This window comes from Alnus glutinosa, chromosome 8 (genome assembly GCF_958979055.1).
Source record: "Alnus glutinosa chromosome 8, dhAlnGlut1.1, whole genome shotgun sequence".
NCBI lineage: Eukaryota > Viridiplantae > Streptophyta > Magnoliopsida > Fagales > Betulaceae > Alnus > Alnus glutinosa.
The window spans coordinates 21,424,331-21,568,509 of NC_084893.1; the positions used below are offsets into that span (position 1 = coordinate 21,424,331).

The 144,179-nt window shown below is 35.7% G+C and overlaps 8 protein-coding genes across 19 annotated transcripts in view; 6 read left to right on the top strand and 2 right to left on the bottom strand.

Moving 5' to 3' along the window:
* The first annotated feature begins 8,203 nt into the window (after positions 1–8,203).
* On the top strand, positions 8,204–13,890 carry LOC133874623 (UBP1-associated protein 2C). 5 transcript variants are annotated; one of them, XM_062312493.1, is made up of 3 exons: positions 8,204–9,617; positions 11,574–11,610; positions 11,727–11,992. In XM_062312493.1, the coding sequence occupies exon 1, from the start codon at positions 8,303–8,305 to the stop codon at positions 9,614–9,616; it is 1,314 nt and encodes a 437-aa protein (XP_062168477.1). In that variant the 5' UTR covers positions 8,204–8,302; the 3' UTR covers position 9,617; positions 11,574–11,610; positions 11,727–11,992. The 5 variants fall into 5 exon arrangements, with proteins under 5 accessions (XP_062168477.1, XP_062168479.1, XP_062168480.1 ...); XM_062312492.1 differs by having other exon boundaries at positions 8,205–9,617; positions 11,569–11,610; XM_062312495.1 differs by lacking the exons at positions 11,574–11,610; positions 11,727–11,992 and adding an exon at positions 13,578–13,890.
* Positions 13,891–21,708: 7,818 nt separating this feature from the next.
* On the top strand, positions 21,709–29,225 carry LOC133874910 (uncharacterized). Of its 4 annotated transcripts, XM_062312825.1 has the most exons (7): positions 21,709–21,862; positions 23,851–24,049; positions 24,404–24,890; positions 25,071–25,340; positions 25,420–25,506; positions 27,975–28,153; positions 28,720–29,225. In XM_062312825.1, exons 2-7 carry the CDS (start codon positions 23,948–23,950, stop codon positions 28,918–28,920), a joined length of 1,326 nt encoding a protein of 441 aa, XP_062168809.1. In that variant the 5' UTR covers positions 21,709–21,862; positions 23,851–23,947; the 3' UTR covers positions 28,921–29,225. The 4 variants fall into 4 exon arrangements, with proteins under 4 accessions (XP_062168809.1, XP_062168806.1, XP_062168808.1 ...); XM_062312822.1 differs by having other exon boundaries at positions 24,404–25,340; XM_062312823.1 differs by having other exon boundaries at positions 21,715–21,862; positions 23,858–24,049; positions 24,404–25,340.
* On the bottom strand, positions 29,111–35,190 carry LOC133874913 (protein trichome birefringence-like 31). Its single transcript, XM_062312830.1, has 5 exons — positions 34,753–35,190; positions 32,625–32,796; positions 31,828–32,027; positions 30,904–31,050; positions 29,111–29,667 (listed from the first exon to the last, which is right to left on the bottom strand). Exons 1-5 carry the CDS (start codon positions 35,169–35,171, stop codon positions 29,313–29,315), a joined length of 1,293 nt encoding a protein of 430 aa, XP_062168814.1. The 5' UTR covers positions 35,172–35,190; the 3' UTR covers positions 29,111–29,312.
* A 1,235-nt stretch (positions 35,191–36,425) lies between these two features.
* On the top strand, positions 36,426–61,055 carry LOC133874911 (tRNA dimethylallyltransferase 9). Of its 4 annotated transcripts, none has more exons than XM_062312829.1 (13): positions 36,426–36,796; positions 40,108–40,161; positions 43,869–43,911; positions 44,115–44,223; positions 46,377–46,575; positions 46,911–47,133; positions 51,042–51,136; positions 51,751–51,845; positions 57,699–57,774; positions 60,270–60,409; positions 60,486–60,612; positions 60,697–60,724; positions 60,818–61,055. In XM_062312829.1, exons 1-11 carry the CDS (start codon positions 36,542–36,544, stop codon positions 60,547–60,549), a joined length of 1,353 nt encoding a protein of 450 aa, XP_062168813.1. In that variant the 5' UTR covers positions 36,426–36,541; the 3' UTR covers positions 60,550–60,612; positions 60,697–60,724; positions 60,818–61,055. The 4 variants fall into 4 exon arrangements, with proteins under 4 accessions (XP_062168813.1, XP_062168812.1, XP_062168811.1 ...); XM_062312828.1 differs by having other exon boundaries at positions 60,486–60,607; XM_062312827.1 differs by having other exon boundaries at positions 36,427–36,796; positions 60,697–61,055.
* A 3,538-nt stretch (positions 61,056–64,593) lies between these two features.
* Positions 64,594–68,117, top strand: LOC133875216 (malate dehydrogenase, mitochondrial). Its single transcript, XM_062313259.1, has 7 exons — positions 64,594–64,952; positions 65,476–65,649; positions 65,988–66,156; positions 66,464–66,525; positions 66,677–66,798; positions 67,293–67,410; positions 67,660–68,117. The coding sequence occupies exons 1-7, from the start codon at positions 64,698–64,700 to the stop codon at positions 67,798–67,800; spliced, it is 1,041 nt and encodes a 346-aa protein (XP_062169243.1). The 5' UTR covers positions 64,594–64,697; the 3' UTR covers positions 67,801–68,117.
* A 1,620-nt stretch (positions 68,118–69,737) lies between these two features.
* LOC133875075 (transcription factor GTE3, chloroplastic) lies at positions 69,738–75,057 on the bottom strand. Of its 2 annotated transcripts, none has more exons than XM_062313075.1 (5): positions 73,119–75,057; positions 72,983–73,028; positions 72,756–72,866; positions 72,561–72,637; positions 69,738–70,304 (listed from the first exon to the last, which is right to left on the bottom strand). In XM_062313075.1, the coding sequence occupies exons 1-4, from the start codon at positions 74,652–74,654 to the stop codon at positions 72,582–72,584; spliced, it is 1,749 nt and encodes a 582-aa protein (XP_062169059.1). In that variant the 5' UTR covers positions 74,655–75,057; the 3' UTR covers positions 69,738–70,304; positions 72,561–72,581. The 2 variants fall into 2 exon arrangements, with proteins under 2 accessions (XP_062169059.1, XP_062169058.1); XM_062313074.1 differs by having other exon boundaries at positions 69,738–70,182; positions 73,119–75,056.
* A 10,120-nt stretch (positions 75,058–85,177) lies between these two features.
* Positions 85,178–86,779, top strand: LOC133875968 (uncharacterized). Its single transcript, XM_062314259.1, has one exon. The coding sequence runs from the start codon at positions 85,183–85,185 to the stop codon at positions 86,638–86,640; it is 1,458 nt and encodes a 485-aa protein (XP_062170243.1). The 5' UTR covers positions 85,178–85,182; the 3' UTR covers positions 86,641–86,779.
* A 57,182-nt stretch (positions 86,780–143,961) lies between these two features.
* The window catches only part of LOC133876210 (uncharacterized), a 1,104-nt gene continuing 886 nt past the window's right edge, over positions 143,962–144,179 (top strand). The window contains exon 1 of the mRNA XM_062314496.1: positions 143,962–144,179. This exon is cut by the window's right edge and continues 886 nt beyond it. Coding sequence (XP_062170480.1) covers positions 143,962–144,179 — 218 coding nt within the window.

Genomic DNA, 144,179 nt, shown 5'->3' on the forward strand with positions numbered 1-144,179 from the left:
ATAATATGACTTTTAAAATTACTATTAGGCATGTGATTGATCAAATGATGAATTTGATCAAATATTAATTTTAAAAGTCATCTCATTATTTGATGGACACTTTATAAACATTTATATGACATGTACATGTAGAATTACTCCATGTTCTATATTAGTGTTTGAGGAGTAAGGCCTCACCTGACAATAAATTATTTAAGGGAAACTTAGTTTACACCCTTTAAAGTATTAATTATTTTATAATCATAATTTATAAGTTTAGGAATTTACAATGTCAGTACAAATTTGGCAACATCTGGTCACTATCAAATGTTCAGTATCGAGGTCGAGTGTTCAACTAATTAGAGTATAACGTTTGGTCAAATATAATGAACGTTTGAAGGGTGTTAGAATACATGAAAAACTCGAGATTCCTATCCAAACTGTTAGAGATACTTGATAACTCTCTCAAAGTTATCTTCAATTATTTGGATTGTTCTACTTTACCATAATCATGGTTAAGGGTTTGAATATATGTAAGAATTAGTTACATAAGATAACTAGAGATTACAAGCTAATAAATTCAAAATACAAATGAGCTTAATATCTGTAAAACTGTTAGGATTAACTAATCCTATCTTCATCCTGGTTTGCTGAAGTCTTGAGTTTATCTTCATTTGAATATTTGACAGCAGTGGTAGCATTTGAATTCAAGATAACTTTGAGAGAACATAAACCATGTTTTAGCTTAACCTAAGCTTATAGTAACTCTATAAAAATATGCTAAATCATATTAACTTGAGAGTTCGTAAAAAATGAGAGCAAGTCCTAAACTTTTTAGAAAATTATTTTATTTTAAAAGAGATAAATTATGAAATCATCATGGTACGCTTAAAGCTCATAAAAAGCATGGTAAATCACATAGACAAAATACCAACCACATGAAAAACGAGTATAAAATCTACTGCCTACCTTAATTAAGATGAAACAACACAAAAATCACTTTATTCTCTCTATAATTTTTATCTTTCAAGGATTGAAATGGCGGGAATGCATGTGTGAGGAATGGGGTCTAAAGGTTGTGAGAGGTTCTTTTATAAGCATGGGTTGGGTGAATAAGGTTGGATGATGTGAAAAGTAAGTTAAAATTGCATTTCAAGCAGGTCAAACGTTGGTGTCGTACTTCAAACATTTAGTTTACTATTGGATCAACAGTACTAGAATTTTCCTTGAACGTTTCGAAGATGCTCCAAATGTTCCAATCAGGGTCATCTACTTCATACATTGAGCCAAAGTTAAAAATATTTAATTGTTGATTTTTTTTTTAAAAAAAATAATAATAAATTAAGACACTTGTCGTGATTTAAATAGATTGCTACCCTTTATTTTATTATTTCGGAGTACTATAAACGATTGATTGAGTGTTGTGGACGGGTGTTTTGGTGGTGATGTCATCTTTATCTCTATCTTCATCTTAAATTTAATTTTTTTTTTTTTAAAAAAAAAAAACCTCAAAATAATATATATTATTTTGATGGTGTTACGTATCGCTGACGTACAAATCTATTAATTTTAGACAAAAATACGATCTCCGTCATTTCCCATACCATAGATACCGCTTAAAAAGAAGAAGGGATAATTACACTTAACCCCCATGATTTATCTACGGTGTGACGATTTACTCCCCAATGTACCAAAATTGGTACATGATCCCCAGAACTTGCCAACGTGTGGCAAAATCAACCTTCCGTCCAATCGACCGTTCGTTAGGACGGAAAGTCAGTCACGTGCAAGTCACGTGACTTGGGGAGGGTCTCTGTCTTAAACGGTCACGTGACTTGCACGTGACCGATTTTCCGTCCAAACGAACGGTCGATTGGACGGAAGGTTGATTTTGCCACACGTTGGCAAGTTCGGGGGGGTCATGTACCAATTTTGATACATTGGAGGGTAAATCGCCACACCGTCGATAAATCAGGGAGGTTAAGTGTAATTATCCCAAAAAAAAAATTATAACTTAGTATTATCGTGTGTGGGCTTCTTTCATGAGCAAAACACTTTGTTTATAAGGTAGTGGAGGGATAGAGTTTTGCTCATCCTCTGAAGCAGTCAATCTAATGGATCAAGCTGTTCAAACCGGCGAGCTGATCAAGGAAGATAAGATCAAGAAGAAAAGAGGAAGGTTTTCCTCCAAGAAGTCATTCTGGATTTGTTGCTCAAGCGTGAGCTTGGCCGGTGGGGCTCCGGAGGAGAAGGAGAAGAAGACAACCGAAAAGGAAAAGGAAAAGGAAAAAGTTGATTTGAAGCTTAAGAAGAAAGCATTCTTTTGCTGCTCAAACGTGGAGTTTGATCAGACAGAGGAAGAGAAAGTCCTTCAGTATTTGGAAAATAATACAAAGAAATCTTGTGTGATGATGTGCTGCAGCCATTTCTAGGTGGGCACAAAGAGTGGTCTGGGGCAAAGGGTGTTTTGAAAGTACTTGGATTTTTTCCCAAGGCAAAATTTGGAGTAAGTTTTATATTTTTTAGAAGGAAAAAAAGAGTGCTTTCAAATGCCTAATTTTATTATATTTTGGGTTATGTGAATATAGCTTGTATTGGGTTTTATAATAAAGTTATGTATTGTTAGAATATACGGAAAATATATATTATATTTTCCGTATTTTCTAACATGTATAATTGGGAGTATGTATGTTTGGTATTGGGTCATTTAAAAGCATAATTCTAAGTTGGGTGATATGAGATTTTTGTTATAATGAATTTGATGTATATATGTGAACTTGTTATGAAGTTTTGATTTGTGTACATCATGCAGATGATCATTCAAATGCAAGAGTCAGCTATGTCTGTGTATTGGAATCATTGTTCTTTTGATCTGGCAAGCGATAAAGATAGAGTGGATCCACTCATTTAAAAAGAACAAATGAAGAACAACAAAGAAAAAAAAAAGGGTGATATTTAGATATTATTCTATTTTGATTTTTATTAATTAAGGAAGATAAATATGAAAGTATAAAGTCACGTGGAGTATATGAAACTCATTAATTTATTTTTTGCTTAGTTTCTTTTTATTTGGTCTATAGACATGATTGTTGTATAACTTTTGACACAATTTTAACAATTTTTTTTTTTTTTTCAAATTAACCATTGAATCTATTTTCCTATATATGGGTCTTAAATATCCAATCTCTAAGGAATTATATGTGTCATTAAGGGCGAAGTGGAAGAATGTAAGAAATTTCATATATATATATATATATATATGTCCATATGCCACATCTGTAATTATAGTATTCAATATGCCTTATTCCTTCTAAATGATTCATGGGAATCGATCCATTTAGATATTATTCTGATATTATTTTGATTATATTCTTTGGAAGGAGAAAAATCAGCAATCAATTTAACCGATATTGATTGAGGGTCTCTAACCTACCTATATATAAGAGCTATGTGTAACCATTTATTGGCACTGGTAAACATAGATCAAAAGAACCTCTCTAAATTTTATTTTTAGACTCTTTGATTGTTCCAAAAAAAAAAAAATTTCTTCATTTCGCTTGGTCAAAATAATGACAGAAAGTATTTATATAATTAATTATTATGCAGCTTATTTACATTTTTAATTAGCATTTAATTAAATATATTGCTAACAGAACATGGTTTTGACTTTTGAGTTACTATATATTTCTATCTCAACCAGTAGCACAGCCATATGGGAACCGGTGGGGGCAAAGGCCCTACAAAAGCGTTTTTGAAAAATTAGATTTGTAAAGAGAACTCATAAACAATGGGTTGATATGGTCCTTGTAAGCGTTTTTTCTTGAAGGCTTTTTTTTAATTATTATTATTATTATTTTATCAATTTCTTTCTCTACAAACTCATTTTTTTTTTTCTCTTTAAAAAATAAAGGCCGTTTGACTCTCTGCACACGCTTCCATTCAATTCATTTTTTCCTTGTTTTTGTGTTTTGGAGTTCGAAGGAACATGCAACAGTATTTTTACTGCTATTTAATTTTTTTTTAATTGTGTTTATCATATATTTTGTATATAGTGTAATATAATATATAAAGAGAAAAAAAAATTAATTAATTATTACATTTTTAGTTCGACCCCTCAAAAATAAATTCATTGCTATGTCATTGCCTACCCTGATCTTATTGGGTTGATGTGATACTGTCCATCAGCTATTAGATCAACTACTGTTAAAAAAATAAAATAAAATTAAGGGTGGATGGGCATAATTGTCAAAGTAAAATGAGAGTGTAGTATATAACATTACTTTATGATTTAAGGTTTGAAGTTAGCCAAGTTAGAAGGAAATATTTGGCAGATCAGATGTAGTGTTAAAACTTGACTAGAAATAAACTAAGAGCGGCCGTCGACAACCCAATTTACGTGTTAGTTGTTTCAATATAAAATATTTTCCTCAAGATCTCGAATAAACCACTTCAAATCAATTAATTAATTTTTTTTTTTTTTTTTAATGTGATTATACATCAATGGAAAGTAAAAGACACCATAGGTGAAGAACTTAATAAGAAAAAACATGTAGCAAAATAAAATCTATATATATATATATATATATTTTCACAATAATTGTTTAAATAGTTGATTAGCATTGTTATTTCAATAGGGGTGAAATAAAAGTATGGTTTATAACATTATTCATGTGTGTCATAATGGTGCCCAATGCACTTCTTAAAATTTTACTTAAAGAATACTCAGCATGCAATGGATAGTAATCCTCCCATAGCTTACGCATTCCGGCCGCCTAGCTTGATAGCTGCATAACCTGAAGTGGAAAAAAACAAATGAGTGAAAGGTTCAGCAAGTAATACCCCCAATCGAGATTAAGAACGATTGAGGTTAAAATCACTTGAAAAAAAAAAAAAAGTTGAGACTTTAGCATATAACATAAAATAAATTATTCATTCAAATTAAGATAACTACCCATTGTTGAGTGACAAAACTTAAATTATAAACATTTCAACACTTGTAATATTTAAAACAAGTCTACTCATGGCATTAAAAACATAACAATAAAAATAGCATATATCATGTGAGAATGCATAATTTAATAGAAGAAATTAAATTTTTAATCTTCAATCTTTTAAAAAACGATTTTACTGTTTAGTTGTGTAGATACAAATGATATTACAGCTATTGTAGAGTGGGTTGCATAAATAATGGGATGCCTAAGCGGGCCTACGAGTAATGATATACATTATCGTCTATCCCTCCAAAGCTTACGCGGTGTAGTCTTCCAACCAAAAAGTAAGTCTTCGTACACCAAATATTATGGGGGACCACGCCATTTACACTTTGGAGGATGAAGGTGATGTATAACATTACTCGTGTTAACAAAAAGTCTATATACAATATTCTCCTCGTTAACCAAAAACAAAAAAAATAACTTCTATAGGGTTTTGGCACAACAGAATACCCACGCCACCAACGGTTCCTCCACCGTTGCTACGTACGCCACTGGTAAGTTTTGACAATAAAGGCCGAAGAACAAGATAAAATAAATCAAAATTGAAAACATCCTCCAAAGAATGAATACTCAGAACTCAATTCTATCCCCAACCCACAAAATTCACACTAAATAGTGACGCTCCTTTACTTAGGAATGGAATTGAAAAGTCCAAAATCAACGCATGGCTCTTTTTTTTGTTATCTACTTTATAAACGAAAGGAATTGTTATAGGCCAATGGAGGCTGAGTTTATAATCGAAAATCTGCTGAGAACTCGGTTCTATCCCCAACCCACAAAGAAAATCTGTCGAGAGACTACATTCGAGATATCAACGTGGTTGCATGGGCCCATGAGATTCTCCAAGACGGTCAGTTTTGTAATGAGCCTAGATATTTGGTTGCATGGGCAGAAGCTTTTAGATAATCAATCCATTAAATCTACATTAATGAGAATATTCGTTATCACTTTGTTCCATGATAAAGAATTTAGATTCATTCTTAAAGAATGTGTTTCCATAATGTTACATGCGATCAGCCAATGCACTATGAGCGACCTATAGGCTGGATTAAAAATATTGATAGGTGAGTGGAGCCGTCAAAATATAAATGGCTACCATTAGGTCAGAGTCAATAGAATGAGTCGCCATAGACGCCGGCTGCAGAAGCATAGTGGTATGTTACAATTATTGTGTCCTACATGGATTTAAGTTTAATCTTAACTATATGTATATAAGCTGCACCCTCCAATCCCCTTGTAAGCCACTTTTCAAGAGTGAGTTATATCCAAAAGTTTGTATCATTTTATGCTACGAAGATGAATATCTATTTCTTAAGAAATAAACAACGTTTTTCGAAAGAAGAAAAAAAAACATATGCACACACATTTTTATTTTATTTTAACCCTTCAATCCTTAAAAAAAAAAAAAAAAAAAAAAAAAAAAAAAAAAAAAAAAAAAAAAAAAAATTGATTTAAATGTTGAATTGATGTGGCTACCACCCACAGTAGAACCTGAGGGCGATCGCACCGCCCCCGGTAAATTTGGAAGTACAAGCCACCTCCAATTCATGTCGCGGCCACTCCTAATGCTTATTAGGGATGGACAAGGGCCACCTTGATGGCGCCGGGGGTGGTCGCATCACCCCTGGATACTTCAGTGGGTGGCCCCAACCACAACAATTAAACCTTTCTTTTTCTTTTTCTTTTTTAATTTGAGTTTAAGAAAAACTAAAAATTAAATCGGTTTTTCTTAGTAATTTTAATTTAATTTCGATTAAGACATATCTTTTGTCATCAAACTAAAGAATATGAATAACTATTCTTTTCTATTCCCTTTCATTCCTAATGATAACGATTTTTTTTTTTCCTAATAGAATACTCATTCCGCATTATGCCTATATAAGCGGATACGGTTAACGGTTATTAAAATCAATTACTAGCTGTTGATAACCACTTTATGTATGAGCTTTTAGGGAATTTTGAGCCTATTTATGGTGTTTTAAGCCTTCATTGAGCCTCCTTTTTGGGATTATTTTAAATAATTTTAGCTTTTTTTTATTTTTATTTTTTATTTTATAAGAATTTAAAACCCTAGCATCACAGGGAAAATAAAGTCAAGAATTTAAGCTCTTCCCCAGTTCCCTGCAGGACATATATCGCTAGATCTTGCAAGAGAAATCAAAGAAACTAGCAGATGTTATGGAAACATGTACCACCACAGCTAAGGCAAGAAATCTTTTTTGAGAGGAAATATGCAATTAACTAGACCCACCTAAGAGGCTTAATACAGTACTGGCGCATCTTTCCAGTGCTTGAGAAAATGATCAGCCCAATTTTGGGAGACGAGAGACTGAGAGAGGGGAAGAGGAGAGATGTGCCAGTAAGTTTGAGAGAGAGAGAGAGATCAAATAATCATTAAGTCCGGTAAAATTTAAACCTCCATAGACGTTTTTATATTAAATATATAATATAAAGTTTTATATTATTCTAAATAATACGTAGTTAACGATTATTAACTGCCTATTTCTAGCCTTAAAACTGCTAACTGCTCCGCTTTAGACAGTTACGAAAGCAGTTTTACGATTAACGGTTATAACCGCATTATTTGTACATGGCTATTCCGCGTACTAAATAGGGCACTTTTTTTTTTTTTTTCTTTTTTTATATAAAAAAAAAAAAGTTGTAAACATGAAAATCGATTAGAGTGGACTGGACCAAGCCCAGTTTCGAATTGTTTGATTTCTTCGAAATTATTCCTTGTCACTTGACTTCACCGACAAGCACGGTCGAGGATCGGAAACACCATTTCCAACCCCGACTTACTTGACGTTCACCCTTGAAAATTGCGTGTTATGTTTTTATATTAAATATATAATATAAATTTTTATATTATTTATATAAAGGAAATGATAAGTGGTTAGTGGTTATTAACTGCCTATTTTTACTCCTAAAATTATTAACTGCTCCGCTTTAGGTAGTTACGAAAGCAATTATACTATTAACAATTATAAACGGTTAGCGGTTATAACCACATCGTTTGTGCATGTCTATCTGGCGTATCAAACATGGGCTTTTTTTTTTTTTTTTTTTTAATTTAAAAAAAAAAAAAGAAAAAAGAAAAAGAAAAAGAAAAAAGAAGAAGAAGTTGTAAACATGAAAATCGATTAGAGTGGACTGGACCAAGCCCAGTTTAGAGCACCGCCTTTCTCAACGGTCCAACCCAATCCCAAACCCTATAAGAAAACCCGCTCATCCCACACGCACCCACTGCTCATCTGTGTCCCTCGCTCTCAGCCGACGGTTATTCTCACAGTTAGGGTTTATCCTCAGAGCCAGGTGCTTCTTCTCCAATGGACCCGACCAAGAAGCGAAAGCTGGAAGAGAACGGCGCCGTCCCCCCCTCCACCGATGTGGACGCCGCCGTCGCGAAACTCACCCCGGAAGACGTCCGCAAAATCGTCGACCGCATCGAGAAGGACAAGCTCCTCGACATCGTGGCAGCCGCGGCTGCTCGCCACGTTGACGTGCTTGATGGCGTGCGAGCCCTGGCGGACTCGGACTCGTCGCAGCGCAAGCTCTTCATTCGCGGCCTTGGTTGGGACACCACCACTGACGGCCTCCGCGCCCTCTTCTCATCCTACGGCGAGCTGGAGGAGGCCGTGGTCATCCTCGACAAGCAGACCGGTAAGTCCAAGGGCTACGGCTTCGTCACCTTCAAGCACGTCGACGGCGCTCTCCTCGCCCTCAAGGAGCCTAGCAAGCGGATCGACGGTCGCGTTACCGTCACGCAGCTCGCTGCGGCTGGGAATACGGGTGGCAACGCCAACACCAACACCGTCGATGTGGCGATGCGCAAGATCTACGTCTGGGAGGTGCCGCACGACATGTCGCCGGATAAACTCTTGTCCCACTTCTCGTCGTACGGGGAGATCGAAGAGGGGCCACTTGGGTTCGATAGGTTCACCGGGAAGTCGAAGGGGTTCGCGCTGTTCGTGTACAAGACCGTGGAGGGGGCACAGGCGGCGTTGGGGAATCCGGTGAAGATGATCGACGGGAGGCAGTTGAATTGTAAGTTGGCGAACGTGGATGCGAAGAAAGGGAAGCAAGGGGGGCCGCTGGGTCAGCCCGGGACCGATGGGGTTCAGGGCCCGGTTGGGTCTACTGGGAACGACGGGATGGGGATGGGAATGGGAATGGGCATGGCGCAGGGTGGTTCGATTCCGGTGTCTCAGTACGGCGGGCCAGGCTCGATGGGCACGTATGGTGGGTTTCCGGGTGGGCCACCGATGGGGCATCATCCATTGAACTCGACTTCGTTGGGAGGGCCGGGGTTGTCGTCAGTAAATAGCCAGGTGCCATCGTCGTTAGGAGGGACTGCTGGGTTTGGTACTGGGCTGGGTGGGCCTTATGGTGGGTATGGTGGCATTGGTGGGACTGGTGGGGGATTGGGTGCTGGTGGTGGTGGGTCGGCTTCGTTGTATAGATTGCCGCCAAGTTCTGTGGGAATGCCCTCTGGTGGGTATCCGGAGAGTGGGCATTATAGTTTGTCGTCGGCTTCGTCTGGGTACCAGAGTCAGCACCACCAGCCAGCGGGAACCTCCCCGGTGCCAAGGGTTCCACCTGGCGCTGCGGGCATGTACCCAAATGTGCCTCATTACTTCTGAGGTAATTAAATATGATTTTTTTTTCCTTCTTTGCTTCCTTTTGCGTTCTATCTCCTGTGCTTGTATTCATATTTTCTTTTGTTGTTGCTTGATTAGACTGACTAGGTGCCTCATATGTTTATGGTTGGTGCTGCTTTCTTTTTATCTTGGTGCCTCTTGTTACAGATGTTTGCTTTTTATACAATTTGTTCTTGGTTTTTTGTTTGCTCTGGTTTGTTCTTTGGGATTGCATTTGGCGCGTGCTTCTCTGTGTGTTGTTTTTTTTTTTTGGTATTTTGTGAAAGTTTGCCGGCAGTCTAAGTAGTCCTTTTGGTACGTAGTGTCTTGTAAGAGATAGGCAATGGAGTGATTCAGTTGTTTTTATGTATTATTGATGACTGTGATTCTGTTGGCTGTGATTGTTTCCGACTGTATGTACTTTTGTAATTGAGTTGGTTGTTTATTATTGGTTGATGTGTAGTTGTCTTTGTTCATGTGGATATGCGCAAAATGATGAAGGTGTGTATGCAATTTATGGGGCTTGTGGATAACCATCTTATGGAAAAAAAAAATAACATGTCTTTGGTTGTTGGCTTGACAATCAACCAGTGTAATGACTTTTTTGCAGTTGCAAGAAGAAAAAGTACTGTTACGTTTTTATGACCTCAACCTGGATGTTGATTTCTGACTTTCAAGTAGTACCAGAAACTATAATGCTTTAGCTTTTCAAACATGTACCCTCTTTATCTGAATTATATTCAAATGTTTCATAACTTTTTATTAAATTTGGTGATTATCATACCTTTGTCCTTGTTCAAATATAGATGATCTGGTTTTGTTTGTACAAATTGATAATTTTTTGTTATAGACTTTGGTTACCTAGAGAAATGAATTGATTTTTAGTTGATAGACTTTCTCTGCTTGATTGTTGGCTTTATATATAGATCATGATGCACGGCGCTTTTATATTCCCTAATTGGAATTCTGGGTGGGAACTCGTAGTAATGAAATTTACTAATTTAGATCAAGATGCAAGTCCTAGTTGCTCTTTGGTACTGGATGTACATGATTCTGGTGTTTTGCTTCCTTAGAGGTGGTATTTGTGGCATGGTAGCTCTTTGTTGGGTTGTGGAAATTAATATATATATATATTTTGGCTTTCATCACTGCCGAAATTCAGTATATTGTTTTCTGAAATTTAGCTAGATGACTGTCTTTTGTGGACATCAGCTGATTTTGGTTAGTGGTTTGGGCTGGAAACTTATTAATTTTAGTTGTCATGCATTTGCATGTAATTTGGCATAAGGTTACCATCTGTGGACTGAAAATTGCATGGAGGGGTTTAGAGTCTTTGCATTCTTTAGTGTATGCTAAGCCGGAATCCATCTTCCCAAAAAGAGTATGTTTTTGATGCTTGTACGTTGTTATCGGTTGAAATAATTGTGCTTGTCATGCTGAAATTCTGTTAATTTCATCAAAAGCCGATTAACAGCTTTGAAGATTAAAGTTACTTATCAAAAAAAAAAAATTTACTTATCAAAAAAGCTTTGAAGATTAAAGTTGATGTGTTTCCAGCATCTTCCCATTAGTTCTTGGCATATTCATAATTTTTTTTTTGCATTTGAATACTGGTTCTAATTGTGCATTAATTCAGTGGAATTTAGTTATAGATTTTTTTTATTTTTTTTTTATATGACTTGGTGCTACCTTCTTATGTTTATTGTTTTTCCAATTGATCCAATTGAATCTTTTACGAGGAGATTATGAAATTCACCTTCTGATGTACTTATTAAAAATAAAAATAAAAATCACCTTCTGATGTACTTCCATTAGTTTTTCTTTTTAACGTCATGACCTATTGTGTTTCATAGTATGCCTTTTTATCTTTAATGTTATGTGTGGATTCTTTGTTGGTTACTTTCTTTGAGATGTTCTGAATTCTGTATCACACTTTTGTTTTTGTTTGTGGTTAGGTAAGACATATGAGCTGTTTCTTTTAGTGGTGCCCCAAGAAGGTATAATATTTGTTTTGTTTGTTTTGATTATCGCTTTGAATTAGAATGAAATGAACTCTGTTTTGTGTGATGGATGTGGAATGATGTATTGAGTTGTGAATGGATGTTTGATTCAGGTGTATGACAGCTTATTCGGCGCTGATGCTTTATGTGGTTCTGGTGATTGCGTGATTGCAGAGTTTGATGAATGTATTAGCTGTTCCTTTACAGGCTCTTCATCTGCACCTTTAGTATTTTGGTTATTTTCTGAATGCTTGTAGTCAAAGCAGCTGAGTTAGATTAGTTATGTACTTCTATCTGGAGCCAATGTGCCACCTGGGCTTTTTATTAATAATATAGTCTAAATAATATAAATACTGAAATTATGCTTTTCCCTTCTTTACTGAAGTGTGTGCTTGGTTTCATATTTTCTAAGTAAGTTTTCCTTCTTTTTGTTTTTATCACTTGTTTTTACCATATTTAGTTCCTCAACTTGGCTCTACAGTGCTTATAAATGCAACTAAATATGTTTAATTTGTCTATTACATATCTATAGTTTGGTTGTGAAGAAGTCTGCTGCTGAAGGTATTACCACCTGCTTGATAAATAGGATCTGTTGTATGATGATGATCAACCTCCTAGTGGGGATTTCGCTGCTCCTTATATGAGCTGTTCCGGCTGTAGTATATAGTTAAGTTGGTGTCTGATGAGCTGTTCCGGCTGTAGTATATAGTTAAGTTGGTGTCTGCTGTATTTCTATGGGATTTTCTTTTATTGGCGCAGTTATGTGTTTGGAAATGATTTTGCTTATGTAAATTGCCTTTGGTACTCCTCCGTTCATTTTTCTTTGTCTCAGTTTAGTTTGTTTATGCAAAATGGATTTATTTTGGTCTTGTGCTTGAATTGTTGTGGATCAATGAGCTCATTATTTATGCCGGTGGTTAATTCAATTTCTTTGCACTTGTGTTGGTGATTGTGCAAAATGAAGGTGCCTGCTTTTGTGATCTTTCTATTGGATGTTTCATTCATTGGTTGTCTAATGCTGAAGGGTCTATGGTTGAGACTTGTTAACTGAATGTTGTGACCTAATAAATGCGTTCTAGTATTGTTGATTAAGTTCTGTGATGACAGTTTGGAGTCCTTGAGTTTCTGTTGGTGATGGTTCATGGCTAGCATTGTGCTTCTTTTTTGTTTCTGCTCAATTTCCATTGATATTTCTACATGTTGGGTTAAAATGGGCCTTGTACTGGGTCAGGTCATCACTCTTCCTCCAAATTAATCTGCTTTAGGATACGTACTTATTGAGTTGTGGTCACTATGGTGGATTGCTTCTAGCTCTGTAACTGGTCCTGTCTGCTCAGTATATTTTTTCCTTTGTCTTGATTTTGCCTGAATCCTTTCTCTCTCTCAGTGGTGTAATTATTTTGATTTTTGCCCCTTGCCCTCACCTCTTTTTTTTTTTTTTTTCATCTTGTTTTGACTATTGTGTGTGGGCCTGGATCCTTGGGGTCTTGCATTTAAGAAATTGTTACCGTTCGGGGGAAGGTCTAAATATATGAACATGTGGATTGAATCATTGTGATTTATGGGGTAAATGAGTGGGTGGGTAAATAGGGAAGTTCCGGACCAAATTTAGTAGCATTTGTAGTGGTCGTTTATTTCTCACCAGATAGTCCTATAATACGGGATCCACGATTTTGGTGGTTACTCTTTTCTTTTTAATTATTATTATTTATTTATTTATATTTTCAGAAAAATCAAAAAAGAAAATATTTCATTGTTTATGCGCATGTGGTTTGGATGTGAATTCAAATTTTCGTTATCTACCGTGGCAATTGTATGATATGTGGACCGGATTGAAACCAAATTGAAAAAACTAAGCTGACTACGTCTTCGTTTCTTGGTTTTTTTTTTTTCAATTTTTTTTTTCCCCTTTTGTTTCTTGTGTGGTGTTGTCAATATGCTCCTCCTTTTGGCGGGGTTGTGAGGCAAACAAGCCAAGATGGATGCATCAGAGCTTGGGCAGGTGATCGGCCGGGTGCCGGGTTCAGGTAGATTGCCAACCCTTCGGCACGGCAAGGAAAGGAGGAAGTAGAGCCTGGTGCTTGAACTTGAAATTCTGATTTTTGGAAGTTTTAATTGAAGGCGGTGAAACCTGCCGCAAGAACCTGTCTATGCTTGCCTTCAATGTATCTAACAAACAGCTGTTGCGAGAGTCCAGTTTACATTTATGAGTGTAATAAATTTTGAAAGTAGGCATGGCAATGCAAGAGTGGTATTGCATGTATCACTTCCCATCAATGCTTCTCCTTTCTCCATCCCAAAAGCCCACCACTAAAATGTTATATGCCTAAAGCTGCTTCCAATTTACAAGTTTATCTCTATGCGTGAAATGTGTGTATGCTTTTTTTTTTTTTTAAAAGGAAAATGTTAATTGGGGGATCTTTTATCACTCCTAATCTAAAAGGAGGAAGAAGTGGTTGATTCTATAAAAAAAAATAATTGGACTTCTCAACAATAGATCCATAACAATTGAAAATGGTGTCAAAATATTTATAATAAGTAAAAAATGAGACAAATAAATGATCCGGTCATTTTAAGAGGTCGCATAGTGGGTTTATAAGTTAAAGGGATACAGAATAAGATAAGTTTATCTATATTCTTATTTGGGATCAACAACAATCACCCGAAGAAGGTTGAAGTGGTAAAAGCAATAAAAAAGTTTGAAATTGAAACTATAAAAAAGAAAAGCACAACACAAGTTCAAATACAAGAGTCTCTCTTAAAAGGAGACAATAACACAAGCAACAAAAAAATACAGCAACTAATAAACAACAAAAAAGTTCCAAAAAATGCAAAATTAGCAAACTAGCAGTGCAAAGGACGTCGGACCCTGCGTCATTGAGACACGCCCCGGTGTGTGATATCCACAACCTGACGCACGGACGCTCGAAGACGAATTGGCTAGTGGCAACAGGAAGAGGGGATGCCAGTGAGTGCGGTAAAGGGGCTCGTGTGAGGCAGAAATCATTGTAGAAACGTAAATCTAACTTTTAAAAAACTAAATCTAAGAACTATGACAAAAAGAGCCACCAACGTAGGGAGGACGACGGCGAACGTGAACGGTGCAGTAGTGAAGCCAAAATACTAAAGTTGCAAATTCGAGCGGCGCAATGTTTGTTTTTCGGTACATTATTGGGCATCGTGACTTGGGGCTCGTTTGGGTGTACGATTTTTTAAAAATTGCGAATACCAAAAAAAATTATTTTTTGACATTATGTTTGGATGATTTAGAAAATCTGAAACAAAATTAAAAAAAAAAAAAAAAAAAAAGTGGATAAAATTTGAGTAGAATTTAATATTTGAAAAATAGCATTTAAAAAATATTTGAAAATTTTTTCTCACCCAAACATGCCCTTAAAATCGAAGGACAACATCAAGCTCAAAATCTATTTCCCCTTCTTGGTTGATCTGCTCGGAGTGGTTGTCTACCCTCGAAAGGCTTTTAGGACCCTAAAGCTTTTTTAGGGCAGTCCAACCATTGTAAAACTTGTTGTGGGGTGGTTGGACAACTCCAAGCACTTCATTGAGGGTGACCGACCACCCTTTTAAAATGAAGAGGTGGTTGGACCGCCTTCAAAGCTAGGAATGGTGGACCTTTTTTAGGTTAGTGCCTATTAACTTTTTTTTCCTTTTTGATTTTTGATTTTTTTATCGGTTTCTTTCTTTTTAATGTTTATGTGGCATAATATGGATTGTTTATTGTGAACTGCCTACATTGAAGGAATTGTAAGTCGTGAAATTCTTTGAAATTGTAGCATATTTCAATTCATTGTTATTTGCTAAGGGTTCGCTTTAAGGGTGAAAAGGCGGGCGGTTAATAATAACCTACTAATCGCTAACCAACCTAAACTGTTAATCGCTTAACCTCTTTTGTAGGCGGTTGAAAAAACTATTAACTGCCTAGGGCGAATATATATATTTAATCTACCTTGGCTTTTCAACTAGATTTTTATTTTTCCTCACCCACACAGTATCTTGCTCATAATCTAAACATCTTTCACCGTTTTCATTAACTTCATTGGGTTTGCAAAATTTTTTTTAACTAAATTAAACACTAAAAGACCAAACAACACTAGGAAGCAGAAACACAACACCAACCCTCTGCATAAATTCCAAACCAGCGAACTAATTCACTAGCAGGGATTGAATCTTGCAGACCCCATCTGCAACAAAACCCATGGTTCAGATCAGTAATATCAAACTTCCCTCTGCCCATAATACGTGTTCGCACCTTCCAATGGTAGACCAAGAGATTGACGATTGCAAAAAAATTATACAATTTTTAACAAGTAAAAGAAACAACATTCTACAATTGCTAGAGAGAGAGAGAGAGAGAGAGAGATGTTGTGAAGCGAAATGAGAATGTGAAGAAGAATGTCTCACATGACCGTTGGCTTGTCCGTCCCACGTCGAAAAGAAAACAACAAATCTCACCTTGAGTTATAGAAGGGCATGCCCCTCACAAGGAAAATCCATTAAAATTTAAGGTTAAATACGGAATTGGTACACGTGATTTAACTTTTTTATTTTTTGCCCATAATGGTTCATTTTGTATCGTAAATGGTACCTGGGTTATGAGAAAAGACGGAGATGGTACCTCTGTCCAAATTTTCGTCTAAAACCTAATGGTTGTTCACGTCAGTGCCACTTAATACCTTTAAAAACTCAACACCTGTCCCAAATGCCACGTAATACATCCTACGTGTTAAATCAATTCCATATAATTTGTTGAAAATCCACATAAGTTTCTTTTCTTAACCAGTGCCATCTTCCTCACCCCCATTTCTCCCAAAATCCTAAAAATCGTCGAACCCTAACCAACTCTGGTACGACCGTTTCTCCCCAAACCAAACGCAGAAGCTGAAGTAGATCATACGGATTTAGCTTCCCATGTATGATATCAATTGTACTTCTGTTTACATTCCCCCAAAATGTCGAAAATTGTCGAACCCTAACCAGCTTCGGTAAGACCATTTCTCCCAAAACCAAACGTAGAAGCTGAAGCAGATTAGGCCGATTTAGCTTCCTGTGGATGATACTAGCTGTACTTCCATCCAAACTCCCATGGACGAACCAAACGCAAAAGCTAAGTCACAATCGGACAATATGGCATCAAGTCGCCTACGAGATTCGAAAGGGAAGGGAAGGAAGTTTCCGTGGTTTAGACAAGGTGGGTTATTAACCCATATTTAAATTTGTTTTGTTTGGAGTTAAGATCAATTAATATTTTTTTTTTAATCAAACGAAGTCATCATCTGGATTTTCGTTGGTGGGCCATGTTGAGATGTCCTATGTGTGTTTTTGCGATTTACCCACACTATTGAAGACCCCCTAGACAAGACGATTTTGGGGTTACGCCACCTACGATTCAAGAGTGAGTAGTTTTATGATTGAAGTACTTCCACTAAATAATTTGAATGGTTCTTACTGACTGGCTTGCTATACTCCATCATACAGACAACAACTACATGCCGATTTTTCAAATGGCTAGACAAACTAACTTGTGCAAGGGGTGTGGAGGTCTTAGCTGAGATGACAAAGAAGGTTAAGGACTTGGATGATGAAAATGACAGATGCATGGCAAGGATTAAAGATTTGGAGAATGAAAATGACAGCTGCATAGAAAGGGTTAAGCACTTGCAGAAAGGGGATGATAAACACATGGAAATCATAAAGTGTCTAGAGAAAGAAAATGTCATCTATATGGCAAGAGAGAAATTTTTTATGTATGCTTTGTTGTTATGGTTTGCAATGTTGTTGGTTGCTTGTGTTGCACTTATTGAATGACTTTGTTTGATGAACTAGTTTGACATATGTATGTGAATTATGTAAGTTTGAACCCCTTGTAATATTTTCGTATTATAAATGATACATTTGTTATGGTACAAAATCAAACTTTGGTATGCCTATTGTGTATCAAAATAATCGGTTTAACAATTGACAACCCAAAATAATTTGTTTAACAATTGATAACCCAAAATAAGTTAATAATTTCTATACATCAAAAGTTTCATACAATTGTATCAAAAATTGTACAGCGTACATAAACAACAAATTTTATCTCTTACAACAACAAAAAATGACCAAATTAATGTTAATGTCTCAAAAATAAATAATAAAATTTCCTTCCTTACATACCCCCCGTGGTTTAATTCCTTCTATGTTTTGCCTCTTGTGGTTTCATGCGGTATCACAAATGTTATCTTGGTTTTCATGTAGTATCATAAATGGTACCTTGATTTAATATTACGTATCACACATGGTATCTTGGTACACAATAAATATTTGGTATGTTTGGTATGCTTACTATGTATCAAAATAACCTGTTTAGCAATTGTCAACAATTCAACCCTATTTATACATAAAAAATTAAATACAATTGGTTGCACCACTTCATAAACAAAAAATACCAAAACCCAAATGTCTCAAACACAGCACAATTGTATCCCTTGCATTGATAACCTATTTAACAAAATACAAAATAACCTTACATTGATACCTTGTTTAACAAAATAACTAAATATCCTGTTTAACAAAATAATATGTTGAACAAGTTATAACATGTTTTGAGATTGACAACAATTCAACCCTATCTATACATCAAAAGTTACATACAATTGGCTGCCCTACTCCATAAACAAAAAATCACCAAATGTTAATGTTTCAAACACATTACAAAAGTTAAGGGTGTGTATATGTATCAAACATATTACAACTAAAATCCCTATTGAGTTGTCCTAGACTGAACTGGTTGTGATTTTGTGTCGATTTCCACATATTGCTGTGATCTTCTTTGAATTTGCTCCACTGATTGTGATCCCCCATGCTGCAACACCATCAACAAATTAACAAGAAGGGACTCAAGGGAAAGCTCGAAATTGAATGCGAATGGGCTGAGATGCTCGAAATTAAATTTATTGATGGACGCTGCGTGGTTAGATGAGGGTATCGGGGTGTAGCGGGTTTGCGGATTGGGAAATCCAAATTTCCACAATCCGCCCCGTGACTTACGGGTAGGGGTGTGCAAAACCCGCAATCCCTACCCCGCAGAGGACCGGGTTTTCGAGTTTTTTTGCGGGTTAGGGTCTTAATTTGAGAAATTTATGTGGGGCGGGGCGGGTTGCGGGTTTAGCCTTTCAAAAAATGCGGGTCCCCGCCCCGCACAGAGGAGAAAAAAAAGAAAAAGAAATCACGTTTCTTAGAATTTCATCTTATAATTAATAGGACTTTTAGTTTAGTTTACAAGGTTAATTCCATGGAAAATGTTCTTGTATGGAAATATGAACGATTGAAAGATATGTGTCAACATGTTAAAGGACTAAATTTAAGAAGCTTTGAAATTATAATTTTTTTCTTTAATGAAACAGAGTGAATTCCCTAAAAATCTGACTTTGCATTCATAAGATTATGTGAAAAAATAGTATGAATTAAATTTTTTTATTAAAAAAATCAGTATTTTTTTGAATTTTTATTTTTTGCAAAATAAAATCAAAATTACGTAAATGCCACTCAAAATACCCGCCCCACCCCATGCACACCCCTACTTACGGGTATGAATAATCTATACCTGCAAGTTGCAAAAATAACTTGATATCCATACAATTCGGGGCGGGGCAGATTTTCGAGTGCGAGCGGGTTTTGCCAACTCTTACATACAAGCTCACTCTATATCTCTCTCGATATGCAAAGGAGCAATGGAATGTGAGAAATGAACGAAAGAACGTTTTGAAATGAAATGAAAAGAAAAGTTGGAAGAATAAAATAAGTTTTCGTTGATTATTTCTCAATTGTTTATTCGTTATAAAATGGACAGGGAGTAAGCTCTACAACCTATTCATTGTTCATTCTATAACAGAACTTTACAAATTGCCTAGTTTGCTGGATTGGAAAAAAACTTTGATAATAGTCAAATTTAGCTATTTTAGGGCATTTGATTAGCTTGTTGGAAATGCTCTCAATCTCGCTCTCTCACGTGCCAGTCCATCATGCTCCTCGGCTTCCTAGCTTCCCAACACCACTCGCCTTGCTTCGTTCAGACCACCACGCACCGGCGCATGAGATCCACTCGTCGAAGTGTGTGTCCCACATGCCGACCAGCACGCTTCACCTCCTATGCCACGGCCACTACTGCTGTTTGTTGGTTGTTTTGTTATGTTTCTGTATTTTCTTTTGTGTTTCGGTTGCTTTTTTATTTTGGGTTTATGTCTCCTTGTATTTTCTTGGCCAGATCCAAATGTGGAGACTTTTGATCCGATCTTTGTGTTGACCCCTCTTTTTCAGTTCCTGATTTGGACTTAGACGGTGTGTTTATCGCTTCAGCTTTCTTCTAGTAGCTGTTGTTGTTTCTATGTGGTGGTTTAGATAGGTTTGTCTTAATCTATGACTATTTTGCTTGAGTAATCATTTTGTACAACCCTTTGAGAGGACCAGATCACTTGTTTGACTTATTTCAAATTCTTTGTATGTATTTTTACACAATCTTTTGTTGTATAAGTGTACTTGCTCTAAGAGCACAACCCATTTTAGGAGCACTAACATTAGACTAATCAATTTTTCAACATCATGAAAAATTGGAAAGATCTTCTCCTGTAATCTTTTTTTTCCCTACTCAATTCGAAGAAAAAAAAAAAAAATACAACATGAGGAGTGATAGAGCAACGATAACGAGGGGTAAAGTGCAGCTTCCGCCTTTGAACAAGAGGAGCTAACGGGGGTCGCTAGATGGTGAGGAGCTTAATAGTGAGTGTCGCCAGGACCCAAAAGTAATCACTACAGAGTTTCACATAGAGGAAGATGAAGAAGGGATAGAAAGAAAGAGATGAGTTAAAATAAAAATATGAATATACAATTAGTAAAGATATTATTTTAATAGAGTAGAGAAAAGACTTGAAGAGTGAGTTGTATGGTATTTTTGAAAAATAGGTAGTCATAAAAAAAAAAAAAAAATTGAAAATTTTAACTAAAATTTGGCTAATTCAAATTAAAAAAGAAAAAGAAAAAACATTTATGGTGTATGATATTTTAGGAGTAATTTTAAAAGTCTCTCATGTGTCATTCTTGTATCATTCTAAAAATAATGTGGCTTCTAAAATTACAATTTGATCAAAATTTAATAGTGATCAATCACAAGCTCAATGATGATTTTAAAAGTCACATTATTTTTAGAGGGACACAAGAGAAACTTTTAGCATTACTTGTATTTTAGTACTCGAAAACAATGAAAAGTCTTGTTTTGCTTCGGTCACCCTTAGGACTGTATTCGAGCCGAGTTGAGTCGAGTATTGAATGTTCAAGCTCGACTCATTTAATTTTATTTCGAACACGAGTCGAGCTCGAACTTATCATCGAACGAAATATTCTGTTCAAACTTGGCTCGTTTAATTTTATTTCGAACACGAGTCGAGCTTGATCTTATCACGAGTTGCTTAATTAACTTATTCATTTCTTATATAAAGTAAATATCATGATTGTTTATATTTTCATAAATCCATACTACTCATTAATTAATTAAGTCTTGTTAAAATTTTATCATCTAAGTTCATTAAATAAATTAACTTAAATCTTAAATAATATAATCTCGAGTTTATATGTATGTATATAAATTTATTATGCACATACACAAATTACATGTGTACACACAAAAGCATATAACTACACATACTCACAAACACACTTATATACACACAAATCTATAAATTAAACTCACAACAATAATTCAAGCTATATCTATCATATTAGGATGATGATTCATTTTTACTTAAGATGTTCTTATTACAAAATTAAAATAATACTAAGAAAAAATTGAAAAATAAAGTTATACGAGTTTATACAAGTATGTCTTGTTTAATATTCAAACATATTATTGTGTTCATGAACGGCTCATTTATTATTCAAACCAAGACTGAATCGAGCTTAACCGAATCGAACCGAGCCGAGTTCACGAGCGGCCGAGCTCATCTTACACCCCTAACCACCCTTCATCTTAAAAAGAAAAAGAAGAAGAAAAGAAAAAAAAACCACAAACGACGCCGTTCTAATGCCGTAATCCTATTTCAATTAAACTAGTAGTAGCCGTAATTCCTCACGGAGCTTTAAACCCTCCCGTCTACAAAACCTCTCTGCGACGAGCCTGACCGGTCACCACTGTAAAAGCTGAGTTGAACTCACCGGTGACACTCACCGTCGATCACTGGATATTACGGATTTTACGGTAGTACGCTACTCTCTTCTTCATCATGATCTTCTTCTTTACGTTTTTTGCGTTTAATTTGTTAGGGTTTTTCACTCCCCTCTCAGTTCGTAGTGTCTACGCGTCAATATTTTCGTAAATTATTATATCAGTTTGTGGAAGGTTGCACCAACGTATTTGCTTTATTGCTTGATCAGACTATAGGGTTTCTTTGTACACACAAAGCTCGAGCTCTGAATACGCATATATGCATGTTTGTACGTATTTATGTATACATAGTGCTCACGTACCTTGTGTTTGTGTGTATGTGTTTTGCATGGTATTGTAATTACCATTTTTTGTTGAGTTTTCATGATTATGGGATTGTAGTATGGATTGGGTGTTGAGATTAATTTTGACTTGATTATGAGGGAAAGCATGGTTGAATTAAGCTAATTGCCGTATTTGTGAAAACCTGTGTAATTGTGAATTTTGGTACCAATTGACAATAAATCACGAGTGAAATTCCAGATATTTGAGGCTTGACATAGCTCCTGCCAAAAGTCAGGTAAAAAAAAAATTGATTGTGGCCTTGAAACTCTATTTCATCCTGTTAAAGATTCGGAGTGTTTCTGAAGAATTTCTCTCTTAGAAAATTCCGATGGTTGTGCACCATCCCTTGATGATGGGAATAAGAGTATATGATAAACAATGTGGTCTGGCATATTGGTTTTTTTTTGTAAAGATACCCACCACTTATTTGTCTATTCTTCTTAGCTTGTTTCGATTGCCTTCTGTACTTCTTATTGGTTTTTTGTTTTCTCTGTCATAGGCATGCTGTGATGCTATTCCTCCTGTAAAAAGCTTTCTGTATGATATCAAATTCCCTTTCTTAGGAGGACTTTTAGATATGTGTGGCTATTGATGACCAAAATTTTCTTTTGAACTTCTCATGAAATATCAGATTTGATAGTAATAGCAATTTATTCCGTTCATGTAGCAAATGCTTGCTAACATCAAGCTAACTACATGAATGCTTGGCACCGTGTCCCTCAACATCTGACCTGGGTGCAAATCATGCTAACGCCTTTAGAAGTGTCAGTGTTCTGTTTCTGTTTCCCATTTTGGGTAGTATACACCTTTTTAAAGGAACCTATCTTCATGAATTGAATATTGTTTTTGTCATATTTTTTTTTTCCTTTTTTGGTTATTTCCTTTTTTATATTTCCTCCAACTTGATTGGTCTTGTTGTTTTTCTTAAGTTGCCAGTACTGTCGTCTCTATCTGAAAGCACTCTAGTTTACACCAGCTTGTTCCTTGATCTTGTTGGATTTACCACTTAGTGCCATTTATTTATTTTTCCTGTAGCCATTATATCCTTGTTATTATTGCAATCCTAGAACATTCCCGTTTTTACATTTTGCTGATAATTTGACAAAGTTATGTACACTTAGATATTTTACTACTTGACCAATTCGTGAGCCATGGTTTGTTGTGAGATCTATGGTATAGATATTTGTAAACTCAAAATGTAGTTTCTACTGTAATAATATTCTAGGCTGCTTGTTGTCTTGTACTTCAGATTGTAAAATTGGCTTGCTCCTACTAAGAGAATGTATGATATGCACTCTCTTTTCCTTTGTTAATACTGCTTCCATATTACAAAGTAGAAGTGATTAGGCTATTCTCTTGCTAGGATGATGAGTTATTCACACACTAACATTGTCTGGCCTTTCTATGACTCTTTTCCACTTAATCATGTTTTGAGTATATTGTACTAGATTAATCCTAAATGCACTTAGGTTGCCTATTTCGATAGCTTGAGGGACAGGGAAAATTTCTTGTTCTGCATACCTCTTTTCAGCTTCTCAAAATGCTTTCCTTAACTAGTGGATTTATGGGGAATTTGTTTCTGCATAGTTTCTTTGAGCTGGGATTTATATATATATATTATTTTTTTTCCTGAGCATTTGAGCTGGGATATTGGCATTTCGGAGTCATTTGAATGTTGACAAAATTTTATTTGAAAGTCTGCAGGTAAAGTTTATCATCCCGGAATAAGAATATTTCCCTGTACCTGTTACGAGCATCTAGGTATCTAAAACATTGGTTCCAGCAACATAATACATGTCCATAATGGATCTGAAACATAAAGGTATAACCTGGGTTGGAAATTTATTCCAGAAGCTTGAAGCTGTGTGCCAAGAGGTGGATGGTTTTGTGAGCAAGGTATCATTAATTTTTGTTTTTATTTTTCCATAAAATCTTCTTATTCATTTTGATGCCCATTAACTGATCCCCTATCATAAGACAGGCATTTTATTTTTCTTTCCCATTTTCATTGGATATTCTTTGGTACTCATGTTCTTATATTAAAAAAGAAAAATTATTCGGTACTCATGTTTATGTGAAATATAACTCTGTCATACGCACTGATATAATCTGGTTTAACCCAGCTGAACGAGAAAAAAGAAGAAAGAATGAAAGTATTGAATTGAGCTCTACCTTCTAGTTCAGTTGCAATTAAGTTTTTCACTTCAGCAGATATTTCCTCTCGTAATTTTGAATTGCTTTAATACACAGGATACAGTGAAGTATGTTGAGAACCAATTGCAAAATATGGGTGGAGGTGTGAAGAAATTCTATTCTGATGTTCTGCAAGATGTGCTTCCTCCTTTAGTTGATCCTGTGAAGCAAGAAGCACAAGCTGTGGCTCTGAAAAGCAACGCTGCCATTAGCACCTATTTGAAGTCAATGATAAGTTATGAGGAAACTCATGTAGAAACTGTCATTAAGCAATCACATATGGAGCCCAATGCAGTTGATCATGTGAAGAACCAGCTGCCAGATGCATCAAGTAGGCTCCACCCCATAAATCATATTACTCCAACTTCTGTCGAATCCCTTGAGGACGCGGAGACTGACTTATCACTGCAAAAGGTTGACGATGTTTTGACTAATGAAGACCCAAATGTGGGCATTGAAGAGAATGCTATAGAGGATTCGGCACCTGAAGTGTTGGAGTTAATTTCTCCAGGTGATAAAGAATCCTTTGAAGCATCATTGTCCGGTGAGTTCAAAGATGATAATCATGAAAATGCATTTGGAGTTCTGGCTGAGGTTTCACCGGCATCATCATTTCATAGTGTGGAGTTCCTATCCACCCAAAAAAGGGGAGCAGTTTGTGATAGCCTTGCAGATGTCACTCAGAATGTTTCTGATGTTTCAAGTATTCTTACTTCTGAATCAGGTTTTTTAGTTGTATCTGGTGAGAAAACTATAGCAGAGACGGGACCTATATTGTCCAGCAGTTCCCTATTAGCAGAATCTTGTAGTCTGTCTGGAAAATCAGTGGACAACTCCCTGAATGCAGTATCTTGTAATAATCCCAGAGATCATATTTGTGATAGTTCCAGCAAGCTCTCCTCTTCTCTACCTACTCCAATTGTCTCCTGTGAGAGCAAGGCACTTGAGTTAGGATTTGCTTCCTCCAGCAGTATCCTATCATTGAAATCCCTTGGTTGGTACTTTTTCTTCTTACATTATTAGAAATTTTGATTTATTTCCTAAACAATTGGTGTCATCTTGTATTTTGGCAGAGGAAAACACTTCCAGAATTAAGGAAATTCCGTCTCTGATGGAATCGTCTGGAAATAGACATATTCACTTCTCTGAGTCTGCTCAAGGTGAAACTTTTATGTGTTCTTTTCTTAACCCTACCCTTTCCTCTCAGTTGGTTTTTCTCCTTTTTTTTTTTCTTTTTTTTTTAAAGTTATGTAGATACCTGTAGATCCTGCTTCCTACCCTCCATCCCATTTTTATGGGAGGAGGAGCCGAGGAGGTGCCATTTGAGCAAGAGATCATTAGCCCTTTTCCTGATTTTTTTGGTAGTTATGAATTAGGAGAATTATATTTACCTCTTCAAACTGACTTTCCGTTTACAAACATACCCTAAACTATCATTGGTGACACTTGATCCTTTCAAACTATCATTTTGATGCAATTTGGCCTTCTCCATTAGGTGTTAGCGTTAAAATGGATGGAAAATTGCAAACATCACATATATGTGCAAAATTTTGAATTGAAATAACCAAATTTCCCGAAAACATTATTAAAAAAAAAAGGTACTATAAACGGAGAAAAAAAATGCATCAATTTTATTTATTTATTTATTTTTTAAAAAAGATAAAGAATAATAGGGGGTTGAGGGAGTAGTCTGACCACCCCATCAAGGCTGAGAAAGGCGGTCAGACCAGCACCAACATTGATTTTGGGGTGGCAAAACTACCCCTTCAGCCTTCCACCCCAAAACCTGTGTTCAGTCTCGGACCACTGCTCAACTATTCCTTCGTTTTTTTTTTTTTTTTTTTTTAAAATTATTAAAAAAAAAAAAAAAAAAATCTTTTCTTTCATTTTTTTTTTTTGGTTTTAATAATTTTAGGGAATTTAGGCATTTCAAGTCAAAATTTTGCATGTGTGAGTCATGTATGTAATTCTCTGTCCATTTTAATGCTAACATTTAACGTAGGGGCAAAATTATATCGAAATGGTAGCGTCGCAAATAGTAGTTTGGAGGTGTCTTTGCAAAAGGGATGTCAGTTCCGTGGGGCTAAGTGTAATATCTCCTATTAACTATAAAGGTAATGATGGTGATGATGATAGTAATAATGATGATGATTACTGCATATAGTTTCAGTCTTGAAGATTTTAATTGTAATTTTGTACCCTGGCAATTTGACAGTTCCATTCCTTAGGAGCTGTCGTATCAATTTTCTCATTGGATTTAGGTGAATGCCAAGCCTTTGTCCCATAATGCACTACTACCTTGGTACAATACATTCTGGATCACTTCATCCCAAACGTGGGAACAATTTCATTCCAATACACTAATTTTGGTGATCTGATGATTTCAGTAATTTTCTTCTCTTATTTATACGATTAAAAGATGATACTTAAATCTTATATAGATTACGAACTCCTTAGGCAAACTAGGTTAAAATGTGAAACATTTTAACTTGAAGGCTACTTTATCATGTTTTAACTTCTAATGAATAAGTTGTATATAAGTCTATTCTCATCATTCTGTGCGCCTGCATAGTGGTAGACCATGTTCCTGTGTCTTTTCTGTATACCACAACGATCCTTGTCTTCAGGTAACTTAGGGCAAGATTGTTTTTTGACCAGCATTAGTTCTGACGAAGCAGAGCTTCCTTGATTTTCAGGAGCTCAAATTATGTTCTCTTTTTTATTTTTTTATTTTTTTTTATTTTTTTTTGCATATATTAGACAATTATTCTAGCAGAACCTTGTATCCTAGGCTGACAATGCATTTTATTTGTGGTAAATATATGTTCTTTTTTAAGCAGGTTCTCTGTACATAATTTTTAAACCCTTGTTTATCTCTCATGTCACGTGGTAATAATAATGTTTTTGTACTTCCAGCTTTTTGATTCATCTATATGTCAGTTAGCATATAAAATTGGAATGTGATTCTTCAAATCCCAGTCGTATTAGAATGAGTAGCTTAGTTTGAGTACTATTGATCTGCTTTCCCGACCCAACTTATATTTATTGTGAAATTGATAGCAGCACAAAATATTTTGGAAGCATTTGTTCCATGCTTTTAGCATTTTTCCCCCCCATGTGGACCAGGGTATAGGGACAAGGCTATATGTTTTTAGGTAGAGGTCTTGGTATGGGTTTCTATTTTTTGTCTATGGAGTTCGATTTGGCCAACTGCCATATGTTCAGTTTGGGATTTAGCTATTGTGACCAGCCTTTTAATTTTGGATATCATATAGAATGTTTACCTCATCTAGTAAGAATTCCATTTACTTCAATATGGTCTAGTACATTCTAACATTACTTTGTTTCATGGTTATGTCATGTTAATGTCGGAAACAGTTACTGTTAACGAGGTAAAGACTATAGCGATTCATGTATTGTACACTCTTGGTACAAGATTATTAGTATTCCATTCAATTCCTTTCATGTGAGGGTATTATTGTCATTCTATAAGAGGTTAGTATAGTTGTAGTTGCCCCTTTGGGCTACTTCTGCAAGTCGGGTGATTTGCAACTAAAAGAACTGTTAATTGGGGAATTATTGCCGATCATCCCTAAATCTATGATATGCTTTGTTGTTACGTCATCAGTTATCAATCATGGAGCTTTCGGAGGACATTCATGTGACTTGGACAATGATATTACTGATCCTAGCATGGAAACCATTGAATTGTCTGACAAGGTGAAACTTGACGAAAGCTGCATCATTATAGAACCTAGTGAGCTCTATGCTGTTGCTCGCAGAACCCGAAAACTCAGATCGTACAGGGTACTCTCTCCCTCTCTGATATTCTGTTTCGCCAATAGAGAAGTATATTTTGGAAGGTCTTTATACTGTTGTTAATAAAAATGGATAGCAACAGACTATTTGCCGTGCCCTCTTGAATATATTTAATTTACAGAAACGAACCAGATCTGATGAGTTTTAACCATTCAAATTGAACATTATATTCCTGATGTATTGAAAAGAACTAGATCTGTTGTATTTTAAAAGGTTTATTGTAGGAAAAAGCTGTATGCGTACAATTAGGTTGCCTTTTTTTGATCTGCCAAAATGGACTCACCAATGTTGAAAGGGCACGTCTTGGGAATTTCAAACTAATACATGAAATGTACATAAGTCATGCCCATTAGGAACATGTTTCTTGGAATGACTGATCTAGCTTTTGAAACAAAATATAAAAAAATTTCTTTAGATATTTCAGCGCTTCTTATGCTTCTTGGAAACTATATCAGAATCTTATGTGCCTTATCTTTTATTTATTTACTTATTTTCAAAAGTATCATCAGGAGAGTTGAGGAATTGAATCCTTTTTTTTTCTTCCCCCAAATTAGAAAAAGATTCAAGATGCATTTACTTCAAAAAAGAGATTGGCAGCGGAATATGAACAGCTAGCAATTTGGTATGGCGATGCTGATATGGGTTCTGACAAACACAAATGGCAACCTTCTTTGCCATCTACCACTGCAACACCCTTAGATGTGAAGAATTCGCAAATACAGCTGCCATGTGACTCCGAATGGGAGCTTCTGTAGTTAAACAATAAACTTCTGTATATAGCTGCAATTCGACTGGTGAGAGTGTCTCTTGCCTGTGCAAATGAGTGTGTTGCAGACATCCCACTGTGTGTGAATAATCACTGGCGAGGTTCCCACTTCCAAGGTACATGTACATATGCGAAATAAGGTAGTTATGATGACTCTTTCAGTTCTAAATTTAATGGTATTCTTTTCTGGTTAAGTTGCGAAATACTGTAACATCTTTGTGGTACAATTTCGATAGAGGTAATTATATATACCCTTATGCTAATAATACAGTATTTCACTGTTTTTCCTCCCTATTTGAGCTTTGTGGCTTCTTCTCTTTTTTTTTTTCTAAGAAAAATTCCCCCAAATTTTATGGAGGGTCACCACATTTCTTGTTGAAGTTACAAAAAGTTTTGATAATTTTTCAACAAATAGGCATACAAAATTTCATTCCATGTATCAGGGACTCCTGGTAAACACCAGTGAATGCAATCTGCAAAATTGTTTGGATCAGATCTCTGTTCCTTGGTCAAGAGCTTGCCCTTGCGTTCTCCATAAATTGATGTGTGAGCATCCTTCCGAAACTCTGAGAGTTGTGTAATATTTAGAAGTGTTACATTGATTTTTAGTTGTTGTAATGTATCATGTAATATCTCCATGATCTCAAGGCTTGAACCACTGCCCCAGTATGGACCTTGGATTGGGTATGACTCGTTGAAGCAGTTTCCATCACTTCCATGCTTCCACTCCCAACTCCTACAACCGAAAAAAGGGAAGGGTGTTTTCAGAAGGGGTGAAGTGCAAACTTTAGTGTTGGAGGAGTGCAAGAGACTTACCCAAAAGAGAAATGCTATATTGCTACATACTACGCCCCTATTATACCCGAGTAATTTTAAATGTCATTTTTATGTCCTTTTAGTGTCCCTCTAAAAATGATATAGTTTTTAAAATCACAATTAGAATAAAATTCGATAGTGATTTATCACAAATTTAATAGTGATTTTAAAAGTTACATCATTATTGGAGAGACTCAAGAATAACATGTAGCACATTACTCATTATATCCTCATCCTATTGTATTGATAGTACGGTGTTCATCTATTCTTATTTTTATTTTTAAGGGAAAAGTTTACATACTCTATTCAAACTGCCACTTAATTGACAATATCCTTCCAAACTTTAAATGGGTCAATGTCCTTCTCAAAGTACTAAAAATTGTCATTGTTATTCTAATAACAAAAATAAAAATATTATTATTATTATTATTATTATTATTTTAAAAAAAAGGGGTGGCCGAGCCAATCTTTGGCCATGAGGGTGGTTCGGCTACCCTTAGATATGTCCAAAGGGGATGGCTGAACCAATTCTATGGCCATGGGGGTGGTTTGGCCAAAGGAGTGGGTTTTTTTTTTTTTTTTTTTGTAAAAAAAAAAATTTTTATGGGTTGGGGAACATTGACAATTGTTGGTAATTTTTAGGAGACATCGTTGCAATCTAAAGTTTGGAGGGAATATAAATATTGTCAAGTAAGTGGTACTTTGAGGAGGGTATGCAGACTTTTTACTATTTGTTTTTTAACAAGAGCTAATGAATACTGTCACATCAACCCAATGTGATGGGGTTGGATGATAGTATAGTATATAATATTACTCTAACCAAAAAGAGGAAAAAAGAAGAAGAGTAATGCTACATACTACACTTATATCTCATTGGGCTGATGTGATAGTGTCCATCAGCCTTTGATTTTTTTTTTTTTGATTTTTTTTTAACTTTGATTGAATGACTGATAGACACCACCACATCAGCTCAATGTGATGATAGTGATTGAGATGAGATTATAACATGTAGCATTACTAAAATAAAAATAATAATAAATAAATAAATAAGTAAAAAAGAAGAAGAAGAAGAGGAGAAAAGAAAGAAAGAGGAGAGTTTTAAAGGAATTGATGTTTATTCTTTATGGTCTTCAAATTCATAGCAAGTAAAACTCACCACAGGTGTGTTGGTGACATACTCATGAAGAACACCATTTGAGTATGGGGATTGATCTTGGCGTCCATCCAATTTGCCCAAGTTTCTAAAGCCAATCTGTACGCAGTGGTCACGTTATATTCTTTAACATCACCTGGAGATCCATATCTGAAACCACAAAACAACAAGCGTTGCATTTTTACTGGACCAACCCATTTTCCATAAAAATACAGATTCTAAAGATAAGTTCATATATGTACATAGTTGAGAAATGCTACGCACTTTCAAATACATATTTTATGACGGGACAGTGAAAATCAGCGTTAAATTCAAAATTCAATAGCGATTTATCAAGAATCTAATGCTAGTTTTCACTGCCACGTCAGGGAATATGCACTTGAGAATGTAAGAGTGTGAGTGTATATAACATTTCTCATACATAGTTAAAACACAATCTTGAACCTGTAAACAATTGTATGTTTAACCTGAAAAAAAAAATAAAAAATTATATACTACACTTTTATTCTATTTTGCTGATATGACATTGTCAATCAGCCATTAGATCAGCCTTTTTTTTTTTTTTTTTTTTTTTAAAAAAAAAAGATCTAAAGGCTAATTGACAGTTCCACTCCCCAACTAACCATTGAATGTTTTTTTTGACCAAGGATTCGATTGATTTAAGGGTTAGTTGGAACTGACACGTCAGCTTTATGAGATAATATATTATAAAACAAAAATGTAATTTATAGCAATGACATACAAAAAAGAACTACATGAGTTTTGATTGGAACCGGATCCTCTCCGGCTCATTCGAACTAGAGATCAAAATTGTCATTTAACATTTTTTTTTTTCCCAATTTTGACTATTTTTTAAAGAACCGACTCTTCTTTGGTTGATTTTCGATTTGGTTTTGATAATTAGTGGGTGTAGAATCAAGTACTCACGTTGCATTTATAAGAGGCTTGTACATCCACCACACATAGCTCTCAAATACCAAGATATCAACTCCTTCCCACTCTTTCCCATGCTTAGCTATGGAGTCAAGCTTCACAGACCGCTTCAGTACACTATGGTTTGTTGCATGATCCGAGTTCGACTCCACGATAAAGGGTGCCCAGTAATACTCAATCGACGCATCAAATTCCTGCAACACAAATCCAGTTTTTTTTTGTCAAAAGTGACCTTCTTATTTTTAACTAATATGCCCTAATAATATTTTGTTACAATTTTAAGTGTTCTGTATGGTTCAAGTACAGTTTAATCATGCATATATAACTTTTTGGACAATTTTTTTACAAGCCGGTTATATATTAATTACGTCGAGTATGAGATCGGATGCAGTTCGTCGAGTATGAGATCGAATAAGTTACGACTTTGTGTTCGAGTCACGGAGGCCGGAGGAAGCGACTTATAGGTGGATAGAATGTCTTGGTGCTATGTATGAGCATAGTATTACGTCATTGAATATTAATAAATGTGTGAAGCCTCTAAAAGAGAAAGTGTTAGCATTGGGTCAGTGTCGATATGGTGGGCGGCTGTGGACGTTGGTTGCAGAGCGTGGTAGTATGTTACGATCCTAAGTATTTCTCACATGGCTTAAGTACAATTTCAACCATGCATGTGTATATATCAATTTTAAATGGTGAGTTCGGCCCAAAGCTTAATTATATCAGTTTTTTTTTTTTTTCTTCTTTTTTTTTTTTTTGAGAGTAATTATCAAATAATAGGCGAATTGGGGTACCTCAATTTTGAAGATCTTCCTGGGTGGAACTCTTCGAAGGGACTTCTTTCCTTGAGGAATTACAGATTGTACCAAACAGACCATTGATTCAAATTGCGCTCTCTGGACTGAGTCCCCAACAAACATCAGTCTTTTTCCCCTCAACATCTGCAACAGCTTTAATGGATCGAACCTGAGAGGTCAAAAAAACAATTTAAAAAAATCCATATCATCAATAATAGAAAGCAAAATAATTGAAAGGGATAACTTCACTTAAGAGTACCTGAACTTTAAAACGTCTTAATTTAGGGTATTTATTTTTTCGAAAACTCTTAATTAGAGGTTATCCGTTAGAATTTTTCATTAAATTTTATAAAAATTTTCAAAATACGCATGTGTGTTTTTTTTTTTTTTTTTTTTTTTAAATTAATAAATATTTCAAAGATTCAGGCATGAGTATTTTTCCAAAAAAAAAAAAAAGAGGGGTATTTTAAAATTTTTGATACGATTTAATGGAAAATCCTAACGGAAGACTCCTAATTGAGATTTTCCAAAAAATGGATATCCTAAATAGAGATGTTTTGAAGTTTAGGTACGTTCTATCAAAAAAGATGAAATTTCGGTACTCTTAAGTGAACTTATCCCTAGTTGAAAAGAATGTTGGACAGATAAAAACAAGACAAAATTTTATTTCATTAGTGTTTGAGAATTCATTTCCACACCAGAACAAAGTGAAGTATAAGCACTTGGGAAATTAAGCCTATCTATGTTAGGTTGTTTATTTCAATTGATATCTAATTATGAGCTAATGGCTTGTGTTATTTAGTATTTTATTGTTGGTTTATGTAATTAATTAGTGTTGACATAAATCGATATCAATTATATGTTGGTTTTAGATCTGAGTTATATTTATGTTATACTATTTAAGGTTTTATATGCATGGGAGTGTGATCAGAATATGGTCTTATCTCCATTACACCAGAAAGAAAAAAATGTCAGACTTTTGTCTTATTAAATAAATAAATAAATAATTTAGCTTTGTGTATAACTCTCTTCCATATTGATTGTTGTCTTTTTAATTATTAAAAGTTTGCGTTTGCTGTGTGTGTATATATATATATATATATATATATGTTAAAAACTACTAAACATTTTGGTTGATACATGCCAGAAGTACTTCTTCATTTGGTTTAAGGAGTAATAATTAATCTCTCAAAAAACCAAAAAACTAGGAAAAAGAGCACCAAGTAACCACCCTTATTTTCACTTTCAAATGTATGAAAAGTGCTTTAGGGCTCGTTTGGGTACGATTTTTTTTTTTTTTTTTTTTTTTTTTTTTTTTTGTATTATATTGTATTATTATATTTAAAATTGTGAATACTGAAAAATTTGTTTTTTGAAATTATGTTTGGATGGTTTAGAGAATCTGAGATAAAATTAGAAAAAGTTGGATGAAACTTTGAGTATAATTTTAATTCAAAAAAAATAACCTAAACATGTTTTTGAAAAATAATTAAATATAATAAAAAAAAAAGTGTTACCCAAACACGCCCTTAAAAATGCTAGCCAAATTCCTCTAAATTGATGACAGTTTGACATCCAAATGCCTCCTTTTTCTTCCTAAGCAATTAGGATTCAGGAAGGAAGGAACAAAAAGGGAAAGGGGGAGAAATACCTCATCCATAGTGACACACAAAAAAAAAAAATTAGTAATAATAGGGCAAACCCGACGCTAATGGCTTTTTTTTTTTTTTTTGTAATGTACGCACCCTAAAACAATCGATTAGGATTCTCTCCCGTTGAAAGCAACTGGAGAGGAGCCGATTCTTCATACATGAAGGTAAAAGTATAGAAAAATGCTAAAAATATAACAAGTGCACTAGTTGTGTACTTGTAGTGCATGTATTACGGTCCAAAAGTATAATTTCACAAAACAACTAAAGATGATCCTGCTCCCAAAACAATCAGCGCAACGCAACCAAAACTTAAAGACTATTAAAAATGAGCAGAAAGATTGGCTGGCCCATTTTGAAACGTGGCCCATGGGCCTAAAACTAGGCCCCCATGAACGGCGGTTTAAATCAACACATCAAAAGCGAATCTGTCTGTAAAAACACAAATTACAGTAGGTGTAGAAGACTGTTTTTACCTTGGGAGATTGCATCCATTAGGCTGCCACCTCCAATTCTTATAGAATGAATCAAGTCTCCCATTCCTCCGGCAAGTCACCTGTTTAACCAAGTACGGACAGCTCTCTTCTGTATAGAGGGGATATGACACATTATCCCACACCCATTTCCCTTCAAAAACGTTGCATCCTTCTTCCATACGGTCCTCTGGAGAAACAACAACCGGCAACCTGTGCTTTTCATGATGACTTCTTGGCCTGCTATGTAGCCGGAAAGCCCGGCTGTGGTTGCTCTTCAGGCTCTCTAGGACTAGCCGTGCAGTCCCCAGGGCTAGAAGAGAAGCCAATGCAAAAGGGAAGAGGGTTTGGATCCGGCGATCAAGAGAGACCTGCTTCATCTTTTGGAGTACTACTGTACTAGCTAGGTTGATGATGAACATGAAATGGTTTTTTTTTATGTCTTTCCAACTGTTAAGAGACAAGATGAAATGCCTTGAACTCTAAGCGACTGAGCTTTTCTTCATCCAACCACCAGTTGGTTGGTTCAAGTTTAGGTGGTTCGTTGGGTATCAGCATGGGCCATCATTGGAAGTCTGTCACTATCAAATTACTTCCATTATTCTCCCTTTTTTAGTTGTGATTTAATTTCCCCACCTTGTTTCTTTCTTATTTTCATGCCACAGGGAAGGTGGTTTGTCAAGCTCCAAGTTGACGATCTGTGTAGTTCAGGTCTTTGAACTGTGTTTCAACTAATATAATTGATACCACTTCTAAATTTGATACGAACTCAATACAAAATTAGTGAGTTAAAATGTAATAAAATATAATTTGAGTCAAACCAGATCAATTAGATTAGACCCGATTAATAAACATATTAATTTTGAGAAATGTTAGAGTTCCTTCTAGTGTCTTTCTCAGGTCCTTCTATGCTGACATGACATATTAATTTTTTTTTAAAAAAAAACTGCAACTTGATTTCTCTTTCTTGTTTTTGTTAAAAAAAAATGGTGTTATGTCAGCATAGAAGGACCTCAGAAGTACACTAAAATGAGCTTTCTCATTAATTTTAGCCCGGTCAACCCGCTTAACTTACTGGTGACCCATATAACCTGAATAAATTATTATTTTTAATTTTTACCGTTAAAAAATTAAAATCCTAAAGCTAAAGACATAACAATAACCTTAGTCTCATCCCTAATTGTAAAGATATAACTTACATAGTGTAATTCATTTTCATACTCAATAATCGAGAATTATTGTGCCAATTGATTATTTAGAGATTAACGATGTTTGGGTGCATTGTTTTTCAAAAATAAATTCTATTGATATTCGCAATTTTTTTTCAAAAATCAATAAGATTTTATTCAACATTTTCTAATTTTGTCTAAAGAAGTCAAACCATCAAAATATTTTTTTTAACTTTATTTTACCTTGAAATTCGTACAATAAACTATAGTTAAATTTAGATTTCAAAAAATCGAACATTCTAACACGCCATAAATGATTCAAATTTGTTATATCAATATTTATTTTAGGACCATGAGAATTTTTTAAATAAAGGAAAATCATAGGAAAGCAAGAGTCATTAATCTATTCATTTTTCCACAAAAATGAAAAAAATAAGAAGAAAGAAAATTATAGTCCATGGCCTTCACCCCTTATCCACGCATCCAAACACTGGATAAGGAATATCCATACACAAACATCTAAAACCTCGTCAAAACCTCTGAAAGAAGTGGCAACACAAAATACCAGCAAACCCAAACACTGAGAGAGTAGTCCACTGTGAAATCTGTCTCCACAAACCAAAATGCTGAGTGGAGCGTGTAGCCTCCGCGCGTGTTGCCTACGCCTTCCGTACTCGCCGGAGAGGCCCCTCCTCCGGGCTGCTTCATTGCGGCTCAGGCGCTGCCGGCGCGTGTTATCCACCGCCTGCTCCGCTTCTGGCGCGAAGAAGGAGAAGGTGATTGTGATATCTGGGCCAACCGGAGCTGGGAAGAGCCGGCTCGCTATAGAGCTCGCCAAGCGGCTCAATGGAGAAATCATCAGTGCCGATTCTGTCCAGGTTTGGAAAGATTTTTTATTATTATTATTTTTAATTGTTCCCTGTTTGGTTGCCGAGAAAATTGGAAGGAAAGAAAGAAAGTACAGGAAATTGAGAATTTAATATTTTGTTTGGTTGCTGAGAGAATTGCTGAGTAGGAGTAATTGTTTTGGGTTTTCCAAGAATGAAATTCATTTAGTGCCTGTTTGATTGTTGAGAATTTTAAATCTCGAGAGTTATTGATCATTCAGAGTTTAAAATCACAATGAGTTAGAATTTCAAAACTTGACAGAATTGTTATGCGGATATGTTTATAATTTGAATCTATATCGTATTTCAGGCAACATCGCTTTTAAAAATTCCATCATTTTTGCCTGTGTACTCCTAAAGTTTAAAAACTATCAATTTAGTGTATTGAACTTTTAAGTTTTGCAATGTCACCCCTCCCGGCTCCCGTTAAGGTTTGTAATAAAATCAGATGGCAAATGAGTGAAATAACCTTTATATCTCTAAAAGTTTTATAAAATTTCAAATTTACCCTTAATTATCAATTAAAATTAATTTTTTTTAGAAAAAAATAATTTAAACTTGACCTGTGGGCGGCCAAGCTTGGCCGTGAGACAGGGCTATAGGTGTCAATAATTTTTTATTTTTATAAAAAATAAGGGCATTTTGGTCATTTTCATGGCGTTCGTAAAGATTTAACTGAAAATCTTAATCGAGGGTTGACATTATAAAAAAATTGAAAGTTTTATACATTAAATTAAAAGTTTTTGAACTTTGGAAGGACATTGCAAAAATGATGGAAGTTCAGGAGAGTCAAGTGGAGTTTTCCTAATAGACTTTGATGGTATCAAATAGTCTGAAATAGATATTTCACAAACGCATTAGTAGCTATGAGATTAATAATTTGATTGTTATGGACCCCTTGAACGCTGATAAAAAAATATTTAAAGATTAAACACAAAACAATTTTTTTTTTTTTTTTTTTTTTTTTTTTTCTTCTTCTTCTTCTTCTTCTTCCTAAAATTAAGGAAAAATTGCACCATTAGTCCCTGTGGTTGATCTAAATTACAAATCGCTCATTCAAATTAATTCAGAGATTCCTGTGGTTGGCTTAATTTACAAATCACTTTTTGAAGTCAAATTTCATTAAAAATTTTGACAGATTCCGTTAGGCTTCATGTCAGCGCCAACAAGATGGTGACACGTGTCGATTAAAAATAAATAAATAAATAAATAAAACTTAAAAAATTATTATTATTTTTTTTAAAAAAATAAAAATAGAAAATGGGTGTCGCCATCTTATTGGCGTTGACGTGGCGCCTAACGAAATTTGTGAATTTTTTTTAACTTAATTTGACTCTAGGGAGCGATTTGTAAATTAAGCTAACTACAAGGATCTCTAATTTAATTTTGACACCAGAGGAAGTGATTTGTAATTTAGGTCAACCATAGGAACCAATGATGCAATTTTCTCTAAATTAACTCTTACTTGGTTTTTTTCTTGGAGAAACTTGAATTGAAGTGTCATATTAGTATTTGGAGAAACTTCACTTAAATGCACTGGACTTTCATTGCTATTGCAATCTCTTCCAAAGTTCAAAAACTCTTAATTTTATGTATTCAACTTTCAAGTTTTTTATAATCTCAGCCCAACGGAGGACATGAAAATTACCAAAAATACCCAATATTTTATTATTTTTTAAAATTTAATTGCAATTTAAAGGCAATTTTGTAATTTCATAAAGTTTACAGGGGTATAAGGGTCATTACACCTTTTGACCATCTAATTAACCCCAAAAATCCTAACGGGAGGGTGAGATTGCAAAAAATCGAAAGTTGGATACATTAAATTGAGAGTTTTTAAAATCTTGAGAGATTGTAAAATCGATGAAAGTTTAGAAAAGTTAAGTGAAGTTTTCCATTTGTATTTTTTATGAAAACAAGATATGCGATAATTAGACAGTTCCTACCTAAAAGGTGGGAGGCACAATTCTCTCATTTCATGGGAATTTTAATTATCAGGAATTTTGTCAAATGAACAACTAAACTTTCACAAGCTCCCCAAAATTAATTCTGATCTTGAGTTCCTGTATAACAAACACACCCTAATGTAAGTTAACAAAATGTGAATGATGAATTCTTTGTTTGCTTGAGAAAAATGTAGGAAAGGAATGGAAAAGAATTTAATAGGTGAAACTTCACTTAACCTCTCTGAACTTTTGCGACATTTGCAACCATTCCTCCCCCCCACCCCACACACACACCCCCAAAGTTAAAAAAACTTTTAATTTGGTGTATCCAACTTTCAATTGGATACACTTGAAAGGGGTGAGATGACCTTTTAAAAATAGTGACCCACAGCCACCAGACCCCGTCGCGGTTATGACTAGACCCACCAATTTTTTGTTTTTGTTTTAAATTTATATATTTTTTGTTTTGATAAGTAAGAAGATATTATTAAAAAGTGTAAGACGCCCCTAGTACACCAGAAGTATACACAGGAACTACCAAAGCTGGCCTACAAAAGGAAAAGACCCAAACAAACCCACAAGGATTAACTCTAAAACCCGAATCCCACAAGGACCACGCATAACACCCATAGCCCAAAACACAGAAGAAGCTCCCATCAAACACCCAAACCTGCTCCGAAAGCACCCAACCCAACAAATCCCCAAAACCTGCAAGAAAACCCGAACCCTCCCCAAAAAAACCCACAACCCAAAATACATATGAAAATCAAACCCAAAATACAAAGTAAACCCGATATACAAGAAAGCAAACCCAAAATACAAAGCAAACTCGAAATACAAAGAAAAGCCAGAGCTACAGGGAAGGATGAGTGAAGTTCGATACACTAAATTGAGAGTTTTTGAACTTTTGTTTGGGGGGGGGGGGGGTAATTGCAAATGTCGTGGAAATTCAAGGAAGTTAAGTGGAGATTCCCCAATTTAATATTTTCCTTGTTTACATAGGCATGATAAAACTGCTTTGGCTGCCAGGAAATTGTGAAGTGGAAAGAATTTGAGATTGTATTATTTAGGAATTGATATGATATTACTTCCTAAATTATAATTTGCCTTCCCATTATGCCTAAAATCAGTAGTGAGGAGGTTCCCCAATATAATATTTTTCTTGTTTACATAGGCATGCTAAAGCTACTTTGGCTGCCAGGAAATTGTGAAGTGGAAAGAATTTGAGATTGTGTTATTTAGGAATCTATATGATAGTACTTCCTAAATTATAATTTGCCTTCCCATTGTGCCTAAAATCAGTAGTGAAATATCTTTTGTACTGAATTATTCACTTGAATATGGCTTGTACTACAGGTGTATCGAGGTCTTGATGTTGGATCTGCGAAGCCTTCTCCGAGTGATAGAAAGGTGCCTGATTAAGATAAGAAACATTTTTAGTATTTGCTTCTACTATCAAATTTACGTTTTGATGAATAATGTGTATGATCTGTTGTATTACTGATAATTCAGTGTCACCAAGAGGTGAAATATATTAATTATAATCTTTTGAGTGGTGTTGACACCATCACACGCACACACTCATTTGGAGATGCATTTATTTATAGTGGAAGAATTTGGAGAAAAGTACACATACTCCTCTCAAACTACTATTTTATTGTCAATGTTTCCCCCAAACTATCAATTGTGTCAATGTCCCTCCTAAAGTACAAAAAAATATCAATGTCCCCCAATGATAAAAATACTTTTCATAAAATTATATAAAAAAAGAAAAATTAAAAATTAAAAATTAATTTTTTTTAAAAAAAAATTGTTTTTGTCTTGTTTTTAATAATTTTCATTTTTTTTTTCGTTTTTTTTTTTTTTTTTTTTTTTTTTTTTAATTTTAATTTTCATTTGTTTTGTTTTTATTTTTTAGTTTTAGTTTTAGTTTTTTTCTTTTATTATTTATTTTTTCTCTCAAATTTATAAGGACATTTGTGTCTTATTGAAAAAAATTTAGGGTCATTTTTTGTCTTTTTGTTGTTCTTGGGGGAACATTGACATTTGTTTGGTAGTTTAAGAGGGACATTGACACAATTGACAGTTTAGGGGGGACATTGACAATTTGGAGGTAGTTTGAAGAGATATGTGTACTTTTCTCAAGAATTTGCTCATCTGTTAACTATTTCAATATAATTATATATGATTGTATGGTTCCTTGATGTGCCATGATGTTTTTGGAAGTCCTTGAACGCCTATATCCGAAATTGTTAGCCATAGCATATTCCATTACGTTGAATAGCTTATGTAAGAATGTGTTGACTTTTATCTCATTTGCATCTCTTCATCTAATGCTGGTTTCATTAATTGAATTATGTGTGTCATCCTGAAACCGATTGTCTAGATTTGTAAATACTAGATGAGATTATCAGCTGTGAATGTCATGCTATGATGTCAGTGGCTTCTGTATTTCCATATCTGTCATTCTGCATTTTGCCCGTGACCTATGTTTCAATTTTAGTTCTTGATGAAGTTTAACCCCTCAAAAAGAAAAGTGAGAGACTTTTTGAGAAATTTCTCACCTAAAATGGGCTGAAGGAACATGAAAGATTAAAAAGGGTGAACATTTGAAGTGAAACTACGTTGCTGGAGATTTAGTGCACACGTACTATAGTTATTGTAATGATAACTATGTGCAATCGATGATGAAACCTGATATCTTTGATGTGCACTTAGCTCACATGCATGAAGAAATGGATTGTTGTTCCAACTCTTTCAAGTATCAATATTTTGCATTGGAATGCATGGCGAGTCATATACTAAATTTCAATCATATTTTATACAACCTCCATGGAAATTCGAATTTCGAAGCATGCCCATTAATGTTTTTTACAGGTACAAACCAATTTGTGGTGCTTGTTTGCCATGAACAACACGATGCACTAGACATTGCCTATTTTTGCTTTTATTTCTTGCTTCCACTATGCTTCTGTTAGCCTTATTGATAAGTGCCAAATATTGTATATTTAGATCCCTTAATTCGCATTTGTTAAACCTTTAGCTTTGTTATTTTTTAATGTTTTTGGTTAGTTTTTGTATTTTGGTATTTTTCAGATCATTGAGAGAAAACAACAATTTTAAAGTGAAAAATGCAACGTTTGGAAGGAAGTACAAAATCAAAATCGGATTGGATTAAATTTCATATTCTGCACAAGTCATAGTATTTTAATCATTATTTTCAGCTCAAGTATTGGATTAAGGTGAAATCAGTGGTGTTGGAAAGAAAATTCAAAATACTACAAATCATTGTGAAATAAGATTTTCCAAATTCGAATTTCTGATATGCTATAAGGGCCCCACAATATAAGAACGCGAATTTCCTTGCTCTTGGCGGCTGCATACACTCTAAACCCTAGCATTCTTTTCTCTTATTAGAGTTTTAAGGGGTAGAGGTGGCATTTTAAAAATATGGGGTTTAACCTAATGTTTTGCTATAAAAACCCCATGATAGGCACCATTTAGGACAGATCCCAACATTGTACATAGCGGCAGTTAGGTTCTTTGGCTTTTATTCTTTGTAAGTTTGCTTGTTTTTTTTTTTATTATTTTTTTTATTATTTTTTATTTTTATGTTTTTAATAAAATTTAGTATTTTCTTCTTAGTGATGAGTAGCTAATTTTTCAACTAAGGTTGAGGATGAAACCTCACCTTTGAAGAGCAACAATATTTTCATGAGAGTTTATACTATTCGATTTTAGTGGGTTTAATATTTTCAATGTTTTACTTCTTTTCAATTATTGAGATGATTTTTTGGATATTTATTGTGATTTCCAGATACATGTGATGATTTGAGATAATCTCATTTAATTGATTGCTTGGATTTTTCATTTATCAAAACATTAGATATTCATTGTGTTTCGTTCTACGGATATATTTGATGATTTGGTTTAAACCGGATATCTTTTGTGATTTGTGCAAAGAACGGATTCATTGAATTATTTAATTAATTTTTGAAGTATAGTAGAACATACATAAGATTTGTACGGTGAGAACTTCGGATATGTATTGACGAACATGAAAATATGTTGTTATTTGGTGGGTGTGGATTCTAAAACCTTAGTACATTTTGTTTTGTTTTGTTTTATTTTATTCACAAAACCCCAAAATTCGGAACTAGGTTAAAATAGAATTAGTTTAAATAGAAATTAATTTTTGCAACATAATTCCCTGTGGATACGATCTCGCACTTGCACATACACTATATTGCAAACGATTTGTGCGCTTGCGAGTATTAAAATTTGCATATCACTTATGTTCTGATATGGCTGGAGTTATTCATTTCTCTTGATAAAGTGTACAAAAGAAAACTATATATATATACTAGTAAAGAATTATTGGTAGATAAGTTCATTTGTGTGGATTTTACAGCTTGTTGATTAAATTGAGCTACTTTGGTGCCTATATTGTAACACTCTAAAAAGTTAGTCTTACATTGGGAAGATGAATTGGCCAACATTGAGTGAGTGGATCATAAAAGTGTTCATGGGTGCTAAGTCCCATATTGATTCCTTATTATGTGAAACTGAACTTTATAAGTGATTATAGGGAGTTCTAATTGTAACTTGACTTGTCATTTTGGAGTGATAGTGCAGATGTGGCTAGTGCTTTCCTTGAATTGTTATAAATGATATCAGAGTAACCTAGTAACACCATGTGGTACTAAGGCACTGCATGACGTGGGCCCTTAAAGTTAGTCTTACATTGAGAAGATAAATCGTCCATATTGAGTGAGTAGAGATTATAAAGGTGTTCATAGGTACTAAATCCCACGTTAGTTTTTTATTAAGTGAGACTGAGCTTTATAAGTGATAATAGAGACCTCCAATTGTAACTTGACTTGTAATTTTGGAGTGATAACACAAATAAGGCCAGCGCTTTCCTGGGTTGTTACATATATTATCTTGCCGAGCCTGTCATACAGCAACTGGATTTGTGACTAGCACATTTCATTTTTGTTGCCATATTTTACAATCTCTTGGTACTTGAGTTTTCTCATCTTTCTTTATAAGCACATTACTTATCAAGAAAATAATAGTTTTCAAATTTCCAATTTTTTTTTTATCTTTTTTTGTAGGAGATACCACATCATCTTGTTGACATATTGGATCCATATGAAGGTATGTTGGGATCAGCTCTTTTCAACTAGGCATATATCATAATGTTCATATAATGTAAGATTTGGAAGTTATGATACAAAAGTGGCTCCTACTAATAATTTTGATTTTTTAATTGCTAGGTATTTGAACATTTTTTTTTTCTCTTTCTGGGCCTTTTAACATTTCTTTTCTCCCAATTTTATATTACTATTATATTTTTTTAGAGTATTCTGTTGGGAAATTCTTTGAGGATGCAAGGCAGGCTACAAGATGTATTCTTGACAGTGGCCGCGTTCCCATAGTTGCTGGTGGTACTGGATTGTACTTGCGGTGGTATGTTCCCATGAATCCTTTTGTAGGATGATCTTTAAAAAAACTGTTTCTTCTGTTTCAACTGAAAGGTTGAATGGATACCCAAAGTGTCTGTTGATCATTACATCATAAATTGATATCATTTGCAAGGGCCTCTGTACTTTGCAGTTCATTGTTGATATGATCTTGGCACCATGGAATAACTTGTTTAAAATTATTTACAATTTGTCAAATCTCTCTGTGAGTGTTAGATGGTTCTGTGGCCTATTAATATCTTATATGCTTAATTGGAAGCATCAGAGAATTTCGCTCTTGTAAATTTCTGTGACTTAAAAGTGATGGATACTTTTACTATGGTAAAAATTTTCTAGTCCCTATTTTGTTGGTATCTCTTGCAATAAGTGTGGATAAAACGCCTTATGAAGCAGATGTTACTAGTGCGAATCTCCCCTTCTCCCTCCCTCCCCTTAAGGACAAAAAGTTACTTATCAAAAAAAAAAAAAGTATGGAGAAAAATGAAATCATATGTCCTTTTTTTCTGCCATTCAAACCATATGGTATGGCTTAGAAGCTGGCCAAACAAAACATCAGTTATAAACACAAGTTATGTGGGAGCATAAGAAAATTATCAAGAACTTAAATGGCACCACATGGCTGATGGTCTAAAGGCGAACAAAAATCAAATTGCTTAACATGAATTATTAGTACTCGAAGTACAAAACATTAACTTTATCTCTAAACAAATAAATTTTGAGAAAGTTGTGGGTAAGCTGGGGAGGTTAGGAGGGGCGTCGTAACATTTTGGAAGTTTGGAGGTGGGCTCCTTTATGTTTAATGTGGTGTATTTGGAGAGAGTGTAATGCACAGAGCTTTGAAGATGGAGAGACTTCGGTAGTAGAGCTGAAAAAGATTATACTTCCTGTGTACTAGGGTTGCGCCCCTCTACTCTTTTCAAATGAGATTATATTGTTTATAAAAAAAAGAACATTACATTTATCTCTAACCGCATAGCACTTAGCTACCTAAGTAGACTGTCAGCAGGTAGGGAGAAAAGAATTTTTATTTATTTATTTTTTCTCCCTCAAAATCCCAGTTACTAAAGTAACTTACAATTGAAAAATTAGCAATGAGCTGTAGCTCATGGCACCTCCTCCTCCATAAGAGGTGGATGGTGAGTGAGGGGTGTGTGTAACTTACCAATAAAAAATTTATAATTAAAATATCTTGTTCATTGAAAAAATAATGTAGTTACCAGAGCCTCAAAGTAGAAGGATGATTAGCAATCGTATTATATGTACTGCACATTATTAACAGATTCTAAATTAAATTTGAAATATGCTCATTAAAAAAAAAATTGTAATATATTATATTTCTAAATGCTAAATATGATGTCTAAATGCTAATCAGTAAAGGTCATTTAACTTTGTTATTCCTTCAGTTGTTTCTAGCATGACCATGTATGATGCATTAGCAACAAATACCCAGTGAAACAGTTTCTACTCTTCACAAGCAAGTGGGAGAGAGTGGAGAAGAAAGAAAGAATGATTGAAGGTTGGATGTTACCGTGGTTTATCAATGAGCCGTATGTCTTATGCCCTGGAAAGCATTGCAGATATGATCTGAAATGTCTCATACTTAGTGCTAAAAACATATCATGCATATTTATCTCAGGAACAATTGGAAAAATTACTATCTACAACTGCCTGCAGCCAAACACAGGGCAAAAGAGGCACTGTATCTATGTGAAGGAATTTCTTAAGGTTGCATTAATGTTAACACGAACACCCCTGGATGAGCAGCTAAAGTTCATGATAGTTTTGAGCTTTATTTGTTATATTAATAATACTTTGTCGCTTCATTTTGGTGATTTTCTTGTTTGTTTTTTGTTTCTAGTTCGGTGCTTTCTCTTATATACTTCTGGTGTACTTAGGGGCGCCTTACGCTTTTAATAAGACCAGTTTATTACTTATAAAAAAAAAAAAAAATTGTTATATTAATAATACAACATATGGTTCAGATGAAATAATGCTGATGCTAGCTGTTGGGGGCAAATAGTTTTTATGTGAATTCCTGTCATGGATATTCATGATGTTGTAATTTTATAGCCTTACATTATTGTGTGCCAGCTTTTATGGTACTTAAATGCCTTTTTTATTTTATATTTCAAATCTAAGGTTCATGTATGGAAAGCCAGACGTTCCAAAAGCTTCTCGTGACATTGCCTCTGAAGTATATTCAGAATTAGCGGATTTACAGAGAAATGAAGACTGGGATGCAGCTGTGCAGTTGGTGATCAAAGCAGGTGACCCAAAGGCCCAATTTATAGCTGTCAATGATTGGTATCGGTTAAGACGTAGCCTTGAGATTATAAAGGTTAGTTTGGATGTTTTTTGGGTTTATTTCTGAACATTGGACTACCTCTCTCTCTCAAGCACAACACAACCAGAAAGCTGCACAATGGTCATGAAATTTTTCCCCTAAAGCTACAGAAGTAAGGTTCCGTTCAGAAGGCTTATTTCCTTTTATTGTAAGCTTTAGCACCTAAATTTTTGTTGGTTATTTTTCATAATCTAATCCTACAAAGATAATCTTTTATATATTTAGATAGTCTACTTAGGATTTTCTTTCATTAAATTAATAAAATACTTTGGGACAAGTTCATTACCACATATGTTCATAATTTATCAATATTTCCTTTGGAATGGCAGTCTAGTGGATCACCTCCATCTGCTTTTGGGGTACCATATGATTCTTTCAGGGAACAATGCAGTAGTGTAATAGACAGCTCTCATGATGTCAACTCTTCTGCTGATGCACTTGAAGAAAATGAATCAAAGGATTTAGATTATGACTTTACTTGTTTTTTTCTCTCTACCCAAAGAGTTGATCTCTACAAATCAATTGACTATCGGTGTGAAGATATGCTTTCAGGTAGATCATGCTACGGAAACACCAATATCTTTTTAGTTTTCTGCCACTTAAAAATATCAAATTCTTTGAAGTACACACCCAGTCATATATATTTAAACTGTCATGATTATTTCTGCAAAGATGACTATATTATATTTTTATTGCCCCCCCCCCCCCCCCCCCCCCCCCCCCCCCCCCCCCCCTTCTCACCCACCCACACCCCACACATAGGCATAGGACTTTCTAATATTAGTGTTTATGCAATTCAGATATGGAGATGTGCTACCTTTTACCTATAAAGATCCTTACTGCTCATAGTGGCATCTACCAGAAATGCATTAGTTTTTGCACCTTACTTGTATTCCACGAAGACCTTTAAGAATGAATCTTTCAGATCATCCCCATTTCTTCCTTAAAACTTACATGAAATTTTCAGTTTCATGGCAACCAAATTTGTGACTAAACTCATGTTGGCACTTGCTTGATAATCAAGGACAATCCCCTTTCTCCTTTTTCTTCTTTTGGGCTTTTGTTGGCATCCCATATCATGCCTGTCAAATTAGAATACATGAAATGGCCAGTTGTGTTGAGATTTGAGTGTTTCTTGAGATTGGCTTTATGCCTAAGCATCGATCCAATTTACTCTCAATTTCTTCCAAATTGTTTCATATGCAATGAGACAGCACCATGCATGAGCTAGTTTTAAGAGATTCATCATCAACTCCTTTATGGGCTTTAACATATCTCTACAGTCCGACCAAATAAGAAAAAAAACATTTATCTTTGTACAAGTCTAGAATGCTTTTTAGTGTCACACTGGTATCTGGACAAAACATATTGTGTTGTAAATTTGTTTCTCATCTTAAAACCCAGTCTCTTTTTCTGCATCTTATGTTTTTTTAATTTACTACCATTATGTAACTCTTAAGAACAAATTACTTGTGCTAACCCAGTCCCATTCAATAGATCTGTACCAATTTCTCATATCATTACTTTTGGGAAGCAGTGTGGAGCATGGCATCAAGGACGTGAGATTATGTGATTGTCACCTCCTGGAATTGCTCTGCTACCTTTGTCGAATAAGTTGGGGGAAGGGAGAATAGAGGGTCAGATTTTAAAGGAGGTGCAGGCATATGAGTCGATTGGAGTTGAGTCGAATAACAATTTGTTTGCCTTATGTGGGGATATGAAGAATTGTCCTTTGAGTGGTGAATGTCCCTGTGAAGGAGGTTAAGGAAAGTGAACCAATAACATTTCATCTACTTGCTGACTTGCTATGGTTGAAGAGCAAGGTGTCCCACATTCGGTGTCCTTAGATTGGGTGGTTGAAAGGATGAAGAATTTTTGTCATGTGATGATTTTGAGGATCAAATGTTGGTGTTGTTTTCTGCATCGAAGCAAGCGGACATAAGAACTTTGCGGTTAATGATTCAGAGAAGAGTTTTAATGCAACCTCTGTATCCCTTGTACCAAAGAAGGCAGATGCTGTGGATATTAAGGACTTCCGTCCTATTAGCTTAGTGGGTGTTGTATATAAAATCATTTCCAAGGTCTTGGCAAACAAGCTAAAATCGGTTTTGGGAAAGATTATTTCTAGTTACCAAAATGCGTTCATTGGAGGTAGACAAATTTTGGATTCAATTCTGATTGCTAATGAATGTTTGGATAGTCGGATTAGACTTGGGGAACATGGAGCGTTGTGTAAATTGGATTTGGAGAAGGCGTATGGTCATGTAAATGGGGAGTTCTTGCTATATTTGTTGAAGAGATGTGGATTTAGGGAGAAATGGAGGGATTGGATAGCGCTTTGTATTTCTACGGTGTGGTTTTCCATTCTTATTAATGGTTCACCGTCTAGATTTTTTAGTAGCTCTTGTGGATTGAGACGGGGATCTTCCATCGCTGCTATTGTTTATGGTAGTTATGGAGGCATTGAGTAGGTGGATATGAGACTTTTATTTGGATTTTCAGTGGGGTTGAGGAATAATGAAAAGTTGTTAGTCTCATTTATTATTTGCTAATGACACTTTGATTTTCTGTGAAGCGAATTTCAAACAACTATGACATTTGTGATGCATTTTCTTATGTTTCGAAGTTGTTTTGGGATTGAAGATTAATTTGGCAAAATCAGAAATAGTTCCTATTGGCGATGTGGGAGATGTAGGAGGGTTGGCCCATATTCTTGGTTTTAGATTATCTTCTTTGCCTATGAAGTACTTGGGTTTGCCATTGGGTGCTTCTTACAAGGCTACATCTATTTGGAATGGCATAATTGAAAAAATGGAATGTCAGTTGGCTGGATGGAGAATGCTTTTATTTATCTAAGGGTGGTAGATTGACTCTGATTAAAATTACTATTTCCAATTTGCCTACTTATTATCTCTTTCCCTATTCTAGTGGGTGTGGCTAATAGGCTTGAGAAACTTTAGAGGGGATTTTTGTGGGGTGGAATTGGGGATGAGTTTAAGTTCTATTTAGTGAACTGATCGAGAATTTGTACTCCGATGAAATCAGGTGGTTTGGGGGTTAGGAACCTGATTCAGTTTAATCGAGCTCTTTTGGGAAAATGGTTGTGGTGTTATGCTATGAAGAGTGAAGATTTATGGAGATTGGTGATAGATATTAAATATGATAGTTTAAAGGGAGGTTGGTGTTCTAAGGAGGTAACCTGTCAATTTGGAGTGGGAGTGTGGAAATTTATAAGAAGGGGGTGGGAAACTTTCTCAAAATTTGTTAGATATGAGGTGGGTGATGGGTCAAAGGTCATTTATTGGCATGCCGTGGATGTGGTCCATTCTTTCTTTGAGATGTTGTATTCTCTTAGAGTAAGGCGAGGAGATGTGGATAGAATATGTTGGAGTCGTTCTAAAATGCGCAAGTTTGAAGTGAAGTCTTATTATCAAGTGTTAACCATTCCTACTGGATCTCCTTTCCTTTGGAAGTGTATTGTGAGAGTTGAGGCTCCTTCGAGGGTGATGTTTTTTGTGTGTAAGGCAGCATTAGGGAAAATATTGACTTTGGATAACTTGAGAAAGAGGAATGTTGTGGTGGAGTGGTGTTCTATGTGCAAGAAGAGTGGGGAGTCCATTTATCACCTTCTGATTCATTGTGAAGTAGTAAGAGATCTATGAAGCTCACTTATCAATTTGTTTGTTGTTGATTGGGTTATACCTAGAAGGGCGAGAGAGTTGTTGGTGAGTTGGAGGGGTCAAGTAGGGCGTGGAAACATTTTGAAGTTTGGAGGTTGGCTCTGTTATGTTTAATATGGTGTATTTGGAGGGAGCAGAATGTTTGGAGCTTTGAAGATATAGAGACTTTGGTGGTAGAACTGAAAAGGATTATGTTCAACGCTTGCCTTATTCTAGTTTTTCAGATTTTTTAAACTTTTGTTCATCTTTTTCTCTTGATTAGAAGGTTTTTTTGTATACTTCCTATGTATTAGGGTTGCACCCCTTTGCGCTTTTTAATGAGATTGAATTACTTATAAAAAAAGATTAATATATTGAGTAAGAATTTCTCAAGAAGACTAGAGGTTCTATTTTTTCCCCCCTAATAAAAGGAGAAAAAAATAATAATGATTTTATCGAAAGGAAGAGAGGAGGCAAAAGTTTATGATCCATTTTATGTTGATTTTACTTGCAATTAGTTGGTTTATTTTTCATAGTTCACACATTCTTGTAGCTGTTTATTTTGATATTGTTATGGATTTATATATATATATATATCCTTCACTCCTAGAGGAATGCAAATCAGAGTTATACCGATCAACAATAATCTGATATTAACGGATATTTCCTTGTGAGTATATGCAAGGAAATACTTTGATACCCAGCACAGTATATAAAATTTCTTTCTTGACATATTAGCTTTTTACTGTATTGTTCAACTCTAGAGCTGTGTTCATTTTGAATGGTTGGTTTTGCCTGTAGCAAGCGACGGGATTCTGTCTGAGGCCAGATGGCTTCTTGATACAGGTCTTCTACCTAATTCAAATTCTGCAACCCGAGCAATCGGTTACAGACAAGTATGCCTTTCATATTTTTCTTCTTCTATTCTTCCAGTTTATCATAGTGTCTAATTTTCTAGCAGCAGTGCTAGTGCTAATAATTTGTTGTAATTCTGGAATTGGGTTATCAACTAACCTTTTCCTTCAAAAGCCTAATTTTGATATGATTCATAAAGGAAGGCCTATTGCTTTACCCTTAGGCTTGTTGCTGCTTCTGTGTGTTATAATCAATTATCTCCAAACACCTTGGCAGTCTTTTTGGGTATCTCTTGGAATTCATGACTTTCTCGTTGCTGTATATATCAAAAGAAAATAAAAACAACTTTCTCATAGCTGAATATTTGATTCACTGAATTTTTGTTATTTCCAAGCCCTAGACATTTGTTTCCTCTTCACCTATTCTGTATTGAATGTTGCTTCATTTTTGAACCTTACAACCATGACTTCTTAATGCCATTCTGGATAAAGTAGTATTTGAACCTCTAAATGATGCTATCTTTCCTACTTCGTCCTTGACTTCGCTCTAATTTATTTTTCCAACTGATTTTGGCTTGTTCCGGTTTTAAGTGGTTTATTCTATTTTAAGCAGTTATTTTAATATTCATTTGGTTTGTATGATTCGCTAATTTCAGGCAATGGAGTACTTATCACAGTGTAGGGAGCAAGGAGGTAGCAGTTCTCCTGGAGAATTTTTCGCTTTTTTATCTGAATTTCAGAAAGCATCTAGGTAACATGTTAACATCTTTATCGCTATAATTATACGACTCATATATTAAGGTCCTGTGCATCCAAGTAATGAGGCATTTTGTTATGTATTTGAGCATTGCCAATATTAATTTTTGGTAGTTGAAAAAGAAAGAAGAAAAAGCTTTTGAATCAATGGATGATCAGAAAGATCATCACTTGGGATATTTTCTTTTCGGTAATCTATATGTTTAATCAGGGCCATTGTATGGTGCAATGGTAAAAGTCTCAGGATGCAAAGCATACTTCGGGGGTTTGAGTCTTGAGAGGCCACTTAATGTTAAAATGCTGAAAGAGAGGACAGTATTTAAGCCACCCTTCTCAGGACCCTACTTAAGTGGGACCAGCACTAGGTAATGACCTTTAATCTGCATCTTTTTTAAAACAGTCAAGTGATAAAATAAGGCAAAGCAACACCCTAAAGTCTCCAGTAGTGGTTGTCCGACAGAAATTGCCTATAGTCGGAAGTTAGTTCATTTAGACTCTGACTTCAATTTGCCATACATCAGCTTCTCGATAGACATATCTGATTTCAACAACCCCAGTTTTTCTAGATAAACTTCTGACTCCCTGTACTAAGGCACTGTCTCCAAGGTTGTTAACTCCTTAGAAGTGAGTTGGAGAGGAGTATCTTTCTTGAAGAAGTGAGTTGGAGACAGAAGTCAAGGACCCTTTGGTTGACAAAGGGAGACAATAATACTAAATTTTTCCATCATTTGGCAAATTCGCATAGAAGAAATAATTCAATGGAGTCCCTAGTGGTTAATGGGAATATGACTGCTAATTCAGTAGTAATAAAGGAACATTTTGTGAACTTTTATAAACAGTTGTATTCTAAACAATATATGTGGAGACCAAAGGTGGATGGCCTCTCATTCCTTTTCATTGTTGGGGTGGTAGAAATTAAGGATTCGTCCTATCAACTTAGTGGGTGGTGTGTACAAAATTATTTATAGAGTATTGGCAAATAGGTTGAAGTCGGTATTAGGAAAGATTGTCTCAAGTTCTCACAATGCGTTTATCAGAGGTAGACAAATCCTGGATACTGTATTGGTGGTGAATGAATGTTTGGATAGTTGGATTCAATTTGGAGAGCCGGGAACATTATGTAAATTGGATTTGAAGAAGGCTTATGACCATGTCAACTGGGAGTTTCTATTATATTGGTTGAAAAGGCGTGGCTTTTGGGAGAGATGGAGAGGTTGGATAGATCACTGGATATCTACGGTGCAGTTTTCCATTCTTATTAATGGGTTTCCTTCTCGATTCTTTAGTATTTCGCATGGATTACAACAGGGGTATCCATTGTCTCCATTATTGTTTGTGGATATTATGGAGGCATTAAGCAAGATGATGTTTGCTACGGTGGATAGTGGGCTTCTATCTAGACGTCGGCGGGATCGAGGAATCATGAGGAGATGATTGTGTCGCATTTATTGTTTGTAGATTATATGTTGATCTTTTGTGAGCCAAGTTATGAACAACTTCGTAACTTGAGATGCCTTATGTTTTGAAGTGGTGTCGGGGTTGAAGATAAACTTGTCTAAGTCAGAGATGCCTTATGCTTGTGGTAAGATGCATGGGTGGAAGATCATATGCAGTTCCGGAATGGAAACATTCATTGGAATATTTTCTTTACAAGACTTGTGCATGATCGAGAGGTGGAAGTGGTCTTTGCTTTCTTTGAGTTTATGTAGTCTCAAAGAGTAAGGCAAGGAGGTGAGAATAAAATTTGTTGGATTCCTTCTAAATGAAAATCGTTTGAAGTTAAGTCTTACTATCAGGTGTTATCTACTCAAGTAAGTTCCCCTTTTTCTTGGAAGAGTATTTGGAAAGTTAAGGCTCCCTCAAGACTGGCATTCTTTGTATGGACGATGGCTTTAGGGAAAATTTTGACTTTGGATAATTTACGAAGATGAATGTTATTGTGGTTGAGTGGTGATGTATGTGTAAGAAATGTAGGGAGTCGATTGATCACATTCTTCTTCATTGTGAGGTTGCAACAGAATTATGAAATGTACTTTTCTAGTTGTTTGATGTTGCATAGGTTATGCCTCGAAGGGTGAGTGAGTTCTTGGTGAGTTAGAGGGGACAATTAGGAAGCCGTACTGCTTTGAAAATGTGGAGGTTGGTGTGATGTTCCGTATCGTCTGGGAATGAGAATGTGCTTATATGTATAAACATACCCTTATTGACACAACGCTTTTTAAAGCCGTGATGGTCATGAACCTATCAGAACTCCACAGTTAAGCGTGCTTCTGCGAAAGTAGTACTGGGATGGGTGATCTCCTGGGAAGTCAGGTTCGGGGGAGCTGAAAGCGGACAATATTGTGTTATTGAGGGTGGGTTGTTACAAATAGTATCAGAGTCATTGCCTACCCTGAGATGGGGGGAGCGTGCACAAGCCTATGAGGGTCTCTAGCGGGGACACTGGGTCCCAAGAGTGGGTGATTCTGACGTCCTACATCGCCTGTGAATGGGGATATGCTTATATGTATAAACACACCCTTCTTGATATAACGCCTTTTAAAGCCGTGATGGCCATGAACCTATCAAAACTTCGCAGTTAAGCATGCTTCTGCGAAAGTAGTACTGGGATGGGTGACCTCCTGGGAAGTCTGGTTCGAGGGAGTCAAAAGCAGACAATATTGTGTCATTGAGGGTGGGTCGTTACAAACTCCTTTGTGCTTAATGTGGTGTCTTTGGAGAGAGCGGAATGGAAGGAGCTTTGAAGATCGTGAGATTGTGATGTTAGAGTTGAAGAAGACGATGTTACAATCCCTTTATGCATGGTGAGTAGCATAGAATAGTTTGCCTGTTTCAAATTTTATTTTATTTTATTTTTGTGTTTTTGGAATTTTGTTCTTTTTTCTATACTTTAGGGATTCTTTTATATACTTTATGTGTACTAGGGTTGCGCCCTATGTGCTTTTAATGAATTTGCATTACTTATCAAAAAGAAATTCTTATAGTGTGGGTTAATGATTCCAAGGTGCTGCAATTGTGAAAGATGTATGCATTAAAGACCTGATCTTTTTCTTCCCCCACTTTCATCTCTACACTTGGAGCAACAGCATATGGCAGTAGACCCCAATGCGAGAGGCGTCTCGCTTTTAGTCTTTTCTATATATGGTTAATTATGCATCAATTTCTACCTAAAACATGTTAATAAATTCTTTTTTTTCAAGGCACACAGTGGGGCAACAAATGTATACATCGCTCAAGGTGTAAATATTCAAGGCTCCTAACAGGTCTATGCCTTTTGGTGTCAGGCATATTTTCATTGCCTCCTTCATGGAGGCATAAGGCTTATGCTAGTTCGGATAATTTATTATTGTTCTTTCAAATTTAACCACAAGTTGATCAGAGTTAAAATTAAAAGTATTTGTGGTTTAGAGACAAAAATGCTCACTCTTTCTGCTTGTTCCGTGATTGGTAAGGGCGAAACCTTGACTTGATCAAGGAGATGGAATCACAGCTACAGCTTGGCTTTTCTAGTTCTAAAATCTCATTTCATCTGTGAGACCTTCTGGCAAGTTCTTGAATTTTAGTCTGGCAGCCAAAATGTTTTGCTTGTTTCTGATTTTTGCAAACTAAAAATTAATCTGGCCATTCTTCATATGCCATCCTCTAATTCTATATTAGTTTTAAACCTAATTTGGTTTGGCTGAAGTTATAAGCACTCAGCTTGAAGATAATAGTATTATTATTGGGGCCCAAAAATTAAGGGTCTGCTTGGTAAAGTTTTGAGAAGTGTTTTGGGTTTTGAAAAAGGTGAAAATTGTAAAGTGTTAGTGGGGTCCACAAAAGAAAATTCGTTAGGTAAAGTTTTTTAAAAGTGTTTTGGAAAAACAAAAAACTGAGATGTGTTTTTTTTTTTTAATTAAAAAAAGAAAAAAGAAAAAAGAAAAAAGAAAAAAGAAAAAAGAAAAAAAAAGTCATATGAACCTACTAGAGCTAGACAAATTGGCAGCCACCACGATGGCTTCTACTGTATCTGGCAGTGGCCACCTTGGGACCTCCAGGCAGATCTAATGGCCCACCAGATGTTCTAGAGGCCACCGTGGGGCCGCCACACCAGCCTCCACTTCTTCTTTTTTTTTTTTTAATTTGATTTTCTTTGTATACAAAAAGCAAATTTCACACTTGAAAAAATGAGCTTGTATTTTCAAAAGATGGTGTGAAAAGTTATATAAAAGTGTTTTGTGTTTTTTTTTTTTTTTTTTGAGAAGCATTTTGTTTTTTGAAAAGAGTTTTGTGGTTTGTTTTAAAAAGTCTGTTAGTGGTGGGGGGCCACATTTGAAACCCCGTTTGGATAACTGATGTTTGAGAAGTGTTTTCAGCGTTTGAAAGTTGAGAGGGGCTTTTGAAAATTTTGCCGATCAAACCCTCGACTTTTAGATTTATTATTTGGCCTACTTTCTTTTTAACGTTTCTTGCTATTGAATACAAGCACTCCCTTTTAAGATTGATAGCATTTTCAATTTTTTTATGTATGTTATTTACGAATTTGTCAACCTTTCTTATTACTCTTAGTTATAAAATATATTAAAAGATAAAAGTTCAAATTTCAAATTTCAAAATACTTATGCTTAATGACACCTTAACGCCATGAGGCTTAAAGGTTCCTTTTGTGAGGGTAAAACACATTGCATCACGCTTTCACATTTAAAACTGTGTTCTTAACATGTATTGCTTTTGTTGGATTCCTCATTTTTCAGTCCCCTCTTCCCCCCTCTCTTTTCAATCTACAAAGTGAAGGGAAGATCTAATTTTGGTATTTCATGTGGTTGGATCCTGGAAAATAGCATCAAATGCAAGGAATTTATGAAGCTAGTAATTGCTCTGAAATAGGTCTTCAACTTTGTTGTCTATGGAAATTCCTTGAATCAATTTATTGCAGGAGGGTGATTTTTCCTCTCTCAGAGCGAAAACATAAAAACTGGTTTTCTCATCTACATTTGTTCATGTGATTGTACTTCTACTCTATGAAAACATTATGATCTCAAGTTAGTATAATCTATTTTTTTTGGTATCATCCAAACTGAGGAATCCTTATTCTTGCTTGATGCAAACTGTAGCAGAATTGGAATTTGGATTGCCAGTCCATACTCCAATTTCAATCCCTTCCATCAAACCCTTGTAGTCTTTTTACGCTACACAACTTTTTTTTTTTTTTTTTTTTTTTGTTTTGTTTTTTGGCCGAGGAACCCTCGCAATGCATGGCCACTTCTTATACTCACTCCTGTCGGGTAAATCTCTGATGTGCAAAGCGCCCTATCCACATGGATCGGGTAATATTCCGGTGGGCTCGCCCCAATGAATTGTTTGCACTCAAAGAGATTTGATCTTAGATTTGATGGGAATGCCACCAAGACCAAGACCTTTACCACTTGCATTGAAGTTACTAGAGTTCCTGAACACACACAGAGTTATGAAGAATGAGAAAATAGCGATAATGCTTTTTGTATATAAGAAAATATATAGGACAAATTTGACATTTTGATAGTTTTCCTATCTGTAAAAGTAAAAATTGCATAATATCCCTCGCATGTAAACATAAATATTTTATTGTATCATCTAATTCTGTTCTTCATAATATTAAACCGCTCTTGCATTTTGATTTATTCATTTTTTTATTATCTAAGTTCATTTGTTTATTTATTTTTTGAAAAAATAAAGAAGTTCCTATCTTGGCCTCTTAAAAGTAATAGCTTGATGGTTGTAGCTTAGACTTTATTACCCTGTCTAATGGATCACATATCCAGCTAGTTGTAATCCTACAATTTTTGAGTTTGTGATACTCTTATCCAGCAGATGTAAATTTGTTGTGCAGAAATTTTGCAAAAAGGCAATTGACATGGTTTCGTAATGAGCATATATATCACTGGCTTGATGCTTCTAAGCCTCTGGTATGTCACTTGCATTCTTTCCTTGTTCCTAATCTGCCTTAACTTCTTTGTTTTTTCTTCTTTGGGTGTGTTAATTCATTCAGACGTCTACGTTATCTCACTAAATGCATATTTATGTGGCAAAATTCAACATGTGATCACGTGGGTATTGGTGTAGTCTGGGATGAATGTATTCATTTCTGCATTTGTGTCTAGAACTGGTTATGAAGGGGCATATTTCTCATCAACATGGAAATCATATAGTATGTCATCAAGATCCAAAATTTTAGTACAATTCTTAATGATGGAGTTTAGCTTGATAGAGAAATAAGATATAGAAGGGCCACATCTCTTCTTCCCACTTACTCTGGTATACTTGCTGATGCACATAGCATGGGCTGGGGTGTTTCATTTGACAGATTTCTTTATATTGTAATTTTTTATGCATTATTACCATTTAAAAAATCTTAACTAACAGAAGTTAGCATAATTTAGGAGTTAAGGGAACTGTGAATCCATGGTGCATAATAATTTGCTCTTAGCTACATACATGAATAATAAAATTAGGATAACATTAAGGAATACCATATTTCCATTTCCTTTTCTCATATCCTAGAATGCCAAAGGCAATATTTCAGATTATTGAATTTTAGATTGCTTTTCAACGAAAATGCTGAGAACAATGAGTATACTGTACAACCATTTCTCCATTTCATTCAAATTATTCTATTCATATGCAGTACAAAATTTTATATTAATTACAAACCTGTAGTAACCAATGGCAAAAACTAAAAAAATCCATGGTTTCCCGGAAGAACCCCATTTCATCCAGTTGTTGCGAAGCAGGAAAAAAGCAGTTTTTTGCACAACTTGCTCATAATGTAGGTCCCAATTTTATATCATATTTGGCCAAAGAAGCATCGGACAGGTTGGAGTTCTTACCTTCTAGGGACTCCATGGACTAAGATGCTTTCATTATATTGGCTATGCCGAAAGGCTTCCACAACAAATCGAATGAAACCTGCTAAAAAATTGAAACTTTACTTTTTGTAATTGCTTTTTCATATATTGTTTTCATGTCATTTGTAAATGATGATTACTTTTTGTTATATTATTCTTGTATTGCCTATTTTCTTATCTTCTCCGCACATGAATCTTTTTGAGAAATATTGATAAAATCCCCTTGTGCCTTTTGCGTTTTTTCACATTAAGACTCTGTATACTCCTTGTGGACTTAGGGGCGCCTTACGCTTTTTAATAACACTTTTCTTACTTATCAAAAAAAAAAAAAAGATTACAATTTCTAGCTGTTAGACATGACCCGGCCACCCATGGTTACATATCATTGGACATGACTTTACTTCTTCTTTTTTTTCCTTTTCCTTTTCTTTTTCTCTTTTCTTTTATTTTTTAGTCCTCTTTTATTTTATTTTATTTTTTTTGTTTGTTTTTTTTCAATTTTTTGATAGGAAGGCATGATTGTATTTTCATATTATTATTGTTGTTTATTTGATGAACAAATAGAGGGAGGTCTTGGAAGGGTCTCAGATTTGTAAAAAATGAGGTCTTAATGTCAAAAACATGAAAAGCACAAGGAGGTCCTATCAATATTTTCCAATCTTTTTTAGCTGTGAGTTTGAAGTTTGAAGCAAGATTCTTCTTGATGCAAATCCTATGAAGGAAGTCTTCTGACGATGTTCGAAGGCTCTTATTATTCATTACTACTATTAATTACAGTGTTTTTATATTACTAGTAATGTTGTTTTCACGTAACAGGCTATGCTGTATAATGTTGTTATACTGCATAAGCATATATAGTTTAAACTGAACTCTAGATTTGAAATTTTGGATGCAAGAAACATGTAATCATCAAATTTATTGATCTTCAGTGGATTTGCAGCAAACAAATTTGCTAGTTTGGCAGCCTTTTTTGCTCTTAGTTGGTGTACAGCTTTTGTCTTCTTCTTTTTTATCAGCGACTGTGACTCTTCAGAAGCATGCCATGGGTTTTCCTGATCAATCTTTTTAATTTTTCTTCTTCTTCTTCTTCTTTTTTTTTTTTTTTTTTTTTTTTTCTTATGAGATTTTCTGCAATGAAAACCAATCCTCGTTTTGTATCCTGGGGTTAATGACACAATCGTGGAGGATTTGATTCAAATTGGTTTGGTTAAAAGGTTATGTGTGGTGCACTGAACTAATATGACCCTCTAATATTTTTGTCTGGAGCTCTGTTCTTGGGACAAGAATGCAAAATCATCCTTGATATTTGATTTGTGAAAGGATATCAAGATGCCGTAGGTTAACTTTTTTTTTTTTTTTTTTTTATTCTAGTTAAGTAGACTTTGTTGCTTCAATTACGGTTGTGAAATACACAAGTTTTTTAGAGACTGATACATGTGAGCTTTGTGATTTGGCACCAAAGTGCAAATGATTATGCATATAATTAAGGTCCTTAAATTTGTTGCTCAAATTCTCTTCTTACCTTATTCTGATCTGCAAGAGGGACAATTTTGCAGGAACTGGTGCTGAACTTCATTTATGACGCATACCATGACGAAAGCAGAGTTTTGGTGGTGCCCGAAGCACTAAGAATGAAGAAAGATATTTCGAACCGCCGAGAAACTTCCGAACTTAAGGCCTACCGCACAAGAAATAGGTATGAACTTGTTATACTCAATATTATGTTGTGCTGTTTATTGTAAAGAGCTAAAAGCTTTTCTTCAACTGTGAAGGCATTTTGTCAGTCGTCAAGATTGTTCTGATATTTTAGACTGGATAAAGAGAACCCAAGGGTGAAGCAATGAGAACTAAGCTCATTTTGACTGTAATCGGAATGAGGCAAATTTTAACCTTGGTAAGGTTAGTTTTAAAAAAAACTACGGCACATTTTTGTAGTTTTTTCAACGGTTCAAATATAATTTCGTTCTTTTATCTTCTCGGCAGTGACTCGTGGACTCCAGCTAATCGCCACGTGAGCATCATCTTCTTTATTGAAGCAAAATTGAGTGTATTTTTTTTTGTGGGGGGGGAATGGAGGATTCAGTGCATGTCTTGGTAACTGCAGGTGTTTGGACTTCTGGGTGACACTTTCCCCGGAAGACTGATGGTTAAAGTACTTTATTCCAAGTAATATCTATCATATTCAATTGCACTATCTCTGCGGATTTATACAGAATATTCTTTTTTATTATTAGGATCTATACAGAATATTCGTTATATGATTCATCAATCTCTAAGAGATGTCATGCATATTATTAATCACCAGAATACATATTTATACGAGCATAGACCTGCATAACAAATTATTATTATTATTATTAGTTTGAGGTAAATGTTTTTTATTTTTATTGAATCAAATTTGGAGTTGGTTTTGGCTAACTTTGTCTAAGGAATATTATTTAAATTAGGAGAAATTTTTTTTATCGCTTTTACAATCACCCTCATTTAAGTTTAAAAACTCTTAATTTGATGTATCAAATTTGAAAAAGTTTGCAATGTCATTGGATGGAGTATAGGTGAAATGTCTTTGATATCCCTGTGTTTATTAAATAATTAAAAATCCTATTAAAAAAAAAAAAAAAGACATGGAACCCACCCGACAACAATTTTTTAATAAATGCAGGGATAAAACACGTAAAAAATTAAATTCTACACCTTACCTTTTAAACGATTTGAAATAACTAAAATGAGCCATATGAACGTGAATGGTTTTAAAATAATAAATAGTTTAACCTTTGTTTTTTTATGTTTAAATGTATAGTTTGGTCCCTTGAAATATATGGTGAGTTTTAATTTAGTGCTTAGATTATGGAAGCTTCAACTTTGTCAATGAAAAATTTTCAATCGTGAGCTATGTTATGTGATCTTTGCCACAATAAAACTATTGACAATCAAAGCAAATATTCATATGAACCGTGTCATCAATTTTTTCTTTTTCTTTTTTGTAATGATATGGTCATCAAGTTGCAATCAAAGAACTAACTTATAATTAAGACTATTAAGAACAAAAAAACATTATCCATAAGATCGCTCTTTTCTCTCTCCTAAAGATTCCTAAACCTCTATCCATAGCTGTCGAGGAGGGGGTAGAGAAATCCACTTCCTCCTCCTCCCCCTTCAACTTTACTCTCATCCTCCTCCTTCCCCCTCTCTTTCTCGCCTCTTCTGAGACTCAAACTACCTCTTCAGAGGTTTTATCAATCGCCCATAGCGATATATCTTGGTTCAACATCTCCATTGGCTTCTCCCCCATCATGGATGGTCTGATTTCAACCTCCACATGTCGCTCTCAGCCTTAGATCCACCTCTTTCTTGAAGTTCTTGGATTTGAATTTTTTAAAATCAAATATGTTCACTTCAAGAAGCTTCACCACCACACGTGCCACTACACCATGATTGATCTGGGCTCCCTCCGCTCCGCTCTGTCATAAACTGCTTCTCCATCTAGCCACCACGCACTGGAGCGTATCCCACACGCGTTGACGCATGGACAACCTTGCACTGCGTGTGATGGCTTCCATCGTCTTCACAACTGCCACCGGTCACCCGTGGTGTTATGCTTCCTCCTCGCAATAATCGCTGGCGCGTGGTCTTCAGACATCGACTAATGGCCTCCACCATGCTAGCAGCCAATGTTTTGTTCCTTGATATATATATATATATATATATATATATATATATTTGGCTTTCCCTAGTTTTCTTCGGGCTGTTAAAACTATCTTCACCATAGACTTCATTTTGATCCTCATCAGTGTTTTCTTTGCTACAGTGGTTTACCTTTGGGTATGCTACTGCAGTTGTTTCATTGCTAGGCTATAAATTGTGTTATTGGACCTTTTGAGGCTTGTGGACCTTATTGTGACTCTAGGATCCACCATTCGTCGTGCACCTTACCAAACCACCAACCACTTTTATTAGTTTTCGTGCCAAGAATATATAAGGCCGCATTATTTATTTGATGCATTCTCTTTTAATATTTGTTTACTACCATTGATGAGGTTAATTCAAGACTCTTTATTGAGTTGCCTTAGCCCTATATTTTTATTTGTTGTAATTTCTTGTTGATGTACTTAAAAAAAAAAACAAAAAAAAAAAAAAAACAAAAAAAAACAGAAGAAAGTAGACTTTTAAGAACAAAATTTGACAGCCGAAAGCATAGCAAAGTTGGTAGAAAAAATGATTTGTTGCTAAAAATATCAATGAAAGTATATGTATTGGTGAGATCATACTGGTTGACGCAACGTATTTTAAGTGGTTGATATGATAAGTCATTTAGAACACGCTAGCCGGTATGAAGAGTAACATTACTTTAAATATATCAATGAAAATATATGATTGCTTTTAAATTTTAGAAACTAAACTAAAATTTGGTATGTTTGAGAGGCCAAAACAAAATTAGAGTTTAGGATAACATATTTGGCTCAGGTGATGAAAAAAAAAAAAAAAAAACGTAACATATTTAGTTTCAAAATTTTAATAAAAAAAAAGATAAAGTAAAATTAAATCTAACCATAATTTTTTTTTTTAATTTTTTATTATTGTTTTTCAACACCTAAGCGGTAATACTAAGAGTGCGTTTGACATTATAATTTCATGGATAAAAAGTACGATTTTAAATTAAATCGTTGAAAAATGAATAATTTAGAATTGTGTTTTATAAAATGTTTTGCATTTTAAAAATCTAATTTTTCAAATCATAGGTAAATAGGGTGTTTTCTAAAAAACGTATAATTTTAAAGGTTAAACTGCGATTTTAAAGGTCAAATTGCAATTTTACCTAATACTCAACTACGTTTTTAAAAATCAAGTTTTCAAATCACACATTTTAAAATCTATATTTTTTAATTTTACCTTTTTTTAAAAAAATAAAATAAAAATCGCAAACCTAATAAATGAATCCCAAGTGACGTGTTATTTTTATGTCATTTTAGTTTACATCAAGTTTACATTAAGACACATTGAATGTGTGATCCATGCATGTAGGACTTGCCCATGCATAGACCCATACCCAAGTTCGAGACTCAAAGCATACTCGTCCTACGTTTGAAGAATACTACCAAAAAAAAAAAAAAAAAAATCCAAAATCCAGTGGCAGTAATTACAAGTTAGTAAAAATTACCGTGCAATATTTTTTGGGATAATTGCACCGTTGGTCCATGTGGTATGCCATAATTATTTTGCACTCCCTATGGTTTAAAAAGTTCATGGGAAGTCCCTGTGTTATGCAATAATTATGTTTTACTCCCTGGGTCGATTTTCCGGTCCACCATTTTGATGGAATCAATTAGCTCTACACGTCAGCGCCACGTGTTGCTAACTTATTGGCGACACGTGTCCATCTTAATAAAAAAAATATAAATTTATTAAAAAATAAACAAAAATACTTTTTTTTTTATTAAAAAAAAAAAGAAAAAAAGAAAAAGAAAAACCGGAAGCAAGGAGTGGCGCGCCGCCCCCCCCCCCCCCCCCCCCCCCGGTGGCCGGGGGTGGTTGGGCCACTCCTTGCTGCTTTTTTTTTTTTTTTTTTTCTTTTTTTTTTTAATTTTTAATTTTTTTTTTAAAAAAATAAGTATATTTATTTATTTTTTAATAAATTTATATTTTTTATTAAGATAGATACGTGTCGTTGACGTGACATTTGACGGAATCTGTTAAAAAATTTAACAGAATTTGACGTTAGGGATCGATTTGTAATTATTGCTTACCACATGAACTTCTCATAAACTTTTTAAACCATTGAAAATAAAAAATAATTATGATATACCACAAGGACCAACGGTGTAATTATCCCATACTTTTTTACCATCCAATACTCTCTCCTGCAATAAAAAAAGCTTCCAGACGGACTGCTCGAGACGCTGAACTCACACAACACTTGTTATCTTCAAAGCTCCCTCATTTCATTTCTCTGACTTTTTTCGCTGTCTCTACTTTCTTCCCAAAAAATGAGGCCTTCGATGTTCAGATCCCTACAATCGGCCGTGGCGAGAAGCTCCTCGGCCCACATCGCTCGACGTGGCTACTCCGCCGACTCCGTCCCCGAGCGCAAGGTCGCCGTCCTTGGCGCCGCCGGGGGTATCGGGCAGTCGCTGTCTTTGCTGATGAAGCTAAACCCTCTAGTTTCCAAGCTCGCCCTTTACGATATCGCTGGGACCCCCGGTGTCGCCGCCGATGTCAGCCACATCAACACCAGATCTGAGGTGCTCGCCGCACGCACCCCTCTCACTCTCTCTCTTAGGGTTTTTATCGATGCTTGGCTTTGATTTTTCTTTCCATTTCTAGGGTTTTTTGCGGCTATCTCAGGTTTGGTCAGACTTGCATCTGGGGTTTCCCTGTAGTCTAGGCCAAAACTAGACATTAATTTAGGCTGATCTCGACTGTTGAAGCGATAATCAACGGTGGTGATACTGTATTTGTTCGTGGATACATGAATGTGTCTATGTGTGATTTTCTTTCTTTCTTTTCGTATTCAACTCAACTACTTGATTGTTCACTATTCGGTGTTTTCTTTTTACTTTTATTTAGTTCAACTTTTTTTCCTTTTAAATTCTTCATGTTAAAGGGAAAAAATTGAATTACTGGTTCTTTCTGTCTCCATCTCTTTTAATTTTCCATTTTTTTTTTTTAAAATAAAATTAGATTTCTTAAATTGATAATTTTTTTCATGATCTATGTTAGTGGATTTAACTGAACAAGTTGTTTGTGTATGTGGTGTTGATATAGGTGGCCGGGTACATGGGTGACGACCAGCTGGCAAAAGCTTTGGAGGGATCAGATGTTGTTATCATCCCTGCCGGTGTGCCCAGAAAGCCCGGTATGACCCGTGACGATCTCTTCAACATTAATGCCGGTATCGTCAAATCTCTCTGCTCTGCCATCGCCAAGTACTGCCCTAATGTGAGTCACAGTCTATGTTCCTCTAAGCATCGTTCTATTTTTTTTGAAATTTGTAGTTGACTTGGAAATATATTATATTGAATTGGGCATTTCAAAGGAAATGTTTGGCATTTAAATTTCATCGCTTTTTATGTTTGGCATGTAAGTTTTGTAAATGTTAATGTTGTTGTAATACAACCTTTAGTGAAAAGTTATGTAGAATGTGATGGGGCCTTTCGTATTCTACAAGGCAGTGGAACACCTTTAATGATTTTAACCATTTTGTTGCCTCCTCTTGTGGTTTATTTGGGTACAATTTCTTTTATATGATTGTTTGGTGAATTGATTTGTGGGAGCAGGCCCTTGTTACCATGATAAGCAACCCTGTGAACTCAACAGTTCCCATTGCTGCTGAGGTTTTCAAGAAAGCAGGAGTGTATGATGAGAAGAGGTTGTTTGGTGTGACTACCCTTGATGTGGTTAGGGCTAAGACATTCTATGCTGGAAAGGCCAATGTGAATGTTGCAGGTATGCCTGATGCCTTACTACTGGAAACTAGTTCTTGTAGTTTGTTGCAACTCTCTGTTTGCTTGCTAAAAGAATAAATTTAACGTGAGGATGAAAAAGGGGTTGTTCATATTTCTGTTTGGTTTTCTAAAGAATTTGAACTCATTTGAACAGGGCAAGATGCTTACATAAGGCTTAGTTGAGTTGAAGTTCTATTGTGTCTTAAAAATGATTTTTACCTACCCACAAATGTACCACAATGTATAAGGAAAAATATATGTTATAGACAGTTTCGAAGTTGACATGAGTCTTGTGCATTTGTTTGCAGAGGTTAACGTACCAGTTGTTGGTGGCCACGCTGGCATAACCATTCTCCCACTATTTTCTCAAGTACTTTCTTTGCTCCTCAACCTCCCTCATGGTCCATCATATTGAATTGTATAACCATTGAAAATACATTAATAATATTTTCATGTAAAATCTGGTTTGTTGCCTTGTTGTTGATGGAGGCTTTGCTAATTCTGATTTCTTTGTTTGATAGGCCACACCAAAAGCCAATTTGTCAGATGAAGATATCAGGGCTCTTACAAAGCGAACTCAAGATGGAGGGACAGAAGTTGTGGAAGCAAAGGCTGGGAAGGGATCTGCAACATTGTCAATGGCGTAAGTCTCTGTTGATAACAATCAAATTTGTATCTTATGTAGATATTTTGATACTGTGGTTTGTTTGACACCATCAGGTTCCTTCTTGGGGCAAACATTTGCCCAATTTGGATAGTAATATGAAAGGAATGTGTTGATGCATCAATATACATGGCGTATTCTGTAGTTTGAGATAATTTTCTTTGCTTGTAGCAAAGGGCGGAATTCCCATCTATAGATTGATTTGACAGTAAGGAATACATGTATGATAAATGGGAAAAAATGATGGACAAAATTTCTAGTTTCAACTTTTAGATCAGCTTGGGTGCACCATATTCATTGATATATTTTTAGCTGGAAAAAATATAAACATAAATTACCTGTGTTTACCAATCCTTCCATTATTTCCTCATTTCGTATATCCAATCTCCTATGCGTGTTATTTTCACAGCTGGAAAAAGAAAGAAAGAAACTGCTATATTTTTAGCTGGACTAATTACCTGTGTTTCTTGTAGCTATGCTGGAGCCATATTTGCTGATGCTTGCCTGAAGGGACTTAATGGTGTTCCAGATGTAGTGGAATGCTCATATGTTCAATCAAATATCACTGAGCTTCCTTTCTTTGCTTCTAAGGTAATTGACTTGAACTTATCTTGATAACTTTTACAAAAGGTCTCTACATTGCTTACCGATGCACACCATTTTTGAATGGTCATTACTTTTGTGTGAATGCGAGAATTCCTTTGATAAATACATTCACATGTAAAATGTTATGGTCAGTGTTGTTTTGATGCATATCGTGTCCAATTGATAGTAGACACAGTGCAGATATATTTTGGGTGTACTGCTTATTTGTACTAAAACCTTTTTCCAATTTTGCAGGTGAGGATTGGAAAGAATGGTGTAGAGGAGGTTTTTGGACTGGGCCCTCTCTCTGAGTACGAAAAAGAAGGTTTGGAAGCCCTGAAACCTGAACTCAGGTCATCTATAGAGAAGGGAATCCAGTTTGCCAACCAGAGTTAGATGACTATATTATATATGGCTGGCGTGGTTGATGCCAACTCCTTGAGAAAATCGCACCAAATTTTGCTTCTTGTTTTCTTTATCAGCGTTGTGCTTGTTGTTGATGCAAGTGGCACCGGCTTTTTGCTATCATATCAGGCTTTTCATAAAGCAAAAGATTCCATCAATAATACCCAGTGGCAATTCCTAGGGAGGGACATCTGTGAACTTTGTCCAATTAGTTGGTCATAATTTATTCATCCTGACTCATTATTACTTGTTGATCACTTATTTTTTACTTGCTTCGATTATTGTGATGATCTGTAGATTGTTTTTCAGCGACTGTCATGCCTAAAGATTTATCTTTTGCTGGAAGAGAAAATAATAAAATCAGATTGTTACTAGAAAAAAGAAAAGAAAAAGGAAGTTCAAAGGGTTGTAAGAAAGCGATTAAAAGTTGGTATTATTAGGGCAATATATTATATTATTGGAAAGGGGGCTTGCAGCCTCTGCTTCATGACAGTCTGCAGGAACGCTTTGCATGCTCACTCAAACGATACTTTCCTGTTCCTTTTTATTGGTACATGTATTGTATGATTTCAAAACTTTCATGATTTTCGTTTCATGCTTTGTATGTAAATATATTCACAGCATCTGCTGTGAAGCAATTTGATTGATGTGGCCAATTTGCAGAAGTAGAAGATGCTGAGCAGCAATTTGATTGATGTGTTCTGTTTGCAGAAATAGGAAAGAAAATGAGAGGCTGGAATCAACGTACAAAGTGATCAAAGGGGCATCAGTCCTATTGTTCGAACCTAATAAAACATGTGTCACCTACTCGGACTTCGTTCTAACTTCTTATATGAGTTGTTTGTGGACATAAATTTACACGTGATTATTAACCGAAATATACCTGTATAAACTTGGCTCGTGAACATAGCTTGTCTTGACTAGTTGGTTAATATGTACCATGTATATGATCATAAAGTAATGCTATATGCCAAGTATATAAACTATTAACAGAGGGACGCGATTATTTGAAATATATGCAACCGCATTTGCAAGATATAGGTATTACTTTTAAATATCTGCATTCGTATCAAATTTTTACTAACCGCGTCTGCGTGATCATTACAGTTATTAAAGACGGTTATTATCCACTATTTGCATATTAGATAATGAACTTTTTGGATCTTCTTTTGGTTTTTATTAGGGCCTATTTTAAATGATTTTGAAAATAATTTGGTCAGTTATTAGTGTTTTGAGTTTGTTTTAATTTTTTTAAAGTCTTAATCTTTTGAAAATATAGTAATTTCACATTACTTTTGTCGTTTTGCCTAATTGTTACACGAGAAAACAACACAACCAATCAAATTAATGAAAACATAACCTATATCTAATCCAAAACGACGTCGTTTTAGTATTCAACACCATAGCGACGTCGTTTTGGTGAATTTATTAAACATAATATATATTAAAAATGTATAAAATATATATTATATATAAAGGGTATACAGATGTGATTAATAGCCACGTCCGCATAACTTAAAAACGCTATCCGCATATGCGGATAGTGATTTTCACTAACTACATTTACATGCGTGGATAACGAATGTGAATGCAGTTAGCGAACATAGGCAGTTAATATCCGCCCGCATGTACACATCTATATTCCATCATTATCTTACTATGCCAACATGATACTACTAATCTACCGTTAGATCAAAATCATTGTTAAAAATAATAAAATAAATAAATAGTGGATTGGAAATGCGTCAGCATAGATAATGAAATAGCTATAAGGTATTGATATAGTATATAGCATTACTCATAAATATAAGTATGTGTATTGCTTATTAAGTAATCAAATGCCTGGCTCGGTTCGCTCAATTACAGCTCTACGAGACCAAACACATTCCCCCTCCCAATTTAGTCCCCGACAAAAAACAAAGGAAGGCTGATCTAAAACAACTTTGACTGTCTCGCCCATTATCAAAGTTAAATGAACAACAATGTTGACGCAAATGCTGACAGGACAAACAGGAAACCCCAGCATCAGCATTCTCAAATCAGGGATGACTAGCGGTTGGTAGCAATGAACATTTGTTACAAAAAAAAAAAAATAAGGGTTCCTGTCATTACGGTATCTACCTTATCATACAAAATGCTTAAAAAACAGGAGACAATCAAAAAAGAAAAAAAGAAATGGATTACAAGAAAACACCTATAAATAAAAGTATTAAAAGTTGTAAATATTCCGACCACAAGGCATTTAACAGAGCAGCCGTAAAGCAAAGCACCTTGAATGGTTCTACACCAAACCAGAACCCACGCAAAATCAGCTTCTCAAAAATCTTCAGTTGTCACAGTTGCAGATCAACGTACATCTCCCATCTTTAACAACTGCAGCAAAATCAGTGAGCCTATCAACTTTGGCTTCATTATCTGGTAACTGGTGCCATACACACTCCCACATGCGACTGTGTGTTCATGGGCAAAGAATACACACACATGCGCACAGAGACCTATACACAGACACACATAAACACTATCTCATAGGGATAGGTTGAATTGGAATATAATTTCAATTCATTAGGATTTGAAGATTATATTATTTTAAAGAGATGTGTTTAGTGTCATTCTCTTGCACATCTCTTTTGCAAATTTACCATTGAATATGTAGAACTCACATGAGGTCTAATAGATTCAATGGTGGATTTGCACATTTCTTGTATGGAGATAGACAAGAGATGCGCAAGAAAATGAAACTAAACATTTCTCTATTTTAAATTAGGATTAGAGTTTATTTGAAATCTTATCTTAGATCTTATCCCTATCACAGTCATAGTTCCATAACAAGAATCAATCTGAAAACTGTGTAAAGCATAAGTTGGAAATAGATATCTGGAAAGGGAATTCTCAAAATATCTGCATCTCTTTTAAAACTACAAAGACTTTAAATTTCCAAGGGAGAAGAAAATTAACTAATGATATGTTATGCAGTTAGCCTTTACAAATCATAAGGTACACTATAACATACAATTTGTAAAATATGTGCATTAGTCTTAGAAAACTAACAGTAGCATTATCTTGAAAAATGAAGTAAAACATGTCACTATTTTTTTCTTCAATATAAATTTTTCCCTACACTCATCAAAGTTTCTACTTTTCAGCAATTTTCAGCATAATGACCTACAACTAGAATAAACAGAAATTGGGGAAATGTGGTAGCAGTGGAGGTAGAGGCAGCATGGAAACGTGAGGGTAGCAGTAGTACTAGCGGTATTGAGGTGATAGTTATGGAGACAGCATGGTAATAATATTTTGCAGTCAGAGATGCGGGTAAGCATGGCAATGGAGTGTAAAGCCACTACACTTTCCACCCAAGATGGAGAGCAAACTATGGTAATGTTTGTCAATCAAAGGACAAAACCATATAGCAAACATTCTTCAAAAACTTTTCAGAATATTTTCACACATCACAGCAGAAAACTACCTTGCAAAAATACCGATTAGATAACTTATATTGATAAATTCATATAAATCCCATATAATGACAAATTAAAAATAAAAATAATAATAATAATAAAAAAAAAAAACCGCTTCAGTTCTTAAGTCAATTCAAGTAAGCTTGAATTTCAATTAACTATACTTGTCAAAAAATTTCAATTAACTATGGATCCTACTCAAGGAATCGGTGTTAGCCATATGTATTTTTTTTTTCCCCATTCCATCTATTTAAAGTCATACTCTCTGTTGCCTCCCTAATTACCATATCATTTTTCTTTATTTCTACCCATTTCATTCTAAGCCTTCCTCTTTTCACTCCCTCAACTTGAATTAAATCACTTTCTCTTACCAGTTCATTAATCAGTTTCGTTGCACATGACTAAACCATCTTAAACAACTCTCCTTCATCTTTTTCTCAACAGCGGCAACCCGTGACTTTGAATGGATGACTTCATACCTTATCTTATCTTTCCTAGTATTCCCACTCATCCATATTAATATTCTCATTTCAACTATGCTCAATTTATGAATATGTTTCAGACTTAAAGGAGCTTTCTCTTAATCCAGCTGCAACTGAACAAATGGCATATAACATGGTCTTCACATAATGAAATAGCATGTTTGGGGCACACTTTAAAAGATATTCATTCAATAATGAAGCGGGTGAGATGGACTGAACCGTTAAGTCTTAGGGGTGAAAGATATTGGGAAATTATGTCACAAACCTTTTGTGCTTTTTTGACATTAAGACCCCAGTTTTCAATCTGTTGAAATCAAGACCCGTACTTTGAATATTTGTAAATCGAGACATTTGTTAGTATTTTCTGTCAAACAGATAATAAAAATGATATGAAAATACAATTATGCTCCTTAGATAAATTTTATTTAGGCTGGCCATCAAACCATGCAACCGTGGCATGGCTGGGTGACAGCACCCTGCCCAGCTTCTTTTTTTCTTCTACTTTTTGATTTAAGGGCATAATTGTTATTCATGTTATTCATTTGATGGAAGTTATTCATTTGATGGAAGTCTCGATTTACAAATATCCCGAGCACAGATCTTGATTTCATCAAATTAGAAACTGGAGTCTCAACGTCAAAAAGCGCGAAAGAACGAGGGGACAGTGCCATAATTTCCCAAATATATAATACAAAGCTTGAATGACAATATTATTAGAAGTCACGTAAATAACAGGAGACCAGTGAATTTCAAAAACTAAGATAATGTTATATGTAGATAAAAGAAAAAGAAAAAGATAATGCTTTCCAACCTCAACTGGATCCTCTTAAGTTCAAGGTAAATGCTCCGCATCTGATCCAGAAGCAGAGGGACTATCACTGTCAGAATCTGCAAGCAAAATAACGGAGTAGATTAATTAATCTACATATGGACTTAGATGGCCCTATAATCAAACAGATGCAAGCATACTATTTAGCAGCCATCAGTTGAACTATTTAGTATTTACCACTTGAAGAGGATCCAGAGCCGCTGCCACCGGAACTACTCGATCCACTCATGTTATCACCTTGCTTTTTTTCTCCTTGAACTGGGGTGAATTTGGTAGTATGGTTTTCAGCTAGTCAAAATCCAACAGGTTTTCAAATAGTGTCAGCACATAATTAGATTTCCTCAGAAACCAAGGATGAACTCAAAGCAAAGAACCACCAATCCTTTTGAATTCAAGAATTTTACCTGGTTCAGTTTCTTTTGGTGCCTCGGCAATGGCTGGAGCCAGATTCTGAAAGATGATAACATGAATTTAGCCAAGAAAATTTTCATTTAGAAAAGAAAGTGAGAGACTGAAATAATAAGTAATTCATGGTCTTACTGTCTCCTGGGTAGCACGGTCGGTTTCTGCCTCTGAATTAGGAGCAAGTTCAGCTTTTCTCTTATTCTTGCTCAAACTCTTCTTGTAAGTGGTCACAAATCTATCTAGTTCCCAAAGTGTTTCTGGATCAACACTTGCCATGTCCACTTCAATCTCATCATCTTGTTGAAACATCCCAGGATTCCTCTTCCTAATTATCTGGACAATATTATCTAGTTTCTCCGAAGGCAAACTCTGAAGGTTTAAGCTGAGCCTCTGCTTCTCCTCGTAAGTCATGTCCCTTTTTTCAAAATCCCTAGCTTTAGGTTTCTTCGGAACGGTGATCCTACCCAGCTGACCAGAGCTAGCAGCTTTCAATTTGGGCTCCACAGGCATTGTCATAGATTCTGATCTATCCAAAGTCCTCATTTCCACTGGTGGTGGAGGAGCAGGCGCTAGAACTGAAGCCGGAGCAGGAGCTCGAGCTCGAGCTAGCATTGGAGCCTTTCTTGAAGTGGGTGTTGACAAACCTGCATCATGAGCCTTTTCAATTCTCCTAGTACGATTAAACTCGACCTCTATGGGCTTCCATTGGTCATCAAATATCTTGGACAGCTGCTCAGCCATGAAGTGAACATCCTGCCCTTTTGGATTATACAACATGGCATTACTAAACGTACGTCTTACATCCTCTGCAAACTCCCTTGCCGACTTATACCAATTCTTGCTCAGCCTGTTCTTCACCGTTCCCAAATCCATAGGGTGCTTTATAATGGTATGGTAATCATGAAGTCCGAGACCCTTCACATCCACTGGCTTATTAAACACCCAACCAAACTTATGCTTCATCAACTTGGTGAGCAAATCACTACAGCTCTTAAACACCGGACTCGAATGCCAATCCCTGTCAACCATGAATCCCATTTCACGCCCACCATCCCTCTTCCCTCCATTGGATTTCAACTTCTTGTTACTTTCCTTCCTTGAAACCAAATTCGAATTCTTATGATACTGTTTTTCCTTGGGCGTCCTCTTCTCTTTCTCCACTAATTCACCAACCCATTGATCATTAGTCTCCGCCACAGCCCGAAACGGCTTCGAATTGGAACCCACCTCTGAATTGACCCTCATTGCACTCCCAACCCTATCAACCGCATCTTCAAGCTTCTTCATTAGGCCCCTCACTTGGTCAAGCTCACTCACTAGCTTCCTCCTAAGCTCTCTAACCTCACTCTTCGACCTCGAACTCACGCTAATCCTAACCCGGTTCTCGAAACTCGTATAACCCGGCAAGCCATTCCCATTGGCGAGCTCACGATCGCTCTGTGCTACCGGCTGCGGGAGATTGAGGCTAGACGAATCATCAGAAGCCGCCGCATCGGAACTCCGCGCCTGTTGAGAGTTGTTGTCTTCGGTGGTGGTGGCTAGGGTTTGGGAGGACACATTGTTGGAATTCTTGGGTTTCTTGTTTTGCTTTCGGGTATAGACTTTGTTGCTCTCCTCCCACCTGCGCTTCTTCTCTCTCGCTTCGTCACCGCCTAAGAGCCCTGAAGCCATACATGTAAACGAGCTCTCAAAAACCCTAATTTGAACAAAAACCCTGGAAACCGAAACGAATTAAAGGTAATATCTTTAGTTTTTTTACGTAGGAGAAGTCCACAAACAAAAACCCTAACTTGATGGAGGATTTTAAAACCCCGGGATTTAGGGGTTAAGGGGAATTGAGAATGTAGGGCGCTAGGGTTTTTGGGGGGAAGGTGGGAGAAAATTTAGGGTTTTGGGCTGCGGAGAAAGGAAGTAATCGAATCAGGGTTTGAATTTGTTGGGGAGAGAAACCCTAGACGGCTGGGCTGGTGCGAAATCGATCCTTGCTCTGCTCGCTCTCTGTGGGAGTTGCTCTTGGAGAGTGAGGTTGGGAGGGAAGCAACCTAGTCAGCGCCACGTCAGATAGCACCCCGCAGTTGGGATTAAGGCGTACGTGCGACCGTGTTAAAATTATGTTGCTAGCTGTCGGATATCGGAGGATGGACATCTCCGATCCGGTCGGTTTACCGTCCACATTTACATTCATGGGTTTAGATTATTACATTTAAACATGTACTTAAATTTCTTAAAAATTGAATGGTAACTATGGTTGTACACGCTTGGTTAAGCTCGAGTTCGGCATTGTACAAACCCGCTCATTAAAAACACGATTAGTTAAGCTCGATTTGAACTCGAGCTCAGCATTGTTCTATCGAGCGATACATACCTGGCTCGCTCGATGGAACTCGACAGGAGCTCGCGAGCTTGACTTATTTAGCGCTCTACACGACCGGCTCGCCAAACTCGTTTAGACCACGCGAGCTCGGTCCATATAACCCTCGTTTAGTCCCGTTCGCTTGAGGCTTGCGAACTCGGTTCGTAGCTCGACCCAACCCGATCGACCGGATCATTTAGGGCTTGTGGTCCTCGGCTTGTATAACGCTCGACTCGACCTGCTTGCCAGATTTTAGGGGTGGTCAAATTATCCTATTACCGCCTACCAACTGCTAACTAAACCAAACCGAACAACCATTGATCGCCTACTGACTAATTTCGGTTCTGTAGTCAGTATAAAATTTTGTTCCGAAAGTCGGTTCGGTTAAAATTTTAATCGACTTATCAAACCACCTTTTAACCGACTGATTAACCGAATTAACATAAAACGAAACGACGTCGTTTTAGTAAGAACGAAGTGTTTGATCAATTTTTTTTTTTTTTTTTTTTTTTTTTTTCCTTTTAAAAAATCAAAACGACGTTGTTTCATTACCCATGTTAATTAACTTAACCGACCACTTTAACTGATATTTTCGAAAATATAGTTTGTTGGAATGAAGTCAGTTAATTAACCGACTTAATCAACAAAGTCGGTTAACCGAACCGAAAGTCAAATTAAATTAACCGAATCGACCGAACTGATACCCACCCCTACCTGACTTGTCGTTAGCTTGATGATATATGTCACATATATAATCGGTTATACAAAGATATAACTTATAAGTGTGTATATTTATATAGGTTACTTAATATTTATATCAATATTATCATACTTCATTACTTCTTATAAATTTATAGATAATATCACACAAGTATACAACATCATATGAAGACAATACACATAGTCCATTGATGTATGCATGAATGTGTACAACTATACAAGTGCAACAATGACAGTGTAAAGATGGCATCAATTTCAGCAATAAACGTACGTAGAGGATCATTTTTTTTTCTTTTTTGAAATCTTGGTGTTTACACATACGGCATACATGGTCTTCAAGTTTGAGAGGCTGACATCCCACTGTTCATTCACCAAAACCAATGTTTGATCTAGGCTGTTCAAAATCAATTGATTAAATTCATTGTATTCAATAAGCAAAATCGAATGGTGATAAATCTCTCCCTTCTCATTTCTCAGATTTTCAAAATGCTTTATCTGAGTGAGAAATCAATGCAGAGCAAGCAAGCATTGAATGCTTAGTTGCTAAGTGACTTGAGTCTTTGAATCGTTGTTGAAGAAGTAAATGTTCCCATTCAATGCATCACCCGACCTTTCAACTGCTTGTTCCCTCAAGTTTCTTCATCAGTCGTTGATGAACAATCAAGGAGAAAATTGGATGGCAAATATGTAGTTCTAGGCATTCTGGGGAAGAAATTCAAGAAACCCTTGAGAATTTTTTCTTCAATCTCGTCAAGTTTAAACCAGAAGAAGGTACAGGGCAATCAGCCATCCCATCCCATCCCTCCAAAGGCTCCCATCTCGCAGCCAAAATTCATAATTTTGTGATCTCCTACCGTCCTAACTCTTACGCGTAGCGGTAGGTTGTAGCCCATACCAATGGCAGAGGCATACACGACTATCGATCTGATGGATGTGCTACTCGAGTATTGGGCTTTGAGTGTTTTGATTTGGTTGTTCTTTCTTTCTCGAATCCTCCCATATGATAGTTCATACATGCTCTTGCTCATGTTGCACTCAAGAGAGAAAATATTCTAAAGAATGAATGGTCTTGCAACCTGAGCCTGTCATTTGAGTTTTGATTGCTGAACTTTTCAATACTTGAAAGCTTGAAGCCGACTACAACTACAAGTATAATGTATGCAACTTAGGTATGTAACTCCGGTCTCAAGGGATGTGATGATTTAATTTTTTTTTCTTTTCAGTTTTATTTAGATCTAATTTACAATATTAATGTATGGATTTTTTTTCACATTTCAAGTGACAGAGTCACAGGCTATCATCAAGTTTTTACTCTTTGCCTCTTTACCTCCTTGACTTGGTTTTTTCAAATTTGCAAGCTACAAACCCCATTAGAACAACATCAAGTCTGAGGATTTTTTACAATTTGTAATCTATTATGTTTTGTTTGAGTAACTGAGCTCTTTAAATAGAAGGTTACATGATCTTTGTTAGTTAACATTCCATAATCTGCCATTTTGTTTTTTAGTTAACAAAACATAATCTGCTATGTTGTTTGAGGTTAGTTAACAGCCCTGAAATCTACCATGCTCTTTGCTAGTTAACATTCCATAATCTGCCATTTTGTTTTTTAGTTAATAAAATATAATTTGACATGTTGTTTAAGGTTAGTTAACAACCTTAGAATCTATTAGGCTCTTTGTAAGCTAACATTCCATAATCTACCATTTTGTTTTTTAGTTAATTAAACATAATTTGTCATGTTATTTCAGGTTAGTTAACACCCTAGAATCTGCCATGCTCTTTGCTAGCTAACATTCCATAATTTGTCATTTTGATTTTTAGTTAACAAAACATAAGCTGCCATGTTGTTTGAGGTTAGTTAACAGCCTAGAATCTGTCATGCTCTTTGTTAGCTAACATTCCATAATCTACCATTTTGTTTTTTAGTAAACAAAATATAATTTGCCATGTTGTTTGAGGTTAATTAACACCCTAGAATCTGCCATGCTTTTTGTTAGCTAACATTCCATAACCTGCGATTTTGTTTTTTAGTTAACAAAACATAATCTGCATGTTGTTTGAAGTTAGTTAACAGCCCTATAATCTAATATATTATTTGAAGTTAGTTAATAGCCCTATAATCTAATCTATTGTTTGAAGTTAATTAATAGCCCTATAATCTAATCTATTGTTTGAAGTTAATTAATAGCCCTATAATCTAATATATTGTTTGAGGTTAGTTAATAGCCCTATAATCTAATCTAATCTTTGTTAGTTAACAACCCCGTTTTGCTATAAAGTTTTATATTTTAGAACTTATAATAGTTATGGAGAACATAAGTCAACCTATAGAAGTCAATAAAGTTGACTTAGGCAATGATACAATTACTGCTTCCCCTCCACTAGAGTTGGTGGCAATGGAAATATAGCAAATCAACCCCTAACTATGGGTACTCCTCCTGCTGATCCCCTAACTTTGGATAGTCCTCCTGCTGATCCTCTAACTTTGGGTACTCCTCCTACTGATGGTGATAATGGTAATAATGCATATGAAAAGAAGCAAAGACAAAAGACTTCTAAAGTTTGGGATGACTTTTCTGCTACTGAAGTTGGTGGTGTAAAAAAATCACAGTGTAACTGGTGTAAAAAAAAAGTTGTTTGCTGTTTCCAAATCAAGTTTTACCTCAACACTTGGTATGCATTTGAGTGCTTGTGTCAAATCTGTGGAGTTCAACAACACCAAGAAGCAAAAGACTTTGATCTTTGATCCTAGTGAGATGGGTGGGGTGGGAAGCTTGTCAAGTTTTTCTTTTAATGAGAAGAAGGTTAGAGAACTTACTACCCACATGGTGCTCTTCCATGAATATCCTTTTAATATGATGTAGCATGAACTTTTTAACAAGTTTATGAGGGTGTCCACTGGAAAAATATTAATTGTGCAACTTTGAAAAATGATTGCATGACTACATACCATAATGAAAAAGAAGAAGATGAAAACATTGCTAAGTGGGATTGACAAGGTAAACATCACCACTGATATGTAGACATCTTCGCAAAGGGTGTCATATATGGTGGCCATTTGCTACTTTGTGGACTCAGATTGGTTCTTTCAGAAGCGAATTTTGAACTTTTGAAACATATCTCCTCAACATAGCGGTGTTGTTATTGCTAATGCCCTACGAAAGTGTTTCATAGACTGGAGCATTGATGATAAAGTATTTACGATAACAGTGGATAATGTGAAGGCAAATGATTCTACTATTAAAATCATTAAATATGATTTTGAGTTAAGGAATGTGTTGCCTGTTGGGGGTCGGTTGTTCCATGTGTGATGTTGTGCGCATGTTACAAACTTGTTGGTGCAAGCAAGGCTTGTTGAAATTAGGGGCATCATTGATTCTATGCGGTAGTGTATCAAGTATTTGGTTGCTTCTGAGGGTTGGTTGAGGGAATTTAGTGATACAGCAAAACGATTGTATTTGCCATCAAAGAAATTGATTTTAGATTTCCCTACGCATCGAAACAACACCTACTTGATGTTAGCTACTGCAATAGGGTTCAAAAAAGTGTTCCCGAGGTATCATCAAGTTGATTAGGCATTTCAGTGGGTTGTGAGTCCTGAACAATGGGACAAGGTTGAGAACATAGTATCTGGAGTGATTACCCTACCTTAAATTTGTTTCTATTTGAGGTATGGAGAATGAAAGAAATTTTGAGTATAAATGTATGGATAAGAATGAATACATAAGATCAAAGGCGAGTGGAATGGCTCAAAAATTTGATAAGTATTGGGGTGATAAGTATTGGGGTGAATGCAATTTATTAATCTAAATATCCTTTCAAGAACAACTAATTCCCCATCAGAAGAGTCCACATTAGTGGAATCACTTTCCTCTTCCTTCACCGTCTTCAACGCCAATCTATTTTTCTTGGGTTGGGGAAATGACAACTCATAGGTTTGTAAATAATCCTATGAGTTATTCAACTTTCATCATACCTAGGTCTTTACTCTCCTCTATGGCCGTAACTTAGGTCAAAACCGTTTAGGTAAAACCTCGTGAGTTTACAAACGACCTTAGATTCTTCTATCTTCTCACCTAGGTTAAAGGAGAAGTTCACAATATCATTCAACTAGGCATAGAAAACATCAAAGGTCTTTCCCTCCTTCATCCTAATATCCTCAAACTTAAAAATCAACATTTGAAGTTTGGAATTCTTGATTGTTTTGGTTCCTTCATTGGTCACTTCTAAGATAACCCATGCATCCTTAGCACCTTCACACAAAGAAATTCATTTGAATTTCTTCTGTGAGACTACCATGAACAAGGCATTTAAGCCTTAATTATTCAGTTACACTCTGCCAATTTTTCTTTGCACCATGCATTTACAGTAGCTGCTAGTCTTTTTCATCAATTCTTAATTGAGACCTGGAAAAATTCATCCAAAGCTTTCAAGAATGCCCTCATCCGAACCAACCAATAAGCATAGTTATTCCCGTCAAAGTATAGGGGTACAGACAGAAACTTTGATTTAAACTAAGCCACTAACAACAAGGGTAATGGATCACACTTAAGAGGTTAATTCTAACGGAGTGAACATTGCTCTAATACCAATTGAAAGACACAGTTTAGACCCTAACAACACTTAGAGGGGAGGGGGAAGGGGTGAATAGGTGAGTATAAAAAATATTGCTGATATAAAAATTAAGCACACAATAAATTATCTCGCAAACAGTAATCAGAATTAAATAAACTAATCACCAATAAACATACGAATTTGTTGTTGAAGTGAAAGGATTAGGATCCCTTATTTGTAGATTCTTAATTTACAGAATTTATGCTATTTTTAAGCATCAAAACACTTGAAAAATGCTACCTATTAAAAATGTAGCATGTTATAGTTGAGAATTTAGTATATTTTCATTTGGTTCTTGTTCTCCATGTTGTAAAACAGCTTTGAGTAAAAAATTGTCTTTTAGTTTTCTGAATAAGAAGTATCTTTGCAAAAGTGAAAAAGAAGCCTTTTGGGAGAAAAAAATCTTTTTGGTTGTCTCGATAATATGGCACCTTTTTAATAGGTGGCATTTTCCAAGCATTTAGATGCTTAAAAAGGTCATAAATTCCGTAATTTGAAAATCTACAATTTCAAAGAAACTTTAGGGGATCCTTATCCTTTTGACACCATTTGAAAAACTTCTCAAAGATAAAGCCAGTTTAGGGCAGTCAAACCCAGGAAACCTATCCACTATAGAAGAATTTAATTTTCAAAGACACATGTACAAAACCTTTGTAATAGACACCTTCCTTGTACAGATAAGAGACTCACTTGCCTCCTACTGTAGTAGTTCCAGAACTTTTGGGCAATTCTTCTATCAAGCTTCCTCTTGCAATCCTAAAACTTTGGTAGCTAAAGGTTTTTGTAAACTTGTGTGGTTTCAATAAAACTCTAAGAGAGAATTGATCTTGGAAGCATGGAGATTGAATTTTCTTTCTTAGCACAATAAATAGACAACCTAAGCAACATCAACACCTTGGGAGTCGTGCATATCAGTCCTTAAATGCCCCAAGGAAATATAAGTGTTTTAGTCCAATCAAAACATTAACATGTGCAATTTTGCAGATGGCATCCGAAAGTATAAGTAAGCTCGTCCGGACAAGGCTAGGGTTTCATGCCTTAAATCCTGGCGACATTCGGACATGTCTGAACCCATTTGTGGACGAGCTGCTTGGGACTCCAAATAAAAGCTTATTGTGCGGAACCCATCGAAAGTATTTGCAAATGAGGCTTTTAGTTGCTCCAAATACAACATCTCGTCTCGACTCCATCAAATGTTTTTGCAAACGAGGCTCTCGGGGGATTTAGGATACATTTGACTAATTTGGACCCATGCGAACGGTTTTCCGAATGACCTTCTTGGTGGTTCTTTGAAATTCACTTATTAAGTGTCTCATCTGGACAGGTACTAACACAATTCCAAACGAGTGCCTCGTTGGCTCTTTATAACACATCACATCCAGACATCAATAGGCGAATTTTTGAACTTGACCTTTGTTCTTTACAACTTTGATGAATTTTGTCAAACTCCTAAGTACTAGAATACCCCAAAAGTGTACATTCAATCTCTTTTTATGAACACTAAATTGGCCACTAAAAAACTAAAACATCAAGCGAAAATTCTGAAACCAGAGAGTTCAATTGACAATTCAATTGACCCTCAGTTGAGCGAACCTACAATAGCCTATTTTTTCCTCAGCTGACTTAACTTATTAAACCTAGGTTTTACCCTACATATTTAAGCCTTAGTACACACGCTTCACATAGTGAGGTGTGACTATTTCATACGCATTGCGTGTAAACATAGATTAAACCTTTTCATTGTTTATTACCTTTAATCCACATAAAAAGAATTTAGCCACAGGTGTTCTGATTTGCAGTGAGCGAATTCGTTCATGGAGGAGATACTGTAGAAGAAGGCCAAAGTTCTGGAGTCATTGTGATGGGAGGCAAACATGTCATTTGCTGGGATTACGAGCTTGTATCTAGGTTATGAAGGTTGTAAGTAGTCTGGTTATAAATTTTTTTTCTTCCATAGTAGTCTTCCTTTTGGATTAACAGCATAGCAGGCTTTCAGACTAGTTTTTCTTTTGAAGAGTTTTTCAAAAGTTCACACTTCGTTACCAAAATCTGTGTTAATCTTATTTTATGCTTTCTTAGGTTTGGTAATTATAACTGTTGTATTTGGATTGTAAACTGATTATATTGCTAATCTGAATTGTGTTGGATTGAAATTGTAATGACCTACCTTCAACGACATAATATTGTCCACTTTTAGTTCTCCCGAACTAGACTTTCCATGAGGTCACCCATCTTGGTACTACTTTCGCAGAAGTACGGTTAACTGAGGAATTATGATAGTTCATGGCCATCACAGCTTTAAAAAGAGCTGTATCAAGGAATGTGCGAATATACATATAAGCACATACCCATTTTCATACCCAAGCGATGTGAGACGTTACAATCACTCTCTCTTGAGACCCAGCATCCCCGTTAGCGACCCTCATGGGATCGCTCCATTCTTGGCGTCCCAGCTAGTGCCTGCTAGTGACCCTCATAGGCTTGTGCACACTCCTTCATCTCAGGCTGGACAATGGCTCTGATACCATTTGAAACGACCCACCCCTAATGATACAATATTGTCAATTTTTGGCTCCTCCGAACCAGACTTCGTAGGAGGTTACCCATCCTGGTACTACTCTTGCAGAAGCACGCTTAACTGCAGAGTTCTGATCGGTTCATGACCATCACGGCTTTAAAACACGTTGTGTCAAGGAGGGTGCGAATATACATATAAGCACATACCCATTCCTATACCCTATCAATGTGGGGCGTCACAGAAATATTCTCTAAAATTTGAAGTGGGGGGATACCTTACTCAAAGATGTTCAATTGTACGTGTATCATATATATCACAAATATTGTAATAAGAAAAAATAATTTCCAATCGGATCCATTTGAAAAAAAGTAGAATTTGTGAGAAACATTACGAATTTTAAACAACTAACGAAAAGAGCAGATCGGGTAAATAATTACGAAGTCAAACAGGCCTTTTTGTTTGGGGATAGAGGGACTTGAACCCTCACGATTTCTAAATTCGACGGATTTTCCTCTTACTATAAATTTCACTGTTGTCAGTATTGGCATGTAGAATGAGACTCAATCTTTATTCTCGTCAACTTAACAATAGTTCTGGTTCCTTGACGAATTTCAACCTTTTTGTTCGAGTGATTCAAAGGTGAGTAAGTAATTGAGTGGTAAAGTAACACATTGAATGGTGGCAAACAAAGTAAATGATTGATAGAAATTTGATAAATCCGAATCATAAACTTACAGTTTTAAACCAACTAATATCTTAACTGGTTATATTAAATCCGCGCACAAAGATTTTTTAATGATAAATTTTAGAGTAATGCTATTTAGTAGACTGCTATAAGGGCTTTGAAAAAAAAATGACTAATTTTTCTGGCACATCATCCTAAATACATTAGAGTTATATAACAATCCACTAAATAGTATTTCTCTAAATTTTAACAACCATGTGAGTCAATAATTCAGCAAAGGAAATATGAAGGGAGAGATCTAAGAAATTGAGTGTTAACTTTTCAACTCTCACAAGTAATATATAAACCCCAAAACCCCAACATTTTCTTACTAAAGTAGTAGTTCTATAACAAAATTTTACTTTACATAAAAGAGAAATGATAAACTTACAACCCTTACATAACTATCTCCCAACCCCAAAACACATTGGGTGGGACCCACATGTAGGACCCACATGCATGGGTCCCACTCCATGTGTCTTGGTTGTGGGATAGTTGTACAATGTAGGTTGTGCATGAATCACATTCCTATATAAAAATGAAATGATTTTTCTACATCACATTACCTTACATCAATTCTACACCAAGACACATAAAAATACATGTGCAAGATTCTTAATGCGAAGAGTGATGGGATTCCAAGTCAACATGTTGAAATGTGCCGCAATAGTTTTATATATATATATATATACATACACATTGATCAGCATTTGTATGATTTGCACATATTAGTACAAAAAATGTCACACTTATTCTTACTCCTACATCTCAAGTGCACACTCCTAAACATGACAGTAAAAATCACCATTAGATTTTGAATAAATTACTATTAATTTTTTGATTCAATAGTAATTTTTACTGCCAATTCAAAGAATATGCACTTAAAATGAAGGGAATGTGTGTATCATTTCTCTGTTAGTATTATCCTCATTTCTTCCAATTGCTGACTATTGTATCACTATCAAGTATCAAAGTTCAAAAGTAACCGTCTACAATTGATAATTAATACAAAAAAGCCTCAAGTTTTGAATTTTGGAAGCGGTAGAGAGTTGAAAAAAACTCAAGGCCATGTGCAACGGTTCCATGAATATTGCATAAGCTCGAGATCCGGCATCCATGGCTGAAATTATTAATAATATCACTACCTCTACACCCATTCTAGAAGTCGTCAAAACAAAATAATAATAATTATAATAATCAATCAATCAATGTGGAATGATACATTACAATAAAGAACTGAACCCCCCTCTGTGGATTGCAGCTAGCAATGGCCTCGAAACACCGCGCTTGTAAATCAACTTCTTCTTGTTCTAAGTTCCCCTCCATTAGATATTCAACTATCCTTGCTTCAATTCTACTTTTTACCTCCTTTTCCCTCTTCCTTGCATCATTAAGGCAGGTCCAGGAACCATTACTTCAGACAAGGCAAGCCCCGTCGTTTAAGGGTGACCTTAGAGACGCAAAATTTCCATGGAACAAGCTTTGCTTCGGACCCACCTTTGAGAAGCTCAAGCTCGCTGTATTCTCCAAGACATGGCCAGTTGGTGCAGCCCCTGGTGGCATGGAGCGCCATGCATCGACTCTATACCATTCCTTGGCCGCCTTGGGTCACGAAATTCATGTCTTCACAGTGCCTTCAGATAGAAGGCCTCACCACGACATCCATGATGGCAACCTGCATGTATACTTCGCAGCAAATGACCATGGATCAGTCAACTGCTCTCTAGCATTTGAAATTTTCAGTAAGGTAAATGCAAATAGGGCGTTTGATTATGTACACACGGAGAGTGTTTCGTTGCCATATTGGCGTGCGAAACTGGTGCCTAATCTGGCTGTAACGTGGCATGGAATTTGGTATGGAATTATGCACTCAAAGTTGTTCCAAGAGCTTCTTTCAAACCCAAATGGGGGTTTGCCAGAGCCCATGACAGGGCTCCAAGAAGCTATGCCAAGGCTAGTCGACGAAATTAGATTTTTCTCAAGCTATAAACAGCATATATGTATCAGTATCAGTGCCGGTGACATTCTAGTTAACATCTATCAACTACCGCAAAGAAATGTCCATGTTATACTAAATGGGGTTGATGATACAAAATTTGTGCAAGACCCAGAAGCCGGTGGAAGGTTTAGAAGAAAGTATGGTGTCCCTGCCAATGCAAGCCTTGTCATGGGAGTGGCGGGGCGGCTGGTAAGGGACAAAGGGCACCCTCTTCTTTATGATGTCTTTTCATCAATGGTCAAACGACATCCCGGTGTATGTTTACTTGTAGCAGGGTCAGGTCCTTGGGGAAGAAGGTATGCTAAATTAGGCTCTAATGTGAAAATTTTAGGTCCGTTGGAGCCTTCAAAGCTGTCTGAATTTTATAATGCTCTTGATGTGTTTGTGAATCCAACACTGAGGCCTCAGGGCCTCGATCTTACATTGATGGAATCAATGCATTGTGGGACACCAGTTTTGACACCAAATTATCCAAGCATAGTTGGGACTGTAGTTGTAAATGAAGGATTTGGATATACCTTTTCGCCTAACGTGAATTCTTTTGTGGAGGCCTTGGAGTCGGTGATTAGAGATGGACCTGAAGTGTTGCAGAAGAAAGGCATGGCTTGCAAGGAATATGCACTGTCAATGTTTACGGCGACCAAAATGGCATCTGCTTACGAAAGGTTCTTCCTCTGCATGAAGGACACTAGATACTGTCAATACCCTCTTCCAACAGATTGTTAAAAGCTCTATTAAATGAAGGTAATATTGGTATATGAAAATCTAATATGGTAAAGTGGTTTATGTATGTTTTTGTAATTACCATCAGTATGCAACTTCTGAAAACAGGCAATATCTATACAAAATGAATTCCGAAGTCAAAGTTAAAAGAGTTAAGAGATATATTTAATGGCAAAAGGTCCGCTACTCTACAATTGAGTTTTATGCTCAGTTTGTTTCAACGTAAAATGATTTCCATCGTAAAATAGTTTTAGGGAAGTTATTTTTCTAAAAAATATTTTTCACCGAAAACATTTTTCGGTGTTTGGTGCGTATGAAAAATTATAAATATTTTTTTGTATTTTTATTCAATCATATTAATCTATAAAAATCAATTTTTATTCAAAACATATAAATATTAATGTAAAATAATATAAAAATCACCGGAGACGAGATTTTCGTCACTGACCGACAGGATTCTGGCCACTTTTACCGGATTCTAGCTAACATAGCCAGAATCTAAGATAAAGGCTGGAATCCGGATAGTCTCGTCAGAATTTGGGTTGGCCGAATTCCGGCCAAAACTGTCGGAATTCGGCCCAGAACGACCGGACTCCGGCATACTGGCTGGAAATTGCTAGAACCGCTGGAATCTGGCCGGGATTTTCTGGCCAGATCCGGCCGGCCGGCCGTTTTGGCTAGATGGCCGGAATACAATTAGTTTGGTCACTGGAATCTAGGCTGACCGGATTCCGACGAAGATGGCCGGATTCTGTTGCTAAATTTCGGCGACATTGACCTGAGGTTGTCGGATTTCGATACCAGTAAGATTTCGGTGATGGTCGATTGCTTTAACGTGAAGGTCGACTGTGTCATTTAAAAGGGGTCGAATGGGTCTGGCGTCTTCGAAAAATGATTTACGCTTTTAAAAAGCGTAAATCATTTTCCGAATTTACAAAGCATTTTCGGTCAAACAGAAATCATTTTCTAGAAATCGTTTTACGCCGAAACAAACAGATAATTAAATTTAGTACCTGAGGTCCGTATCTTCTAGAAATTGGCTGAACTACAGTTAATCGGTCGTCAACCTCAAGACTTTGATCTTAACATGTGCTGTGTTAGAATTATAGGATTTCTTTCTATAATTAAACTGTTCATTTCCTTATTAGATGATCTCATAATCTAATTATGTAATCATCTCAGAATTTGATCATTATTGTGGGGTTTACATTCTTTATATTGTACATCTATATATATGGCCTATAAATAGGCATCTTCACTGCATTAATATCAAATAAGTCAACATAATCAAAATGTAGCCCTTCTATGGATTACAACAGTTAATGTAATACTCTATGGCCAAACCACCTTAAATCTCTTTTCGTTTCTCTCCACTTCTGCTTCTCACATATATTTTATTTTATTTTTCACTATTTTAGCTTGGTATAATGGCCACTAGTATGTGGCCTAAAATAGGGTTGGAAAAGCTTTCACTCACCACCATGGGAAATGCTACGCATTTCAATTTTTTTTTTTTTTTTAAAAAGTTTAGTTTTCAAATGATGCGTCACAATCTCATATGATTTATCATTTAAAAAAAATGTGTTGCAATCTCATGACTTATTATTTGAAAACAAAATTTTAAAAGAAAATTTTAGAAAGTCTAGCATTTCTCTGCCACCGTATACTCTTCGCTCAGTTTGGTCATCTTTGGGTATTATTATTCTACTTAATAGATAATCGTTTTGACGGCCTGCACATGACCTCCCATGCCTCACATAAGTATTCTGCCATCGCCATACGTCCAACAACTTAGACCACGCACCAATTCACACACGCGCCCACCATGGGCAATCCTAAGCCCAATCCCAATCCCAATCCATCCTCGGCCTAGCCTAAAGGTCCCTGGCTCAGTCTCGATGCCACTGTCTGGATCAAAATTTGCGGGCCATAGTTCCGCACAACCCTGCTGGCCCCCGTCCGGCCTCGGCCACCGGTCGCCTAGCTCACTGCCGACCGCCATCCAACCCTATCGTCCTTTGACCACTATCCACTGTTGTCGGCAGACCATAGTCCTTCTGCATTCGTTACAAATAATTAAAAACAAAAAGGGTTAAGTACTCTTATGGTCTCTAAGTTTTCACAACTTTATTTTTTAGTCCTTGTGTTTCAATTTGCATCACAGATGATACCTCAATTTTAAAAAAAGACCAAATTGATACCTCGGTTAAGTTTTCCTTCCAAAATCTAACGGCTTACCACGTGTCAACCTCTGAGGTTGACACGTGATACTATATAAAAAAATTAAAAATTAAAAATCTTTAAAAATTAATTAAAAAACAATAAAATTAAAAAATATATTAAAAATGCCTTAAAAAAAAATGAAAATTATTTTTCCTTCCAAAAAGCTTCCACTTAAGTGAAGATATTAGAATCCGTAGGATTTATTTCTATACTTAAATTGTATGATTTCCTTATTAGATGATATCAGAAGCTGATCATGTAATCATGTTGGAATCTGATCATTATCATGGGATTTAAATTCCTTACATTTTACATTTATATAGCCTATAAATAGACATTTTCATTGTATTATTAAATAAGTCATTTAGCCAAAATATTAATTGGGCAAAACAATGTCTTATCTTCTTTCTTTCTCTCTCTGCTTCTACTTATTTCATATATATTTCATTTTATTTTTTGGGAAAATATATAAAAAAGCCACCTGAATAAATAATCGATTTTAGAATAGCCCCCTGATTTTTCAAGTGCACTAATGTGACCCATCAAACTACCAAAGTGTGCCAAAAAAGTCACTTTTGTCGAAATATTCCTATAATACCCTTATTCTCCTAAAAATTAAAACAAAAAATTAATAAAAAAACTATTTTCAAAAAATCAAAATAAAGAAATTTTAAAACTATTAATATAAAACTAAAAAGTTAAAGAAATTAAAAACTTAAAACTTTTCAATTATAAAAAGAAAGAAAAGGGGTGGCCACGCGCCACCCCTGACGCCTTTGGTGTGGCTCGCAGGCCACCCAAGGTAGGGGGTGGCCTTCGAGCCACCCCTAATGGTGGATCTGGGGTGGCCTCAACCCCTCCCCCTGCAGCTGCCCAAGGAGGTGGCTGTGGGTCACCCCGGCGAAGGCCACCATAGATCCACCATTGGGGGTAGCCTACGATCCACCCAAAGATTGTCGGGAGTGGCGCGCAGCCACACTAATGAGCTGGGGATGGCTCGCTACCCCTTTTTTTTTTTAATTAAAAATTTTTATTTTTTAATTTCTTTGACTTTTGAGTTATATATATATATATATATATATAACAGTGACACGTGTCGTCATTTTATTGATGCTAGCGTGGCGCACTAACGGAATTTGTCAAGTGTTATGACGAAATTTGACTACTGGTAATGATTTTGTTTTATAAATGTATATTTTTAATATATTGATATTTTTTTTAGTAAGAGTGGCTCATGTCATCATTTTATTGGTGTTAACATTGACACTAACACAATCCGTCAAGTATTTTGACGGAATTTGACTATAATGACTAAATTGTTATTGTTTATCTATCTTGAAAACCTTGAATTATTTTTATTCTGTAGTGAGTGATTTGTAATTTAGGCCAACCACATGGATTGATTTTACATTAATCTGTTTTTTTTTTCTTTTTTTTTTTTTTTAAAAAAATAGTTTGGTTTAGTTTTTAAGAGAATAGGGGTATTATAGGAATATTTTGACAAAAATGGCCTTTTGGGCATACTTTGAATAGTTTGATGGGTGACATTAGTACACTTGAAAATTCAGGAAACTATTCTAAAATCGGCAGTTAGTTTATGAGACTTTTTCATATTTATTCCTTACTCTTTTTTTACTATTTTAACACCAATATCAGCGAACTACCTTAATGTAATGGATTTGAGTGCATGGGAAAAAACTCAAGGCGAGAGGTTTCCAGTTTTGATTTGAAGAGATGTATTGGTTGGAAGCACTACAAAAAACCCTACAATTGGACGCGTGTCTACAGTACCGGTTACTGTAGACACGCGTCCAATTAGCAACGTGTCTTTTTGACAGCGTGGCTAGTTGTATAAACACTCAAATTGGACACATGTATTAAATACACGCGTCCAAGTAGACGCGTTAATACACGCGTCCAAGTAGACGCGTGTATTTAATACATGTGTCCAATTGGACACATGTATTACTACACGTGTCCAGGTAGACGCGTGTAATAATACACGTGTCCAATTGGACGCGTGTACTTGGACACGTTATTATTACACGTGGCCAACTGTTATTTTTTTTCCAAATATATATATTAAAAAAAAAAATACATTTTGTGTTCATTTTTTTTAAAAAAAAAAAAAAAAAAAAACCTCCTTATCTTATTAACTATATAAATCTGTGAAATTACGGTGTACATAGCATATACACATAAGGTTAGGTTTTAAAGCTATATGCTATATGTAAATTTTATACTTGGAGTTTATGTTTTTTAGGTTCCTTACTTATTTATATATGGTATACTGATAAGTACGTAAACCCTAACCTAATTTACATATTGTACTATATACATAATTAAACCAAATTTGGTGCTATATATATATAATTAAACCAAATAGTTCAAATTAGGGTTTAGTTTTGTACACCATCTACGTTTAGAAATAAAAAAAAAAAAAAAATTTAAAACATAACAAAGTTAAAAAACCTATAATTAATACTATATATATAGATATGCATGCATGTAAACGGTTTAGAAACTATATACATTTATAATGACTTGTATATATATATGAGTAATGATTGAATACCACCTAAAGATACAACTTTTCACCACCTTGCCTATGTGGCAAGGTGGTCCCCCACTACTTTTTGAGTTTTTTTATTTTTTAAAAATAAATTAAGGTAGGGGACCACCTTGTCACATAGACAAGGTGGTGAAAAGTTGTATCTTTGGGTGGTATTCAATCATTACTCTATATATATACCCTAACCTTGCTATTTATGGCTAAATATAGTAAATGTAATTATTTTGAGGGTTCCGTGCTACATAATAAATTAAATACTTATGGTTTAGTCCCTTATATAGTACATACACTTAGGGTTAGAGTTTATAGCTATATATAGTATATACACTTAGGGCTAGGGTTTATAGCTATATATAGTATATATACTTAGGATTAGGGTTTATTGATATATATAGTATATACACTTATGATTAAGGTTTATAGCTATATATAATATTTACACTTAGGGTTTATAACTATATGTAGTATATACACTTAATTAGGTCAATGGCTATATATAGTACATACACTTAAGGTTAGTGTTTATGGCTATATATAGGATATACACTTAGGGTTAGGATTTATAGCTATATAGCTATATAGTATATATACTTAGGGTTATAGTTTATCGATATATATAGTACATACACTTAGGGTTGGGGTTTATAGCTATATATAATGTATATACTTATGGTTATGGTTTATCGCTATATATAGTATATACACTTATGGTTAGGGGTTTTAGGGTTTATATGTATATATAATATATACATTTAGGACTATGAGTTATAATTTAATTGATTTTACATTTTATGAATAATAATGTCAATATAATTTTCACGTGTCATTATTGTACACTTTTAAATATAACATTAAATCCTAGATTGATTATAATTAGATTGTTCCGATATTATAGAAATTCGAATGAATTTGGCTTATGTGTTGTTACAAAAAACTACAGTATACTTACCCTAAATTTGTATGAGAAAGATTGTGATATTCAATCTAAACAGTTGGAAAAATGAAAAAAAACTATAGCGTATATCTTATAGTTTTTTTACGGCGTTTAACTCGAATTATATTCAATCAAGTTAAAAAGAGAATCTCCTCAAACAATTACAAAATTAAAAAGCTAAATGTTGATTTTTCTCATTCTTTAAAGAGAAATGTTTAATTTCATTCTCTTACACATCTCTTTTCCATGTTTATACAAGAGATGTGTAAATCGATAATTGAATTTATGTACTATATGTGGGTTTTAGAAAATACAATATTAAATTTCCAAAAAAAAGGGGAATAAAAATGATATATATATATATATATAGCCATATACACTTAGTTAGGGTTTATGGCTATATATAGTACATATACTTAGGGTTATGGTTTATAGCTATATATATATAGTATATACTTTTAGGGTTAGGGTTAGGATTTATGGCTATATATAGTACGTATACTTAGGATTATGGTTTATAGCTATATATAGTATATGCACTTAGGGTTAGGGTTTAATTTTATGGTTATGTTTTAGTTTTAATTTAGGGTTTAATATAATATATATACTTAGTGTTAGGGTTTAATTTTAGGGTTAGGGTTTAGTTTTAATTTATAGTTTACGGTTTAGTTTTAGAGCTTATGGTTTAGCTATATGTACAGTACATACACTTAGGGCTGCATGGGTTTGTATTTTTGTTTACGTGGTTAAATTATATAAATATATATATATATATATATATATATATATATATATATATATATATATATATATATATATATATATATATATAATTATAATATAATTTTTTTATTAAATACAAATGCTACAATGGGCGACGTGTATTTTAAATACACGCCGCCCATTGGGGACGTGGCATAATACCACGTCCCTGATTGGACACGTGTACTTAGTACACGTGTCCAATTGTTTGGCCAGGACAGCTGCGCGGGAGTTCTCCCGCGCGCCACCTGGCCGGATACTACGAATTATATATATATATATATATATATATATATATATATATATATATATATTCGAAATGGGTAGCTTCCACATTTCTGAGTTTTCTCTCTCTCTCTCTCTCTCTCTCTCTCTCTCTCTCTCTCTCTCTCTCTCTCTCCGTCACAGCCGCACCGGCCAGCTCCCCGACCACCGCGCGTCCGTCCTTCCTGCCGGTTACATGCCCTCTCTCCAGCTCTCTCTACTCGCTCTCGCTCTTTCTCTCTCTCTCTACCTTTCTCTCTGTATCTCTCTCTCCCTCTCTATCTCTCTCTACCTGTCTAAACTCCGGCCAGCCACCACTTAGGGTAAGCTTTCAGTACCCTCTCTGGCCATTTTCTTTTTCTTTCTCTCTCTCTCTCTGTCTCTCTCTCTCTCTGTCTCTCTATCTTTGTGTATCTCTCCCTATCTCTCTCTGCCTCTCTCTCTGTATCTCTATATCTCTCTCTCTCTCTCTCTCTCTCTCTCTCTCTCTCTCTCTCTCTCTCCCTCTCTGTAATGTAACGTTTGTTTTTGTTTTTAATTTTTTCTGTTAGTATTAATTTTTACCTCCCAGAAAATGCAGGTTCAAAAAATACAAGAACCATATATTATACCACAGAGTACAGGATTGTGATTAATTTTCAAATTTTGTTTCCTTCATTTTTTGGCTATAATAAATTTCATACATTTTACTGTATTTGTTTATATATTTTTCCTAATTGTTTATCATTCCAGTATTACTATATATTGTTGGGTTTGTATATATATTGTTGTGTCATTTTTTTGGTTTTGCTGTGGTTGGTTATTATGCATGGGAAATATGCATGCATACAGTTTTATGTTTTTTGGTGATATATTTTACCATTTACAAATTTGTATTGTTATTATCATTTTCGGCAATTATCAAATTTTGGTTTTTGGGAATTCTAAAAAACCGAAATATGGAAAAATGACTCATAAAAATGGTCCTCATATACAAAATCACTTTTTAAAAATAAAATTATGGAATTGTTTAAAATAAAATTGAAACATGTATATCGTACTATTTCAACATTTTTGGCTATAGAGAGAAAAATAAAATTGAAGGAATCATTTTTGGTAATTTCTTACAAAAACCATTTTAGAACAAACTCCATATCATTTTATAATAAAATGACCGTATCCGACAATTTCAACCAAAATTAAAATCAATAATTAATGAAAAAAAAACCCTTTAAAAAAAAACAAAAACCTTAACCCTAAACCCCTAAAAAAAACAAACACCTTAACCCTAAACCCTAAACTCTTATAATCAAACACTCTAAACCCTTAAGAAAAAAAAAACCCTAATCCTAAACCCTAAACCCTTAACAACAAAACCCTAAACCCGTAAGAAAAAACAAAAACCCTAACCCTAAACTCTAAAAAAATACAAACACCCTAAACCTATAAGAAAAAAAAAAAAAAAACCCTAACCCTAAACCCTAAACACTAAAAAAAAACCCAAAAAACTATAAACCCTTAAAAAAAAACGGAATTACAAACACAATAAACCCTTAAGAAAAAAAAAAAACCCTAACCCTAAATCCTTAAGAAAAAAACCTAAACCCTAACCATAAACCCTAAACCCTTATAATCAAACACTCTAAACCCTTAAGAAACAAAAAAAAAACCCTAATCCAAAACCCTAAACCCTTAAAAACAAAACCCTAAACCCGTAAGAAAAAACAAAAACCCTAACTCTAAACCCTAAAAAAATACAAACACCCTAAACCTATAAGAAAAAAAAAAACCCTAACCCTAAACCCTAAACACTAAAAAAAAAACCCAAAATACTATAAACCCTTAAAAAAAAAAAAGGAATTACAAAAACAATAAACCCTTAAGAAAAAAAAAAAAACCCTAACCCTAAATCCTTAAAAAAAAAACCTAAACCCTAACCATAAACCCTAAACCCTTATAATCAAACACTCTAAACCCTTACGAAAAAAAAAACCCTACCCTAAACCCTAAACCCGTAAGAAAAAACAAAAACCCTAACCCTAAACCCTAAAAAAAATACAAACACCCTAAACCTATAAGAAAAAAAAAAAACCCCTAACCCTAAACCCTAAACACTAAAAAAAACCCAAAAAACTATAAACCCTTTAAAAAAATGGAATTACAAAAACAATAAACCCTTAAGAAAAAAAAAACCCCTAACCTTAAATCCTTAAGAAAAAAAACCTAAACCCTAAACCCTTATAATCAAACACTCTAAACCCTTAAGAAAAAAAAAAACCCTAAACCCGTAAGAAAAAACAAAAACCCTAACCCTAAACCCTAAAAAAATACAAACACCCTAAACACTAAAAAAAAAACCCAAAAAACTATAAACCCTTTAAAAAAAAGGAATTACAAAAACAATAAACCCTTAAGAAAAAAAAAAACCCTAACCCTAAATCCTTAAGAAAAAAACCTAAACCCTAACCATAAACCCTAAACCTTTATAATCAAACACTCTAAACCCTTAAGAAAAAAAAAAACCTTAATCCTAAACCCTAAACCCTTAAAAACAAAACCCTAAACCCGTAAGAAAAAACAAAAACCCTAACCCTAAACCCTAAAAAAATACAAACACCCTAAACCCGTAAGAAAAAACAAAACCCTAAACCCTAAACCCTAAAAAAATACAAACACCCTAAACCTATAAGAAAAAAAAAAAAACCCTAACCCTAAACCCTAAACACTAAAAAAAAACCCAAAAAACTATAAACCCTTAAAAAAAAAAGGAATTACAAAAACAATAAACCCTTAAGGAAAAAAAAAAAACCCTAACCCTAAATCCTTAAGAAAAAAAACCTAAACCCTAACCATAAACCCTAAACCCTTAAAAACAAAACCCTAAACCCGTAAGAAAAAACAAAAACCCTAGCCCTAAACCCTTAAGAAAAAAAAATACCTAACCTTAAACCCTAAACCCTTAAGAAAAAACCAAAACCCTAACCTTAAACCCTTCAAAAAAAAAAAAAAAACACGTAAACCCTAACTTTAACCCTAACCCTTAAGAAAAAAAACCTTAAACCCTTAAAAAAATATAAATAAAAAAGTAAACCCTAAACCCTAACCCTAATCCTAAACCCTTCAAAAAATATAAATAAAAAAATAAAACCTAAACCCTTAAGTTGCATCCAGAAACCCTATGAACCTTAAACCCTAAACCCTTTAAAAAAAAAAAATTACAAAAACCAGAACCCTAAACCGTAATCCCTAAAACCATAACCGTAAAATTGTAACCCATGTTCTTTCTTTTTTTACAAGTTCACATTGTAAAAAGTATGATTTGTCTCGGTCTCTCAACCCTATACAGAGAAATATGGACAAGTCTTGGATGTAAGCACGTAGGAGTACGACACAGTATAACGACGGGTGTAGTGCGTTTGTGGCATTTGCCATTAGTAACTGTACGGCTGTAGATGGCAAAATTTACTGCCTATGCAAGTATTGTCGAAATAACCAGCGTCACACTCCAGATTACGTTCTTGCCCACCTGATAGGAGGTAGGGGGATGAACCCGGGATACAATTTGTGGTATATGCACGGTGAGACCATGAGAGGGTCTGCTGTTCGTGGTCAGTGTTTGAGTCATCACAGTGGCACAAATTCCGCTGCCTGTAGCACTGAACAGGGTGAATTCACAGAACAGGGGGGGCCCTGGAACAGGATGATGACATGCACGCCATGTTGCGTGACGCCTTCGGCATGCATGATGTTGCTGAAGCCGTCAGTACGGATCCGCAACAAGTTGACGAAGGAATCTCTTGCGGGGATGCATTGAAGTATCAAGAGTTGTTAAAGACTGCCGAGAAGCCACTTCACCCTGGTACCATGCATAGTAAATTGAGTGCTACTGTACACATGTACAATTTCAAGTGCGTTGGAGGTATTAGTAACAAATTTTTTTTTTCAGACATTCTCGAGTTTATCAATCAGCTGTTTCCTCCTTGCGATGAAACATTGCCAGTTAATACGTATGAGGTGAAGAAGTTCCTAAGTTTTATGGGTCTAGGGTATGAGAAGATTCCGGCGTGCCGTAATGACTGTATGTTATTCTGGAAAGACAATAAAGAATTAGATTCATGTACCGTATGTGAAAAATCTAAGTGGAGGGCTGATACACATATAGATGAGGATGGTGAGGTCATATCAGCGAGAGAAAAACGCCCGGTTAAGATGTTGAGGTGGTTTCCACTCATCCCACGGTTACAGAGGTTATTCATGTCTGAGCATACTGCGCCTCATATGAGATGACATGCAGAAGGCCGCACTAGGGATGACGTATTGAGGCACCCGGCCGACGGTGAGGGATGGAGATCGTTTGACATTTTACATCCATATTTTATGGCAGACAGTAGGAACGTCCGGCTTGGTTTGACAGCAGATGGATTTAATCCTTTTGGGAACATGAGCACATCCCACAGCACATGGCCCGTAATGCTTGTGCCGTACAATTTGCCACCTTGGATGTGCATGGAACAGACGTCGTTCATCCTGTGACTGGTTATCCTTGGACCGAGTTCACCAGGTATGGATATTGATGTTTACCTTCAGCCATTGATTGATGAGTTGCTGGAACTGTGGAATGTAGGAGTACGAACATTCGATGCTTCAAAGAAGGAAAATTTTAATATGCGATCCCAGTTGATGTGGACAATAAATGACTTGCCAGCGTATGCAGATTTATGTGGTTGGCCTAACAGGGGTGTGAAGGCATGTCCTTGCTGTATGCAATCGACATGTTCTAAACATTGAAAGAACGGATGTAAATTTTGCTATATGGGGCACAGGAGATACTTGCCAAATGAACATCTGTGGTGGATGAACAGAAGAACATTTGACGGTACTAAAGAATTTGACAGCGCGCCAAATGTGCCATGCGGAGACGAGATCCTCCAATAGTTAGACGGAGTTGCGTTTAGGGATGAGAACGCAGGTAAGAAGAAGAAACGGAAGAAGCGGAAGAAGGGTGCAGGGAGTTCCGATGATGTTATGTGGAAGAAGAAAAATATTTTTTTCAGATTGCCGTATTGGAAAGACAATTTACTTCGGCACAATCTTGATGTTATGCACATAGAAAAAAATGTCATGGATAATATACTTGGCACTATTTTGGATATCAAAGGGAAAACAAAGGACAACTTGGCAGCTCGACTGGACTTGTAGGAAATGGGGTTGAGACCTTAGTTGCATCCGTTCACAGCCGCAAATGGTAAGACGTATATTCCCGCTGCCTGTCACACGATGTCTAAGGAGGACAAAGAAAATTTTCTGAAGGTTCTTTGAAATGTCAGGGTCCCGGACGGATACACCTCGAACATTTCACGATGTGTTCGGCTCAAGGACCGTACAGTTTTTTGGTTGAAGAGCCATGATAGCCACATACTGATGCAACAGCTTCTCTCAATTGCATTGCGTCAGTCATTGCCAAATAAAGTTGTTAGACCTCTTGTGGAGATTTTTGCATTTTTTAGAGGCATATGCTTAACCAAGCTATCACAAGAAGAGATGGATCGACTGCAGGGTGACGTCTGTATCACTTTGTGCAAGCTAGAACAGGTATTTCCTCTAGAGTTTTTTACCAGCATGGTCCACTTGGTCGTACATCTTGTGCACGAGTGTAGACTCGGCGGACCCGTGCAGTATAGGTGGATGTACCCGGCAGAGAGGTAAAATTTCGCGTAATATATACATATATATTTTGATTTAATTGGTTCCCTAATTGACGACAATAAAAATGTCGTGTATGTGTGTACACCAGGAGTCTTGGGAGTTTCAAGTTTACTGTGCGCAATAAAGCGGCTCCTGAGGGGTGCATTGCAGAGGGGTACATAGCGACCGAGCTGGTAACGTTCTGTTCAATGTATCTGGATAACGCACCAACATTCCACAACAGACCTCAGAGAAATCCTGATGGATCCAAGGGGGCGGGCACGCGAGTTACCCTGAACCAGTTGACAATGCACCAGATTTATCGTTATATTGTGTTCAACTTAGAAGAGTTTTACAATTTGCGGATATAAGTAGTGTTTATATATTTAACAGAATTCGAATAAAATTATTAATAACAATTATTACATAATTGTATACGCTGAATGTAGGATGCACAAAGACGCGCTTAGGCGATCATGCACTAGGGGTCGCATTACGGAGGCTCTTATTGAAGCACAACATCATGAGTAGTTCTGCGAATGGTACCGTGCATATGTAAGGAAATAGTGGTAATTTTGAAATTGGCAAAATTTATGCGTGTTCAGTGTAATTAACCAATGTGATCGTTAATAATTTAAATTATAACATAGGTCGATGGCCTGGACGATCAACGTAGGGAGGAATTGGGCCACAAATTGGTTATGCGTTGTAGAGGGCTAAAGGAGACAGCAGTCAAGTACAACAAGTACGTGGTAAATGGGAAATTGTTCCGTACGCTTGCCCATGATGTGGGAAGGAGGACTCAGAACAGCGGCGTATGTGTTTCAACCGTTGAAGGCGAAACGTACTATGGGCAGTTAACCGATATAGTTGAGGTTGAGTATTATGACAGGACTACGTACGTCCTATTTAAGTGCAATTGGGCAGACCCCACGATGGACAGAGGATTCAGAATAGACGAGTATGGCCTAGTATTTGTCAACTTCAATCACCTTGTCCACAGGGGAGAGCTGATGAAGGACGAGTCGTACGTGCTTACATCTCAGGTAGATCAAGTATTCTACGTCGAAGATGGAAGGAACCCAAATTGGGTTTGTGCAAATAGGACCAAACCACGCAACGTGTACGACGTTGGGCAGGGGGAAGGGAGTCATGAGGCAGGTACAGCCTATCATGAGTGCGTACCGCTCGTACTAGCCACTGATGACCTACCCAATACGAATGATGAATTCGAGTACGACAGACCCGACATTGATCCGATTGAAGCTTCCGTGATACAATGATTGATATATTTATTGTTGGTACAATTCGCTTGAACTCAATACATTTTTTTTTATTTGCATAAATTTCATTGTATAATTTGCATATTCATTAATAATATATAAAATACAAATTTTAATTAATTTGTCTACATTTGTTCGCAGCTATCGATGGACCAGAGACCCCCTCCTTGTGCATATCGGGCACCTCGCCCACCCGTGCCCCCCATGACCACGCCCATAGATTCGACCGCATTATATATTGCGCCGTGGCCACACCACCTAGATGCCGCTTATAGACCATTGTTGCCAGGTACGGTGGCCGTACCCACGTCAGATCACGGGCAGACCAGCACAGCTGAATGTTCCAGTTCTCCATATTCGGAGCTGCCGACATTATCTCAGATAGGGTTCACCCCACCAGGTAACGTGGCTCGATGGTGAGTGCGAGTGGGGATGGGGCCACATGGTTATGTGCCGTACTTTTATTATACATATACTGGACCTATGCCATGTGGATCTGATAGTGAGACAAAGGATGATAGGTTTCCTCTGCCACTGACCCGGGAGATGCAGATGCCGGCTGTGGGGTTGGGACAGATGCCAGCACAGACAGGGATGTAGGGCCAGATTATGGGGTTGAGACAGATGCCAGCATCGGCAGCGAGTCAAGGCCTGGGGCCTGGAGAGAGCCAGGGGCCGATATCTGGAGAGAGCCAGGTACCACTCTCCGGTGAGAGTCAGATGCCAGATCTGGGGGGGAGCCAGATTCTCCATGAGGGGGACGTTGCGATATTGGGTACCGATCAGTTGGCCCCCGATAGCCCCCAGGATATGCTTTCAGATGATGATTAGCAGCCTCCACCAGCGGGAGGGGTTGGCGAGGAGGTCGCAGGCGACCCAGCGACCCAGCACATACAGATTGACCAAATTCGGTTGATGGGTAAGTACATATTTAGACATCCTTAAAACTCATATTATGTTACCAAAAATAAATATTAAGTTTGAAAGAAAAATAAATTGAATTTACAATTTGTTGATATAATTAGGTTTTTTAGTGTTAACCAATTAAATGTTGTATATTTTTTTTTCATTAGGGTACAACCCAGACGGAACCATATATTATGAGGTGATTAGGGACCCAGAGAGAAACTGGGTGCACCCGAGGGGGAAGAAGGTTGTGTTGCAGTACAATGCTGCTCTACAACCTGTAGGATGAGCCTGCAATCGTTTTAGGCGGGCTGAGGGCATGCTTATCAGGAGCGGGTCCTACATACATATGCGGGACGAATGTGCGAAGGTAAATAAGTAGATTAAGCAGGCTATGTGAGATGCGCTTATGGTATGTTTATGAATCTAATTTATTTATTTATTTGAATTAAACTTAAGATTAAGTTTTTCTTGAAGTTTTTAAACCTATAATGCTTAAATTGAATGTACATGAGGAGTTCTATCTACCTGTATCAATAGACAAGCGCAAGGCACAACAGGAAGCGTGGAATGATATTGGCCGTAAGCACTGCTCGTGAAAGTCGAGGTTCAAAACCAAGCTAGATATTCGAGACAGTGACACGCCCAAGATTATCCGTGCAAGAGTGCCGGACAATTTTTTTGCGAAGTATGATGCAGCAGATGTAGAGTTCTTGCTGAGCGATTGGTGCACTAAGCATAAAAGGGTATGCAGGTCTTTAATTGTATGACAAAAAAATGTTGCGGTTTTTTAATAACAGTTCATTTAATTTTATTACTACTTTAAGTGTGTCAATGCTTACATTTTTATTTTCATGTTCAATGCGTAGGCGACCTCTGAATGGATGAAGAGGTTGCGGGAGCAGAATGACCTTCCCCATTGTACGGGATCCAAAAGTTATGCCAGATTTAATCATGAGGAGGTACGAAAAAAATATATGTTTATGTTTTTAATATTTGTTGCTAATTGTTTTTCTTTTTCTTGACATTATTTTCTCGCTCTCTGTTTGTTATATATTTCAACTGGATGACGACAGACATGTACATCTGGCACGCCCCCCACTCGCGCAGCGTCGTTCGTGAAGACCCACACAAGGAAGGACGGCACTTACTTGAATGAACGTACACGGCTTCTATGCGTATGCTACTGATCTAATTTACTAATATTTCTAAATTATGTGTGATATGTCATTATTCAGTATATGTGTTTTTCATGTTGAAGACGTACAAGAGAGGATGACGCAGAGTTTATCCAGTGATCCAGCCGCCACGTAGAGCGTCTCAGCAGACACGATACGTTGGGCACCGAACGACGCGTACGAACAGGCGGTTGGGAGGCCTGAGTACGCGGGGAGGGTTCGGCAGGTTGGGCCGAATGTTACACCTGTTCGGGGGACATGTCTCTCATACAGGCCTCGCTCACAGGGGGGACCATCTGAGGGCACGTCTCGAGATTGGGCCAAACAAGCCCGGAAGATGGAAGAAATCCAAGCGGAGCTACGGGCTGAGCGAGAGAGGAATGACGTGTTGGAGCAGCACATGTAACAGTTCGACGCCATGGAGCAGCGCATGCGATAATTCGAGGTCTTCATGTCCTCAATGGGAGTATCACAACCATGTCTTGGTGCTCAGTCTTCACCTGCAAACGTAGGTAGTACGTCGTCAGTTAATAGTGCATCTGCAGGTATGATTTATATTGTGTATAGAACAAAATTAATTTCAATTTGTTTTCATTACCCCTTTAATTTTGCAAGTAATATTATATACTTTAATTATCTATATTATTTTCAGGTAATGCGACAACAGTTGGTACGTTGTCGCCTATTGGACGACGGCTGAGCCAGCACTCCCCTGTCGCTACACCTTCGCCCGCTACACCATCCCTTGCGCAGCAATCTCTGGTTGGCGAGAACACGCCTGGGACGGTACCTCGTGCTTCGCAGGGACGCCCTTCGGATTTGTAGATATTTTCTGTCTTTCAATGGATAAGATGTTTGGCACCAAAGATGGTGTTTAATTTGAGGAGAGATGATTGAGGGGGGACTTTTAACCGTCCCCCCTCACCCCATTTTTAATAAAAAAAAATTTAATTTTATTAATTAAAAATTCAAAAAAAAAAAAAAAAAACAAAACAAGAAAAAAAAAATACACTTTTTGAAATAAAATTGAATTTTTTATTAAAAAGGGATTGAGGGGGGACGGTTAAATGTCTCCCCTCAATCATTTCTCTAATTTGAGACCAATGAAGCTTTTGGCCACCATTGTCTTGTCGACAATGACATTCACACTAAGCAAGCTCCATTTCTCTTATTTTTCAGCTTTGGCGAGCCTAACATTTATTTCCCCTTGAGATGATCCGTGAATCCGGCACGAACATGATACAAAAATATAGGGTTTGAGTTTAGACTAGCTAGATTCGGATCAACCCAATTAGAATTGTGTCTGGCGGGTCAACCCGCCAACACGATTGTGACCAAGGTAAAAAAAATTCCCCTGACCCGCCAACCCGTTAACCTATTAATGACACGTTTACGACTCGTTTATGACCCGTCAACTTGTTTATGACTTTTTTTTTTGAATTATTATTATTTTTTAAAAAAATAATTACAATTGGGTTGGCACGCCAAACCGACGGGTTGACATGTTTATGGTATTCGGGTTGCTAATCGGGTCGTACTCCAACCTGCCAACCCGAATTGCTAAGCCCAGCTCTAACCATATTTTCTCGTAGGGCTGTCTAAACTTAGTGTTAAACTAAAACATTTCTCTCTTAGGAAACAAACTAGCGACATCATGTTTTTTCAAATTGATGAATATTGTAATATTTCGTTTCGATCTACCCGTTTATTTTTTTATTTTTCAGAAGAATCTCATTGTTCCCCAACTAAGGAGAAAAGAATTGGACATAATTAGTGTTAGAACAGTTTTCTGTCTAGTGACGTGTGGATCTTTGATTCGTCGTGTTCTTCATAATCTGCAAAGAATAAACAATGCGTCAAAAGGGGAGGTTTCCCGACGTCCCCTCTCCGATGCCTAAGTTAGTGGACAGTTTTGGAGAGTATTGAGAGTCGAGAGTTTTTAGTATATTTTCAGTATCTAAACAGAGTGTATTTTGTACCTGGGGTAGCAGCCTATTTATAGGCACATATTATCAACCTCATTGTTCCACCTTCATGTCATGGCTGAGTGGGACCCTTAGTGGCATGAGATAGAGGTTGAGTGGGAGAGTGGGACACTTACTCTTCATAGGATATTTTAATCATGTATTTTATCCCATGTGTTCCAAATATAGCCTTCAAGGTATTATAGGATTCTATTAAATCTTAGTGACTGGGCGGGTCAAGTTGGGCCAGCTAGATCAACTAGGCCCAGGTTCGAATATAGACCCATTTGCCTAGGGGATGATAATTTCTCCAACAATTACAGACTTCACTTTTACATTCTGAACATGCAATAGGTTAACAAAGGGCAATCCACCAATCCACAAGCAGGAAACAACTAAGAAGAGTATACTACTAAAAACAATGTCTCAAGAAAACAGAAAAAGAAAAATAGCGGCAGAATCAAAACAAAGGAACCTAGGGTTCGAGAAAAAAGATACGAACACCCTAAACCAAATGCACAGAACATAAATGGGTAAAAACAAATCGTTAAAATAGAAAAGAGTAGCATATAAATGGGGGATTGAATAGCGTGCCTGGGCAGGTGCGAGAAAATGGACGTACACAAATAAATAGGTACAGAGGCTTCGCAAAGTAGAACCCTATTTAACGTCCTGAAATTTTCAAAATTCGGTGAGAAAGTAGAGTATCAGAGACAATGGTAAAATCGTAAAGAAAAAATGAACAAATTCGGCTGGGGAAAAAATCTTACCCGTCTATCACCAAACACCAATCACTAGCCGTCGGAATACGACGACGAGGGTGAGTTGAGGTGCGAGTGTTTGGAAGAAGCCTTGAGTTGTGTTATGAGGGCTGTGCTGTGAAGAGTGTGAAGAATAGAAGTTCATAGAAGATCATGGAAGAAGGATAAGTATCATAAGTTCGAACACAACCCCATGATACCAGGGCTCATGAGGTGTGGATGCATGAATGACATGATTTGGAGCTCTCATAGTACCAGCTCACGTACGTAGCCAGCAGCTGAAGGAAGGCTAGGATTGTCAATAGTATTGAGATTAAATGGCTTATTTGTCAATTGCTTTCATTTGTTTAAGTCAGTCAGCATGTAATTCCTTAATGAACGCCGGTCATTGGCTAAATTAGTGGGTGGTTACTATTAATGGGGGTAGTCAGTTATGGTTAGTGGGTGAAATGGGTGAACATGGGAACCAAGTCAAATCATGGGGATCCATCGTTACTGTATTTAAACACTAAGCGAATGGATAAGAATAAACTCGGAGATTCAACACATTGCCGTGTGCTTGTTAAGAGTTCGTTTGGGTTTGCGATTTCAAAAAGTCCGATTTAAAAATAGCGATTTTAAAATGTACGATTTAAAAATAGAAATTTTAAAATGTACGATTTAAAAAAGTAATTTTTAAAAATGCAGTTAAGCGTTTGGCAAAATTGCAGTTTGGCATTTAAAATCGCAGGTTAACATTTTAAAATACTGCGTTTTCAAAAAAGCACCCCATTGCTTGTGATTTGAATAAGCACTTTTATTCGTTTTTAAATAGTAATTTTTTAAAAACGCAGTTTCCAAACCGTTCATTTTCTGCGATTTTGTTTAAAATCGTACTTTTTCACTACGAAATTGAAATCCCAAACGCACCCTAAATGGAGGATTAGCCCCTCGAAATGCTAACATCTATTTTATATTTACCTAAGATCATAACAAGTTGAACTGAGTTGATTATGGATTTTGGTGACAGTGCGGGGCGAGTTGAGAGCGAGCGTGAAAATTAGTGAAAGAAGTTCGAGATTATGAGGGCAACGGGACGTCGTTTTATAATAATATTCCAGCGTTTTCAGGTAAAATAATGGAAAAAAGTATATGTACCCTCAAATTACCAACGATCATGGAGAATATTGTGTCAATTTTTTATTTTTCTTTGGCCATGGGTGGTTCGGCCACCCCAGACCGGTAAAGGAGGTGGCTCAGTCACCTCTCTTCTTTTTTATTTTATTTTATTTTTTCAATTTTTTTTAAAACATATATATATACACGTTTTATTATTTTTAATTAATTTTTAAAGATTTTTGTTTTATATTTTTTAATTTTTTTTATATTGTGCCACGTGTCAACCCTCATTGGTTGACACGTGGTAGTCCATTTAAATTTGGATGGAAAAATAGATGGAGGTATCAAGTCAGTCTTTTTCCAAAACTCAGGTACCATTTGTGAATCAAAATGAAACTGAGTTACCAAAAAATAAAATTTTTAAACCATAGTCCATTGGTACCAAATATATCTTTAACCCAAAAAATTTAGTAATCAAAGGGGTTGGCTCTTGGTTTTTCTTTTATATATATATATATATTTCAGTTTTTCCTTTTTTATTTTATTTTATAATTTTAAGATCTTTTTAAAATTTTATGATCGATGAGTGTTTGTAACTTTGTGTCGTGGGGGGATATTGACATTTTTTACTAGTTTATAGAGAATCTTGACATAATTGGTAATTTTAGGAGGGGAATGGGTCATAAATAGAAAGTGATAGTTTAAGAAGAGTATGTATACTTTTTTTTAAAAATAATTATTGGCTTTTTGTAAAATGTCTATAAATTTCCTACGCTTTAAACAAATGCCAATAAACATTCGGCATATCCTTCCACATCGTCAATTTATAAAAAAGTCTATAATTTATCAGCATTATCGATGTTTTCAAATATACTCATCGGTTGTTGTTTGTTGTTGTTGTTGCAGGTACGTGTTGCTGCTGTTGTTGTTGGTGCTGTTGTTGTTGGTGGTGTTGTTGGTGTTGGTGTTGCTATTGCTATTGCTGGTGCTGGTGCTGTTGTTGAAAAACCCCAAAACAGTAGAGGTTGATCTTCTGTTATCGGGGCTACCATCCGCAGAGACGGGGGGGGGGGGGGGGGGGGGGGGGGGGGGGGGGGGGTGGGGCATGGCCCCCCAATTTCCTTTAAAAAAAATTTTCTTAGGTTAAAAAAAAAAAATCTCAAAATATATATATATATATATATATATAAGCTAAAAAACTAAAAATTTAGCTTATTAACCCCTACCAATAATTTTTTTTTTACCACCAGCCCTTACCTATAAGAACTTCTGGCTCCGTCCGTGACTATCCGAGTCAAGTCACAATAAGATTGAATCGCAAATTTCCCTGACATAAAACAGGCCATGATCAATGCATGGAACCTTTTAAGTATATGAAGATCGACACGTTTGGTTGCAGTCTAGTGTGATGACGTTGGAGCATGCATGTGCTATTGTGCTGTGACGTAACTGATTTACCGACAAAGCAATATCGGGTAACTACAAGCTGTTGGCCCAAATAATGAAGAAAGAGGAGGTAAAAGCTACACATCCTAATTCTATTTAAGTTATTGGGATGTTCTTGATCTTGGTGAATAATAACTAAAGTGATTATCGTTCATACAGTTTCCGAACAGATGAACACCGGATCTAATGAGGGTGCCTATCAAGAAAGAAAGAAAAGACAAAGAAGCTTGCCGTGGTTGTGCCGGTTGAGGCACAAATAATCAAGAACAACAGCAGCTTATAGTACACATGTTGAGTCCTCCCCTAGGTTTCTCCTTGTCTTGGATATTCCTAGGAGTGAGAGTGTGAGTCTCCCGGTGTTCTCTACGCCTGGGAGTTTCTGTCACTGTTTCATACAGTGTGCTGAGTTTCTTGGGTATTTTGTCTTAAGCTTGTTCTCGTCCTTCCACTGAATGGAAGACCTTATTGAAAGCATGAGTGGGGGGATGAAGCTTTCTGAAGGAGAAAGGATAGAGATAACAATCAATGAGACGGATACTGCAGATCTCCGAGGAAGAAGTGAAAGATGCCTTTTGGGTAGGTTGATGTCGGACCGTCGTATCCAGAAGGAAGCCTTCAAAACACTAATGTCGAGGCTGTGGAAAACAGCTGAAGCAGTGACTTTTAAGGAAATTCAAGATAACTTATGGCTGCTAGAATTTCCTAACAGGGAAGACAAAGGGCGGGTTCTTGAGGGCCGACCTTGGCTCTTTGATCGTAGTCTACTGGTTCTAAAGGAGATCGATGAAAATACTCCTCCCTCGCTTATGGAGTTTTCAAATGCACTTTTCTGGATACAACTACATGATATGCCTCTTACGTGCATGAACCGGGAGGTGGGGATGCGTATAGGCAGATCGCTTGGAACGGTAGAGGATATTGATGTTACTGGAGATGGTGTGGGCTGGGGTAGATGCTTGAGAATAAGAGTGTTTATTGATATTACAAAACCACTTGAGAGGGGCCGGGCTATTGTTCTGAATGGTAAATCCATTTGGATATCGCTCAAATATGAAAAACTCCCGCAATTTTGTTATCACTGTGGGAGGATATATCATGCGGATAAAGCTTGTCCGAATAAGTCCAGTTTCCGGATCAATGAGGAGGGTCCAGCTAGGCCCTGGGGGGTTTGGCTTAGGGCGGACGATTTACGTTTCAGGAAGGAGGGCTCTTCGTCATTCCGACAGTCAGACCATTATCCAGAGAAGCAGGTATGGGCGGGCTAGGAACCAAGGGTGCTGGAAGGCATTATTCCAGCTGAGTCCAAGTCTCACTGGAACACAGATACTACGGATGATAGAGGGAGGTTTAGAAGTCCGGGTGGATCGGCTGCGAAGCAGGCCGGAGGCGAGAGTCGCAGTGAAGGACCAGATGGAAGTGCTCCGGACGGACCAGTGGGAAAGATGGACGTACAGTGTACGACTGACAACATGGAAAGTGATGAAAATATGGGCGGGACAAGTGGCATTAATGAGAAGGATTCAATGGAAGATTTGGAAGGAGAAAATGTGGAGGTTAGCAGAATAGAAGGAGGAGATCAGAGAGGGAAACCTAAGACTAAAGCTGGCATAGGGGTTAATAACCAGAATGACATGGAAGTCCGCGAGAGCTCTAAGGAGCACGGTTGTATTGAGCCAAGTGCTGAAGCTAGACTTGACAGAAGGGGAGCCACGTTGACTAATGAAAAGGTGACTACAGATGTCCAGGAGGCGGGAAAGAAGTTTTGTAACACCAAGGTGGCAGCGAATAGTCATGGGCCCCAGCAGGAGATAATGTGTACAGAAAATGGAACCTGTCTCACGGTACCAGTCCCTCCGAATCCTAAGTACGATCATTACGTGGACCAGGCAAAATCTCAGGAGTCAACGGAGGAGCTCCTGAGGCCCACGAGCAAGGCCCGAAAGTGGAAGAGGAAGAACAGGGAGACTACTAACGATATCACTGGCGAAACTGATCGTAAGAGGAAGCTTGAAGACGTGGAGTGGAGTCATGCAGAAAACCAGGAGCTCTGCCCAAAGAAGAGCCATTCAGGAGGTGAGTTTCTATTCCATATGGAAGAGGCGGTGGCTGGAACTCAGCCCCGCCTGTCGCCATGAGTCTCTTGAGTTGGAACTGCTGGGGGCTTGGGAACCCCCGGACAGTTCGTGTGCTTCACCATTTGGTGAAAGAGAAGAAACCCGATATTGTGTTCCTTATTGAAACTTTGTGTAGAAGTAGTACTATGGAGAAAGTTAGATGTAAATTGGGCTTTAAAGGGCTTTTTGTGGTTAATCCGGTTGGGAGAAGTGGGGGCTTAGCTCTATTATGGTCTGAGAATCTTTCGGTGGAGATCTTTACCTATTCTCGACAGCACATTAATGCCATCATCAGTGATGAGGATGGAAGGCCAGATTGGAAGTTCACTGGTTTCTACGGTTTCCCCAATGCGGCTAGAAGATGGGAATCTTGGGAACTCTTGAGATTTCTCAAGTCTTTTCAGCCTTCTGCCTGGTTGTGCGCAGGGGATTTTAATGAAATCCTTGATCAATCGGAGAAGCAGGGGGCAGTGCTAAGGCGTAGTTCTCAGATCGATCAGTTCAGGAGGGCGCTCGAAGATTGTGAGCTGAGTGATCTTGGCTTCTCTGGACCACGATATACTTGGTGTAATAACAGGAGAGATGATAATTTTATCCTGGAAAGACTTGACAGAGCAGTTGCTAATATGGAATGGTGCTCCAGATTCAATTTTGTAAGGGTACAAGTCTTAGAAGCCATTTGCTCGGACCACAATCCGATCCTTATTTTGTTCAAGGACGAACCCTATGAGATTAGGCCCTCACGCAGGGCGTTCAAGTTCGAAGCCAAATGGCAGCTGGATCCTGAATGCAATGATATTTCTAAGGCTGCTTGGGAGCAGGAGACATTGGAGTCTAACAAGCTGAAGGATGTTCAGGTCCGCCTCTCAGCCTGCCAAAGAGACCTTGCTCGATGGAGTAGCGCTAAATTTGGAAGAGACGCAGAATTGCTGAAACAGAAGAGTAGGAGACTCTTGGAACTGCAAGGATCCAATAACCCGAGCCTTATTGAGGAGATCAACCAGGTCCAAAAGGACATTGACCAGATTTTGGAAAGGGAGGACATTAAATGGAAGCAGAGGGCCAAGCAGAATTGGTATAACAATGGAGACAGGAATACTAAATTCTTCCACGCCTGGGCAAACCATAGGAGAAAGATAAATACCATACGGTCTATCTCGGATGACCAGGGGAGAATGTGGAGGAGACGTCAGGATATTGGCAGAATCTTTGTTAATTACTTTGAGGACATCTTCTCCTCTAGTAGTGATACCGATGCTGATCTCTCTCAATGCTTGGAAAATATGGAGCACCTTGTCTCGGATGAGATGAACTCATCCCTTTTAAGGCCCTTCACAGCAGAGGAGGTGGGCTTAGCTCTTTCTCAAATGCATCCGCTGAAATCTCCGGGTCCGGATGGCTTCTCCGCGGGGTTCTTTCAAAAGGCGTGGTGTTTTGTGGGGGAGAAGGTCTCAGAGGCAGTGCTGTCCTTTCTGAATGGTGGTCCTTTTGATCCTTCGATCAATGCTACCAATATTTGCCTCATTCCAAATAATTCTGCTCCGGAATCGGTTAAGGATTATCGGCCTATTAGCCTATGTAACGTGGTCTATAAACTGATTTCCAAAGTGCTTGCTAACAGAATGAAACTTGTCCTGCCGCAGATCATTTCTCCGGAGCAAAGTGCGTTTATCCTGGGCCGATTGATTACTGACAACATTATCGTAGCCTTCGAGACTCTCCATACCATGGCGTCTCGGCTAAAGGGTAGGAATGGGTGTATGGCTATCAAGCTCGATATGAGCAAGGCGTACGATCGGTTAGAATGGGGGTTTTTGGAGGCTGTGATGAGGAGGCTCGGTTTTGCCGAGAGATGGGTCCATTTGATCATGACTTGCGTCCGAACGGTATCCTATACGGTCCTTATTAATGGCCTACCCCACGGCCATATTGTTCCTTCCAGGGGTATACGCCAGGGAGACCCCCTTTCCCCCTTCCTGTTTATTTTGTGTGCTGAAGCCTTGAGTAGAATGCTGAACCAAGCGGCAGGGATGGGGAAGATTTCCGGGGTTCCTATTCGTAGGGGTGGGATAAGAGTCAATCATCTCCTCTTTGCCGACGATAGTATACTATTCGGGAAAGCTAACTTAGACGAATGGAGGCAAATGAAGAATATCTTGGAAGTCTATGAGAGGGCCTCGGGTCAAAAAGTAAACTTGGAGAAAACTTCTATTTATTTCAGTAATAACACAAAGGAGGAGGAGAGGACTTCCATCTTGCAGGAAACAGGTTTAATTCCTACCCAATGCTATGAATCCTATTTGGGATTACCGACTTTTGTTGGGCGATCCAAAATTGCGACATTCAATTATATCAAAAGTCGCATTTGGAATCGGATGAATGGATGGAAGGAGAAATTCCTTTCCCATGCGGGCAAGGAGGTTCTGATTAAGGCGGTTCTTCAAGCCATCCCAACCTACACTATGAGCGTTTTCAGACTTCCTATCTCTCTTTGCCGTGATATTAATAGGCTCTTGAGCAAATTCTGGTGGGGGCATATGGAGAAGGTCGATCGGATGGTCTGGATGGCGTGTAAAGGTCTAGCGAGGAGCAAAAGCTCAGGAGGTCTGGGTTTCCGGGATCTGGAGAGTTTTAATCTAGCCTTGCTTGCTAAACAAGGGTGGCGTATAATCCAGAATCCCAGTTCTCTAGCTGCTAGGGTGCTAAAGGAAAAGTATTTTCCTGAAGGATCGTTGTTTGAGGCTTCCCTGGGCTACAGACCTTCCTATTTATGGCGTAGTATCTGGATGGCTAAACCCCTCTTACAGGAAGGAGTAATTTGGAAGGTTGGAGATGGTACCAAAATCAACATATGGGGAGACCGGTGGATTTTCTCTCCCCACCTAAACTCTATTCAATCTCCTATTCGAATTTTGAATAAGGATGCAAAAGTAGCGGAAATTATTGACCAGAATAGTAGATGGTGGAATATACCTCTGATTGAGCAGATTTTCCCTGCCGAGACTGCTGAGAAGATATGCAGCTTGGCCATCAGTCTAGGCACTGTGCAAGATAGGATGATTTGGGCTTACACGGCGAACGGCATATTCACTGTCCGAAGCGCGTACCACCTGGAATTGGACAGAAAAGCCAGGCATCAGGGGTGTAGTTCTCTGGGGCCTCATCAAAGCCCTATTTGGAAGATCATATGGAAATTAAGGGTGCCGCGGGTTATTCATCTTTTTCTTTGGAGAGCTTGCAACAACATTCTCCCTACGAAAGAAAATCTACATAGAAGGAAAATTGTTACTGACCCGCTCTGCCCTCTTTGTGGCCGAGAAGTGGAATCCGCTGCACATTCTTTGTGGAATTGCGATGCGGCTCGTGCGGTATGGTCCGAAGCCTCCCGAGTTATCCAAAAGTGCGCCATTAATGATTCTGATTTTCTCCGTATTTTTTGTGAACTGTATGAGAGGCTGGAGATTGAGGATCTTGAGCTAGCAGCCATTATTGCCCAGAGATTATGGCACCGAAGGAATCAATGGGTTTTTGAGAATAAATTCATGCCCCCCAAATGTTTGCTGGATGGGGCAGAGGACTTGCTGAAGAAATTTAAAGAGATCCAGGCCCTCCCTTCTATCTCCGGGAGCCGAGCTCCTGCTCCCAGTGCTTCCTGGAACCCTCCCAGCGTGGATTCCGTCAAGATCAACTGGGATGCGGCCATCGACAAACGGAAGAACTTGATGGGGGTGGGTATCATTGTCCGCAACAATTTTGGGGCTGTTTTAGCGACTCAATGTGCGGTCCAGAAATTCATCTTGGATCCGTCGGTTGCTGAGGCGATTGGTGCTAAATTGGGTGCGGATCTTGGCCGCTTTCTGGGTCTCTTCTCCATCGTTTTGGAGGGTGACGCGAGTGAGGTGGTTTCAGCTCTCAACCGGGAGGAGGAAGGTTTTAGTAGAATGGGTAGTATTATTGCTGAGGCCAGGAAGGTTCTTAGGGAGTTTTCTGTGTGGAAAGTGGCGTCAGTAAGGAGAGGCTGCAATAATGCTGCCCACCAACTTGCTAAGTTAGCTGTCAGACAGAATTTAAGTCAAATTTGGATGTATTCGTATCCTTCATGTATTTCAGAGATTGTGTTGGCGGAGAGACCTTTGTCTCCTGATTAATGAGAATACAAGCACCTTTCAAAAAAAAAAAACAGCAGCTTATAGTAATGTTCCAATATATACCTCTCCATATATAGCAGCAGCAGTGAAAGCATCAGTGCTTAAATATCTTCACTTTACACTAAGAAAGCTTGCTCAACTACCAATAGTGTAATAACCCCGACCCCCTTTCGAGAGTAGAATAGTCTTTACTACCTATGAGAATGGATAATTAGACGGAAATAATAAACGCTTGATTTTTTTTACATATGAATTTTTTTTTTTTTTTTTTTTTTTTTTTTTTTTTTTTTTTGTTGTTTTTAAATAACCGTTTCTATATTTTCTTAAAACACCTGCTTTTAAATTTAAGAAATTTATATCAATTTAAGTTCCACTTTTATATTTTATATTTATATTAAAATATGAGGACCATATTTTATATTAAAAATTTTAGATATCTGATTTATTATTATTAAAATACCTGTTTTAATTCATAAAATCCTAGCAGCCAAAGAATGAAACCCTACTCTTATAAATAAATATTTTAGCCGTCACCACCCCACACCTCGTAATATTTTACTTCAAGTAGTCGCACCTCTCTCTCTCCCTCTTGCTAGGAATTTTGGTTCACCGCAGACGAGGTAATCTGTTTGTCTGTTTTATATTTTGTCTCCTTGGTTAATGGTAGTATGAATGCAATTGTTTCTCTTCTTTTCTCTCAACTTCCTGTACTGAGCAAAGACATGTATAGAACAGAACAGAACATAGTAGTGGGTTGTTAATTTTGGAATTAGTAAAAAGTGATGATGTGATATAAAAAGGTGAAAAAGTTTTGTTTTGTAGTGAATTTTTTTATTTGAATAGTAATAAAAAATTATTGATGTGATATAAAAAGTGAAAAAAATAAGAATGTTTTAATCTTGATTGATAGTAAGAAATATGAAAAAGTAAAAGAAAAGGTAAATAAACAGTACACGCATTACTGTGTACTGTTCTGTAACTTACCAAACAAGGCCGATATCAACACATCGTCCTTCTCCTATTTTCTTTCTTTCTTTCCTGAACACTGCTGTACCAAAACCTACAATTGACTTGGATATTATCATTTATTTTCTCCTATGTACCGTAGCATGACATCATAAGAATTGCTTTAACCATCATTGCTTTTGCTTTTATCCCTTGTCTGCAACTAGTCGCGAAGGGCAACACATATACATTAGTTTTCTTTTCTTTTTTTTTCTTTTTTCTATTTTTTTTTTTTTTTTTCCTATCACCACCAACACCCATTATGTGACGCTGGACCAATGTGTATATATATATTCTTTCTCTCCCTGGTCTAGCCGAAACCAAATACATGCGTGCTGAATTGTCAGATTCTCAACCTTTTTAAAATAGCCGAATACTATTTTTTTTTTTAAATTACCCTTGTTGTCTGTTTTATTTACACTTCTCTGTACAGATTTGGGTTGCCATAAATCCTTCCACATAGGGGTGTATAATCTTAAAAATTCTATCTTTGTACAAAGTAGTTTAATGTAAATATTCAAACCTTCTTGTAATTTTTTTTTTAATAAATAAATAAATAAAAGAAATCAGGGATCATTTTTACAAATCATTTTTTAAGGGTATAGTTTGTGACATCAGCATTTATTTAAACTTTATAATTATAAAAAAAAATATTTTTGATGACAAATACCTTTATTAAGTCGTATTTCTAATGTCAATAAAAGAAAACATGTTGTTACCTATTTAATGATTTAAATATTATTCGAGTAATTAATGTCTTTAAACATATCTAGGGAATCCATTTTCGGTAGGTTAGCAAGATGAATCCTAGTGGTGTTAGTGTGTAATTAGTGACTAGTGCGAGGTATTAATTTACTTAAACCTGTATCAGGTGACTAGTTAGCTGTCAAGGTATTTCAACGACATACTGCATTCAAAGAAGTAAGGGATCCTCTACCCCTTCTCAAATTGTTTTATGTCATATTACTTTATCCTTTTATTAGCATATTTGTGACATCAGCATTTATTTAAACTTTATAATTATAAAAGAAAATATTTTTGATGACAAATACCTTTATTAAGTCGTATTTCTAATGTCAATAAAAGAAAACATGTTGTTACCTATTTAATGATTTAAATATTATTCGAGTGATTAATGTCTTTAAACATATCTAGGGAATCCATTTTCGGTAGGTTAGCAAGATGAATCCTAGTGGTGTTAGTGTGTAATTAGTGACTAGTGCGAGGTATTAATTTACTTAAACCTGTATCAGGTGACTAGTTAGCTGTCGAGGTATTTCAACGACATACTGCATTCAAAGAAGTAAGGGATCATCTACCCCTTCTCAAATTGTTTTATGTTATATTACTTTATCCTTTTATTAGCATATTTGTAATTAATTGTTCTCGTTCTGTATTTCAATTTATATTGATGCATGAATGACTGTTTTTAAAAAAATAGTTTTGAGATGAAAGTTGTCGGTATAAATGTTATTATTGAAATCAACAGTTTTAAAAGAAGCTTTGGTTATAAATGATTTTCTAATTATTAGTAAATTGCTTAGTTGGTTTCCGAGATGGGAAGTTACAGCTTTTTGAAATTAATGAGAAAATGAGAGTAAAAACCCCCCCATACATTGTCTCACGAGTTATCAAAGGAATAAGAATAATTTATGCGAATGAAATTTTTATAAATGAGGCATGTATGTGGAGGAGACTATTATTTTGGCCCCAGAGATATTCACAGAGATTCACAGAAGATTAAGCTCGGTACCGTTGCTTGGATGGAAGCGCAACCGCTGAAGGACTTAGAGAAAGCGGTAATCCATCCCTATGTGATCATGCTAAGTGCACTTCAATTAATTAGCTGACGGGGCAGGCCTGTGACCACAGTTTACCTACCTGAGGTCGCAGTAGACGTCGCAACCCTAGTACACAGGGCGTAATAGTGTACATTGACCATAAATATAAGAAGATTATTTACCAGCCAATGATTCTATGCTTTATGAAAAATGCCGAATTTATATTTTATATTATGGAAATTTCTGATTTCAAGTGTGTTTTTGAATACTCGTTTTGAAGAAAATGAATTTAACTCAACCGTTTTATGGTTGAGGGTTACCTTACTGAGCATTTCTCGCTCACCTCTTATTTTGTTTTGTTTTCAGGTTATGAGCAGAAAGACCTAGGCGGCCGGGATGGGATCTAGGCTCTTAATTTTTGGCCCAAAACCTTTTCTTGATTCAAAATAATTATAGCTATCGTTAAAGTATCTTATCCCTTCAATCAATGCCAAAATGCATGTCCCAAGTTGTCTATTGTGAAAGCCATAAGATCAAAGATAGGTCACTTCCTTTTTACTGGCAGTATCCAAAATACTATTTGGGATCTTAATCCAAATCATTGAGGAAATGAAATTTAGCAATTAGACACATATTCTTACGTATCTATAGCAAACTTACCACACAAATATATCAAATCTTACAAGCACTCGAACAATCAGATTAAAAAACAGTACGCCAAAACAAATGCATAAAAGTTTTTACTAGTTGGCTAATTTGCTTGATATCAATCAGAACATCTCAATCTATTTGCACCAAGGCCTAGAGAACAAATAACTCAAAAAATGGATTCTATAAAATTTTTAATTAACAGAAAATATACAAGTCTCTCATGGTTCTTACCTGTAGAGATTCCACAATTGAGACTCGAGAGAGTGACACTGACGAGTGGAGTGAAGATGGCGGCGTGTTAGAAGAGACAAGCAGCGTTTTCGAATGACCGGTGTTTTTGGACGTGTGGCGTTTCCAATTCTCGGACGACCGGCATTGGAGAGGAGAAGGAGAGTGGACAGTTGACTGGTCGAGCGGCGTTGGAGGCTGGAGTGAAAGAAAAGTGAGAAATGGAAATGAGTTTGTCTGACAGCTAGGTTTTCCAACTTTCTGGTTTTTCACTTTCGATTTTGTTTTTTTAAAATAAATAAATAGGTTGACGGGCCCGTAGATTGACAAGTTTGGCTCGTTTATAAACGTGTCATAAACAAACCCGTTTAGCTTAAACCTAAACTCTATAACTTTGTGTGGTGTTTGTATCAGATTTGTGGGTCGTGTCAAAAATTACTAACCCTAACATTAATGAATTGAAGAATGACTAGATATATACGGTGAACTAAAAACAGCGTCTTGGCTTTTAGTGATCAAGAAAACTTTTGTAGTAATGGGAATGACTTCAGAAAGCACAAAACTCCAAAATAAAAATACGACTAGCTTATTCAGCTTGCAATATCATATCACTCTGCCTACCTTGAATCTCATTAGGGCTAATTAAAATAACATGAGCTTCCGTACAACCCATTGGACTGACATGGTTTGGTTCTCCTATATATAAGAACAAGATCGACTGACTCCTGCCATATGCCATACACAAACAAACTAAGCTGCAGCCTGCAGGTTTATTCAGCTGCTTTGATCTTCCTAGCTACCTAGTAATGGCCAAGAGTAGTTTATTAAAGGGTATTAGGCTGGTGCTGCTCTCCCTAATCATTGCATTATTGATTAATGGAGAGATTTCGGAGGCACGTCTTTCTCCTGCAGGTTTCTCAACCATGCCAGAAGAAAAGATTGGCAGTCGCATTATCTTGCGTGAGCTGCAAGAAAACATATTCGACTACTACCAAAGAAGGCTGATGATGCTTGGTGCATCAACCGAGAGAGTTTCACCTGGAGGACCAGATTCCCAACATCACTAGCCCTCTTTCCCGTTATCCCATAAGTCGAAGCGTAATGTTAAGGACTATCCTTTTATCCTCTTCTTATCCAAAAACGTCTCTCATATTTCGTACTATATATGAAAGTCTCAGCCTTATCTCATTTGCTGGGATTTTTATAATAAGTTAATGTTTCCATTTTGCATTATCTTAATTGTAAGAATATGTACTACTGTACGTTGGCAATGGATTAGATGTCTTTATATTATTATATATAGTACTCCAAATGCCCTTAATTCATCTTGCTGCTCAGGTCAGCATGCATGGAGCATATTCTTACCCCAAATTTGGTTAACCCTGGCCCTCTCCCGATTCTCTCAAAATAAATTTTGACATGACCACCAATAAGGAATTCTCAAATTTAGTGTTAAAAAAAAAAAAAAAAAAAAAAACATTAATGAAATCCAACGAGATCAGACAAAGATAAATTGGCTCGATCTTATTTAATTGGAACCATCAAATACGAAAAGATCCTGTTTGATGTTGACTTAATTTCCCTCATAAATATCACGCAACTTAATTTGTCCCTTAATTAATTGGGCCTTGATTCATATGCAACCCCACCTCAATTATTAATGTACAATCTTAAAGTACATTGGGGTATAACTTACACAATATGTCTCACTCTAATGTACCTTGAGGTTGTGTAATAGTTAGAGCGGAATTGTATTTTTAGCATTATTCTAATTATATATGCCTTTAGGAGTCTTTTCCTTAATTAATTGGCTACGTACGGTGAACATAACTGAATCATCTAATGCAGAATTCAAATTATATAAAGTCATAGAAATTGCGCAAATTGAAGGTCAAGATTTTTTCTTTGTGCCAAAAGGGAAAACACAACCTTAAGCTCTAATACTGGGTCTGTTTGACAAACAACATACCATTACATGATAGTAGAGCATACTATTCACATCACTTTTTCTCACCATTTTACATTTTTCAATAACAATTCACATCAAAATATTCTTATTTAATAATATTTTTTATTACTATTCAAATACAAAATTCACTAAAATACAATTTTTTTTTTTCACTTTTTTATACAAAACTTATTACTTTATATCACATCTACTACTTTTTACTAACTCCAAAAAATAACAACCGCAAACATATATACCCACTATTATATCACTATAAAAATATGCTGTCTAGAATCATTTAATTTAATCTTACTTGTACAAAACAACATTATTTAGCAGTGTTTACTGTTTACACAAAGCTAAATTTAAACTAGTGTCGTTTGAACAGTAAACGGCTCTAAATTATCAGTGCCTTTTACTTTTGAAATGGTGCTAAATTTAAATTTAGCGTCATTTGAATAATAAATGATACTAAATTCTATTTTTTAAACGCCATTTAATGTTCAAACAGAATTAAATTCAAAAATTTTAATTAAACGACACTAATTCTCGTGGTGAACATTTTAATTATATACGTAAGTTTAACTTTTTTTGAGAGAGAGATCGAAGTTACTGCACAAGAGCCTCCTGCGCTTCTGCAACGTCGCAGGAGATTCGAAGAAGAAGAAGCTCCAGGAGCTTCTACAGGAAGATAAGAAGAAGAACAAAAATGAGGAGGATCCTATTTTTTTTTTTCCTCTTTTAAATATTAGTGTCGTTTAGGAGTTCAAACGACACTAACAAATTAGCATCGTTCAAACATTATTAAACGGCTCTAAATTATTAGCGTCGTTTCACTGTTCAAACGACACTAATAGTTTAGCATCGTAAGATATATAAACTAAGTCCTAAAGATGTGCTTCAATCTCGGAAATCTCGGAAAATCGATTGATACTTTGAATTACAATACATTTATATAGTCAACTTTCTAAGGACTGACTTAGGCATTGGAGTTATCCTCGACCGGCATATCCCGACAAGTTTCTTAATTTGTCTTTTCTTTCTTTCTTGATAGGTACCCTCATTGGATCCGGTACGTGTTCATCTATTCAAAACTGTATGAACAATATTCACTTGTTATTCACCAAGATCAATTAATAACATCCCAATAACTTAAATAGAATTGGGAATTGTAGCTTTTACCTCCTCTTTCTTCATTATTTGGGCCAACAGCTTGTATTTACCATACTTGACTGTGGCTAGCTTTTTCTCATATTTGTTCTCTCTTTATAATACTTTTTAGGGAAAAATATAAAAAAACCTCTTGAACTAACAACTGATTTTAGAATAGTCCCTTGAACTTTTAAATATACTAATGTGACCCATCATACTATCAAAGTGTGCCAAAAAGGCCACTTTTGTCCAAATATTTCTATAATACACCTATTCTCTTAAAAATTAATAATAATTTTTTTTAAAAAAAATAAAGAAATTTAAAAAAACTATTAATATAAAACTAAAAAGTTAAAAAAAAAATTAAAAACTTAAAAAATTAAAATTTTATAATTAAAAAAAAAAAAACAAGAATAGAAGGATAAAAAAGTTCAAATTTAAAATTTTTTAACTTTTTCATTTTATATATTATGTAAATATAGATTTTATTAACATTGATACTCGTCGTCATTTTATTGATGCTGACATGGCACACTAATGGAATCCGTCAAGTGTTTTCACGGAAATTTGACTACAAGAAGTGAGTTAGTTTTATAAATGTATATTTTTAATATATTGATATTGTATTTATTAAAAGTGACACATGTCATAATTTTATTGGTGTTGACGTTGACGTTGACACTAACAGAATCTATCAAGTATTTTGACGGAATTTGACTACAATGACTAAATTGTTATTTTTTGCCTACCTTGAAGACATTTGAATTATTTTTTATACGGCAATAAGCAATTTCTAATTTAGGCCAACCATATGGATTGATTTTACATTTATCCATTTTTTTAAAAAAAAAAATAAAAAGTTTAGTTTTTAAGAGAATATAGGTATTCTAGGAATATTTCGACAAAAGTGGCATTTTTTGTACACTTTGATAGTTTAATAGGCCATATTAGTACACTTGAAAATTTACTAGGCTATTCTAAAATCAGTTGTTAGTTCATGGGGCTTTTTTATATTTTTTTCCTGTTTTTCTTTTTCACATGAGATAAGTGTATACTCTCTCACTTAACCGCCAAAGTTTACTAAGTGTATATCCTCAATTAACCACTGGATTGCTAATGTTTTATCTCTCTACCAGCTTCGATGTGCTAAGTGTATGGTTCCCCCACTCTTTTTTTTTTTTTTTTTTCCCTCTTTAATATCAAGGTGTTAATTAAGTTTATAAGCATACTTGACCATCGAGTTCTCATATCACATACATACATTTTCACACACTTTATCACATGACCATATATACTGATCAAGTGCTCACAAGAAACATATATATATATATATATATGAATTTATACTTATCGATATCCCTACAGACGAAAACAAGTGTTGGCAGCGGACGGGGGCATTCCCCCATTGGTTTTCAATTTTTTCTGTACATTTTTTCACCAAGTTAGATATACATACTTTAAGTATTAAAAACTAGGCTCGACCACTATCAAAATTAAGTTTGGCCCTCATTTATATTTTCCGCCCGGCCCTTTCCTCCTCTCCGAATAAGAAATCTTAGTCCGGCCCTATTTAACCCTATCCCCTATAGTGACACACATTTTCAATTACACTTTCAAATAATTATCATTTGTAATACTTAATTAGTCCATTCGAACAACCATTTTATTTCAATTTACACAATCCAGTAGTTTTGTCCGCAAGTGCAAATGTTTTATTTATAACATCTAAATTGCCCTTTTGTCAGCTTACCTTTTTTTATTTGATTCTTTTGACATAATGGAATTTTTGGCACTAGCGTATCACAAGACTTTTTGTTTGTTTTAACGTTAGAATCTAATGAAAGTTGTAAATTACAATTTACAAGGCCAAATGATTTTTTGAAGGTGCCTTAATAAAAATATTAAAAATTAAAGTTTGAAGGTGCATGTCTTAGTAAAAATATTGTCAATTGGAAAGGGTGATTATATATAATTTCTCTTCATACTTTTTTGTTGACTCATCGAGTCCAATCGGAAGAAACTGCAAAGGAAGGACAAAAACAAGAAACTCTTGTCTTATTCTCGATATCCTCGATATCCTGAATAGCCAGTCACTCCTAAAAGCCATCGTTTCTAATTAGCAGTTTGTGGTATGATAGTTTGCTGATTCATTAGTCCAATGGAAAGAAAATGGTTAGGAACATAAAATCGACAAAATCTGTCTTACTCCCCATATTTTATGTCTCTGTTTCCACGACCAATGGACAAACTATACAAAAGTACGTTCCTCGTACCACATAATTATGTTTATTAAATTAAAACAAAGTAATGAATTTAAATGCAGCATATTGACAAGAGCATTATGGCGCTTAACATAACGAATATTTACCCAATTAAACAAGTGGCGTGCATCGAAACCACGAAAATTTTGCAGGATTTTTTTTTTTAAATGAGTAAAACTATATATTAACAAAAAGACTCAACTGTACCTTACAACCCAAACAGCAGAAAACAAAACAACCAAAGAAAAACTCTCTAGGAAAACACCTAGAAAACAGCCATACCCACAATAGAACAACTCAAAATACAAGCATCAATGTTCCATTTGTGATAAAGAATTACATTCTTTATAGTTTTTGGGAATTTGGCCTTTTCAGAAACTCTACACCGAACTGCCCAAAAAATTTGCTTCAAAACCTGCTCTTCGGTGAGAGGTTGTCCACACACTTTTAGCTCATTTCGGGCTTGCCATAACTAATACACAGCAAAGCTCAAGATAAGTCTACAAATTGTCCCCATCAAACTCTTACTCTTCCAGGTTCTGCATCCTTCATCAATCAGCTCATTCCAACTTGTATAACAATTCAATAAGCCACATCGCTGCAAGCAAGTTTTCCAAACTCGGGAACTAAAACCACAAGAAAAGAAAAGGTGATTTCGGCTCTCAATTCAGCGCTGCAGAAACCACAATTGACATCACCTTTAATTTTGTGGAATTCATCGATATTTGATTTGGGTCTCTAATAATTTTTTGTTTGAATTGATAGATAACTTTTATGAAGCCTACTTACTACAATAAGTGGGTGGATTGTTTGAAATCTGCTTAGAGAGATAGACCTAATAAAAATTTTCTTACATTTATTGGCCTATATGAGGCGTTAGTGACCGTTACATTATCATTATTTAAAGGAAAGTTATTAAAACTTTCATTAAAGAGGCTTCATTTCATTTAGATAAATTGAAGCACCTTACATCTCACAGAGCTGGGGGTACACCACGACAGAGTTTAATGGGTCCAATTTTGACTACCAAACCGAGATGAAAAGAGAGAAAAGAGAAAAGAGAAAAGAGATAAATGTAAAGTCAGTTCTTTTAGTTTATTTGATTTACAATTAGTTCTTTGTGGTATCAAAATGAATTCAAAGGTTCCTAGGCATGCCAAACAAGAAATTATTCTTTACAATCAAATTCCGTTCACTGAATTAACCAGTTTCGATAGTGTGACATATCAGAACTAATAAATTGTTAAATCAATGGATGAAATTTGACTAGATAGAGTAAATTATTTTTTTAACATACCTTACGGATCTCTGAATTCATTTTGATACCACGAAGAGCTATTTGCAAATCAAGTAAATTAGATGAACTAAGTTTGTATTTATGCCAAAAGAGAAAACAAAAAACTCCCCAAGCTTTTGCATGAAATACAGATTAGTGGTGACGTGGATCAGGTCCTCCAGGACATGATCGCTTGGACTCGAAAGGCCTTTCAACTTTTCTCTCATTTCTAGCCTTAAACAATTCTTTGGCACCCTCAATCAATGCGTGGCTGGCGCCGTTGTCGGAAAATGCGCCGGGAGAGCGAGTTTCAGAGCTTGAAAAGGAAACCAAGAGGAGGAAAAGGCATGACCAGAATTTGAGGCCAGCCATTGTCTATTTTTCAAAGTGGGCTTTAGAAACTGCTCAGAGTTGAGATCTATATATAGAGGGGGATTGGATCGATACATATAGAGAGAGAGAGACCTCAATTGCCTCTATTTTCACACTAGAAAAAGTTGTGATATAATAGAAGAGAGTTGGGAAGTGTTCTCACTTGGATCCACATTTTAAAAAGTGTTCTTTATGGTTCACATTCGAAAATTATTTGATGAACTTTTTAAAAAGTGTATTTTTAATTTTTTTGAAAAAAGAAAAAGAAAAAACACAAAATATGTTTTTTTTACAAAAATTACATGCTTATTTTTCATGTAAGCGTAGAACCTGACTTCTTTTTTATAATATAATTAGAAAAATTAAAAAAAGAAGAAGAGTGGCCCAGAGGGCCATTCTCAAGGAAGGAAAAGGGTTGCCGCACGACTATGTACATCTAACTTAAACAAAGGTAGACGTGCTGTCACCCTTATCTAGTTGGAATGGCCGTATTGCCACTTTTATTTTGTTGTGGTGACCGGCTAAGTGACCGCCACTAATCGATCTCTTGATGTGACTGCGCGGATACTTCTTTCTTTACATATATGTTAAGCGATAAGCATTAGAAGTTTTATAAAAAGTGTGTTGTATTTTGTTTGATATATATTTTCTGAAAAGTTTTTTGTTTTATGTTTGAAAAGATAAAACCAAAAGAACGCATGAAAATTAAGAATAAACGTAGATGACGTGGTTTCTTTTTTCTTTTCTTTCGGAGCTTGACACTAGCTTGATAGTGCCATTTATCCGCCGCCATTAATTTACTTAGGGAAAACATAATTATTGCATTGGTCCCTTGAATTGTATGAAAAAAAGACTCATATTACCACATGAGTCCCACCAATCAGGTCTCGAATTATATATATACAATGTATTCTGCATAAGATCTCGATCACGTACAGTAAGATCACAAACAGACACGAAAACATAAGAATCTACATTTTATTCTTACTTGCTCCTTTTTGTACTTAATTAATTAGGTACTAGAGAGTGATGGCAAGGTTCAAGTCCTATCAGGTATATATGTGTGTACGTAACTTACCAATTAAAATAAAAATAAAAATTAATGGCTTTAATTAATTATGAATTAACGCCCCTAAAACAATAGAAAAACACCATTACTTTTATTTATTTATTTTTATTTTATATATATATATTTTGATATGATATAGAGATGAAAATATTTTTAAAAGTTTATTCTTTTGATTTTTTTTTTTCAAAAGAAAAAACCAAAAATAAAAAGTAAATAAATAAGAAAAAAGTTTTATCATATGATGACCCTTCGCCTTTATTTACCACGACTCCTAACCCTTTTGCTTCTATTTAGCACGAGAGGAAAACTTTCGGCACGAGTGTCATTGTCATTAAGTCTTGGTCAGCATATCTAACCCATTAGTCTTCTTCGTCCACATGTCATGAGTTTATGGTTTAAGAGTAATTCATTCCCCTTCCGCTTTCCACCCCACCCAAAAAAAAATCACTTTTTGAAGTTGGAGCATATATATATAGAAACTTAATACGCACTCTCGCGTGTGGTAATATTGTCCAAATACGTGTATATATAAAGCGTCTTGAGAGAGGAGGGGATACCATAGATTTATAAAGCGTCCAATTGAAGAAATTAAATCTTAGCGATGATGAACACTTTAACACATGTACACCTCCTCACGTGACTACTAATGGCCAAACGCGTGGACAACAACGAGAAAGAAATGCCCAACATCATAAAAAACTTATGGCTCTAAAATCATGTAAAAATTTATGGGTCTAACTCACACTCAAAAAATGCCTTAAGAAAGGGAAATACTTAACACATAAATTAAGAGAGGAGATTTACTTTATATATACTCGTACGTAGAAGAAAAAAGTTTGACTACTTTTACAAAGATTAAAAAAATAAAAAAAATAAATCTAATTTGAGCAGCAAGATGAATTAAGGGCATTTGGAGTACTACATATAATAATATATAGACATCTAATCCATTGCCAACAGTAGTAGATATTCTTACAATTAAGATAATGCAAAATGGAAACAACTTATTATAAAATTCCCAGCAAATAAGATTATAAGGCTGAGACAAAAATATGCCTTTCAGAGTACGATATATGAGAAAGACGTTTTATTTTGGATGAAAAGATAGTTCTTAGCATTATATTTCGACTTATGGGGTATGATATATGAGAAAGGGGTCCTGATTCATGTACAATTTGAGCCCAATTATTGCACAATCGCAAGGCATATTGGGGTTGTGCAATACTTGGGCTAAAGTTGTATTTTTAGCATTATCCATAAGAAAGACATTTTTAGATTAAAAGATAGTCCTTAGCATTACATTCCGACTTATGGAATAACAAGAAAGTGGCCGGGGCTAGTGATGCTGGGAATCTGGTCCTCCAGGTGAGACTCTCTGGGTTGATGCACCAAGCATCATCAGCCTTCTTTGGTAGTAATCGAATATGTTTTCTTGCAGCTCACGTAAGACAATGCGCCTGTCAATCTTTTCTTCTGGCATGGTTGAGAAACCTGCAGGAGAAAAACGTGCCTCCAAAATCTCTCCATTAATCAATAATGCAATGATTAGGGAGAGCATCACCACCCTAATACCCTTTAATAAACTACTCTTGGCCATTACTAGGTAGCTAGCTCGGAAGATCAAAGCAGCTGAATAAACCTGCAGGCTGCAGTTTAATTTGTTTGTGTATGGCATATGGCAGGAGTGATCAGTCGATCTTGTTCTTATATATAGGAGCACGAAACCATGACAGTCCAATGGGTTGTACGGAAGCTCATGTTATTTTAATTAATTAGCCCTAATGAGATTCAAGATAGGCAAAGTGATGTGATATTAATGCAGGCTGCATAAGCTTAATTGTCTTATTTCTATTGTGGAGTTTTAATTCTGCTATCTGAAGTCATTCCCATTACTTCAAAAGTTTCTCGATCACTTAAATTCAAGCCACTGTTTTTAGTTCGATCACCGTATGTATCTAGTCATCCTTCAATTCATTAATGTCCTTTTTTCAATTCATCTGAACATAAAATAAAGCAATTGACCATCAAATGGATAAAGTCATATATAATTAACTTTGATCCACATGAAGGATTGTGTCCTTATCTTTTGTGGTTTTATGCTTATGCTTCTCCCACAAGCAATTAGATGTGCGCATGCCACTTACTAGCCACGTACCCTTGCCGACAAATTAATTGTCATTTTCAACACCATCCAAACATATTTTCTTCAATATGTTCTTTGGTTTTTTCTAGCTTTCAATTTCAAAAATGTTATTTAGTTGACGGTTATACAATTAAGATAATGTGGCAGTGACAATCAACCCGGCCTTGATTTTTTTTACAAGCCTTCTCATACGACTAGGATGATGTGGCAATGAAAATCAACCCTTAATTTATTTATTTTACAAATTCATGCTGATCCAAAGGCTAAGATTCACTGTACGTCATCCCAATTGTATGACAGTCGTATATCAGTCTACTAAATAGCATTGCTTTTTAAATTTATGTCAAAGCTAGAGCATAGCCAACTCATGACTTTTGTTTTGTTTGAGCCAAATGCAAAGATTTTAGGAGCAATTCAAAGGCCAAGTACTGTAGAACAAGAGATATACAAGATAATTAAAGACGCATATACAAGGTTGGGAGGTCAAAGATAAACATCATTTGGGATTGAGATTTATAGAATCTGGACTAGTAGAGAGGATAAAAACTTTCTATAAGTAGTTGGCAATTTTGATTTGTCAAAATAGGATTCTGTTCATACACGATGATATCTTATCTACATGGAAAGGATAACTATGATGGTATAGGGATTCATAAGAAGTAAGAACATCATTTGGTATTGAGATTAATAGAATTTGGAATAGTTAAAAATTTGTTTTTGGAAATGAGGATTCTATTTTTTATAATATCTTATAATGTATATATACGTGGTAAAGGATAGGTATTAAACCATGAATGATTTTCTTCGAATAAATTTTCAACTTTCAAGTGCAGTATATCAACATTCCTTTTCTTTTACAGTATCAAGCAGCAGCTGCTTATCAATAATTATCGTGGGAGGTATTTTTAGCTATCACTTTCAACGTTATTAGCGATGATAATTGTCGTCGCTGATAGTAATTACCAGCTGCCACTGAGAATGTTGTCTCTAATGAATATTTACTGACGAGGTATCTGTAACCACAAATGCCATCGCTAATAATTATCACTAGCTTTGTTTTATTTTATTTTATTTTGTTTCTATTATTATTTATTATTTATTTATTTTAAGGTAGACTCCTAAAAATTAATTATTTTTCCCCCAAAAAAGTCATTCTTATAATTTTGGCCCCTACATCAAAATTTCTAGTTCCGCGCCTGAGCTTTCCTAAAAAGGACGCAAAGTCTAAATGACAGTAAAGAGAAAGAGAAAGAGAGAGAGAGAGAGAGAGAGAGAGAGCGTACACACCCACTGTCTCCATTGTCTTTTAAGCTAGTCTCGAAGCAATGATATGGATAGGCCATTATTGGTCTGGTCGGTCGATAGGCTCAACTAGCTTGGACTGTATGTCCATTGAGTAGGATCCACATTTGTGTCCCAATTCTTTAGTTTGGATATCATTATATATGTTGGGGATAAACCTTAAGCCATGAAGGATATTGGCCAGCCATATGCCCATATTGAGAAGAAAAAGGTAGGAATAGGATCAGAAATTACTTCACTAATAAGTCACTCCTATATTAATTATTCGTATCACAGTATGACAATATGTTGATATATATACAAAAAACAAAAAAATAAAAAATAAAAATTGCACAGCATCCTCTTACATAAATGTTTGATCGAAATGGGATACACATAACCTCATAATAGAATTACCTCATTTTACATAAACATTTATAATTTATATTTTTTTCTTTATATAAAAAGAAAGCGTTTTTCTTTTCTGTATTATTTATTTTAGCCGCGTTAACTCATAATCCAACTGATTTTTTTTTTTTTTTTTTTTTTTTAATTGGTAAGTAGCACACGTACTTGATAGGCCGGACTTCAACCATTGACTTCACCCTCTAGTACCTAACTAGTAACTACAGAAAGGAGCAAGTGCCCTTTTACAAAAACATAAAAAAAAAATTAATTGTTTGGTTTGATCGACACTTAAAAAAAACCGGCCTTTGGTGACGCTTTTTAAATGTCACTATTCACTAAAAAAACGTCACCAATCACTTGGTGTCATTTATTCTACATCGTTTCCTAAGTGTTTGGGTTTAAGTAATTTTGGTTAGTAGATTTTTTTTCTCGATTGTTTGTGCTTGTTATCCTACCTCATATTCATATATAAAATGTAGTTTCTTATGTTTTCGTGTCTGTTTGTGATTTTACTGTACGTGATCGAGATCTTATGCAGAATGCATTGTATATATATAATTCAAGGGACCAATGGAATTATTATGTTTTCCTTAAGTAAATTAATGGCGGCGGATAAATGGCACTGTCAAGCTCCAAAAGACAAGAAAAAAGGAAAACCGCGTGATTAACGTTGATTCTTGACTTTCATGCGTTGTTTTGGTTTTATCTTTTCAAATGTAAAACAAACTTTTCAGAAAATATATACCAAACAAAATATAAGACACTTTTTATAAAACTTCTCATACTTCTTTACATGAATATTTTGAAAAAATAAAAACTAACTTTTCAGAAAATATATATACCAGACAAAATACAAGACACTTTTTATAAAACTTCTTCTGAAAAAACAAGCTAGTGTTTAACTTTTTTAAGTGTAGATCCCAGATGGAAAGTGACTTATTACTTAACATATATATAAAGAAAGAAGCGGTCGCGCAACCACTCCAAAAGTTTAGTGGTGATCACCTAGCCACCTCAACAAAATAGGAGTTGTCACGCGGCCATCCCAGCTAGATAAGGGTAATTGTACGTCCACCTTTGTTCTAGTTAGATGCATGTAGTCGTGCGGCAACCCTTTCTCTTCCTTGAGGCTGGGCACGCGGGCCTCTCTTTTTTTGTTTTAATTTTTCTAATTATTTTATAAAAAAGAAGTCGGCCACTACGCGTACATGAAAAAATAAGCATGTATATATATATATATATATTTAAAAAAATGACAATTTTTTAAACAGTTCATCAAATAATTTTCGAATGTGAACCCCTATAAAGAACACTTTATAAAATGTGGATCCAAGTGTGAACACTTCCCAAATTTTCTATTATATCACAATCTTTTTCAAAAAAGAAAAGAAAAGAAAAAAACTTAAATAAACATTGCCATTCAAGCGTGTTAATTGTCACTCCTTGATTTTGAATCATTAGAAAATGTAAATACTCAATGAGAAAAAAGTGGAGAGAACAAAATTTGCTCCGTCAAAAAGGTATGACCTTCCAATAAAACTTCTCCCACTGGGGATTACTCGAATTCTAGTGTGAAAATAATGGCAATGGAGGTCTATCCCTATATATATCCAATCCCCCTCTATATATGAATCACTACTCCGAGCAGTTTGAAAAATATACAATGGCTGGCCTCAAATTCTGGTCATGCCTTTTCCTACTCTTGGTTTCCTTTTCAAGTTCGGAAGCTCGCTCTCCCGCTGCATTTTCCGACAATGGCGCCAACCAGGCACTGATTGAGGGTGCCAAAGAATTGTTTAAGGCTAGAAATGAGAGAAAAGTTGAAAGGCCTTTCGAGTCCAAGCGATCAAGTCCTGGAGGACCTGATCCCCGTCACCACTAATCTGCATTTCATGCAAAAGCTTGGGGAGTTCTTTGTTTTTTGTTTTGGAAAAAATGCAAAATTAGTTCTTCTAATTTACTTGATTTGCGATTAGTTCTTTGTGGTATCAAAATGAACTTAAAAGTCTTTAAGTTATGTTAAAAAAAAATAGTTTAATCCATATAATCAAATTTCATCCACTGATTTAACAATTTATTAGCTCTGATGTGTCACACTATCAGAACTTGTTAATTCAGTGGACAAAATTTGACTGTGGAGAATAAATTATTTTTATTTTGACATGCCTAAGACCTTTGAGTTTATTTTGATATCACAAAGCGCTAATTACAAATCAAGTAAATCAAATTAACTGATTTTACATTTTTCCCTTTTGTGTTCTCTCTTTTCATCTCGGTTTGGTAGTCAAAATTGGACCCATTAAACTCTGTCGTAGTGTACCCCTAGCTCTATGAGATGTAATGTTCTTCAATTTGTCTGAATGAAATGTAGCCTCTTTAATGAAAGTTTTAATAACTTTCCTTTAAATAATTATGGGGGAAATATTTCATGAAATCTTCAAAAGTTCGAATAAAAATTCAGTAGATAGATAATGTAACGGCCGGTCACTAACGCCCCATATTGGTCAATAAATATAAGAAAATTTTTATAGGGTTTATCTATCTGAGCAAATTTCAGACAGTCCACCCACTTGTTGTGGTAAGTAGGCCTCATAAAAGCTATCTATCAATTCAAACAGAAAATTAATTACTAGAGACCCAAATCTAGCTAATATCGATGAATTCCACAAAATTGTGTGGTTTGGATGCACGCCACTTGTTTGGGTAAATTTTTCTTATGTTAATTAAGTGCCGTTATACTCGATCTTGTCAATACTGCATTTAAATTCATTACTTTGTTTTAATTTAATAAACTTATGTGGTACGAGGAACTTTCGTATAGTTTGTCCAATATTGGTCGTGGAAACAGATACATAAAATATGGGAAGTAAGACAGATTTTGTTGATTTTATGTTCCTAACCATTTTGTTTCCATTAGACTAATGAATCAGCAAACTATCATACTGCAGTTAGAAACGATGGCTTTAAGGGGAGTGACTGGCTATTGATGATATTGAGGATATCCAGAATAAGACAAGATCGTCTCTTGTTTTTGTCCTTCCTAGACAGTTTATTCCGATTGGACTCGATGAGTCAACAAATAAGTATAAGGAGAAATTATATATAACATATAAGTACCCTAATGCCAAAAATTCCATTATGTCAAAAGAATCAAATAAAAAAAGGGCAATTTAGATTTTCTAAATAAAACATTTGCACTTGCGTATCACATATGCAACTTTTTGCCCATTTTGAAGGCAAAAACTAATGGATCGTGTAAATTGAAATAAAATGGTAGTTCGAAGGGACTAAGCATTAATTACAAATGATAATTTGATAGTGCCTTTGAAAATGGGTGTTAGAATAGGGGATAGGGTTAAATAGGGACAGACCAAGATTTCATATTTTGAGAGGAGGAAAGGGGGCGCAAAGTATGAATGAGGGCCAAACCTAATTTTGATAGTGGTGGAAGCCAGTTTTTTAAGCTTTAAAATATGCATATTTAACTTAATAAAAAAATGTAAAGAAAAATTTGAAAACAAATGTGGGAATGCCCCCTTCCATTGCCAACACTTATTTTCGTCTATAGGGATATCGATAAGTATAAATTCCTATATATATATATATAAAAGTTTCTTGTGAGCACTTGATCAATATTGTTATATGATAAAGCATGTGAAAATTTATGTGATATGAGAACTCGATGGTTAAGTATGGTTATAAACTTAACACTTTGATTTTAGAGAGGGAAAAGAAAGACAATAACAACCCTACGTGAAAGTGGGGGGATTATACACTTAGCACCTCAATCTGGTAGAGAGATAAAACATTAGTAACCCGGTGGTTAAATGAGAGTATACACTTATCTCATGTGAAAAAGAAAAAATGTGAATATGTGGAAAGATGATGAATAAATATGCTAGTATATGTATTTATGTGAAATGTGCATGAGATATGTTATGAGATGTAATGTTTGATATTTAAATGATGTTTTACATAACATGATGTAAACTGTTTTACTGCTTCGTATTATGGGATACAAAGATATGAATGTAATAAAGAAAATGCAAAGCAAAATATGTATGTTTTTATTATGATGTTTAAACCTCTCCATTCTATACTGGCGGTTAAGTGAGAGTATATACTTATCTCATGTGAAAAAGAAAAAGAATGTGAATATGTGAAAAGATGATGAATAAACAAGCTGGTATATGTATTTATGTGAAATGTGCATGAGATATCTCTATTTGATATTTAAACAATGTTTTACATTACATGATGTAAACTGTTTTACTGCTTCCTATTATAGGATACAAAGATATGTATGTAATAAAGAAAATGCAAAGCAAAATATGCATGTTTTTGTTATTATGTTTAAACCTCACTATTCTATATGGTTTGCAAAACAGTTATGAAATTTGATACTCTTTTGTGAAAACCCTACAAAAGTAATAGTTGTTTAGTTAATACTTGTTAGAGGGACGATTTTCAAAAGGTAAATAAGGGGCTCAGACATCCACATAAATGGTCAGAATGCTTGTTGTAATACCCCAAATAATTAATAGCCCATTTATGAAAGAATGAAATGACCTAACACCAATTTTTAATAGTTTCAAATATTGCAAATTTCCTAATAAGTAAAATGCTTTTCAAAAATAAAAACAATGTATTTGCAGCCCACCTTAGACCTAGAGTGAGAGAGAGGAGAGAGAAAGAAAGAGGAGGCTACTCTTGAAGGTTTTTGTCTCACTAAGCTTGGAGGATTCCTATTATTTTTCACGTGCGTTATACTATTTAAATACATGCTTCAACATGCTTATTTGTTTGTTTAAGTGGTTCTAGATTTCTGCCTCTCTGGATGGATGGATTTTTCTGTCCCTAACGGTCCAGATATTTCGTGACCTCAACCACACACAGATATGGAAAAATCAGTCTTTGATGTTTAACCACTCTTGCCAGGAAAGGATTCTTGATGTGTGTTTTAAATAGTACTCGCAAGTGCACGAATCGTTTTGCAATATAGTGTTATGCAAGTGCGAGGTCGATCCCACAGGGAAATGGTCAAATATTAGTGTCTTGCTTGATTAACCCCATTTTAACCTAGTTCCAAAGGTTTGAGAAATGATTGAAGAACAAAAGACTAATGGAAAGAGATGTAATGAAATATGCAAATTAAAAGGGACTAAGGTTAAGGAATCCACCAAACCAAATCCTACAACTCACACTCTTGGTTTCCACTTGAACACCCAAAGAATATTAAGCTTAGGGTGTTATCCAAGTTTCTTAACCTTAAACCCAAGAGCCATTAAATGAATCCAACTCATTGACAAATCACAAAGAGTACCGATTGAAATCAAAACATCCAATGTATCATTCAATCACAATGGATATCATCATTCAAACCGATAAAACAATGTATTAGTCGGTTGAAACACATAAAATGTCCTCTATCCACCACTAACCACATTCATTGCAAAAGATAAAGCTTTAAATGAATGGAACTTGAACAACTAATATGATATATCATTAAATGTGCAAGTGGTACAGCAAGATTGTGAGTGTCATCAATGGAAAGGTTTCATCCTCAACCCTAGTTGAGGTTACTAGCCTTCCATGACTAAGAACACCACAAGAAAATGATGAACAACCATGGAAATGAAAGAAAAAGCTTTACAAAGAGAAAGTATATGAAAATAAACTACTGAATTACACTACAAGAAGCACGAAATTAAACCTATCTACAGAGTTTCTGCTCTATTCTTTCCTCTCCTATTCTCTCTACTACTCTCTCAACAAGGGGATGGCTATGGCTTTTATAGAAGAAGGCTAGGGCAAGAAATGACTCATCTACCCTCCTCTAGGGTTCCTCTGCAGCTAGAGACAACCCCAAACACGAAACCAGCGTGTTCTGCAGCGGAAATCAGAGGGAGGACTGCTTTTTGGCTTCTGATTAGGCGTTCTGGCGCGCTCTGCAATTTCTGGGAAATTTCGATCGATCGACTTCGGGCAAATTTTCGATCGATCGAATTTTAAGTTAGATCGATCGACTTGTCAGGGTCTCCGAATTTCCAGTTATCTCCTTATGAACTTTGCCATTCCTCTCTTATTGTCCTACAGAAACAGAAAACACAAAAACTAACCAAAACATTAGAAAATAACAAGGCTAAAAGTCTAAATAGTGCAAATCAAGGGGTCCAAATACACAATATTTGGCACTCATCAATTCTCTCGGCTGCCACCTCTAAGAGCAAAGCATGGGATGAGGGCATGACAATAAAAGTGTTTTAAGTCTTCGACCAACAAGCAACGGCCGAGCGCACTAGAGCGAAAGCCGTTGTGTGTTAGTAACAAACAAGGGATTGAGCTGTGAGAAAGTTGTTGCGCATTAGATTAATTAATGGCAGCCCTTTGATTGCTGCATAAATAAAAATAAATATAGTTATCACCTTCATTATTTTTCGTCTCTCATAAAGTATGAAACATTTCGTTTGCATTATGTTCAAACCTCTATATTATGATTAGTTGGATTATTGCATGTATATAGTTGTTTAGATTAAGTTAATATTTCTTGACCCAGGATAATGAACGTTTGACCCATCAGGATGAATGTTTGACACCCATGAAATGGATGTTCGAACCTGCCATGGAAGGGATAATTAAGGAGGTTAGTTTATAGTTTCTGCCAAGGAACGAATGATTGAACTAGATAGACGAACTTTCATCCATTGGCAAACGAACGTTTAAATGAACGAACCTTTGCTGCTGAACGAATAAGTTTATATAGTTTTTAATGAAGAATTAAGGTTTTTAAATCTTGTTTAGGATTTTCTATTTTTACTCTAATGTGCGATATGTCAATAGACTGAGCACACTTTACTTTTTAAAAGAATATGTCATGATGAGCCTACTGATTTTATAACCTAGTTAGACTACTTTTGTAGTACCCCATAATATTAAATAGGATTAAGTAGGTCTTAATTGGAAATTAAGACTTTTTGACTTTTTGCATTGACCAAACATTTGCTGAGAGTCACGAACGATCGAATTTCCCATCGAGAACGTTCGAAGTTTCCACCGAGAACATTTGAAGTTCCCACTGAGAAAGTTCAATGATGTGTTGTACTGTGTGTCAGAAGGTATATCCCACGCCTTCGGCATGTGTGTCAGATCATACACCAAACGATCGAAAACGTATAACAAACATTCGTCTTAACCTAAATAGTAGATGAACGTTCGAGCCTCGTTTGACAAACGTTCGGCTGTTGACAAATCAGTTGATCTTTATCCACTACAACCTTTCCCCTATAAAAATCCCCACCCATTTGGTTTATTTTGTGCAATCCGACCTTTTGAGCCCCGTTTCTATAGTGAAAGTGTGAGAGAATGCTTCGGTGTGAGGATGACGTTTCGCTGTAAGGAGGTAATGCCCTTAGCGTTTATTTTGTAGTCGTTATGTTGTCTATTTACCTTTATAGCTTTTAATCATATGTATAATCCTCTAGTCATTATTTTAGTCTTAATGCTAGTTTAGTATTAGGTTTAGCGTTTTGATGGTATTAGACATTGTAATTCTTGCATGATGTGTTAGAACTATATTAGGAGTATTGCTAAGACCGTAGGATTTGTTTAGAAGTAGTTTGGTTGAGTTTTGGTTCGAAATGAGATTCTGCCAGGAATGAATGTTCGAACTTTTTGGCCGAAAGTTCAATCTTCATGCTTTGAACGATCGTTCCTCATGAGTTGAACATTTGAGCATCGTATTCCAACGTTTTACCCTTGATCATGAACGTTCGTGCGTTAGGCAGAATACCTACTTTGAACTTATTAGAGCATAGAATCAGTTTTAGCACAAATTAGAACTGATGATAGGTTTCTCATATTTCGAGGTTGTTGAGTTGAGCCTCAAGATGACTTTACGGAGGAGTCGTACAAGTGAGTAAAAACTCACTTGGATACTTGTTACTTTTCCCGGATAGCATGATTATTTTGTGTACCAAAATTGTATGTTTAAAATTCACATGAAATATACTTTTGATTATTGTGAACTCTATTTTGCGAAAATTGTTGATTAATGACAAAACAATGAAAATGATGAGTTCTAAAAGCATGTATGTAAAAGACGGTGAATATAAAATTGCATCGCATGAAATGGTATACCACTGCGTGCGGGATAATGGCCATGGGCTTACTATTATATGGATTATTCTTTATGGTCAAAAGTTTATGTTATGTATAATGGGCCGTGGATTTAATGGTTGTTTTGTTACTGGAGCACCATGCTTAAATGAGGGTCACAGTTATGAATGTAATTAGCAACGTGGGCCACCGAAGATCTGATTCGGTCGGGCTGTTAGTGATAGACAATAGTGTACATATCCAAGGCATCGGTGTTTTATTACAAGTCCCTCGGGACAGTGCTAACCCTGCCGGGAAAGGGGTTAATATTCTGGGTAGACCATATAGAGTTAAACTATGACATGATTATCTTATTATAGCATATATTAGGGTTAATTGTATAAAAAAAAAATAAATAAATAAATAAATAAAATAAAAAAAAAAAAACCTCTCCTCAAACTACAAGTTATTTCTAAATTGGCCACCTGAACTACCAAGTGTACTAATATGACCCCTTAAACTACTAAAGAATGCTAAAAAGACCCATTTTGTCGAAATATTCCTACAATACCCTTGTCACGTGTCATATGTTCAATTAAAAAAATTATAAACAATTTAAAAGTCAAAGAAAAATTAAAAATATATATATAAAAAAAAAACTAGAAAAAAAAAAATTATGAAGGGGTGGTTTGAGCCACCCATTTAGCCCAAATTTTGGCCATTAGGGGTGATCGGCCACCCCTGTTTGGCCTGGGGATGGGTTCGGCCAACCCTAAGGGTTAAACCCTAAGGCTTTTGGGGGTGGTTTCGGCCTCATCCATTTTGCTCTTTAGGGGTGGCCGAACCACCCCCAAGGGCTATGGGAGTGGTTCAACCACCCCCAAACCAGCCATAGGGGTGGCTCAACCACCCCCTTGGCCAAAATGGGGGTGGCTGGCTACCCCGATTTTGCCCAAACGAGCCACCCCTCTTTTTTTTTTTTTTTCAATTTTTTTTTTTTAATTTTTAAAACTTTTTTAATTTTAATTTTTTTAATAGAATATATGACACTTGGCAAAGGTATTATAAGAATATTTCGACAAAATATGTCTTTTTGACACTCTTTGGTAATTTGGGGGGTCATATTGACATTAGTATACTTGGTAGTTCAGAGGACTACTTTTAAAACAACTGGTAGTTTGGGGAGAGTTTTTTTTTTTTTTTTTTTTTTTTTTAATAATTAACCCCATATATTATATCTATACTGCATCCATGATAATATTGTCAAATGATAAATTGAAACATTGCATTTTTGTATGTGATTTATAAATAAGTGAGTTCACTACATGATAACATGTCACCATATGTATTATTACTCACCAAGTGGTGGACTTACGCTTGTATCCTTTTCACCTATGAGACATGTTTTGTTTTATAATTGGGCTACCATTAAATGTTGGATATGAGATGGATCTCGAAGTTGATGTGGCAGTTTGACATAGTGATATTGATCCGGTTATGCTTGAGGACTGATTGCAGGATTGTAGGCTTAGCATTTAAGGCTTGATTGTATATTAAGTTTTAGTTTTGATCTTTTAGGTCAAAGATATGTTTAGTGTGATTTCAATTAATGTAATGAATCTTTGTAGAAGCTCTGGTTGTAATTAATGTTGATAGAATACTTTATGTTTCCGCTTGTAGTATTCTCTTTTTGAGGAGTAGAGATCCCTGAATCTTATTCCTTATGAAATGGGACTGTGAGGCGAACTATGAAGCTAATTACTAGTTAATTAATTTCCTGGGTTATTACAACTTCAAATGGATAAATGCTTATATTTGATTTTTTAAATAGATGAAAAATATGTGCATAGTATGACATGATACATCGATATGTGTTGTAGAACAACCATGGGCTTGACCTTATGGAAAAAGAGATTTACTTTTATGATTAGCTTTGGATCCAATAGTTATTTATGTCGGCCGCACCATGAATGGACGTGTCATCATTACGGCTTTGCTAGTAGTGTGGGCCACCCGAAGATGAACTCAGTTGGGCTGTTAGTGTATGACGGTATGCGGCAATATACGGGGCACTGATATTGTACTACGGGTCTCTCTGAACAGCGTCAACCCTAAAATTAAGGGTTTATATGCTTTGATAGACCATATGGAGGAAAGCTTTGATTAATGATAATTATATAAACTTATTTATTGTATAATTTCATTGCATTAAATTATATGAAACTTGTTACCGGGATTATGCTACCCTATTTCAAAATGTAATACCCTGTATTTTAAGAGATTGAGTAAAATATCTTAAAATACGATTTAAGGCCTAATAATAGGAATAACATACATATGAATATTTGTGGAATAAATATTCATCAAGACGAGTATAAATATTTAAGAGATTAAATATTTATTAGAAATATGTGTATAAGTATATAAGAGTTAAATAGATTAGAATTAAACTAAGTCTAATTCGATCGATCGATTATAGAATCGATCGAGCGATTGTTTAATGTCTTAAAATCGATCGTGCGATTAGAGAATCGAACCCTTATTAGAAGCCGAAATCGATCGATCGATTAATTAGTCAATCGGGCGATTTAGTTATATAGGTGCTGAAACGGATGAAAATTTGACTAAGTATATTGGATCGATCGAATATTTTATAGTGTAAAAAGTAGATCGATCGACCTACTGTTCAATTGGATCGATCGAATATTTTATAGTGTAAAAAGTGGATCGATTGACTTTCTGCAGAAAACAGATTCATGCACCGAATCTCCGAAAATCTGGTATTTAATACCAAATCTCCCCAAATCTTCTCCCCAGCCGTTAGATGCAATAGTTTTGGAGCAATCTTGGCCGTTCATTTCACTATAAAAGGAGCCCAATCCTTTCCTTTGATCACACATCTCATTCCTCTCCCAAAACTCTCTCAAACTCTCTCCCAATCTCTCTCAAATTCTGTTTCTCTTCTCTCTCAGTTTGTCCAGCAGAAGAAAGGTAGAAGAAGATCAGAAGAAGCATCAAGGAAGCTCTCTTGCTTGTGGGTAATCTCTCTAGTTCTCTTTCTCCCTTTCTCTCCCTCTCTATTCTCTCTCTCGGTTGCTTGTAGTAAAGAAGAGAAAAAGAAAAAGAAAGAAAAGGGAAAGGAAAAGGAAATGATATTTAGTTTTTAAGGTTTTTGATTATATGAGTTATTTATTAATCTAATGTTTTTAAGATGTATTTCTAAACAGGGTATTTCAAGCGGAGTATTGAAATATAAAAATACGCCGTTATGATGCCCGAATAAAAATATATTACTTTACAAAAACGTCGTTACGCTGCACAAATATTTTTAAGTATTTTAGATATTATTGATATTAATGCCATTATGCTGCCCGGACTTTATAAAGAATAAAATAAGGTTATAAAGCTCATTATTTATATATATATATATATATATATATATATATATATATATATATATATATATATATATATATATATATGCTTTTAATGATAAAACGTTTATAATGCTATGGGTATTTTAGTTATTAAAAATGATATTATAATGCCTGCATGAAATACGCAGCATTATAATTAGACTAATTTATACGTCGTTACTAGGTCTAGATAATGTTAGAGATTACAATAAGGTTTAAAGGTTAAAATGGGAATAACTTTAAAATGTATTGTCAGTGAATTATATTAATTCACTATTGTTTGTATTAAATTATTGCAGTGAATATTTATCTGTAAACACTTCCCGAAGCGGGAAATAACTGTGAGTATTCTTACTCACTGAGGATCATGTGGTTGTTTTCTTTAATGTTGTGATTTCTGCTTTATTTAATTATATGCATAGGAATAGTATATTGCATACTGTTAATAATTCTGATGCAAGGTTAATAACAAGTTGACTGTTGGGATGGTCAATGTGCTAGGCAAGTTATGGCTACTTAATTGACTGTCGGGACGGTCAATGTACTTGGTTGTCGGGATGACCAATGTACTAAGTATGCTACTTTGACTACTAGTGCGAAAAACAATAATAAGTACAAGTTGACTGTTGGGATGGTCAATGTGCTAGGCAAGTTATGGCTACTTAATTGACTGTCGGGATGGTCAATGTACTTGGTTGTCGGGATGACCAATGTACTAAGTATGCTACTTTGACTACTAGTGCGGAAAAGTTAAGAAAACATGGTAAGGGAGTCTGTGCTCCAATAATTAGCCTCTTAAACGAACAAGGATTTAATGGCCCTGGTATGAGAGGAGTGCAAGAAGAAAATGAATAAGACTGTGCATATAAAATGTCATTACATCATATCATTGCATCGTATATTGTTAAGTAAATCAGTAATCATCATATTATTGAAAACAGTGGACTCACTTTAGTGTTTTGTGTTGTTGTCTTCTTTCTGTATTATGTGTCAATCAGGTTATGAAGAAGAAGAATATCAGGACTATCCAGACACTTAGGTGGCTCCTGACACTAGTATTTGAGGCTAGACCGCCTCCCTTTTTGGGAACTACTATGTTGTAGTTCATCAACTTAGTTTAAGACAATATTTATAATTCTGCTCTTATGTAGTCATTAAACCTTAGATATTTTGGCTTGTATGACTACTTATGCCCTGTGAGGCATGACTACTACTACTTTGTATAATTATGCTGACTTACTTATTATATCTATCTTGAGGTATTTCAGTAGAAGCTCTGAAGTGTTACTCAATTCCTAAGTTTGTGCTATATTCATATATATTCCGCTGCCAGTTTATAACTCTGATGAGTTAGTAACGTTACGTGGAAATCGAAAAATTTTCACTTACGCTTTTTGTAAAAGCGGGGCGTTACATTTTGGTATCAGAGCGGTTCGCTCTGCGGCCCAGGTGAGACTTAGTGTCATATTGTAGCTCTAAGGACCAGTTACAGCTTAGTGTCAAACTGTAACTTGGGTAAGTTACATTTTGGTTCGCTCTGAGAACCGTTAGAGTTGACCATAGAAGTCTAGGAACGACACAGAGCTATAGGCAAAATAAACGACTTTTTATAAAAGCTTTTGTGTGAACTGTTATTGTTGATAAGATTAATAACTGTTATCTACCGTTAGGATTTCTTAAAGATGGTCATCTATGCTTGCATTGTGTAATTCTAATAATGACATGTTTCTGTGATAATTATGATGATGTATGCATGATATGACTTTGATGTTTATTTATTGCATTGCTGAACATGATCATATATGCATTGAATGATCTTTATAAATATATGTCTCTTGCTAATCATGTTAGTAAACATATCAATATCATTTGTATGTCAGAGAACATGTTGATATGATTTTCATGTTAGTAGCTCATAGATTTGATTGGCAGATTAGATATGTATATATATATATATATATATATATATATATATATATATATATATATATATATATATATATATAATTGCATGATTGCATGCTAAATAAAGGGTTTGTAAAAGAAACTATTTTTGTTTTGGACCCAAAGAAAATGTTTTAAGTATATTGAGTATTTATTTTAAAATTTGTTACTTAGATTGTGAAAAGATTTTCTGACGCGAAGAAATGATGTTTGGCCGCGATGAAAATGTTGTTAAAACAAAAGTTTTATGAAAATAATATATCTATATTATAGACATATTTTTGTTTTACACTTGTCTCTAATAGCAACTGAGACACTCCATTAAATAAGAGGAAGGAAACTCTTATTTCTCCTCTGAACGCAAGGAGTAAAACTTTTGTTCCTCCTTTGAATGCGAGGAGTAAAACTCTTGTTCCAGGATGGGAATACCCATTCGTGTAAAACAATCCATTAAATAAGAGGGAGTTAAACTCTTATTTCTCCCAATGAATAGATGGAGTTAAACTCTTATTCCGGAATGAGGCTACTCATTCATGTAAAGCAATCCATTGAGTAAGGGGGAGTCAATCTCTTATTCCAGGATGAGAAATACTGCTCATTCTAGTATTATTATTATTAGTTTTAAAAAGGTTTTGATACAAAGAAAATTCTTTATGAAAAACTTTTTGAATATGTGTGCTATGCATGTGTATGTACACTTAGCACATAATACTACTTTAGATTATGTGCCTAGTGTTGTAATGTTATGAATGATTGTGTTCATTTACTCTTTTAGAGTCACTAGGTAAATGACAAGATTATCATTTAGAAAAGATTGGATAAACACTCTTTTGCTAAGTTTAATAAGTTAGATGACATAGTACTAGAAAATCCCCTCCTGAATAATAATTTAGATAGGAAATATCTACGTGATCTTCATTGGTTCCAAACAAATGGTGTTATCTTTATTTTGTTAACATATAGCTTGACGCAGAAAAGATGCCTCCTTATCGACGTCGTAAGAATCGGGACAAACATCACCATGAAAATGGTAACGGAAGGATTCCACCTCCACCTCCACCGCCACCATACAATGATGGAATACACCCGGCCTTAGTACAATTTATAGCTGATGCCACTAGACACCTTACTGAAGCAATATCACGTATTCCACGACCAAATGAACAAGCTGAACCCATAGGTTGTTCGTTGCGTGA

Bases quoted from the DNA above. Each gene is read 5' to 3' on its own strand.
- LOC133874623 (XM_062312495.1), top strand. From the start codon at position 8,303: ATGGACCCGACCAAGAAGCGAAAGCTGGAAGAGAACGGCGCCGTCCCC.
- LOC133874910 (XM_062312822.1), top strand. From the start codon at position 23,948: ATGTCCATAATGGATCTGAAACATAAAGGTATAACCTGGGTTGGAAAT. The intron at 24,050-24,403 runs GTATCATTAATT...TTTAATACACAG, and splicing joins TGGATGGTTTTGTGAGCAAG to GATACAGTGAAGTATGTTGA. The intron at 25,507-27,974 runs GTGAAACTTTTA...TTACGTCATCAG, and splicing joins CTTCTCTGAGTCTGCTCAAG to TTATCAATCATGGAGCTTTC.
- LOC133874913 (XM_062312830.1), bottom strand. From the start codon at position 35,171: ATGTTCATCATCAACCTAGCTAGTACAGTAGTACTCCAAAAGATGAAG. The intron at 32,797-34,752 runs GTAAAAACAGTC...TTGACCTCTCAG, and splicing joins AATGGATGCAATCTCCCAAG to GTTCGATCCATTAAAGCTGT. The intron at 31,051-31,827 runs GTGAGTACTTGA...TTGTGGTTTCAG, and splicing joins AAGCCTCTTATAAATGCAAC to ATATGGATCTCCAGGTGATG.
- LOC133874911 (XM_062312829.1), top strand. From the start codon at position 36,542: ATGCTGAGTGGAGCGTGTAGCCTCCGCGCGTGTTGCCTACGCCTTCCG. The intron at 36,797-40,107 runs GTTTGGAAAGAT...CTTGTACTACAG, and splicing joins TCAGTGCCGATTCTGTCCAG to GTGTATCGAGGTCTTGATGT. The intron at 57,775-60,269 runs GTATGTCACTTG...ACAATTTTGCAG, and splicing joins TTGATGCTTCTAAGCCTCTG to GAACTGGTGCTGAACTTCAT.
- LOC133875216 (XM_062313259.1), top strand. From the start codon at position 64,698: ATGAGGCCTTCGATGTTCAGATCCCTACAATCGGCCGTGGCGAGAAGC. The intron at 64,953-65,475 runs GTGCTCGCCGCA...GTGTTGATATAG, and splicing joins ACATCAACACCAGATCTGAG to GTGGCCGGGTACATGGGTGA. The intron at 67,411-67,659 runs GTAATTGACTTG...CCAATTTTGCAG, and splicing joins TTCCTTTCTTTGCTTCTAAG to GTGAGGATTGGAAAGAATGG.
- LOC133875075 (XM_062313075.1), bottom strand. From the start codon at position 74,654: ATGGCTTCAGGGCTCTTAGGCGGTGACGAAGCGAGAGAGAAGAAGCGC. The intron at 73,029-73,118 runs GTAAGACCATGA...ATCATCTTTCAG, and splicing joins ACCGTGCTACCCAGGAGACA to AATCTGGCTCCAGCCATTGC. The intron at 72,638-72,755 runs GTAAATACTAAA...TTTTGCTTGCAG, and splicing joins CTCTGGATCCTCTTCAAGTG to ATTCTGACAGTGATAGTCCC.
- LOC133875968 (XM_062314259.1), top strand. From the start codon at position 85,183: ATGGCCTCGAAACACCGCGCTTGTAAATCAACTTCTTCTTGTTCTAAG.